At 40.3% G+C, this 109,034-nt stretch overlaps 1 protein-coding gene across 4 annotated transcripts; it reads right to left on the reverse strand.

Annotated features, from left to right (window-relative positions):
- Positions 1 to 18,113: 18,113 nt before the first annotated feature.
- gria3b (glutamate receptor, ionotropic, AMPA 3b) lies at positions 18,114 to 93,064 on the reverse strand. Of its 4 annotated transcripts, none has more exons than XM_061275228.1 (16): positions 92,842 to 93,064; positions 92,394 to 92,552; positions 68,541 to 68,780; positions 55,061 to 55,248; positions 44,798 to 44,851; positions 43,323 to 43,484; positions 42,311 to 42,478; positions 41,843 to 41,947; positions 38,940 to 39,044; positions 36,625 to 36,831; positions 33,910 to 34,283; positions 32,990 to 33,188; positions 26,503 to 26,750; positions 22,540 to 22,654; positions 21,174 to 21,421; positions 18,114 to 19,634 (listed from the first exon to the last, which is right to left on the reverse strand). In XM_061275228.1, the coding sequence occupies exons 1-15, from the start codon at positions 92,918 to 92,920 to the stop codon at positions 21,176 to 21,178; spliced, it is 2,649 nt and encodes an 882-aa protein (XP_061131212.1). In that variant the 5' UTR covers positions 92,921 to 93,064; the 3' UTR covers positions 18,114 to 19,634; positions 21,174 to 21,175. The 4 variants fall into 4 exon arrangements, 2 of the variants coding, with proteins under 2 accessions (XP_061131212.1, XP_061131227.1); XR_009714001.1 differs by lacking the exon at positions 18,114 to 19,634 and adding an exon at positions 25,642 to 25,756 and having other exon boundaries at positions 21,282 to 21,421; XR_009714000.1 differs by lacking the exon at positions 18,114 to 19,634 and having other exon boundaries at positions 21,387 to 21,421; positions 22,540 to 25,756.
- Positions 93,065 to 109,034: the final 15,970 nt, after the last annotated feature.

A 109,034-nucleotide genomic window follows, 5' to 3' on the forward strand; every position in this document is an offset into this window, starting at 1 on the left:
TATATATATATATATATATATATATATATATATATATATATATATATATATATATATATATATATATATATATATATCTTCTGATACTACTGTATTTGAGTTAAGTTAGTCTTATAAATTAATCTGCAATTTTATGGTGGATAGTGCACAGCATCTATTCTGAAGCCGAAATATCGATAACAACTTCATGCTCACAGGAAAATATCTAAACAACCTTCTGTAGGCTGGTCTTAGGACAGCTCATCATTATTAGACATTTTGATCATTTTTACTACTTGCTTGTGGTCCAATCAATTGTCGTCAACAATTTAATTGTGACCGGGCTCCCCTCCATCTTTAAAACGTTATCGTCGGAGAGAAAGGATTCATGGGCAGAATGACACTGTGTGTTTACAACTTCCCGACATTATGAAACTACCCTGAATACACCACGTTGCTTGTGTAGCAAACAAGTAGCCTGTGTGTTTAATGACACTCAGTTGGAATTCACTGTAAAACTACACACACAACAATAACAATTAGATACATATGTGTTTGTGTTGCTAATGCTGAAGTCAATGGAGGATCCCATTGACATGCTAATGGGAACAAATTGCATTGACCACTAGAGTGATCATTAGTTTGAACATTAACACTACCTAAATAATCATTCAATTAAAATGCATTATACATAACAGTCAAATGATATTTTTTCAACAAATAAATGCAAATGTGCTATACTTAGTCAGTGATTCTTTTACTTACCACAAGAGAGAGCCCATGTACTACTAGTCTACCCCACTTTCAGAATCATTGATGTACCCAAAACCTTCACTTCATCGCTTTGACCTTGAAAAGAGCCTCCAACTTCCATCTGTCACGCTGTGATGAGACTTTCCTGCTGACAATATAAGCTCTTTTCTCACCTTCTATCGCCTTCCCTCCATCTCATTATCTTTCCAAATATCATAACTTATTCAGAAGCCCTTAAAAGGCAAACTATACCCTGACACAGCAATATTCGAGAAGTGTGCCGGTTCATTAAAAAATGGTCATCAAAGATGCACAACACAAACACGCATACGCTCCCCTTCATATTCACACAAGCTACTTCAGTTTTTGCTGGGAAAAGTCGCCCCTGTGGTGCTGATAAGTTTCCTTTCGTCCTATGCCGTGTCTTATCAGGGTCCCAGATATGTTGTCTCTCTGAAAGCCTTTTGTCAGAACACCCTCCACGGAATATAACTTGGCTTTAGGCCACAAGTGAATGTTAGCAATACAAAAGAAAAAGCCTGATTTTGTGTTATAAAGCTGCTGACTACACATCTTTTATGTTGTCAAATGTCACATGCTAAAATACATTTCCCTTCTGGCATCCGGCATTTGAATGTTCAGCACCAAGTCACCATATTGCTCACATGTTCTTGTTGAAAAAGACTTCCCTGAAGTACAATTGCCGTGTTAAATCTCATATGCAGTTGTTGACCTCAGGGCATCTCAGGATATGTGCGTGCCTGCACCGTTGGGTAACGTGCCGTCTTTAACTTTATCACACGGCCTTGAATCCCGAGCCTTCATTACGGCCCGCGCATTGTGTTTTGAAGGTTAAGCAAACCTATTAAAGTTCCACACACTTCACTGTGGTTCTCAGCAACAACAGCATCCATGTGTATAGCATTTCAAATAGCCCGATGACTTCCGGGATTTAAGGAATAAAGGAAGTGAATCCTTGAAAAGGGGTGGTTTGTTGTTACTACAATAGAGGAGGAAGAATCCTACAAAAGAAGAGCACGGAATGAGGATACCAATTGCGAGTGAGAAAGAAGCCCTATTAAAAGAAATGACACTGTCATGGTTCAGTGAGTCCTTGCACTGGGCAGCAGTGTGCTTAATGCTCTGGCTGACAGCCCCATAGTCAGCCGCACCGCTTTGCTTCTCCCAAGGGGAATGCGTGTTGCTCTGTGCTCTCGATTAACTTGCCGCTTATTAGAGCTGATACCATGAAAGGGACTCAGACAACCAAAAGCTCACATCTCCGCAAGAGGACGAGCTGCGCTTAACTAATAACGCCAAGAGTAAATTTTTAGAGCTTCTCAGCTAGTCAAATGTGAAAATACTGCGGTACGTTTTTTTGGCTGTGCCCACAATTGACACATGCATTGTTAGCAGGCCCTTTGGTGCTGTATGTTGAGACTGAGAAAGCACCAGTCTCTCTGATAGTCTGCTGAGAACCCTGGGGAGTTAGGTGGGGTGGAAAGGGGGTTTTCAGAAACCGCTGAAATGTTACTTTTCACAAAAGGTGGTTTAAGGTGCCTCCAATTGGTTCTTTTCAAAAAGAGCACAAAGAAATATCACTGCCTCGAAAACCGTCACAAGGAATGTCTCTTAAAACAATGTAGCTAGATGAATATGGAAGCAACCAGCAAACTCTCAACCGAGTCCTCAAGGTTTGACAGAGAAAATGAAGGACTTGCATGATCTCATCATGGAGATACGTACGAGGATGTGAGGCAAAGGATTGGAATGGCTGATGTCGGCATTTCCACAGAGTCAGCCATGAGTCAAAAGGACATTTCCTTCCAGCTCTCAGCTAGACCATCAACCAAATAGATAAACAAGTAAGAGCGGATTGATGAAACTTGACTTCAGTGATATTAAGTAGCCTGACATTACACTACCCTTAGCACCATAAAAACTTACACAGACACCAAAATAGTGCCATACATTTATTTTTGGGGTATTTCAGAGACTATACAGGATAGGAAAGTAGCACACAAGTCCATTCAGGATGGTGATGGTAGGTTGACTCAAGGTCCACCAAGACAACTGGTGACTGACCAGGCTGAGAGTCGAGGCAGAATTAATTCAGGAGACCACAAAACCTCTCAGTTTTAAGTCAATTCAAGTCAGTGTGGCACCCTAAGTCTATTGTATGCCCTTTCTACAAATATGACATTATCCCTGTTGAGTTTTATAATGATCATTCTGTCCTCTAGAGCAGCTTACAGTAGGTTATACAGTCTTTCCTATTCATCAAACTTTAGCAGAGGTGGTGCGGGTTGGACTGGAACGTGCCCTTGTCAGGGTGACAAACTCTAAAATGCCAGCATTGCCCATGAATGAGCAGTTAAATGCCAGTTAATGCTAATCATCCTTTGTAAAGTGAGTTGACTGCAACTTGATCCAGGTGTCTGTGTGGCATCTAAATAGATTTTTCTTTGCGGTTTCTTAATTTTCTTCATTCTTTTAATTTGACAACCTCACCTCCAGTCTGTTCACCATATCGGAGAAATCTCGCTAAGGTTTTCAATGATAAATGTAGTTTTCAAGTTCTTTGACAAAGTCACTGTGTCATCAGTGCTTTTTACCGCCAGCTAAACTGCATGTAATATTTACTGCTGTCAGCAGTTTATTATGGCTTTTATTACTCTGCTAGCTGCATGTTCCATATGTCTCTTTTGCAATGTCACCAGTGTTGTTTTTAACGACCTGTTTCAGACTCATCTTGTCATTTTAGTTTATGTTAGTTTTAGTCATACTCTTCTCTAGTCAAATTTTAATCGACTTAAAGTCTGGGCATTTTTCTCTAATTTTCAAAGTCTTTTAATCTAGTTTTTAATCAATGAAAACTGAACATTTTAGCCACCAATGGCATGTTCTTTTTCTTTCGATCCAAATACGTGATCGAGGTTGAGGTAAAGCAAACGAGGTAGGGAGTAAGCACATCATTTCGTGACGTCCGTCATCTCATTTTGGTCGACGTAAATTAAGAAACATTTTAGCATAGATTTTATTTTGTCATTTTATTCATCAACAATTAGGCATTACAGATTTTATGTTATCACGTGACCAACATTTTCGGAGGTCTTGTTTAATTTCCCTTTAATTTTTTGTCTTATTTTTTTTCATGATAAGTAATTTGATTCTCGGGCTAGATTTGAGTTTTGGTAACCTGTCTTTTCAGTGAGTCTTGCCGCAGAATTAATCCTTTTTACTATTCCACTGCTCTTCTACCATATCCCAGTTGTGTTAGTGCTCTAATGCCTTCCACCTCTTATTGGAAGGAGAAAAAGTCTCCAAAGTTCACTTACTGAATTTAAGTCTTCTCCTCTTTCCATCACTCGAGACTACAATGGAAATGTTCAAAAATTCACTCACCATGGAAATGATGTGACTGGAATATGAGAGTGGTAGTTTGACCTAGTTTCCATTCTCGCAGAATGTTGAATGTGCAAAAAAACCCCGTCCTGAGCCTGAAAATGAGACACCCCAGCATGTCTTTGAGGTATATGGCTGGAATGAGATCTGCCCGATCCTTGCATCTGTTTGCCACGGAGAAAGGAATTTACATTTATGATCTCCTCTGCTTCGCAACAGCTAACCCCGTCTCATCCCAGTTTCACTTCATGTGGACATTTGCTTTTCCTCCCTGGCAGTCCAGGTAATAGAACCAAGGGGCAACCTGGATTCACCGTAGGAAAAGTGATAAAGGTTATAAGTAGTTGATAGGAAGTGTCTTCAGGTTCCTGGACATTTCATAAGCCACAGTGTCATCAAACTTGGCCAAGAGTTCTCAGGTGCTAGACAACCTACTGAGGTTTTACAGTTTGTATTTTCAAAGTAGCTGCCAACATGGTGTAACACCAGATCTTCAGTAACTGCCGTTAAAACATTCTTCTAATTTTTCTGGTAACAACTGTTTCTTTCGAAACATTAAAAGTTTATGGTGTGACTTATTTTCTTTTTCAATAGTTACATTAGCAGTCAAGGTTTGCATTTTGAGCATATGGTGCTAATTTGAGGAGTCTGCTGTTGCACATCTGGTCAGATCTGGGCTGAAATCAAAAGGTTAATGAACTGACCTAAAAGCTTGTGACAGGCTGTGGGATTGCATCAGTCGTCTGCATTATCTTTATGCCAATGCTAAGAGGCCTTACTCTTTAGCCTTGTGGTCAGTCTGCAGATTTTGAACCTAGAAGATTTAAGTCAGTTCTGATCTGGTCTTGAATCACTAAATACTCTTTGCCGTTCCTACATGCCGTGGCACTTGTGCAGTTGATAGCCGTTGGGGCATCAGTCCAGATGGAAGGACCCCCAGGAAAAGTATCCCTTCTGTGGTTTGACTGAGGATAGGGGGCCCCTGTTGGGGTGGGGGGCATAGTCAGACGTCTCATAGACGGAAGCTATTAATGAGCCTGGCTGTTTAAACTCTTTTGCTCAGTTATTATCCCGTCTTTAGTTATAAACTGTCTTCAATCTGCCAATCTGTTTGTCAATTGACCAGTAGCGTTAAGTTTTTGCAATACAGATACGTATACAGTGCAAGCTTAAACAAAGGTTGACCAAGTGGTCATTTGACCATCCCAAAATCCCACAAAACTTTGGTGTTAGAACTGCAGTCATGGGTGATGTCCCTCGAGACATCACATCGTAGATTGTACATGTTAGCGGGTATCAAGTATCTCCGGTTGTAGTTTTTCTGTCGTACATCGATTCATTTCTTTTAAACTTGCATAATAAGAATCTTACAATGGTAATGAAAAATGTGTCTATAGTTAATACAAGTTTTGTTGTCAACAGATCACCAAAGAAGAATAAAAAACATTTTCAAAACAAATCTTCGGCCACCAAGTGTCCAGCAATGGGTTGTGCTCAACCTCTAGTAACAACAGTCCCCATGACACATAAGCTTGTAAGTCATAATACGATGACAAATTCACAGCTCCTGAGAAATAAATGGAGAACTTGTTTAAACTGGCTCAGAGATCCATCTGCCAAGCAGCCATTCAAAGTGACAACCTGAAACAGATGATACATCTCAAGAGAGAAGGATGTTTGCTTGGTTGAATTTCCTACCCATCCGTTGAAAATCCAGCATTTGAGCTCATGTTGAAGTAATGCATTGATCTTATGTTGTCACAGGGAGACATGGAGTCAATACAGACTAATGAAGTTGCGCACAAAATGTAAGAATCACTAATCTCTGCCCACTGATTTCAGCGTAGGCACATGCTTAGTAGATAATTTGCATTCCAGTGTTTATTCCCTCCTTCCTCTCACTTATCTAACACTTTCCAATGGAGAGAGGCTGAGTCATATTTAATAGTGGGAAGCCAATTATTGAAAACATGCTTCACCCATTACCTTTGAATTCCTCCACATTGCATCAGAAAATGTCTTATATCAGGGTCCAATTTCGGGTCCGATAGAAACTTTGGACTTCTTTGCTATAGTTGGAGGTCTCCAATATCATAGATTTGATTTAAGTTGTTTTGTTAGAGCAGTAACCCCCCCCACCCCACCCCAAAATATGTAATCATCTGTATTTTGTCACATGCTCCTTTTTATCTCCCATAGAGAAGCAAAGTGATACCCCCGCCCTGAATATGCATTGATGATGATTGCATGATTTATGCATGAGAATTATGCCGCCCCGTGACTTCCCCAGCCAAAAGAAGTCTTTAAAATTCAGAAATTAGAGCCTTTGTCAGACTTCTTAAAATGTTTGTTTTATCTGTGGGTCTCGATGGCTCGCTGGGCCTTTCTCAAGCATGTTTTAACGCCACTGCGTATTTAATGTGAAACTGTGGCTTGTTTGTTTGAACACTTACCAAGCAGTTATATAAAACCCGTGTGAAACATGTTGTAAGCTGTCATGTTTCTGTCTGAATCAGTTCAGTATTTATTTCGTGCTGTCTCAATGTGACTTTAAGCTTTCACTGGCATTACTTGTAATTAAGCTTGCATAATTGCCTGACTTTGCCAGCAATATATGTGAATTAGTAATGGAGATTGATGGTTATATGAGTAACAAGTGACCTTCCTATGAGCTTGCCTGGGGGTGTTGACCCTTTCATAAACACTGTCAAGCCGTCAGTCAGTTTTTGCTCTGCTATTACTTTTTTATGTACATTTGAGATGAGTACCGTATTTTCCGCCCTATAAGGCGCACCTAAAAACCTAAAATTTTCTCAAAAACCAACAGTGCGCCTTATAGTCCGGTGCGCCTTATATATGGACCAAATTCCTAAATTTAAACTGGCCCAAAGCATTGTGTCATGAAATCAGTCATAAATGGCCCGCTGAAGACTATGAATCATGAATCAAAAAGACTATGGATCATTATTTTATGATTATAAAGTAATTTGTTCCGTCTGAAGTTGAAATAAAAAAGATAAAATGGAGAATGATTTGATTTGGATTAAAAATCTGACATGATGCATTAATGGTGCGCCTTATAGTCCGGTGCGCCTTATATAAGGATAAAGTTTTAAAATGGGCCATTCATTGAAGGTGCGCCTTATAGTCCGGTGCGCCTTATAGGCCGGAAAATACGGTACTTAAAAGTTGCAAAATTTTTACTGCTGATAATGAGAAGATAATTTGATATACATCAGAGATTGAAACAATCGTAAGCAGTTTCCAAAATAAAATGTTTTATCACCCCGCATATGACGGCTCATTGACAGTGTGTTCAACTGGGTATTCTATTGGAAGTCCAAAGAACCCTGACATTCTTGAAAAAAAAAATTACAAAGGAAACCTGGCATTCTTGAAAAAAATATCGGTTGTTTGAAAAACATTCATAGATATCAAAATGAGTGCTTCGCAAAAATGTTCATATGGGAATAATCCACAACACTCAGTTCATGAACTTTCATTCGTTGAACTCGTTCAGGTACAACGCTACCAGCTGCAAAGCGGCTATCGCTATTCTGTCTGAGCAAGAAATAAGTCTGATCAGGATTTACTGTAACAAATCACCTTTGTTTGTCGTAGGGTAATTACCGAGACAAGCGGGATTGTCCATGATCCATTCAAAGATAAACATTAGAAATGCGGCAGTGAGTCTTTTCTTGCATCGAAAGATCTGCCAAGAATTTTAGTAGTTTTCCGTGCTCCTTAGCAGGTTCAACGCTTACAAAAGGATCCACTCAATTAAATCTGTTTTTGATGTTTGTTTGCATAGCAACACTCTCACCTCTCACCACAAATATGTAGTTTACCAGATGCCCAATTATCCCCTACCGCACTCCCATTTCTCACCAACTTTCTTCTCTCCCTTTGCTCTCTCGTCTCCCTCTGCTGCACCAGACTGCTTCCATATCCTTTTGACTCCCCAGGCTGAGGCTTATTTAACAAGCACCTGGGCGGCTGGGCTGGGTGAGGATGTGGCAGCTGTGGAACTGCACAATGTGCTCCGCCCCTCTCAACCATGGGAGACTACTCCCAGAGAGGGTAAATCTCCAGATGGGGTCGGTTTGAAGCACTTCAACCTGGGATCTGCTAGATGAGCCCCATACGGGATGACCTAGCATATTTAAATGCTAATTGCAGATAGTCAGATTAATTACCTGACTGCATTTATTTGCATACTGTGGCAGTCTATTTTCTTCTTCAGTAGTTTCAATAACGTGAAGTGAGTTTGTACATAATAAACCTCTGTCATCAGGCATGGGTTTTGCGTGATGGCTGGGCTGATGTATTCTTGATTTAATGCTTTTCACTGCACTAACTTGCACGGTAGACGTTATTGTATTATCCTTCCGCGCCTCTGTGCTGACACTGCTTTTCTCCGCATCCCATTGATTCCGAAGACTTGAGTGATAGATGGGTTTAATAAAGACCCCCATACACAACTCGCCCCTACCCCAAAAAAATTTTTCTGACAGCCACAGTTTTAGGAGTGCATAGAAGGCCTAAGATCAGGGTCAGCTTTCTCAGAACGTCATGTCCAAATCTCACTCAAAATCGCTCCCTTTCACTCTAACACAGTTCATGACTCTTTGCTTAACGTTTTGGGTTTCACAGTTTTTGACATCTTCCCTGACATATTCTCTCTTGGTGCAGCTCCACAGCACTTTGATCCCAGGCGGTCATCATCATTTTGCTATCATGGCCTCTTTAGCCATAGAAGCGTTACATTTACTTTACATTTACTTTGACCTCACTTTCTCCGTCACGCGAGTCGTAGCACTTATTGCTGCTTAGTGACTGCGGTCTGTCCAAGTGCAGCTAAATCACTCCGCTCCCTGGTGCTCACAGTGTGCATGATTTCATTTTGGCTTTGGAAGAATGTTGTGAAACAGTGATAACACAGGTCTGTTTGCCAGTAATTGGACTAATTAATAGGCTCACAGACGATTCTCTGCTGTGGAGTGACAATGGCAGTTAACGAAGAAGAAAAGAAGTGGAAGACTTAAACTGCCTTGAAGTGAGAACGTAAAGCCCACATAAAATAGTAGACCCTTTGTGTTTTATTTTCTGCATTTAGCAAAATGAGCCAATAATTACTGTGGTTTTGGCATTTGGCCTTCTTTGCACTCAGATTGATGCCCATTCAGGGATATGCATGAGAAGATTTTGCCCGCTTCATTTTATCCACGGTGACTTTGGAGAGTTAATCTCAGTATATTCTGGATACATACTGATAATAAAACCATGTACTCCTTGAAACTTCAAAGGTCAAACAAATTCTGGTCAACTGTTGATTCGTTCAGGTTTCAAAACAGATTTTCTCAGAGGAAATAAGGACATTTATTTAATAATCTTGTTCCAGGACCAAGCCTTGCCCTTGAGCAGAAAAGGACTGTTTATTTGAAGCAAAACTTTACCTTTTTTTTGTGAGCTCTTCCTAGTCGACGATGCTATGACAGTCGTTATTGCTTTCATCCTGGCATGTCATGCATGTGTGCATGACACAGGATCTGAGTTTGTGATGGGAAGCGCCAACTGCACTTGCTCTTGTCATCAAAGGAAAGTCGCACACTCCCTTACTAGTTATCTTTCACAGCTTTGAATATAATGCACCAGGAAAATTACAAGTGTGTAAAGCAGCAGTGACAGACCTCAAAAAGCTGAGCAATTCTAATTGGATGTGTAAGGAATCAGTACAAGACTGGACCAACGTACATAACGAGAAATGAGAATAAAGGGCGATGGATGGGGATGATAGGAGCAAGTAACTTCAGCTGATGTGGGCTTGCTTTGTGTCAGCCGAACTGGAGTTAAGATGGCCTTTTCGAACTCAGGCTATATTTTTAGATGCTCCAGACTTGCACATGTTTCATATTTGTCTTGTGTATCCCCTGCTGCTCCGTAAAAATGTAATACCCCAAGTGGAGCTCTTCATTTTCCTTTGTCTCACTGCAGATGACCCAATAAAGCTTTGCAAAATAATCGCTAGTTTGACTGCTGTGACTAAATTGAACAAATGTGTGTTTGCAGCATATACAGTGCATCATAAAAGTTCCAGGACTGTTGTCAGAGAAGGTGTTTCAAATCTAAACTGCAAACTAGGAGTTCTTTTAGGTTAATGGTTGTTGGATGGTAATGTGCTCATTTGGGATAGTGCAGTAAAGAGAGGGGAGAATAGTCACTTAATTTGAATTCAAATTGAAACTCTGACTATTATGGCATGACAACATAACCTTTCTTTCACTGTTTTCTGTTGGGTCATCATCAATTGAAAAAGTGGAAAAGTGGTTCAGCAGTGACGTATTACTATGAAGAATGGGCAAATTGTAGATAAATATGTGTTGCAGACTGTTTTTTGTAAATACATTTGTCAAACTACATTGTGTGTTTTAGTTTGCAGTGTGCAAGAAGAAATGTATTGAGTTTGTCCCTTGTTCATGATTATTTTCAGAAGTTACACGCTGTAGAAAGTTTGTGTCAAGTTTTGTTGTGGTTGAGAGTTGCACCCAGTGGACATATTGCTCTAGTTTGAGGAGGCCCTGTTCCATATACTATAAACTGCATGTACTTTAATTAGTGAGACTGATTACTGAGCTGACTCACAGTTCACAGCAATCAGTTTTGCAAAACATCTTTAAAGTTTCCACCAACAAATCATATCAAAATTCCCAACACTGTACTTCCTTTATATTCATGTTATGGAAGAGTATTACACAAATTAAATTCAGATGGCGTGAGACACGTGATAGCAATTCATTCAAATTATGTTTTTATTGTTTCACATCCAAATCACCATTAAAGATATTCGGTCAAACATTCTAAATGTACGTATATCCCAGTACATACAGTATATTTGGGAGAATATAACCATTTACTCATTTAATGAAATCAAAGCGATGTCAGCAATACACTCTATTAGCACCTGGTTGTTTCTGGAACAAATCCGATTTTTAATTGTTACTGTGGCCAGAGGACTGGCCATTGATGGCTTCAGTGTTTTTCTGTCCTTTGGTGCGGCCATGTTGGCAGTAATTATGTTGCCATCGAAGGCAAGCAATGGAGAACATGGACATTAGTGTAGCATCGTTGTTGGCACGAAGCTCAGAAGGAGTGTGTTGTATATATATCGTAGATTGTAGTCTCTTGAACATGTTATTTTTGGTACAGCTGTTTTTTTTTTTTTTTGGTACAGCTCTTATCTATGGACTCCAATCGTGACAGAGTGGAAAAAAGAAAGCACGCTAACTAACAATGTGGCTGCACGACTTTTTCTTGGATAAACTTGTAAACCTTCAAACAGTTCCAAGCTCTTTTAGATTTAATCACAACATATTTTGTACTGTACTGGATATTTCTAGGCCACAAAAAAAAGTCATTCAATTCAATAGAGTCAGCTGTAATGGGCAATGGCTTTTTCCAATTAGTCGGTTAAAATGACGTGATGTTTAACGTTTTTGTTATATTTAATACATGGAGATTGTGAACTGGTCCAGATGTACACAGTTGTGTGCTGTTGCTTTGGGTTTTTATTTTAAGGATTGTTTCTATAATTGGGTCCTGATAGTGGTGGTATTAAGGAGTAGATTAAGCCTAGTAAATCCTCTCTGAAGGTCCGGGAACCAAATGCAGTGCCTGCCACGGTTTTATAGTAATATCAAGTAGGCATAATTGGAAGCAAGCAAGGCTTTTAAAAGATAGATGATGTCCTCTAACTCTCAGTCTCAGGTCTCTGAGCACACATTAAGCCTCTGGGTTGTTCTATTAATGAGGACTAAGAGATTGGGCCCTCTCTATTGTGATATTTTCCAGTAAGGTTTTGATCAAATTAGAGTGCCATTAGACCAGGTATGCTAAAGTTGATGCAAAGGCGAGAATGATTTGCTGTGGGCTAATAGTTTGCGTGGCACTTTGCCCCCACCAAGTTGGAATGTTTCAATCAAGCTTATTTAAAACGTTTCTGCCATTGCCTCCTTTCTTTTGCCTTCCTCTGGGGGCACCCTCTCACATTGTTTTGCTTTTTTCTGCCTGCCCATGTTTTACCTCAGTCAATCCCCAAGAAGATGACCTGGCGCAAACTGGGGCTAAATGGATGCCATTAATTCAATTGGGGCGCTGGTAGGGATGGTCAAAGACTTTGTCCCGTCGCGATGCTATCGATTATTAATCGTATTGAGCCTTTATGGTCGTGAGGGATGTTGGCCAGCTGTTGAAATATTAACATCTTGGTCTGATAGGCGTAATGAGGAACAATATGAAATGGTTACATTTCCAGAGCCAGCCTCTGCATCTCCATCACACAAAAATGTTGGTTCCTTCCTTATTCTGTTTTTTAGTAATCAGTAGTAAAACATGGGTTGGTTTCACCCAAATCAAATCTAAGCACTGAACATGGATACTTGCTGGTTCTTACTAATACACAACAGCACTATTGATCTAAACAACTGCTTTAGATTACTTTCACCATACCGAAATGCTGGGATTGTTTTTTTTTTTTTTTTCTTCCAGCTGGCTTCCACTAACTCAAAGTGTCAAATAATTTTTTGCTTATTCAGATTTTGATTATTTTTAATGATGTGTGCCTTTCTTTGTTCAGCTGCCAAACATGCACAGTTCTGGTACTGTGCACTTAAGCAGATGTCAAGTTCTGTTCATAGCATAAAATCACAAAGGGCTTCAATCAACATCAGCACTATTTATGCACCCTTGATCCAGAAGCAGAGCAGGCGTTTGAAGAAGTACAAATCCAATGCAATTACACAACAACATCTGTTCTTTCTTCTGTCCCCTAAAAAATATATTAGAGGAGCTTCAGCACAGATTCCTTAATACTATATTTCTACCGGCATGTTACCAACTTTGAAAGTTTCTCCCATTGCGTCTATTTTTTTTGGACAAGCTCTGACAATATATTAGGTAGTTGCCCTCTGGTTTTAAAATAATTCACACCTGGCACCGATTCCATTTAGTTTTTATGAGCCTTGGACGTACCTTAAAATCATTTCAGGTTGTTTGTATCACAGCCTCTGTTATGTGCCCTCAGCATTTCATAAATTAGTATTTGGTTGCACCCGCTGAACCATGTAACTGCTATCCTATCTTGATCTGTCCTGGTTGGACCTCCCGAACTACCTTAATCACTCCTTAATTTTCACAGTTATGGACACGAGAAGCACCACTTGGGACTGTCTTAATGTTTTTGATGACTTTTAAGATAAACCCAAGGGCACATTCCTGAATGGCTTCCAAGCCAATCCTACAAACAAAAACAAAAACTGTTCTGCAGAATGGTGAAGAAAAGCTGCAGCAGGCCTGGAGTCAAACACCACTCTCATATCTCTGATAACATTATTAAAAAATTCAGCCTAAAGGCCATGAAGGTTTAGCAGAGGATTATTATTTCAAGGCCTCTGCAAAATGAATCAATCCTTTATCAAAGTCTGCAGTTCTCATGAAGTGTGTAATCAATTTAACCTGTGTTCTAGGCTATCCTAAGACTGTTCTATTAAACCGGGCTATTTCAGAGGGAGACAACTCAACTATAGCGTTTCACACAAAGCGCCTTTGTTTGCAATCGCTTGAAAAATCACATAAATCAGACAGTGTGAAACATTTTTCCTGAATTTGAAGAATTTCTAAAGAATGCACATAAAGGTTCCGTGCAGGAAGAAGGGAAAAGGTTTGACGTTGATATTGATGATCATAGGAGAAATCATGCGTTTCGCTTTGTGGTGCCTTTAGCTGAAACGTTTGCAAGAAGTGTAGTGCAAACCGCTTTGTTTTGGGATCATTTGATTTGATGTGGTTGCCTTAAAGTGTCTTATATGCAGGTGCACGCGGGATACAACCATAAGTTAAACCCCTCAGAACAAGGCACATTTATCCACTTTGATATGACCGTATAGTATTGATGGGTGGTCTGACCATGGTCCAAGTACGTTTCACACATGATGACACAGCTGAATCAACAAATGACGTGGTAATGTTTTTTTAATGTGCACATCAGTTGTTTTAAATAAAAATGACATATTTACTGATCTTCCCTCCATCTTTGTGGTTGCAGTGAGTATTTTTAACATTATACATGAAGTAGCATCTTTAAATTAATCATTAGCTGAAGCCTTGTAACTGAGACAATCCAAACATACAGTGCAAGCCAACGCAGCTTTTCAAGTGCGAAATTAAATTCTTGACCTATGATCATATGTCACTACATTAATTGTCATTCTGTGTCAATTGTATATTTTGGAAGTCAGCTTTAAGCCGCATCAAATGCAATATAAATGCTTATTGCTAAGAATAGTAACTAAGAAATGCAATTTCCAGATGTGAATTCAGACTGAGCTACTTGTCATCTCTGTTGCAGAATACTTAATAACGTTCTGCATGACTACATTTTGTTCTTTTTCTTCCCCATCCAACAAATCCGGTTCAGTATTAGCAATCATCCTTCATGCATGCTTTTGAAAGCCATAAAAGGAAGAAGGGCTGAAAGTGATACTATAACAAATAATATACATTGACATACTCTTGGGAAATGAAAGGACCTCTTTTGACCATAAATATAACTCCAAATGTCCATTTACTAGAATGTCCCAATGCTCCAGGCCAGTGCAGTCCATGTCCATGATAAGTCCCCCAGAAAATTTGCAAAGGAAACAAATGCAAATCTGGATTTTGATAATGTTTAGTGCATGTTTTCTTGATTTGAGAAAAAAAACACAATATTTCATCAAATTACTTAGTGAGTTAATTTTATTCCCCTGCCATGTCCTTAAATCTACAATGTGCTGGTTCCTGACAACAGATGCCATGATGAACAAGGTCAGCAAAATGACAGCAATGTTAGTAGTCGTTATGGAGCACAATGATGACCAGAAATGTCTCATTATGTTCCTTGCCTTTGTGGTGTACTGAAAATGATCTTCCTATAATCTGCACGGGATCTGAGTCATACCTTAAGTACTCACTGTCTGAAGAATGTCTGTCTGGAGTGCCAAAAGGTGCCTCTGTGCCAATATTTGTTTTTATATCTCATTCTGCCCTCCTCTTCCTTGTCAGAGGTTTTACAAATGATCTCCATGTGTCCTTTCTCTACATCTTTATTGTCTATGGTCATTAAAAGGTGCTTAAAAGAGTCCAAACCTGAATTCCCAAAGGTACCGGCATGCTTAATACTAAAGACATTTAAAGGTGAAGAAAGAAGAATTTATCTTCTTTGCTCCCGGGATCTTCTTCACAATAATTGTGATGGGAGTTTTGGCTCTTCACTGTAAGTTCGGCTCGGTAAAAAAAGAGCAGGCTTTTAATTCGCTGAAGTGGCTCCTCAAGTTGATTGATGTAACTTGTGATGGTCTTAGCAGAATGAATGCTGAAGTCGACGAAACCACTTTGTCTGGGTATTTACAGAAAAATGCATCCAAAGTAATTGGGAGAAGCTTCAGTTTATGCATCAAAACATACTGCCATCACAGAAAAGGATCTCACCAGGGGGAAGAAAGTGGAAGGTCTTTAACTGGCTAAGTCATCAGACTTTAACCCTAGAGAGCACACATTTTCCCTCCTGAAGAGGAGACTGAAGGGAAACTAACAAGGGCTGAAAGAGACTGCAGTAAAAGCCTGGAATATTATTTCAAATGAAGAATGCAACAGTCCGGTGAAGTTAGTCGTTTTTGTCTAAGGTCATAGCCATTGCATTTTCCTTTGAAATTAGCTGGAAATGTGGTGAAAAATATAGGGAAATGGAACGAGTAACTTGGAATCTTATTCATTGTTTTTTGGAAAGAGAGCGATAAGGGCGATTGACTGCATCTTGTTGAAAATTGAAGCAGCTAGCAGACGAGAAAGCTGTTTTCTTGTGATGCTAATCAAAGTATGACACATCCTTTCAGCCTTTTAACTTTCCTCTGTTTCACACTTTCTTGACTTCCTTCCTGAACACGGTGGCAGAGCCCCTGTTAGATCAGATTGCTTTTCACAGCTACATACCCTTTTAAGCAGCTAGGTAGAAGAGCCAGCTGAGTCTCACAATTCAAGACACGCAAGGAGTATAAAAACACACACTTGGTGTGGGATCATTACCGTAGTTGCGGTAGGGATTGAACTTTCCTGTTGACGTGATTATGCTCCTTTCTTGCATCTCACATTCTTCATCAAATTGCCGGTTCACTTCTGGTTTGTCCTTTTTTGTCAAAGTGCCAACGCACACCCCGCTTTAATTGGGGAGTCAACAATTTCCATTGCACAGTTTCATGGGGGCGTCATGCTCTGCATTGGTTCTCAACGTTGCAGGTATTATAACGAAAATAATGAGAAGACACAAGAATCTGAAGTGATTGAGAGCAACATTTCAAGATTTGTCTGATGCTGTGGCAAAATGGACCCACAGATAAAATAATTCATTTCAACACAATGACCAGAGACGAGTGAAATGACAGTTTGTCTAAATGGCCCTAAACTTGAACCTGGCAGTGATTTAACACAAACACATGACACGTTTTTAATGTCATATGAGGGCTCTCAGATTAAAACGCAAATCTTTTTCAAAAAATTATGAGATTTGTTGCGGTCTAAAAAACTATCCCTTGATTCCGTAGCAGGTTTTTCAAAGACCAGGGTAGGAGATCACAAAGTCAGATGAACCTTTGAACGATGCTTTAAGTGTGCGGGTGCAAGGCAGGTTTGTGAGAACCAAGCAAACACTGCTCACTATTGATCCAAAACAGAGGCACACAATTTCCTTGTCTAACGGCTCAATACTGGACCATTACAGGTAAAAACCCCTCAAGTGTCTATTTGTCTGCTGGAAATAGGCTAGTTAACTGACACCTTATCCACAGCTTGTTGGAGTTATTTAGGATCATGAAGTCATCTCGTGTTTTTCCCTTTCCCAAAAGATACAGCCATGATTAAAGTACAATAGCAGTTTGAGCTTCAAATTAAAAATGCACTTCATGAAGGCCAGCAGAAAAATATAAGCAGTTATTTATTCATTGAGGACATTTGGTTGCCATGACAGTCGAGAACATGTGTTTTTTTTAGTTTTAAGACAAAGAGGCCATCAAGAATTCCGTTTTAAGCCACACTTTTCACTGTTGTTTTCGCGACACTGTAAACAAGCAGACGTTAGATATGGGAAGCATGATTTATTTGTAATGGCGTGATTCTATAAGACTAAATTGTATCTTTTTTTGTACCGTGCAACCAATTAAAAATCAACAATAGGTGATGAACTTACCTGTCCAACAAAAAAGCTGCCAATTCTGTGGCTGCCTGGGGCTGCTTTGCTCTTGCTCTTTTTCACATGCCTAGTTTCTCGCAAATGAAGTTGGGGATTTGAGTTTTATGGAGGTGGTTATCACATTATAATTTCAGCAAATCTCCTGAAGCTCAAGGTTTGTACTACTGGTCGCTATTCGAATATGAAATCTACTGATTTAATTGTGAAATGTAAATGCAATGTTTTCGTAACATTGTAGTGTTTGCATTTATTGAGAGGAACACAAACATGATTTATCAGTGGGCCACCATTACATTGACTAAACTGTTACGTTCCATTACATACTCTGCCTTGCCTCCTATTCAAGGAAGTTAGTTTATTTTGGCTGCATTACTGGCATATGAAAATAGTGACAGAGACAAGTACAGGAAAGACTTGCGTTATTCTGACATCCACGTACTATTCATCTCCTACACAAGCTCGCATTGCAATGAAGAACTTGATTCAAGAATTCATCTATGAAATTGTCATCAACCTGCTATTGGCATCAGCCAATCTCACCCTTTTTTATTATTTTATTTAGAAATTAATTTTCCAAGTGTATGACATAAGCCAAAGATAGCTTGGTGAAGTTAATATTGTGGACTCGTGTAGACAATTAGAATGGATGACTCTACTTTGATGTGGACATATTGCTTAATGACACAGACATGCAACAACATCTTTCTGTACATTTTATTTACAAAATGTATTAAAATTCTCTGTACAGCGCCTCACTAATGAGGTTCAGTAAATTATGCATGCATCTCTTGCTCTTTTGTACCCACTACAATGCCTGGTGGTCTCCCAGAAAGACGAGCGTTACAAAAAAGGAAAAAGGTAAAACTGATTAACCAAAGAAAAATAATAGAAACAGGGCTGAATTTCTAATCTAAGTTCAGTTTGTGAGTTGTAGGGCTCATCAAGCATCACATGCATTTTTTGTTAAAAAAAAAAATCATCAAGTAATATAAATAGTTTGTGTTGAGCTAAACACATTTCACCTGTTTTCTTCACATTATCATTTATTTTTTACATAAACTATTTGCCCACAGCTTCTGGTGATTTAAATATCTTCCTAAAAATCCTATGGAATCACAGCCTTTTTGGGAAAGTAATTATTACAGCAATATGGACATGTGCTAAGCTTGCAGAACAACCTTGGTGCAACCTTTATTAATATCAATTCATGTCAATAATTTTTTTTTTACAATGTGAAATCACCAAACACGTATGCTCCTGAAAGAAAACCAAAGTGAAAAGCACGATTCATTTTCAAATGTTCTTATGTGCAAAGAAAATGGTAACATATTCCACATAATACAGTTTGAAAGCTTTGACTGGTATCCTTTACTTAGATTCAGTAGTTCACCTACAATTGGTTTAGCTTTTATTGTAGGGGTTCTACTACCATCACAGAGAATGTTGAGGCCTTTAGGGGGGGCCGGGGGGTGGCAACCTTACGAAGATACTTGCCGCACACACACACACTCACGCACAATTTAAGCATGGCAACCTTTCTTTGAATGACACACATACACACGCACACACACTTGGCAGTATTAGAAGTGTGAGTCATGACCTGGTTCTGTGGCGTGTGTCAGCAGCACCAAAAGAGTACAAACAACACACTTTGAACTGTTTTAAATCGCATTTTAGGGTGATGAATCAATTAATAGAGGAAGGGCCAAGGTTCATATAAAAGTGAACTGTGTAATAATCAGTGTCTGGCGATGGTGCACTGACAAGATCACATTTGAATATGTATAACGTGTGAAAACCTGGCAGCAGGAGAATAGTAATCTGCTTTTACAAGAAACCAATTAGTCCCGTCATCTAAGATTCATCTTTTGGCACTTCAAAGTGTGCTTAGGGTTGCAAAAGTGATGGCTTTAATTCTCTCACATTACATGTATTCTCTATATGTACTGTATATATTAATGCGATCGCACTGACCCTCAATTCTTCACTTTTGTGTGAGTTTCAAGCTAAAAGCAATATCGTTGAGAATGCGTTGCATTGATTGGACTTTTCCATAAGGCACTGAGAGGAGGGAAATCGTCTCTTCCCGTGACCAGTCCGGTCGTGTCGTCATTGCAGATTATCATCCGACCCAAAAGGATTTGGCTCCATTCTCGTAATCCTTGTCCATTCAGAGATATTTAATCACATTTGCACGGGACGATGGAAACATTTGCGAAACCTGTGTCGGGATACAAAGCAAGATCAAATATGGAAAGGGAGAATTACTTTCTATGATTGTCAGACGATCTTGCATATTACAGTGAGTAAACACAAAGACAGATTATATGTGTCCAAGATAGTCACTTGTGCAAACAAGATGGCAAATGTTTTGTGAGCGCCAATATATTATCTTAGAGAGATACAGATCTTACAAAATATAATTAATATGCAGAATTTTAGCGGCCTTCGGCACTGTTTGCAATTATGATTAAAAAAAAAAAAAATCAGTAAAGGGCCGCCTGTTATCCAATTATCAGCACACATTTATGTCTTATCTCAATGGGCTTCATTATGCTTTAGCTTCCAGATCTTCATTTTTTAATAATATCAAGCAACAATATTAAGACTGAAAAGCAGCAATCACAGTAAAAGCTCAAGTAGCCACTTGACGGTTCACTGTGAGCGATCATTGTGAGGAGGTGGGTTCAAAAATATTTGCACGGCTCTGGTGCACGTCCGTGTTTGACTGGACAAAACGTGTAAATAACCCAATTAAAAACAAAACTAACATTTGAAGCTGCGTATTTAACAGTGTTTACCCGCATTTGTGCAGCGGGCTGATTGCTTTCATGGGGAAAGCACGGCTCTCAACGGGAGCTGTTTGTCGTGAATACGGCTGGAGTCAATACATCTATTTAATAATTAACATGTTACTCACGCATGAGAATCGCTACCCTCATATTGCAGCTCTAAAGATCATATGTTAGAATGCTATTCGCTCCATCTGTAAACCAGATGCACCGCTGCCAATGTGCTTTTTAATATGCAATGAGAGAATGCAATTTCTGCGCACACTGTGTGTGAATGCTGAAGACAGAATTCTTTGAAATGTAGAATATGAGACTAAGTTGGAATGGTTTCTTATCGAAATGTGAATTATTTCTTGATTTGGTAATTTTACTCTATACATTTGGGTAATGTGTTTGTAATGAGCCAAATATTTGAAAATGGAATAGTTTGAACCACTCAAGAAATGTGGAATGTGTAAAGTATTCAGAAAATTAGTCGATTTGACAATACTTTTCAAAATGCCCTGAATGAGCGGGACAGTTGGAACGGCTTTGAAAATCAAATTATGGAGAGTCTCTGTTGTTGAGATGCGTGAGTCCAGCCAATACATGGGTTGATCAACAACACTAGCTATTTTGTAATAATTTGTTGACTACTGTTATTAAGCGGACTTTCTTTTTCAATACTAACAAACAATAGCCGTCTGTCAGTGCACTAGAATAGATTTTGTGTGATCTTCCACGGTGGAAGGTTAGAACTGATACTGTATTTCATCTAGTCACATGACTATATCTTACAAGGAACAAATAATGGCTGTGGTTTTTATACCCGAGCATTTATGTTTGAGTTCTTCCAACATGACATCTGAAACAACTCCTCGAACAGCAGCAACACAGGACCGCGCGCGTTTGAATAATTTAGTCGAACAGATACGACAAGAAGCTAAATGATCTCAGCGTGATGTGGATGGTAAAGAAAGGTGACGTACCTCTAAATCTTAACACTCTCTGTTCCATATACATTGTAGCCTTCTCTGTATGTGGCAAAGTTCTGGGTGTTGGTTGGGGGAGTTGGCTTAAAATTGTGAGCACTCTTGGCCAATTTCAGCCGTTTGGTTTCTTGCCGTGACTTATAACAGAACTCTATCAGGGCCACCATCATGGCCAGCCCAAGCCCTCCAACCAGAATATAGAAGACTCCAGCCACATTGCTTAGGCTGAGAGCACTTGTCTTGTCCTGCAGGAAAGTCAAGAACACATTTAAGCATTTTGTAGTGATGCGAGAGTTAGCAGAAGAAAATTCAGCCTGATCAATAAATCTGATCTGGTAAAACTGGTGCAACTGTTAATGAATTATTAATGCTAACAGTTACAAGCAACAACCCTAGAAAATCTGTTTACAGTTCAATCTAATTGATTTTCCTCAAAGATAAGAACGTCTGACTTTCCTTAAAAAAGAAAGAAGCTGCCTATTGAAGTTTTGTCTTTAAGTCTAGAACTGCTCTTGACCATGTAAGGAAGCTGGTCAGCGTCGCTTTGGTCGACGGCTCTAACCATCCCTGTCTCCTTAGCGACATGTACGTATAACTCTTGTGGCAACATTGTCATACAGTACAGTCAGAGAAGATGATCAAATCAAACCATTTTGCTGCTGATTACCTACCGAACTTATTCATTAAAAATTTGTTCATAAGAGTTTTACTATTTGCAGTTTAACCCCCCCGAGCATGGACGGATCAGGCAGCTTTGCAACAATTTATTAAGTAAATCTCAGAGGGTTAAATATTGAGTGTATTACATTCCCTGACTTCTTGCGGCAAGCCACCTGAGCCTCAGTTCAATCGCAAGCGTATGCATTTGTCAAAGTCGTCACATTTTGAGAGGCTTTGCCCATTCCTCGTGCCACAGGAGGCCAACAAATCTAATCGACACAGCTCTTTTGCAAAGTAGTAATAACACAAATAAATCAAATTTTCATTAACAGTTTGGTAAATACAAACAGCAGCACAATGGTCAGTGTCATGAAGTGAGAATGAGCATAATTAGCATACAACTGCTGTGATTCAATTAAAATTGCAAGGCACTCTAAGGTCATTTCCCCATTGGATTATCATTACATAATAGGTTCGTATTTCATGTGGTGTAAAAAAAAGATTCTATGCCAAAAATTTGGGGGAAGTGGTGCCTTGTAAAGCCACAATCCATATTACAGTTAGTGGCAGGTCCAAAGAAGTAAATTATGTGCAGCAGATTAACACAGTGTGAACTACCAATGTTGATAGAGGTTTGTTTTGCATATGAACAGTAGGTCAAAATGCAATTTGGAATCAGTACAAAAGACCTGCAGCGACTGACCTTACTTCCAGAGTCCTTGGTTCCACATTCACCCTTATCGTACCACCATTTGTTTTTCAGCTTGTCTAAGATGCCTTGTTCACTGAGTTTCAATACTGCAAGGTTTACAGGAGTTCTTCACGTGGGAAATAACATAAATAACATTATATTATGTTATTTTATGTTATTCAACTTGTTTACTACTTACATCTTTTACAAAGCGATAAAGCAGGGTTCCTGGCCACGGCAACATGACAGAGAGCAGGCATTCTACCTATCACCTTTATAAACCCTTACCTACAGAGCCAGGACCTACCCATATCGCTTTGAGTAATCGGCAGACGCTGTTACCATGGCGACAAGCAGGTACTTACAGTACGATCTGCCGGTCTCTACTTGGGATAATGTGAGGGGGCATGGAAGAGTATCTGAACAGCATTCAACAAGATCAGTTCAAAAGGAGCTTTGTCTTAACAAACACAATAATACTTGCGTGGTTTGCATTTTTGCTGTGCACAGTATTGGTTTCATTTTATGATTTTGTCATGAGAATTGGTGGTGTGACTGCTGGGATAGGCTCCTGCAGGCCCGCTACCCTCATTGGAGAAGCGGTTCGAAAGATGGATGAATAAATTAATATACAACTTTAGTGAGCGTGAATTTCTGGTTCACTGGTGCATGTCCCCACAGTGCATCGTCAACTTTTCTCTCAATGCTGTCAGAAATATGTCAGAAATGATCACCCAAAAAAAGTGTCTGCAAGACGACTCTCTCTCCATCTTCACTGCATATCGTTAGTTATTATTACTTGTCAATATTAAGTTGATGTGTTTGCTGCAATACAGTTGTCGACCCAAATTCATATCTGCATTGTGTAGTGTCGTCAACATGACATTTGTAGTAATACATACAAGTACGAGTCAGTCGTGGTTCCGCTCTATCTCCCTGGTGAAATACAAAATACAAATTGAAAGGAAGGAAAAATTGATATATCGATAAATGAGTGACATAACTACTCCCTAGGGGAACTAGGCAATGCATAACGCACCGAGAGAAGATAACGCCACTTTATGTGTCAAAGACAAATCTGAGAAACAGTTTGTGATGATCCGAGCATCGTTTTGGCTTGTGGAGACATTGATTAACAATGCAATTACCCTTTAACATGGTCTGTGTCTAAAACTCAATCTCGACCTCACTGTGTTGTGTGCTGAAGGGCAAGAAACAAGTCAGTGTATACAAATGTGTGCATGTGTGTTTGTGAGAGAGAATGGAGACGTCTGTCGAAACCACAAGCTGTAAGCATGATACAAGCAATGCACTGAGGATTGTAAGTGCTCCGGGGCACACTTCATGGGGCCTCTCTGATGAATCCTGAAAAAGCTAAACAACCCGGCAAATGGAGCACATACCTGAGTATTTACACACACACACACACACCATTATACGTATATATATGATTATATATATACATACTATATGATTAAATTATGGCTCCTGAGCATGTTATCTGTTAATGAGCTTAGCGACATAGCATCATTAACAATGCAAATAGTGCAAAAATATGACTCAAGAGGGAATAGTTAATCTATGCTTTGGCTTTGATTTATGGCGTGGCTTGGGGACACATTATGCACATTTCCAGCCCTACTGAAGCTGTTCTGCATGACTCGCTATGGAAGAACCTCCATATATCTTATAGTGACCTTTTCCACATCTTTTGTTTGAGTAACACTTTCTGAAAGAAAGAACCGCTTAACACATCGTTGTCTTTTTTTTGGTTGGAGTCATAACTGGCTCCTCTACTGTGCAAACAATGTCGTTGGGAAAGCCAGTAATAAATTTATGGTAGTGATGATTTTCCACAGTAATAAAAAAACAAATATATATATATATATCGTGCTAATTAGTGCACTGTGTGTGTGTTCTAAGAGTTTAAACCATCAACGATAGTATAAAGTGGGACATGTGCGCTCCATGAGAGTAAATCTCAATTGACTTTCTATTTACATAATTTCTGTTGTGCAGGCAGGCACTCGGTAAAAAACTAACCCACTGTTTTCCAGACAGACTGGGTCCTGCTTAATTGCTAATTGTGGTCAAGGCCAATCCGTGACAAATAATGTTAAGGGTGTAATAACACAGCTGTGGTTCACGGAGCTTTTCAGGTTGCATATAATCGAACCAATTACTTGACCTATATCATCCTATTTGAGGTGACAGCATCTTTTGTCCTTACATTGACCTGCAAGACTATAATGCCGCTGTCCCAAATGTAATGCAGTGAATGAAGTACCATACAATTGCACATCATCTAAGCAATGTTATACTTAGTTGTCATGCTTGAGCAGGGCTTAATAGTTGCACCATTAGTTTCTGTAATGGGAATATCATTCATCATTTAGCCACGAAAGAAGATAGCAGGGTGCGATCAAAAGGGTCAATGCCGGGTTATTAATGAGCTCAATGGTGGAATCAGACCAAAGGTATTTCATTGCATGATCTATTAAAAAGAAATCACAAGCCTTGAAATGTTAATTAGAATTCTCACGTTGCATTGTGCAATGCTTAGTCCCCTCAAGACGCCGCTGTTCCCCTTGCTTTGCTGATGGCCTCCATGAAGCCATTTTGCTACCGGGAATGATTGATCCCATTGGTTCAATTAAACAAGAGCTATCGTTCCCAAGACTCCAAAACATATGCTAGAAATGTGAACAACTTCCATAAAAAATATTTAAAAATTGGTTCATAAATGCATGAATCAGATTACTAATTACATTTCCAGAATGCTAGATGGACCTAATGTCCCGGATGAGATGAGCTGCCACGCAGATCTGTAAGCATGAATAAAGACCGCCAAACTTTCATAACTGCAGGGCAGCTTATTCACGTCATAAATTGATTCATGTTGCCACTAATCTCCTGTTTGCTAAGCAGGGCTCCTTTGTTTGAGCTGAGGTGTTAAACCGTCCGGTCAGACCATCAGTCAATTTGGTGACGTGCCGTAGGGCAGCAGCAGGTTGTTTGGGGTGGACATTTGGTTCGGTTCTGGTTGGGTTGCTATAACAGCCTTGCCGATTACTCTGCACTGTAGTACCCGATTGTGGTGACATCGAGGCTGACCTTGGAGTCACCTCCCCCGCTGCCGCACTCTCCCTTGTCGTACCACCATTTGTTTTTCAATTTGTCCAAGAGGCCTTGCTCATTCAGTTTTAAAACTGCCAGGTTAACAGCATTTCTTGAAACGATAAAACATAACTTGTAAGAAAATGCACAGGTCCGTGAGAAATCTAATGCAAAGTAATGGGTGTACCAAGCATTACGATAGGTCAGGGTAGAAAGGCTACCACTGTAGCGGGGGGCCTACGCAAAGAATCTGTTAATCAGAATGTTCTGGGAAAGGACAAATTGCGGTTTAAGAATTTCAGGAATACGGAGAGATAAGAGGCTCACTTAAGGTAAAGACAGTGTTAAATCTTGGAAAAGGTGGCAAGAGGGGTTACGTAGTTTAGAACTGAAGTGTGCGGGTTGGGGACACTTGTCATTGAGAAGAGAAGAAACAACAACAAACATCATGCAATTAACATTTGTCACAAGTGACAGCACAGCTTTTAAAAGGCTAAATTGAAACGCCATCGGACCGTTAAATTAAAAGTGACAACACAACAGTCAGGTAGGACGGAAGGAGAGATGGAGAAGGGGGGGGGGGGCAACAGGAAGACATAGAGAAACATGAAATGATTCTTAGCTTTAACTCTATGATACGGATTTGATGGAAATAACCCTATCACGTGTAGAAAAATCCTTTGAAAGACATTGAGCGCATTAAACCTTTGTATCCAAGTGCATTAAAAAGCATACTACCGTTACCTCTGTGTCCATAAAAAAACAAGGAGAGGATGAGAAGAGAATGACAACAGGGGACATCAGGGTAGGTGGAATACTATAACAACATGGAGGATATTGTTATATTATTCCACCCACCTTAATGCTGAGCCTTTGGGCGTCGCCACTCCGTAGCCTTTGGAGTCGAGGTTCCCACCCACTTTCATGGTGTCGCAGGGCTTCCGCTGCTCTATGTACTCGTTCATGGTGGACTCCAGGAGAAAGGCGAACTTGCCCTTTGACTTTCGTACCCGGGCCACGCCATCGGGTGTGGTCTTAACAAACACAGAGGGCTCGGCTGATTTCATGTACGACCACATCTTCTCGTATACGGCTATTTTGGATCGCTGTGCGGAAAAGAACAAAAGAGAAGAACCAGGTTCAGAAAGACAAAACTCATTCATGTGCTGTAATGGATTTTGTGGCATTTTGAGCTTTGTGATCACTCGATTGAAAATGGCAAACAGAAGTATTAAGACATCCTGTAAACCCACTGTGATATCTTGAAATACTTCTGAAAAAAACTGCTGTTGGAGTTACTGAAATCACGAAGCACAAGAATTTACAAAATCCATTGCCTTGATTGAAGCCCTCCATGGCTTGTTGTCATTTTCATTTACCTGACTGTCTGTTCCATTTATACGTGCAACATAACAGGTCATGAAAAACAGTTTGCCAACATTTAAAGATTACTGAATGTTTGAATTTCTATTTGTAGATCTCTAACATCCTGACTGTGGAAGGCATCATGCGAGCGTAGGAGAAGTCTGGTTACTCATTCACCAGAAAGCCCATCACAGACTTACTCAGATGAGCATATTCCAAGTGCCTTGGGTCAGGATTAGCCAGCCAGCAAAATCTGGGTGAGTCGACCACTATCTATGATAAACATCAATTAAATTATTCAGTGGTGCTGGATTTGTTTTGGCATAAGGTGTTTCACATATTGAACAAATGTTGGTCATGGGCAAGTTTCCTGAATGTGAATATGTTTTTGTGTGCGCTGCTCATTTGATCCAATTTAAAAATATATGCATGGTACTTTCAAAAGAGTGTTGGATCAATTTCAAGAACTGGCAGAATCAAAGCAGCCAAAAGCTTTAAGGGTGGAGGGTGAACAACCTGTTGAGGAAAGAACATCTGTCTGGAATACACATCAAGGTTATTATAGTTAACGAAAACTAACAAAAACAAAAGTAAAATAGAAAATACACTTTGGGTAGTGAAAATTCATTTTCACAATTAATGGCCTGGCATGCTGTTTTACACATCCTCGTTAAAATGTATTGGTTTACACTCTGGCCCCTTAATTCAGCAATGCTTCACATACTGTAGCTGAACTCCATGCAGCAAGCTAGCATAGGATCAATTCACACCTACGCCATTAAAGGTAATAAAAACCAACAAAACAATGACAACGAAAATGAGAAGAAAAAAAACTTCAATAAAACAAATCCCAGCTGACATAGGGCAAAAGGCAGAATACACTCTGAACTGGTCACTAGCCAGTCGCAGGGCATATATACAGATGAAAAAGCAAACACATCCACGTGCACACCGCCACTAAGCGGGAAACGATCCCACGCTGCCCGCACACAAGTCAAACACACCAACAGCAACCCATACTGTACATATTAAAAAAATATATATAACTAATGCTAAAACTAACTAAAATCATGACATTTTCCCAAAAATAAAAAACTAATAAAATCAGTCTAACTTATTAAAACTAATTGTAGTTAAAAAAAAAATAAGACAATAGAAAATAAAAAACAATTATAATGAAAAATCTCAGTCAAAACTATTAACAACCTTTATTCACACTCACTATTCTCCCTGGTGAAAGGCGAGGGCAGACACGCACGCACGCACGCACACAAAACCCAATCTTGATGATAATCATTATTCTGACCTGAGTAAAAAAGTCATTAGCCCGCCATGGAAAGAATTAGTTCTGTAAATTTCAGGTAATGAAGTTAAATCGAATATAAACTAGAATGATTTAACATGCGTATTGAGCTTTGTCACCATGCACCATCCAGACCAGACTCATCAGTGTCCCAAAAGCCCTCTTAACAACAACATATTCATCTCTAATGCATCTCTATTAATAAACAAATGCATTAACCTTGACCTGAGGAGAGTGCTTTACCGTCTCAATGTAATCTACAATTTGTTTGTAGGCATTTGTCATAGAGCATCAGGCTGAGGGTGAAAATGAGATGCGACAGCAGCATAACACAAATTAAAAAAAAAAAAATGCCTGCATGATGAATGTCACCCCGCAAAGATGAAAATGCTTCAAGTCGGGCATTGGCTAGTGTGGTTTAATGCAAATATGATGGATGGGAGGAGGTCTGGGTGTTGGATGTGATGTTTTCTGCTGACAATCTGGTTATATGCGCTTACAATTTACATGTGTCAAACAGCATTGAAAGGACGCTAGTTTAGAGGACGATTTCCCCAAAGAACGCAGGCTCATCTGCTCGGCTGCAGAAAAGCTCCGCCTCCTTAGATGAAGAAAAAAGAATGGATATAGGCATTGATTACTTACGACGGAGTGTGCTGTCTTAGTGCTTTATGAAGTCAATTCATCAATATCAGACCGAGGAAGCGGCGCGACCAAAATCTAAATAGGCCGATTGCATGGCAACTAAAGTCTTAACAGGGCTGTTCAAAGGGGAATCAAACAGAGTGAAAAATACAAAGAGAGTAGCCTGGGTTGTTTTTGTGATTGTGGATTTCTAACTCAACAATGGGGTAGATTTCACACAGGACTTTGTTTGACAAGGGAGTCACAGGGAAATATTCTTTCAAATTGTTTTTCTTCTTCTTTTTTCTTTTTAAGTGTGGCAAATTATCCAAATTTAGTTTCTGAGTGCCGCAGCCAGTTTCAACCTGAAGCAGATGTAAGCTGAGTATGTCTTCACAATTGTTTTCTTATTCATCATATTCATGAATGCTTTATTTTGCCAGCTTGGGGATACGCAAACAGATATGATATGCAAGCAGGACTCAGTTTTAGGATGATGTGGTAAACTAATTGCTGCCCAAAATGCCTCTCTCAGAGCAGAGGGAGTTATTTTGGAATAAAAAGTGATCTATGAAAGTACAATAGAAGAATGGAAAACTTACTTTATTAAAACCATAGTGTCTAGTTTTAAATCCACCTACCAGACAGTACTTTAAAACAATAAAGCACTGAGTTATAACTTCAACAACAAAATCAGAATTTATTTTGTGTGCAGGTGTTTGGCATCAAATATATCTACCTTCTGATTGTGAACAAGTGTGGGAGAACTCAGTGTATAACCCAGTGCTTCTCAAATAGTGGGGCGCGCCCCCCTTGGGGGGCGCGGTGCTATTCCTGGGGGGGCGCGTGTGACCCTGGGGAACAGGCTTTTTTTTTGGCAGTACTAGAATAAAGTGTAATTGCGCGTTTACTACAGCAGGGGGCAGTGGCGCTCTCATTGTTACTTCTGTCACGTTTGCGACAGTGCAACATTTTACGATTTACAAGACAAGTTAGGATAGTCACGGTGGGGAGGGGGGGCGCGAATAGTTTTCTTCTTGCTAGGGGGGGGCGTAACAGAAAATAATTGAGAAGCACTGGTATAACCCAAGATGATATACTATGTGGATCTGTTGCTGAGGTTTTTTTACATTAAAATGAGTACATCCTTGTTGGTAGTTTGATAGCTCCTTCCCCTGTCTTCATATTTTGAAATATACCCATAAAGAGATAGTTCCCAGTGGTAGTTGGACATTTTGTTGGTCCAAGATGTTCAACTTGCCTGAATATAAAAGTTATTTAACTGCACAGTCAAAATAGTAACAGTCCATTCCATTCTAAATAAGTTTCATTGATATTGATTCCAAGTTAGGAAGCTCTCTCGGGCCTCTGCCCCATGAATGTTTTTATTGCAGCCTTTTTATTTATTTAAATTCTTATTTTGGCACAGCATTCTGACTTCAGGCTGTCCTTACCAAAATGCCGTCTGCATGTCCAGCTTTGTAAATTCTGCTTCACGGTCTTCCCCTCAAAATTCCTACTCTTTCATTGCATTGCGGTATGACCGCAATACAATGAAAGAGTAGCAATGCAATACTCAATATTCTCCATGGACTACCTTTGTGCAAAGACATACAAGTTGAGGCTCTGAGTGGTGAACTTGTGTCATGCTATGTCCTGAACTCCAACTGACACATCTTTGAAGTTTGTCCCTGAGGACAAAGCTTTGCCAGAGGCTACGCCTATCTTACAGTCAGTCGTCTATCATTACTTTCGATAGCTCCCTTTTATATGCAAACAAGCTGTAATCTTTATAGAAGCTCCATCAGTCAATACTCTGCCGAAACACAACGTGACAAGGGCTCAGAGAGTTGTGTTACAAAGCACCGAGTGATTGCAGAGCAGCCTCCGGATTCCTGGAATAAATTGTCTCTTCTTCATGCAACTCTGGCTGGAAGCAAGTCTTCGACGCTTAGAAAATCTACTCATTAAACCTTGTGTTGGACCATGCAGAAGCTGGAATGTCTGCGTCACAAACGCTGAGACGTGAAATTGATTTTAATGCTGAGCAAAAATGTATTGGTGACTGGCCACATGTGGTTGTTCCATCTTTATCATACCTGCGCATCAGTATGATGCATGGATTTTGCCCTTGAGACTTGAATGCAAAATTATTTTAAGAGCAAGAGAGGCTTCGGGCTTATTCAAGTCAGTTATTGTCCTCTTTTCATGGTCACACTGTTAAAGGAGGTGCATTAAGGGACTCTGATGTGCTCTTCCTATTTTTTCACATAATTAAGCACCGGCTTCAATCTATGATCGAAGCCACTATTACGCCACGTATACCAACGCATGTGCATTTCAAAATGTAAGTCAACTAAGTTTGGTGATAGGCCCATCAAAGCTGGAGTTACACTACATGGTTCACGTGACACATCTGGTTTCTTGTTCCAATGGAGTGTGAGCCTGACAAGCCAATGACATCTACGTACGTACAATCAAATGCCTTGCTAAGCAAACCACACAAAACAGGTAGACACACAGTCTATGTGTGTGTGTTGGTGGTGGTGGTGGGGGTCGTCATTAGAAGCAAGTCCTTGATAAGGACTTTAGACTCTTGAGGATATGAGGGGCTCGACTTTATCCCTTTGTGAATACAAATACAATCTTCTTTCAACATTTTGTTTCTGCATCTTATATACAGTATATTTGAGCTACCTCTTCTTCCCAGAAAGTGTTTCTGCGTCAGACAGGTGAGATCATCAAAAATGTATATCTCTTGGCATCACATGATTAGTTGGAGACGCTGACATTTCCAGCTGGCTGATGCCGTATGGATCTCATTAATGCAGAGTGTAGTTTTTCCATGTCAAGCCTCTACAGCTTTAATTAAAAGTCACTCCGAATAGCAGTTCAGACATGTCATTTTCTGTTTGAACGCCGGGTTGTAAGTAGGACACCCATTCCAAAGAAGCTGGGAAAACCGTCACTTGGAGACCACTTCTCAGATATTCCGAGAGCCTGCTGTGTTGCCATTGTCAGGTTGGAAACCTAATCTATAATTGGCATCCATCACCGTTTAGATATAAAAATACAGCATATATATATATATATATATATATATATATATATATGTATATATACGTATATATATACGTGTATATATGTGTGTGTATATATATATATATATATATATATATATATATATGTGTATATATGTATATAGGTACAGCATGCAGGATGAAAAGGAGCAGTTATTGGCAAGTGTTCTTTTGAGAGTTGCCACTTTCACATCCCGTGCATGTTTTGCCAAGTTTGTCTTTGTAAGAAACATCCATTTTGAAATGTCCTTTTAGTGTTTTACACAAAAGTAAGTTGTCCTTTATGTGAGGAAAATGAATATTTCCTTTTGAGCAGCTAGAAGGCTGTTTGATTATTACCCTCTACCTTTCATTGCTCCTAATTCAAAAGATTTCACAACTGATGTTGCTGTCGACAGCAGAAATATAAAATGAATGCCACTTCGAAAAACAACTGCTGCAAGAGCTATTGCCTAGTGATCATGCGGTTCGCTTTTAGAGGCTAATGCAGGTTCAGATTTTGGTAATTTACAACTTAATTGACCTTCTGGTGCATTTGGCCGATGGACATATTGCCCATCCCATCTGCAGGCTTCTTCAGAAAGCTCAGATTGACCTACAGAATCGTTCTTCATCATGTCCAATTTGCCAGCCATGGCCAGCTAACTAATTATATTTCATGATCTGACCTGTCTGAGTCTGATGTGGGAGCTTGATTAGCCTTCTGCTTTTATCACCTCAGAGTCTTCGATGTTGTTATCACACTTTCTACTGACAGCCCCACTACCTCAAGGTTGAACACTGCAGTTCTGCCGCATAAATTTCACATGTATGTCAAAAGAATTTGAGAACCGCTGCTGTCAACACATCTGCTATGCAGGTCAACATTCACGCACTTGAAAAAGCTAGAAAGGGACTTCATTAATGGCCTTGTGTGTTTTTATTAGTCATCAAACCTAACGTAACGTAATCACGTAGCAAAAGAACTACTCACCCTAAAAAACTCTTTAGTGGAACCTGAGTCCAGAGTGCCATATGCTATCTCCGTCTGCTTTGCCAGATCTTCGGCACTCTCTATAGGAGAGACCATCCTCTCCACTGTCAAGAAGGCAGCCAGATTGGCTGTGTAGGATGAGATGATGATGAGGGTGAAGAACCACCAAACACCACCGACTATACGGCCTGAGAGAGACCTAATTGCAGATTGCCCATGATATGGAAAACAGAAAGAAATCATTTAACAACACATGAAAGACTATCTAGCATTATGCTTGTGTGACTTTATTGTATACGATACTTACTAAAATTTTAACGTAAATCACGTACCTGATGCAACTCTTCTACTTTGAAGCATTCCAGGTACAATTTTTTTAAGGCCTGAAGAAGGCTATACCATCTAAAATTTGACTTAAATAAATTTGCCAGATTTTCGGCGCGCTCTATATTGATCTCGGGTTAGGTTATATGCCTTAATATATACTACCTTGAAACTTAATTTTAACTTTAGATATGTTGAAAAACTGGCCTGTTTCTGTGCCAGTTTGATTCTGCTCCAGTGCACAAAGCAAGGTATGAGTCTGATATGTTTAGATATGAAAAGAGAGTATGGATGTTAATCCTTTCAAACACCACATCCGATGAACCACACCAACCTTTGTGAGATGCAAATTTTGTTTTAAGGATGAATTGATTCTGATTCAGGCCTTGATTCTGAATTGAAGATTTGTAAAAAGTTTAGGCTAATTCTGTTTTTTTATTTTATTTTTTATATTAATTTGTCAGTTTGGTGGTCGAAACGTTTGTCTTATTGTGCCTTAGTTAAAGGTCGGTTAATCAATTACAAATGTTTTAACTCTTCAGGCCCTTTAAATGAACTCTAAATGATTACTTAAATGACCACTGACAATGACCCACCTTGGGGAGATGTCACAGCCCTGCTGCATGAAGGCGCCCAAAGAGAACCAGAGAGAATTGAAGATCCCAAAGTCATTGGGAGGGTCAGGGGGCATCTGAGGGTCTTTGGTCTCATCCTGTTCCTCGAGGTTCCATTCGTAAGGACTGAACCGACTGACCAGGAACAGAACCACGCTCACCCCAATATAGGCAAACACTATACACATCCAGATCTCATAGGCCAGTGGGTCCAGGAAGGAGAAAACGCCGGGCTTGGACTTTTGAGGCTTCTTTATCATAATGGAGATGCCCAAACTCATAAATGGCTTGGAAAAGTCTATCACTTCCTCTCGAACCAGAGTAATGGTGAGAGGTGCGACAGCTATATCTGCTCTCTGGAAACAGGAACATGCACAGTGATCATTAGTTATGACCTGCATGAAATGTCATGCGTGCACATGTGAATTGCTGCAGCTGAAAACTTGCAAGTAAAAGAGAAAGTCATTGCATATTTTAAATCAGTTATCTAATATAAAAACAGAAGGACAGACATCTTAAGGCAGGCTGCAAAACACACAAGAAAATAATACTTTCCCCACGGCCTATAGATTTGAATGTAAAAAAACAACATTTAATCAAAGTGAAGTTCATTTGGTTGGAAAAAGAAACCAGCATTTAGACTATAAGAACAACTCAGGAACAAAGCTCGCTTGCTACATGGCAGTTAACATTGTAAATAAATGTAGTCTAGTGACACATCATGCTAACTTGGCATTCTAAGCGTTCACTACTCATACTGCAGCTAAATTTGCTAATAACCCTTGGCAAACACTCTTAGCTAACATTGCTTGGTATGATGACCCAAACGTGGTCATTTAGAAGAGAAACGTGAGCATAGGATTTATCAAAACCAAAATATATCAGTATATGTGCAATTAATTGAAATTTTAGTTCTCTAATTAATGCGAGTCATAATTTTAACAGCAACATTACATGCTCTCAATTACAAACAAGTAATGAGCCTTATGATTCTAAATGATTTGAGAAAGAAATGTAACATTTCAAATTACCGTTTTTTTCCATGTATAATGCGCCCCCATGTATAATACGCACCCTAAAAATGGCATGTTGATGCTGGAAAAAAGCCTGTACCCATGTATAATACGCACCCAAATTTTGACTCCTACTTAAGTCCGTAAACGTAAAATTATTTCAGAAAAAAGATCATCTTTGGGAACAACCGGATGTTATTCTGCCGGTCAGTATCACTGCGCATGCGCTAGCAAACTCAATAGCGAAGAAATGTTTCGGATTTGTGTAGGGTACATTGTGACAACAAACGAGCAGGTGATCGAGCAAGCGTCTGAAACGAGAGCATTGTGTTCGTATGGAGCGTGTTTGAAGTGAACAGCAGAGAAGAAAGCGCATCTGTAATGGCGGCCTCCGTATGATATCCGGATATATAAAAAAAATAAAATAATTACCCATGTAAAATGCGCACCCCAGATTTTAGGACAATAAATTAGTTAATTTTTGCGCATTATACATGGCAAAAACGGTAAGTAGCTTCCCTTTTAATAGACACAATTATTATGAAAGAAAGCACACATTTATAGCCTGTACTGTTCATAATTGACATTTGGTTGTGAAATTGACAAAACATCATCTTGTGGCAGACTGAAAATGTGTACAAGGTCAACTGCGAAGGAGCACAAATAGACCCAATAAATACCATTGTTTTCTTTCCCCTGTCAACACACCTTTGTGAGGGGCCATAACCATTTAATCCTCGCGCAGCCCTAAGCAGCGCTCAGTCAATGGCCGAGGAAATAAAGCAATAGCAGCCCCAGGCCTAACCTTTAAAAGACAACTAAAATCTAATTAATTTAACGGTCAAAAGGTCAAAATGTACACAACTATTAGTCTCGGCCCACCGGCTGTAAAATTATGGGCTGGAAAAAGACCCGAGGGTGTCGGGAAAGATCTATGTTTCTCTCTCTATCCGTAGCACATCAAACCATGCAATCTAGCAGGCTAATGGTTGGGAAATGGAACAAATGAGGAGGCAAAACCCCTTTTGCATTTTGTATTGGGCTCCGATTCAACTTTTACGAGTCACAGACCGACATTGGAGCATTGCGTTGTTGGTGTTGCAAGAGCCTGAGCTCTGTCAGACTTGAAACATGGCGTGACCCTTTGCTGATGTGCGAGCCTCAACCTTTATAGAGTACAACACATATGGATCTTGTTGTCTCTAACCGCGAGCCACCATTTAACTGTTGATTTTGTCATCTGTGAATTTACAATGGGGCATATTCATCATACACATCAAACACTGAACACAATTACACAGTCACTTCAAAGGGAAACAATCCATCTCTCATTGAAGTGATTACACAGTGTTTGCCATATGGACTCGTTGTTTTCATGTACTTACCTTGCTTTCGCCTGCAAGAAAGGAAGATTTGTAGGCTAAGCAAGACGGAATAATTGCAGTGAACAGCACTGAGAAATGATTTCATTTTCTCCGTCTCAAGATGATCACCAACCCTCCCGTGCTTGAGGCTGCGCTGGACAAATTCCAACAAGACCGAGCAGCATTAAGACTTTGTAGCGGGCAATAGCCGATGAGTTGTTGGTGATAAGCTTGAGACAGAAAAATGAGATCTCCTCTCATGTTGAAGTTCCTTGCAAACTGTCATGTAATCAGTGAAAAACGAGGCTCCCAGTACTCACCCCATAGACCAGTTCACCCACCATCCCGTTCCACGCCTTGGTCTCGGGGTCTCGGGCTCCATACTTCCCATCCATTACTATAGACAGTTTGTACTTAATTCCAACATGTTTGGCAATCTCAGATGCTAAATCGACGCAGTAGCCTTCATATCTGTCATTCCCCTCCAGATGCATATAATTTTTCTTGTACATCACATAAGGAGCTTCCTGTTGGTTCAAACACATACTGGTTTACTCACCGCTTGGCACACATTCAGTTTAATACACAACATTATACGCAGCATGCGCTCATTTGAACTTGTGCTCTCACACTCACGCACACATTTAACATACTACATACTAGACTCATTGCTATTATCCTCTTCCATGCAGTCATGCAGAAAGAGATGATGCATTGCAAATGCACATATATGCTCTGATAACAGCAGCGTGGTGCCGTGGACACGCAGCTGTTATCAAGACATGGGAGCCAGCACACACCAAGCCCAATGCACGCAACCCAATTTGAGTGCAACTCTGTGGAATCTTAAGGAGGAGTGAAGGAAGGGAGAACATACTTTAACTGTTTCCACCAGCCGATACTGTATTTTATTGTGTCTCTGTCCTGACAATGTCCGAGCTGAACCGGTCCAGTTTTCAGTAACGCTTTGTTGGTACGACGGTTGTAGCGACATGCTATCTGGGTATTGTCGGACAGATACGTGTCTACATACCTTTGTGTACCATGGAATGAACAGGAAGCATATTTGTTTTTTGCACTATAGTGTGTTTCTCTTGGATGTTATGCGATGATTTTGGTGTTGACATTGGTGCTTTTTACATAGCTGATGTAACAACCTGATAAGGCTTTACAAATATCTACCACGGCAGGCCAAAATGAATGGTATCACTTGGTGGAAAACTGTCTTTAGGGTATGTTTACACAACATCATGGTTTTAAAATGTTCTTCTTGCATCTGGTGTCAAAAAGATTCCTTGTTTACACAACCTTGCAAAAACAACTAAAAGCATCCAAAAACGTATGCACGCCACAGCGAAGCTGGCAATGTCGATTTGTAAAGAAATTGTTTCTGGTCTTGGCCGCCACTGTATTTTGAATCTCTTTTGTCAGCATTTGCGGGGGCTCAGCCAAAGCTAAACAACTTTTTACTGTTTTGTGTTAAAACCAATGTTGTGCAAATTGCCCTTGCTGTGAACAGAAGGGGAGTACAGAGAAGCATAAAGGGCTGGGGAGTCATTAGACAGGCAAGGTCAGCACAGTGGTGGCTGAGGATGGGAATGGGGATGGGTTTCGCAAGTAAATGCTAGTGACAGGAGAGAGATCAGAGTGCCCAATCTTATGTCAACATATTCAAGATCATTGCACCACTGTGCACTTAATGGCTGTTCCACCCCCCTAAAAAAACCCACTTAAAGTGAACACAAATAAAATAAGCTGTAGCTTTACAGAAAAAAAATACGCAAACCCACTCCCTGTATGAAGGAGTTAGCGCAGGAGCGTGCTAGGTTTTCATCTCCTTTTCAAAATGCTGGTGCAGCTTATCTTTTCTCTTCCCGAGCACATCATCATTAACAAACAATAGGGCTGCTCAGGAGAGCGGGCATCGTCATTACAGCCGCACGCAATTAGAGTGCAAGTGGGAAAGCAATGGTTTGTTTGTTCAGTGCTGAACACATCCCCTCACCTCAGAATCTGCCAAGCCTTTCCCCCAGTTAACGCATCTTATCTACAGACTGAATTTCTCATCTTGAGATTTCCTCCTACTGAGTGGTGAGCTTGACTCCAAATATGTGCTTTTCATTTACAGCCAATTACCAAATGAGAGTTCAACACAGAACAAACGGAAGGAGCAATAGAAGGAAAATAACAATAACAAGGAAGAAATACCACAACTTCCTATTATTTGGCTTTTCCCAGCTCGGAAAAAGACATGGCATTATCATCCTGAGGTCATTCCTTCGGCCAGTGGATCCCAAGTGTCATTGAACATTTACTTGATGAGGACAGACAGGTCTACTTACGTATGTAACTGATGGAGTCAACCATTATTATTGATACCATTATTGTGATGTCACTGCTACGACAGGCCACTGAAGTATGGAAAATTAAAATGCTTTGACACCCACACGGATACAGTTGAAACACTCCCCCGTCACGGGTCGACTGTTTCAACATGTAGTGAGTGGATGCAAAGCAACACAAAAAAGATGTGGTTCTACCCGCCCAGGACAGAATGTATCACTCATTGGCAATCAACACCATGACCTTGAGTGGGAGAATACGTGAAACATTTCAAACAATTTGGAAAGTGTACCATAATAGTAGTGACCACAATCGTTCGGTTTTCCACTGAGGAGTCGTTGGTGACCTGCGGATCCATTATATTTACAAAGCGTGTGAACTCGTTCCAGTACCCGATCTGTAAAGAGAGAATTTTGATTAGTGCTGCTGCAATTACGAATGACTACATGGACAACAAACCTGACAATTACCCCATCCTGAAAATGAAAGAAGAAAACAAAAATAATGGTACACTATAAATAAGACTTTTAAACGATGGGATTAACATGTTCACTATATTTATTAGAGCAGGGTTACTTGAATCAGGTGTGTTGGAGGAGGTTAACATGTAAAGCATGCAGGATAGTGGCCCTCGAGGACCAGATTTGGGCATCCCTATATTAGAGGTTTTAATGTAACAACTTGGAGGCGACCACAATTATAGATTTCATCTAACCAGGTTGAGGGTTGTCGACGTAAAAAAGTGTCAGTATAGAGAAACGGCCTTAAGTTTGTGAGGACATTTAGGTGGAAATTAAAATCTCAATGTTAAATGGAATGTAATACATAAATTATTCAGTATACATTTGTATTATGAAACTGCAACAAATGTGTTTCCATATAGTATAAATCTATAATCACGAATTTAGTATGGCCCTCGGAGGGCCTCAGAATAAATGCAAATGCTGCCTTAAAAAAAGTGCCCATGCTTGGTTAGGCCATAAGGACTATTGTGCTGAGTTCTTTAAAATGATGCATTTCCCAGACGGTTGCAGCATATACCATTATGGAAACAAATGAGAAGAATGTTAAAATGTGTGTGGTGCAGCGATGTGACTAATTAATTATAACATTCAAAATATGGCATTAACTCATAAATTTGGCTGTGTTTTTTTTTTTTTTAATTCCATGCTGCAACTATTAAATTGCTTCCCTGCAGTAGATAAGAACAAGGCAGACAACTTAAATCCCTCCCACTTTCAGTCTCCCAGGTTTTATGGTAAATAATTGATATTCCGCCCTGTGAACTGCATACATGCTTAATAATTTAGGATATCATTCCAGTGGCTGTACAGTTTCTTCTGTGAGACCCTGCCATGGTAGTTACTCTGCATTCTGCTGTACAGATGCTAAACTCACACTAATGTCAAGTGTTTGTTTGCCCATCTGAAATAATGGCTGGTCTGGCTCACGATGAAACGCCTTGCATATGTTGCTGCCAGTGTTCTAACTGTTGTTGGCTCAGATTTTCACATTCGCATCTGGCCTCCATTTTTTCCCCCTCCCGTCAGATCTTTAAATATTTGGGCCAGGCAGGTGTTAAAAAGAAGGAGAAAAACATTTACACGCCGAGTAGAGGTGCTAGAATTTGCTGGGGCTGCTGAGAATGTATTGTAATTGTTTGCGTAGTGTTAGACACCTCAAATGGTTTATTCCTTCCTGTCTGCATGCTCATGGGATGAGAGTCATGGAATGAGACTCATGTCATGGAGTGCTGGTCCAGAGGCAAAGTCCTTATTTCACCCTGAGTGGCTGGGACACATATCAGCCCCATACATCACTCGTGACAGTCGCAGCTTGCAGGCCTCCTCCTCTCGCTGCTGCTGGGCTGACTTGGCCTCACACTCCTGACAAACTGCTGCCCAACTCGTCTTCTATGCCCTCGCTGCCTCGCATTCACCCTGTGACCCCCTTCCCACCCTCCCCCTCATAACCCCCACTGCATCTCTGCTCATGGCTTCTTTTTTAGCTGTAGGGGTAGCGTGATGCTAATTGAAGTGTGAGTTTTATAGGCCTCAAAGGCCGGCGGTGTAATCATGTGTCATATTGGACCCGATCGCACTCACGAAAAATTCACAGCTGTCTCTTGGAACTGGGTGAGGTTATGAAATAAAGCCAGAGGTCATTATATGTTATAATGTGAATGCACGACTGGGAATTACCATTTTAAAGGCGAGTCCGAGAAATTCTCTGATCTCTTTTACAGTAATTGGTTATTTGAATGGTAATTACTGCCAGAAGAGGGCCACAAATCATACCTGCACGATCACATGACATAGGAATACTCTTTCATCTTTCATGGTGGGGCACTTTAAGCAGTCTGATTGTACGCTGTGCGTGATTTGTGTGCATTCTAACACTTGTCGTACCTCATAGAGCTGCTTTTCAACAGAGGTAGACAAGTGAAGACTGCTGCTATTCTCATGACACGGAGAGCCCTTAGCATTTCAATAAATGTAGTAAATAGCTTATTTCAAATTGTCACACAGTCTTCCAGCACAATACACATGCATGTTTAACCATGCTGAAACATGTGGTCACCATTCATGGAGTCTAATTTGAAAGTTACAGTTCTGATGATCAACCCTTGATGTGTGCAAGCATTTAGGTGTGTGTTGATTGGGGGTGTGCATAATAACCAATTAATTTATTCATTGTGTAGAAATATGTTTGATTACTTGATGCATCTGAGTCAGAGTTGAGTGAATTAGTTGTAACCAGCATAGGCGCAGTCGACTCACTCTCAACTAGTTTGTGATCTGAAGAACATAATTTAGCCTACTCAATTGAAATTCCACTAACTTATGTTATTAATGGTGTTCCTCAAGGTGCCGTTGTCGGGCCCCTTTTGTTTATAATCTCCTACTTTCCTCTTGGCCACATCCGTGCTGTGAATTGAAAGATACCCAGCTCTACCTAGCCGAAAAAAACACACTATCACCCAACGACTTTTCCGATTCTTTTCAGGAAATCAAATCCCGGTGCGCGCACAACTTTCTAAAATTAAACTTTAATTCAGACCAAATTGGCAGGTTAGCAAAGTTAGCACAATAGTAATTCTGCATTTTTTTCCTTTGTTTTGCTTTTTTGTAATCATTAAAGGCTGAAATATTTTCTCCTCACGTTATCTAAAATGGTGACGTCCTTTGTTCTTACCTTTCTTGGCCCACCTAATTTCATCTCATACACATCTATGGTGTAGTTGGTTCGACGGCCATAGTTGTCAAACTGGATGTTGCCTGTCATCCCCTTCACTTTGACCTGTCATGTGGCACACACAGACAGAGATCACTTTGCATATATAGCTGATATTACAGTGCTCGTGTCCTTGGAGCTATTGGAGTGTGCACAGTCTGTTAATCAAATGATGAACTGGATTCATTTTAATAAAAGATGTAGTTTTATGGTAATGAGGGTCTGAATTTGAGTGAGCTCTGCACAAAGATATCTGGCGGCAGCGGCAGCAGAACAGCTCCACGCTCGCTTTCCTTCTCTGTCAGTCTCCATCTTTATCTCGCGCTGGTTCACTATCTCTCTGCTTCGCTTCTTCCAGTTTTTTCTTCACTCATTCATTTGCCCCGCTCACTTGCCATCTTCCTCTTCCTCTCGTCCTTCCTCCCCTACCGTTTTCAGAGCTCTCTCGATGTCGATGCCTTGGCTCCAAGGTACAGCAGGATTGGCAAGGCAGTCTCCGGCGCTGCCGCGGCGAGAGACGTCCACACGTTGACGCCGCAGGTAGCGGAAGGCCTCTGCTATTACCAGGATGGCATCATGTGTCAGCGCTGAAGTGTACTGTAATCGAAGAAAAAAAATAACACAGGCGGAAACAGAGCGAGCTTGGGTTGCTGAACTATGTACGGCAGGGAAGCAGATCAGTTTTCTTTCCAACACAGCAAGTTGGACTGTCTTTGTCATTTGTCTCAAATGTTCAAAACACCTAGGCAGGTGATAGAACTAAAAGGTTGTTGGTTTGACTCCCACCTCCCTTTCGTCCTATCCTTAGGCAAAAGACTGATGACTCGGTGGCTCATGAACCTGAATGAGCATCCGGGGACTGAATGAGAGAGCTTTGAGTACTCTGAAGCCACACGAAGACCAGATAAATGCATTTGTCTCAGCAATCTAATCAGCCAGAATTGATTAGAACTTCTTCTCATGTAGTCAGAATCTCTTTCAAAACTTTTAGTGCATAATTTGCAGGAGGCCAGCGCATCGATATGGGATCTTATTCCCCAGGCACGTCCCCTTTAACTTACCCTGACCTTTTCACCAGTGACGGCTTGAGCAACTTGTTTTTTTTTGGGGGGGGGGGGGGGGGACTGCGCCAGCATGACAATCTAATTAAATGCCATTCAAAATCCATTTCTTTCTGGCTCATTGTTTAATTAGATGTAAATTGAAGCTACGATATAACCTTAGTTCACATTGCTTATCGATATATTGATTGTTAGGGGGATGCAAAGTAGAGGAAATAAAGAACAGAAGGCATAATGAGAACATATGCATAGGCATGAAAGAACATAATGACAAAGGCAAACAGAGGATGAGCGGAAAGAAAAACCACGACAGAGGTAAATTCAGAGGGAGCGATCGTTTTACTTTGCATGCGGAGTGAAAGGTCTTCCAATCAAAGTACCTTCAGAGGAGCATTCCTGGCTTCTGGGAATTCTCTTTCATCTAGCCGCTCCCAGCGCTGCATAAACTGCTGCACAATAGGGTTCTCAGGGTTGACTATCTGAAACCCTGAAATGTTGGCTCCTCCAGCAAAGACTTTGTCCAAACTCACGTTTGAAAATCCCTGAGACAAGAGAGAGAGAGAGAGGGAAAATGGGGTTGGCAAAAACTTGTATAACTTGCGTTTCTTTGAGTTTTTATTTTTTTTAATTAACAATGCCTGAGATGAAACACTACAAATTTATTAGCGTTATTAGCGTAACAATTTAACAGAACCAAAGGTTGTAACGTAGTATTGTGGCGCTTCAGAATGGGCTCACCTGGAACCAGTCACAAGGAGTCATGTCATTTAACCAATGACAAAACTCCTTTCCACTCTGTTTTTCTTTGCGTTTGGGACATTTTTTATTTGAAAACACTGTGACAGTTGGGCTGGCCCCTCAGCAAGTTTTTTGGTGTACTGTCCAAATCTGCCAATCCTGGTTAACGCAATGTTAAACAGAATCGGCAGATACACCCAATGCCCAAGTATTTGGGATAAAGAAAATCAAACAAAACTTGGCTTGGACAGTATGTTGGTACGCTGGTTGCCTAAAAATCAATCAGAGTGAAATATATATTTTGTGCAACTCAGTAATGTTTGTTTGCTTCTTCCACTAAAATCTTTATTTCCATTACTTCTTTTTATACCTCCCAGTTTTCTTCTAATTTACAAAACCATCAGAGGTACCTAAAGTGAAAAACCCTCTTTAAATATGCAATTTAGCAGCTGCTGTTGGATTTTTAGTGAAACATTGCAAACTCAGTAGCTCATGCATGCTACACACACGAACAGCGCACACAAGTTGTTCGAGTGAACCCAAAATTTAACAGCCATACTATATAATTTTTGGAATCTTAGTAAGTCTGGCCTAAAACACTTGGATTAATAGTAAATCAGACATGTCTCTTTTTGCTTTAGAGACATTGGCAGATTTGGAAAATATCTGTTTGTCACTTTCAATCCAATTATTATTTCATGTATCTAAAAAAAGTTTGAAATCTGACCAGTTGCCTTTGGAGCCATGAGAACCATATAACCACAATTTCAATCAGGCAAAATATGAGTGGGATCATTCAAACTTGTCCAAGTGAACATTTCTCCTTCCCGAGTGAGTGGACTGCAACCAAAAAGCTGTCCTCCACAGGCAATTGAAAAACATTTCCTGCGATTTCCTCTTGCCTGTTGGGCTATTTATATTGCACTGTCAAATGTATTAGAATTTGCACAATATTGTCTTTCTGCCATATTGGTATTAATAAGTTAATGGGTAAAATGTGAACCATTTTATGCATGCAAGTCTAATGTGTTTTGGGCGTGTGCCATTTTGGAACCTCTGTGTCTGCATACAGCAAAAAGCAGGCTCCACGCCCTGCAGCGTCTCAATTACTACTTACAAGATTGGACAGAATGTAGTGGTAGCCGCGACTGTTCTTCCCCAGGGCCACAACCTATTGGAGAAAAACATGAGTACAGTCAACCATGCATGTTTCGAAAAATAAGAGTCATATATTTTAGAAGCCACTAAACAAAAAAAACATAATTGCTGCAGGTTTTCTAGGCACATTGTCTTCAACTGAGGTGAAATATTACCTATGGAAGAACAAAAGACAAGTGGCGGAAATTAATTGTTATGGCGCCAATAATGAGCGAGAACCACATCTCTGACTGTTCCACTTGCTTTGAAGTCATAAGTGAGGTGCCACCGTTGGACAGAAAGGAGAAGTAGAAAGGTAGAAAATGACATGTTTAAAGCAATTTACAGTGAGACAGAGAGATGTACTGTGGATCCCACTCTGCTTTGAAAATAACACACCTTTGCGGCATAAAAGCGCGTTTCAACCCACGCAGCCTGTCTGAAAATAGTAAGTGCTGTTCTACGCCTTTCCATCACACTGCTACCAATTATGCTGCTCTTATGCTACATTTTCCTCCCACTGTCGATTATTTTGTTGATCAGTCTGACAGTCATGCTTCGTGTAGTCCAGACACGATTGCAAAACATATATATGCATAAAAATCTGGACAACAGCCATACAGGAAAATACAGTACTGTGCATGACTTCTGTGTTTTGGTTTTCGTTTGCCCTATACGGTGTGTAACAACATTAGCGTGTTTGCGTTCTTCTTTCTTTGTCATGACAACTGATGGGCTATTAAACAAGATATGGACTAAAGCAAAAGGACCCTTGACCGATCAAGTTGAAATTTGCAGCTTCAGTATAACAGTTAATTATTTTTAGGGTCAAATTTCTACAAGGTAACGTTGCAGAGGTTTGAGCTCTCTTCTACACCAAACCTTTCCAACCATACATTTATGGCACGGTTTTCCCAAACTGTTTTAAGACTGACAGAATAAAATATGACTCAGTTTTAAGCATAAACAAGCTTGAGAGCAAGATGTAATGCTTTGTTGTTGGTTGATAAGGAAAACTGCACAATCAATTTCCATGGAGCTTTGGGCGAGGTAGGCAAATTTAGCTCGGAAAGAAGTTTGAATGTTTGGTGGAGAAAATTACTAAGAAAAACATTGCGAAGCAAGGCAAATGTATGTTTATCCTTTGCGACTGAAGTGTCCGCACACTCCAAAAGAATCAACAGTAGATTCCCATCTGTCCATTCATAAAGTCTGGATTTAGTTTGTAGTCTCTAACCAAAAAAGTGCCAAATTGTTTTCTAGTGAATTTTCACATTATTCCGGATTGCTAGCAACAAAACCATCCTTCTCAACACAGAAGAAAAAGTGGGAACGTTGGCCCTCATTTATTGCGTAGGTTAGATTCCGGAAGCCCCCAAGAAAGATGGAAATACACCAAGTAGCTTTGTACAAAAAAAAAAAAATACAAAATGCAGGTAATATTTTGTCATCATCGTGACATCCTATGCTGTAATATCTGTGAATTTAATGATTGTACATTTAAATGTTGGGGTCTGACCTTTTGAGTGACCTTGGAAATGCAAGAGTAGACCTGGTGTTGTTGACTTAGAATAGCGCTAGTTCACCATTAGCAAGTTTGCATATTGGGTTATTGCTAGTGAATGAGCTGATTACATCTTTGTCTTCTGAGTGTTTCTTCAATACAGCGCTGCCTGTGTCGATCTTCCGCCACCTTTGGAGTTTACAGTTCATTCGAACTAGCGGTTGTAGGGTAAAGTAAATTACCCAGCATGTTTAACCTTTTAACCATAGATGTGCAGTTGCTAAGCCAGTGGACAGTCTGTGCCCTACTGAATGCCTTTCTAATGTGTTTGTTCTAGTAGCTGAGATGGAATCATTTATATCATGAGACTATCCTACCATCTTTTATTCAGCATTAAATAATTTCAGCTTCACTATGCTGCGTTTGATCTGACCCGTAATCTCTGGAATAGTGCAAACAATTTAAAAGTTGCCACGTCTTTAATGGGGTACTCTTATAAACTTAATAAACCGCTCCCCTCTTCACAACCCGTTCACCCAGGACTTAGCGTTAGATTTTCCCGGAGAGCAGTGCAATTGGGGAAAGCACATTGTTCACTGTCAAGTCGTTCGGGAGGGTCAGTGTTCTGTGACAGCTTCCCCATCGTTATGGCTTTAAACTCGAAGCACTGCAGGATGTCAGACCGAGGTGGCTATCACAATCCATCAGTGTGCATCTAATGGCTCTTTTTATAATGATGCATCAACTTTCCACTGTAAATGTTCGTCTTCTTTTTGCTGGGATCCTGCATTTTATCATCCTAACCTTGACTTTGGCCATAAGCCTCGTCACACCTGCCCTGGACCGGGCCAGCCAAAAGTCCCATCCCACTGCCAGCCCGCAGCTTGCTGTCTGACTTGCAGTCGTGGCACGCGACAACCTTGGCATGGAGCATAGCCAGCTTCTTGTATTGTCAACTCATTTAATGAAAGACATTGCTCACACTGTATTACTGTATTGCCTGCATTAAAAAAAGAAAAAGAAAACAACCACTGCGGGAAACAATAAACTATCTGCTAATGGAGTAAATGGGAAAACTATTATCTTTTTTTGTGCTTTCATTTGAGCATTGACTTAGTATTATTATCAAGGGCGGAAGATCAACCTTCAATTTGTGAGAACACATGCAATTAACATCTCTTCCTTAGCAAATCAAATGCAATTTTGGTCCTCTTTCCCTTAAAATTGATGTCTTCTTCCAAAAGAGAAAGCTCGTTTAAATCCAGTTTACGCTGTCACCATTCTCCCTGAATCGATTCCCGTCGCTTTTAATGCACGCGTACAAACGCAAACCTGCTAAGTCATTATTCCCTTTCACGGTGACACAGGAGTAACGGAAAGTATTTTGTGTGTCTACCTACTCTATAATATAATTCCTCTTTTTCATAGCAACTTGAAAATTGATCCAACAGTCGTGTCTCCTGGAATTTTCCCTAAAAGCCCAATGACGACAGACAAGCAACTATGACGACCTTGACTTCACCCTCATGTAGTCTGCCAGGCACACAGAGAGCTCTAAGTGTAGAGCTACAGCTTCACACGCTCCTCTAGCGTTGACCTTTTCAATGCCGGCTGTGCTGCAAGACAAGAAGCAGCTCTGATAATGATAGCCTCCACAGTGTCTGTACACATCTCACACACACCTCTTAGGCATATGGACAAGGACCTACAGACACATTCAAGCACAGGAGTCTCCAAACATTTTCCTCCAATGGCTGCATACAGAAAAATAGAAAGATTCAACTGCCACTCTTAAATGTTTTGACTTTCTATCAATCAAACATGGTACAACCGACAGACCGACCAACCAACAACTCAACCCAACCCAACCAACCTACATTTACATATTGTCAATTTTTTGTGTAACGTAGTTATGTTCGCAAGTCGGACTTTGACACTAAGCAGAACATGCAGAAAACACTTTTAGTTTCTGAAACTGAATTATCCTGACTCTCTACAGTTATTATACTGTCATTATTTTAGCTGTAAAATAATTGTCTTTGCGTATCGATAAAAGTTTGTTATTAGTAGTAATGGTAGTCACATCCCCCCACTTTTTTGACCACCACATTTCTAACGGTGCCCACACCCACTTCTTTTTTCCAATATTATTGCGGGCCATGTCGCAAGTTATTTTTAGTATATGCTGTGTAGGCTGTACAAAAAATGAGCAATGGGCCACAAATGACCCCAGGGCTGTAGTTTGGACACCAAAGTATTATGAGGCTCGACAATTTGTATCTCATTACAGAAGGTAGAAATGTTCCTTTTAAAAGTATTTTCCATGTGTTCTACTCTTTCACTTTTTTAATTAAATGACAAAAATAAATGAACTTTTTCTATAATATGTGAATATTTTGGCAGTCACCTCATTTGTATTACAAATGAGCAAACAATGCTCACAATATGATGTGATAATTATAGTGCTATAGAACATGATACAGGAGAAGCTCATATACTGATACAATCATCTCTGAGATGATGAAACATAATTTGGTCAATTATAAAGCATGATTGCTTTCAGTTGCTGATTCTGGTATCATTTTAGCACTAATTTGTAAACCTTCTGTGAAAGCTGAACTATGATTACTTTCGATGTCTGCATTGAGAAATATGGTCTTAACGTTTAATACATAATGGAAAATGTATTACAATTACCCGAAAAAGAACCCAATCGAAATGATCCGTTTTGATTAACATAGTCAGAGAGGTATTTGTTTAACAATCATTATTGTGGCTGTAATCTAAAGTAGTAATAAAGTAAAAGTAAAAAACACTTTATTTTACTGAGAGTTGTTCCTAATATGTTGCAGCATCATGTAGCTAAGTAAAGGTAAAATGAAATTAAAAAAAAAAACACACATCCCAAACATACGACATGCAAATGAAGAAAATTTCAAGGACTGCAGTTTGCATAACGTTTTTTCTTTAAGAGCGACAATTTGATAGATTTAAATTTCCATTGTTTCCAATGTATCCTTTATGAGGGATTTGGAGAAAAAAAACATTTGGAATTTGGAGGTTCAACTTCAGTTTGGCAGTAGTCTCTGCTCCGGAGGTCTTGCTACGTTCGATTTCACACAATGAATTGGAGATTTGAGACCTTCGGTTCACTTATTCAGTGTCCCCAAGTGAAAGTATTAGTATGCTTTGGCTCACGGCCATTGCTAGTAAGGTGCTTTTCTGTGAATTATGCAGGGTTGGGCTGGATTCTGAATTCCAATACATCTAGAGTGCGTAATAAAATCAAGTACCATCATATTAATGTCACTTAATTTAGTTTAATTACTTGTGGATTACTCGATTACCAAATATGATAATAGAGAAAATACATTAAATACCAATAAAATGCATTTTTATCTATAGTTGTCTGCATGGGAGTCATCCATTTCTGTGGTTATGATAGAATAATAATATTACGCCTAGTCAACTGCAAAGCAACCTTTTTTTTTTCCAGTGATAAGTTTAGCAGTTTAAATTTATAGTATGGTGTTTGAATAGTAAAGCAGTGGATGATTTGTGAAACAGTTTGTGAAAAAGCAGCCAGGAGTGCAGCAGGTAAATTGGTTAGCAAGCTAGTTTGGAAGCTTTAATTTTGTCATAGTTATAGTCAGCATTTGATTTTTACTAAATATTCATATTTCTTTTCGTAACTCTGATAATCCAGTCACCCTTCTTTATAACCTAATTATGTAAAGCCGTTCGGTTACTCCCTAAGCATGGCATTAGGACATGCAATATGCCCGTGATTTAATAGACGATGAATCCATCCAATATTGCTGTCATGTGCTGACTGTGATCCAACTCCTGAACATTTCCTTACACCCGGTTCATATTCAGTAGATTGTCGTGGCTGAGATATGAGATCAATTTGAGACTTGATACCTCAAGGCAATGAAAATAATGAGACACTCTCATGAGCGCACTTTTTTATGTGAGCCTTTTTGAAGCAGCAAGGTGTCCTTCTCCTCTCTCGGTGAAAACGGCCGCTGTGATTTTGCTTTATGTCGTGAGCAAAAACATGCTCTGCTTTGCAGACTTTAGTGTCACAACACTGTGTCCTTGACACACGCATAAATTGTCAGCGAAACATTCTCAGCCTTAGGAGTCAGCAGGTCTTTTCCTTTTTGATGATAACGCTATAATGCCATTTAATTTGAAACACAATGGCAGTTACAAAAGGCCTGCCACAGTCAAGAGTGGTGCCAGGAATTTGAGCGCAGTAATCACATTTTTGAGCAGAAAGTTGAGCTATATTTCATTCAGGCATTCTGCTTAGAAACCTGCATGGAGAAGAATACAGCTGTTAAACTCATCAAGATTTTCCCCTTTGGATGTTTGTTTAACTAAATGTCATGATTTAGTGTTTGCTATTTTTTAATACATACATAACTTTTTAAAAGTTGGGCGAAGCGCTTTGTAAATGTTTTGAACTCCTGTTATATTTCCATGAAATATAACTATAGTCTTTCGCTGCTTATTTCAGCCATGCTCCATTTTGCCTGACTGGTTTCAAGACATGATTTATCTAACGTTAGATGAGCTATTTCTATGTCCATTCCTCCACTCAACCATCTTCTATATTTTATAATAATCTGAGTAGCATGATGGGAAGTCTTCCCAGATCGCATAATCACATCATCAAAAGGCAAATTTCGTCGGAGGCTTTTTGAATATTGTTTGTAATTCCAAACACATACCACTATATTTGGTACACCTGTACATTCGTCTGAGGCAATAAAAAAAAACTGTATTCAAGCGTCTGCCTTTACAAAGTCAACCAGCCTTCTGCCAAGACTGCCAAACTCTCAACAAGCTTGACTGATTGAATGAGAGATACTATTCCACTTCACGAAAAGCCTGATTTACGAAAGGTTTGTGCGTGCAAAACCGGGCTCAAAACTTGTGCATTGAAACTGGTCGTGTTTGCCACACACTGTTTTTCAACCACGGCTCTCTACGCTGGTTCTAGTTGGTCACTGCCTCATTTGGCCCAATGCAAGTAGACTGTAACTGAAAAGGGAGAATACGGGGCTGCGTTTGCACTTTTATCCAGATCCTCACCAAAATATAATGACTGGCGTTAGCCACCACATGTGCAACATTCAGTTGGAATATTTTAGGAAGATTTTGCTTAGTCACACTGACGAACCAATTCACATCACATTTCCCCTTGTGCTTGAATATGTAGGTTGACATGATTTATTTTTGCGGCTGCATGAGCAGACTACAATGAGTAATACACTTGCCCGATTTGTTTATTTGTATTCCAAATCCCTCCCAGAATAATATTTTTATTATCATCACGATTTCTTATCAGTGTCAGAGAATAGAATGAAACTTAAAATATTTCAGATTGTGAGAATTGCCCAAGTGTGTTTTCTGTGTAGCGAGGGACAGCAAACTGTCTCTGTGGGAAAGCATAATGACCACACTTTATGCCTCTGCAGGCAGGAGAAGGGATGTTGGAACAAATCCCCCGATGCACCGCTCAAATTTCGTTCTATTTCCATGAATCCTTCTCACTTTCTGTATGAAAATGCAGCTTTGGCAGAGTGAGCTCATTCCCTTTCAGTCTTTGAACAGCTTGTGCGCCCTGGGCCTGTCCCAGACGCTTCGTTTAAATTTATTTATTTATTTATTTGTCTCTCCCCCTCGCCTGCTTGTCTTTACACTGGCGATGAGCAGGCTGTTGCCTCTGAGCAAACTCCGGTAAAGAAATCCCAGGAGAGAAGTGGGCCAGGAAGGCACATAACAGATAGGAGGGAGGCTATATGTGAGCAATCTCATAGATGCATCAGATTAGTCATGCCTTTATATATGGTCGAACACTGTACTCACAAAAAGACCCATTCATTTTGACGAATTATCATTTTGATCAGTGTAGCGAGACAGCAGATGCTCAAGCATGTGTGCAGTAAAAAATGTGTTGTGACTCAAGGAAGGACGGCCGTTGCATTAATTTCTCTGCAATGCAGTGTATTGATGGGGAAAAAGTCCTACTGGTGATAAATACAAAGTGGTTGTTGTTAAGCACTAAAATGGTAATGACATTGATAGCCTCCCCCTCAGCATCCCAAAACTCGAGTGTTGAAACTTTAGTTTCCAAAACAAAATTTTGCCTTATGCAGCATTATGCAAATATGTTTCAGTGTGTCTGTATGCCACTTCAAGCTATAAATAAAGCTAATAAAACTGCGTCTGCTGACCACTGATTATACAGCAGCATATCCATTTGAGCTGAATAGCATTGAATTTTGTCATTGCTGTTATCTATGCAAATACCAATATTTAAATATCACAAATCTAAAAGACTGGCTGTCCTCAATTTATTTGGGTACATAGATGTAACATAATGAGCAAATATTTGCACACTCACTAGCCACCAGGGGCGGAGTAAGACATTTTTCAGTGGGGGGGCCTAGTGTGACAACAGCTCATTAAGGGGTTGCCACAAGATCACATGTATGACTTCTGCCTTGGCTACACAGCGCAGATAGCTGAGAAAAAAAACAAATAAACAGGTAGCTAATCTACCCTTTTATAGGTGTGCATTTTATGTTATTTCGTGCAAAATGAAAATTAGTACACTATAGTTAAATGCAGAACTATGAATTTAGCTGTTGTATTTGCCCCGCCAGCATATACATAGCTACCAAGCCGATTGTCATGTGTGCATGTTTAATATTTTGAAGTGTTGAACGCTCTTAAAGTTCATGTTTACAAGAATTTTAACATCACAGTTCTTAACTTATTTGCACGTTTACGTATATATTCAGAATGTCAGAATGTTACTTGATGGATTTGCTATGGCGTTCCCCATAAAGTAAACTTCCCAAAGACTTTGTCACTGTCGTCCGTGACTTTGGCGATTGAAACTCTTCATTTGTCCTTCTGTAAGGACAATCATTAGTTGGTACAACTACAACAGCAGGTAGAAGCGGAAAGTTTATGTAAAGGTATGAGCAAGTGTCACATTGGGAGCTATTTCCCAGATAGCAGACGGCCAGTCCCCGTTATAATGTGCACACTTATGTGCCTCAATAGGGGGCCCGCAGCGCGGAAAAGTCCCGCAGCTTCCCTCAATTCCTGTGACTCATCTGCACTGGTAGATTATTTCAATTAAGCTAGGACAAAAAAAAAAAAGTTTCATGCTGAGGTCATCTGATAAAATTGGGCCAAATTGGGCTTACTGCTGTTATGGAGGTTATTAGAGCTTTATCTTCCCCTGTGCTAGAAAACAAAGTTGACCCAGTATGATGTACATAGCCAGTGAGGGGGAAAAATGTCTAAAGTGGGTATTTAAAAAAATATATATCTTTAATGGGAGAAAAAAAAATCATAATTTTAGGTGTGGCAAGCCTTAAATTATTGGAACAATTACACAGGCACACTATAATGCACCTTCACTGTAAGTAAAAAAAAATCACCAAATTAATGTTTGGAAATATGAATCTGGGAGACTCATGCAAGTCAGTGAGTGGATTTGGTGAAGCCCAGAGACACTAAAATGAGTGTTAACAAGCGCAATCTAATTTGTTAGATAACTGCCTTGGAAGCGGAAGCAACGGCAGCAAGCACGGGAGAATGATGCAAGACCGTGCTTTCAGGTCTAGTGGACAAAATGGAAGAAATTATTTGGGCTTTTAAGGGGTTTTTTTTCATTTCAAAGAAGACGATTAACTCGGCAAAGGTGGTCTCTTCATACTTTTCACTTTAAGCTCTGGTGCAGCTTCAAATACCTACAATGCTAGCCATCGGGCAAATTTACAGTCTGGCTTAGTGGAAAAAAAAGAAAAGAATCAATATAATAACCCAATTCTTAACTAGCCGTTTTAAAACGCAAAAAAAAATCCCAAATCAGCAAAGCTTTGTATTGTTATTTATTTGTCCAACCAAATGTTAGTTAGCAGGTTTCTTTCTTATTTACGTGGATGATTAGAAATGAATAGAGAGGAAGAAAATAATTTCATATCTACTCAAACAGATCAAGATTTATAGAGTGCGTTCTTGTTCTGTACATGTACCACCCATTTGTTGCGCTTTACAGCCACACGCCAGTTGACATCAAATATAATGTGCTAGCTTAGTTCCCTATTAACAATTGCCCGGTGATTATCATCACCCAATTTAGTATAAGACTAGTATTTGAAACATTTGGGTGACGATAGTGTGGTGCTTCACTTCTCTGATATCGTCAAAAATGTCTTTTAAGATTACAATGCAAGGGCTTGAGCCAAACTCCTGGTAAATCAGTTAATTTACTAAAAAGTGCTTCCCAAAACCTTTATCCACGTAGTGCCCTTTTTGAGTGTGCCGTTTTCATTTTTTCTTCTTTTTTTTTTGGCAGCATCGCTTGCCTGATGCTGCTGCTACTGAAAATGATTACAAAGCAACATTCCATGTTAAGCAATGAGTTCAGAAGGAATTTTATTAAAAGAAAGTGTTCCTCCTTGCACTAAAATACCGTTAAAGTAAAGCAAACGAATAAAAGTGGGCAGCTTCAAGGATGTAGCAAATGAATGGGAGCAAATACTAATGGGTTTGTTGGCCTCCTCTTTTTACAACATCTAGTGATTGAACCTTTTTATAAAACACAGCCACAGAAAGGTTTGCATCCTTTGTTGTCAAGGTAATTAAACGACCGGAGTGTGGCTGTTCCGGTAATACGCAGCCTTCGGTGACTATGGTGAAACTCACCTGCTCTAATATGCTGTTGATCCTGTCCACCTCACAGTCGATCACAAAGCGCTTTTCCTGCCTCCTGTCCATCTCCTCGATGATGCGTTTGAACTCTGCCGCATCCGTGGCGCTGCTGACGGAGCGAGCGGTCACCTGCCAGTTGTTGGCCACCGCTGCCTCCATGATGGCCTGCAATATGGAAAAGCCTGGAGAGAGAGGGAGAGATAGCCGTGACCCTGAGGGTTAGACAGTGAAGAGGCTGTCACACTGTAAGAGTTTGCCAGGATTGAGTGGCTGCTAATTTATTCTACAGAGGTTTCCGCTTGAATCCAAAGGTCAAAGGCCATCTCATTACAATCTAAAATAGCATTCAGAAGTCCCACTAGAATATTGTATGGAGCCCGGCTTTGTGCGGCGCTGGCGATGTGTGTGCTGATCTGCATTTGCATATTGAAAAGGCAATATAATGAAGTGAAAAGAGGGAAATTATATCTCCATATTATTAAAAGATCAGCGGGTGATGTTATTGCACTTGGCAATCAATTGAATTACAGCATTTAGCTCAGCGACATGCTAACAATGACACATCCTGCTTAGTGTTCCCTTGGAGCATTGTTCCGGCTCATATTGAGACAATGAAAGATTTATTTAAGATCTGTTATCTTATGCAAAAGGAATGTGAAATAGTTTTGTCTAACAAAAGCACTGTGGTCAAATCACACACTTAGGTAGCTGTCGTTTCTTTGATATATACGTAAATATAGATATATATGGTATATTTATTCATGTATTTATATACATTATATACATATACATTATATTTATTCATATATTTATATACATTATATACACATTTATATAAAAACATTTTGCCACAGAATTGACATTTGAAAGCAGTGGTCAAAGTTAATACCCATCATTATTTTTTCTTAATTGCGAGTTATTTTTCCACAAGGCCTTATCTCAGTAAACAGGCAGCCTACAAATAACCTCAGAGACCACAGCAAAACAACTTTCTCCATTTCTCTGATTTTCCCTCTTCTTTGCATTCCTCTTGAATGGCCAAGAAACCTTTTCTTAAGAAGTACTGTACGTAAGCACTCTGAGACAGTGTGTGTCTGCCCTTCTGATGTGCCTCCTGCACGGCAGCAAATAGTCACATCCTCAGCACATGACCTTTTAGTGAGTATAGTATACCAACTCGAGAGTGTGTCATCCGTCCCAAAGAGCAAGGGTGCTCCCTCTGGAGATATCCACCTGTCAGGGCTCAAGGTTATCTGGCAACTGGTTGTCAGCTCATGTGTGCACTGAAAACATTTGTTGTTGTTGTTGTTGGTTTTTTTAGTTATTTTTTAAGGTGGGTTAGCACAGGTGAGCTCAGCTTGTATTCCCTTGGCAATTTCTCACTCACAGCAATTGTAGAAAATTATAGTGGAAGGAGCTTGTTTTGAATTTACTTGCTGTTTGGGGACCACATTGTAGTAATGCGATGCAATTCAAATATTTTTGTGATAGCACCAAATTACAACCCAACATTGGTCTCAAAGTACTTAACATATGAAGCAGATCTAGAAACTCTCTATTCACACATTAAGAGACCAAATAAACTCCTGACTGATGAAAATTCAGTCGAATATCGCGTAAAAAAACCCTGTATTTACTGAAGACTTGAACCAATCTTTTTGTCTGTGTGATACTCGCCAATGGACGTACTATTAGGTCTTAGGAAACAACTGTTGCTTATTTTTTTTCCAAGCTCAGCTTGTGGCAAACACGAGAGACGTCATGCACGCTTTGATCGAAACAATTATATGAGCCTAATACTCTTTTGCTAGCAAATTGAGACTTCAATCATGTTCCTCTTTTATCTACTCACAGTTTCAGACATGTGCAACAAGCGGGAGTGAAACACATGCCAACTCTGCCTTGTGCCAGAGTGTGATGTCTTTTAATTGGAGAATCTTTTTTAGTTTTTATAATATTATTATTTCATGTTTTAAGAGCTTGTATTTCAACACGGGGTGTGAGCAACTGTCGATGGGTCACAATGCAAGTTTGACAATACAAAAGCCCACATTTTGACTGAAAGATTCCTGATAGTGCAGCGAAATTGTCTGACACTTTTCTGAAGTGTCACCCATTTTCCATGAGCGCGGCAGCAGCAGCGACAGCGGCAGCGGTCTCTCATACGCTGCACTTCCACCCATCTGTGTTACCTAGCGCCAAAGTTGCAAAGTGACGATTTGAATAACACGGATGCATTATTCATTTTCCCGAGGCAAACGCTCAGAACCTCACCAACCTCAAGCCAGCTGGAGCGCATGGCAGGCTTCCCGGCAATAAAAGCTCCTCACATTAAGAGATGTCATGCAGTTTAACTGGGTTAAAATGCTCTCTGGTGGCTTGGGAACCATCGAGTGGAGGGCTGGTGTCGGCAAAAAGATCAATGAACCCTTATCTTCCTTATAATCACGGTGTATGACTTGATGATTACAAATAAAGTAAAAGCATCATAACAGCATGAGCATGTATGGCTTTTGTTAGCTTTACTGCACCATACTTAATACGGATTTCTATATACTCCTTTAGCAAGAAGTAAGAAATCCTGTAGTGTGTAAAATCTCGAATGTGAAGGAAAACTATACATTATGCAAATGACCCTGAGCATGGGAGTTTTATCAATGAGATTAGGATCACACAAACCTCTTATTTTGAAATTGCTGATATTTTCCTCTCTACCTGCCCGTGGCCAGCCACAAACCCTGCGCATGTGAACAATTGGATTCATTGAAGATTCAAGGAAGATTCCATGCTTGCCTGCTTTTACATTTGTATGGAAATTAGCAGATGGGATCTGGTTAGAAGTAAATAGTCTGTCAAGGAAATGATTACTTTTAGTCCCATTTCTTTAAAAGTTAGCTCTAAAGTTAGGGCGCCTTAGGCCGACTTTTAAAACCTATAGAATGGACTAAACCCCGAGAGCTCTTTTGACCACAGTCAACTGTCTCAGTCTTAAGAATACAGGAGATAGAACAGATGCATTGCTTGGGTGAACATGTAGTCAGTCACACGTTGAATCGAACATGCTAACTAACCATGCAAAGCCATCTGCACACAAGAGTATCATTCATTATTTAAAACAAATGAGTGCAAACAATATCAAATCCAAAGGATTGAAAAGTAAATTTATTTTTCAGTGGGTCAAAAACAAGGACTGTGATAAATGTAATTGCATAACCACAGGAGACGCTGATGTTTTCCCCCCCCACACAGTGCAAGCTTGTTTCCTTTGTCCGAGCATGCAAACTTGTCATCAAAGTTGAACCAAGAAGAAGCGTGGGCAGGCGATATGCGTGTGTGTCTAATCCGAATGTGTGAAGGGGCGCATTTGCAATGAAACTTGGGAGTTGAGTTGCTTTTTAAATCCTCAACACCCACTTGGTGTGCTCGAGTGCAGGCAGACGCCGCAGTGAAGGGTGGAAACTCAATCGTTTCCTTTTTAAAACGATATCCCGACATTGCGGCATGCAATCAAATCCCGCCTGAGCCTGACGACGCTCAGCGTGTGTATAAATCAGACTTGTTGTGGTGGCGAGTGCCGTCCTCTTCTTTGCCCGTCAGTCGGATTTGAACAGGATGAGTTCTGAAACGTCACCCGTGGCGACTCAGCTGTAATTGAATTGCATCTAATCTCATTGCCCGGCTCCTCTGGTTCCCTGCTTCTCATTAGGGCCGGGTGCAGGGTGTCACAGGCCTCCATCTCCTGCGCGCTCGCCTTTGCGATCCTCTCGCATATCGCTCAGCTGACCCGGGCTAACGAGGCAAATTAGAGAAGCATATTGCACATTTCTCCAGGCATACACTTTAATTGCAACATACTGTCAGCGTTTCTAGCTCCACTTGCTCAACTATATCCATGCAGAGAGTACTCGAATCTGAAACTTAATCGCGCGAATGCTGGATGGATGCAAGGTACGTCAATATATTTTATTTTCCTCACTTTTGGAGGGAATGTGCTTCTTTGTGAACATTTCTCAACGGATTCTCACCATTTCAATTTTCAACATCTTCCGGAAATGTACAACTTTCCCACAAATTTTCTCTGAAGAAGTTTTCCATTCATTCCCAATGACACATTCAGCGTAACAGAATAACATCATTTGCATTCAAATATCAATATACTATCATTCCACATAATTGCATATCTTTCTGTCAATCCATATCATTCAATATCATTCCACGCATTTCATCAACTTATGCGCATTTCACATCATTGCAATTCTCAATGATTCCATATCATTCGATATTATTCAATATCATTCCATATCCTTCCATATGGTCTCAGGTGAACCAGTTTCATTCAACTTCATTGCATATCATTCCACATGATTCCATTTTGTTTCATTCAGCATTCTGGCATTTCGCGTTAATCAATTGATCAAATAAGAATGAGCAATAAACAAACATAAGGGCACGCGAGCTTGAATTGGTTAACCTCCAGGATTCCGTAAAGAATGAAAATGAAATGCCCAGCTGGTCATGACTTCAATTGTAAATGCAGTAGCTCTCTCCTCTTAACTTGGCAATGCACAGCAAAATGAAGGTCTGTGAAAGGGCGACACAGCCCACTGAGCACTGTCTAAGGTCTCAGAGAGCATCAGGAACAACTAAATGGAAACTACAAAGATAATGGCTTGGCCTCATAACTGTGGACTTGGCTTGATAACACGTTTAGGACTCCATAGCTCTAAAACAGGAGGCAATTTACACTCTGGACTCGGGGACATTTACAGGACCACACCGCATGTGCTCTCAATTTCCTCAACAGATTCTGTGTATTTTTGGGAGGAGAAATACTTGGGGAATTCATATTGTGAATAAAAATTAAATAAAATGGGGTGAAAATAATTACATACAATGAAATTAAATCAAATCCAATTGGGGGTGGGAAATAGCCTTGAAATTAGCATTTTCAATTTGCCGCGTCGAAGCCAAATGGTTCAAAGTTATATTTTTGCACAAGGCCTCAAATCCCCGGTGGCACCCATGCTGCTACTATTATTATTATTATTATTATTGATTACAGAATCCCTCCTACTATCATACAACATTAAATTTGCTTTCATATTCCCAATGATGCATTGTCTCGTCTTTTGAGCAAGCCAAAATAAATAGTTACTCTGCAACACTATTTGTAGCTTGCTGACAATTTGCCTCCTGGCTAAGTATGCTCAGAAGATTCTGTGAGGATCCCCCCTCCCTCTCCCCCTTCTGTTTGCACAGTGGAAAATACAATCTTTGGCTTCGTAAAGCCTTTATATTGTCTCTCATTAGTCATTTGGCTTTGGCCTATAGGTGTGTGTCTAAAATGATGGTTTGTAGTCTTAAACACCTCGTAGAAGGCTACTGCGATTAAAGTCTGATGGTTGTCTATAATTGGGAATGTAGAAGTGGCTGTAAAAGTGTGGCATTTAATGTAGGGAGGTGTTCAAGAGGAAGACATACTCTCGACTAGTTTGCTATAACAAAGGCATTGTGTGTTTTCTTTTCACAGTTTCAAACTGTTATTTTAAAATTCAGCCTTAGAGCCTATCCCGACTGACATACGGCAAAAGACAGACTACACCCAAGACTGGTTGCCAGTTAGTCACAACCAAAGACAGACAGCCAATTTTCCACATTATGTCTCATGTAAAAATTATTGCACCAAGGTCTGCAACTTCTCCTAGCATCCCTGCCAAGAAGAGAAAAGAGCTTAAGTCGTCTGGAGGAGTCGGACTATGAAGTGAAAGCAAAAAGTAGCGGAAAAAGTGTGAAGCCAAGACTTTCATGTGGTGTTTACAGTGAGTCGCGAACCAAAATTGTTTGGCTGCCAAGTGTGCTAATCAAAAAGACAGCACATGTCAAATCAAACAGAAGCAGCGTGTTGCCGGTATCTTTCGAAGCGCATACATGCAGAGGGGGGAGAACTATCCACCCACAGATTCAGTACAACGCCGCCATCTCTCTATGCCTGCCCCTGTTTTCCCTCATTTCCTTCTCCCAGCACATATTCAAGGATGGAGCATGTGAGTGTGTGTGTCGTACAGACGCTGTAGTGTGCTGATTGATGCGACCGATCCATAAGTTAGGCAGAAATGGAAAGATCTGTGTTCGTCATGGGCGTCTACGTATTCAATCTGTTGTTTACGCCACCCCCATCGTCCATTCAGCAGTGCGATATTCAAACGAGCTTTTGAACTTGGTGGCTGGAACGGAGAGGAGGCTCCCAGCAGTGATTTTTATGGCAGCTGAAGCCAGCGTTGAGTAGGTGGCCGAATGGCTTTATTCCAGCTTCGCCTGTAGAAATTGGAAAAGCATGGTGCTTTATTCTGTCATGCCTGCGACAGACGACTCCCTCGATCTCATGTTTTGAAAAGCACTAGATGTGTTCTTGTGTGACAATGACAATAAAGATCTATTCTATCCTAACAGTAATGGTAATGTAATGGTGTGGTGCTCCTTGCAAGTCAAACTCAATGAGTACAGGAATGCCAATTCGGCTATGATATCAGTTCATGTGTGCAAAATTAGAGAAACGCTAGTGATCCGTGGCCTCATTCGTATTTCTTTTTTTTTCATGTGCATTATATGGGCTCGCTTGCCGTGCCCTTTCTTGTCGCCGTGTCCGAGCTGATTTCATTTCTCTAATGCATGCATAATTTAGTTGTTATGAAGCAGGCGTGAAGGAGAAGGCCATCAAAGCACACAAAGTCTCAACTGGGATTGGCTGATGAGCCATTACGGTAGCTGGGATGAGACAGCAAGCACAAGGAAATGTCATGTATCCTGCACTACAGCACATGCCTATTACTGTATATCACGTTAGAAAATGCCTTTGGGTCAATGATTATATTCAACTTTGAGAATTGAACGCAAAACTATTGCCTGAAGTCTTATAGGCTGAATGGATTTGCTAAATACACGAGGGGCACATGGAAGTAATAGGTACTATATTGATACAAGAACGACATTACAAAGACATTACAAAGATTACTGTATTGGCACATTACAATCTAGTTTGGTATATACCACTATAAGTGCTTAAAAGGCAACATACAAAGGAGGAAGAAAATGAGAACAAAGCTCAACATTTTGCTGTTAGATAATATAAGTAATTAATTAATTTGCGACTGTATTGATTTGTTGACACGGATTTGCAGCGAGTGTACACAGTAATAGTCTTTTGTGTAATAGTGATAAAATAAGAACATGGTATTCTCAACATGACTAGTTTATCAACTTAAATGACATTTACAAAGTGAGTATTCAAGCATTCAACAAATACGTATGGCTTGCTTTCATTGTTTGCCTAGCCTGCTAATGTTGCCAAGGTTAAGGTTTAGTCATTCATGTTTAGTTGTCATACACGGTTTGAATGATATTTTATTCATGACCTTGTCAATATTTTGAATGTATGTTCTATTCAATTTGTAACAAACAAAAGACAGACAGACAAATGGATGTCGGATGGATGTCGGATGGATGGATGGATGGATGGATGGATGGATGGATGGATGGATGGATGGATTAAAAAAGCAACAACCAAGCAATGGAAAGTGGCCAGCTTAGTTCATGCGGTCGCCTTGTTTACAACACTTCAAGCGATGGCAAAACAGTGCGATCAAATTATAGCAGAGGCTTGATGTGTTGGGCCATCAAAGGCATCCAGGAGAGTAGAGGGAGCCATTTATTGCTTGACTGTTTAAGCAACATAGGCAACAGTCTCTGGATGGCCAATTAGAGGCTTTGTTGAAGAATAAGATGTAAGGTTGCCGTTTGTTACAGTCTCTTTGTATGATTGCTCTCTTTCTTGCATTCCATCTAGCTTGGTAGTAGAAAAGAGGCTAACTACGGTCATGCCATCCTCCTTTTACTCAAGCCTCTTGGCCCTGTTGGCACATCTCACTGCCAACTGAGTCTAGACAGATTGGTCTTGTCTGCCCGTTTAACAGCTTTTCAATAGCATGAATGGATTCTACATAGCCATGTTATTGGTGTGGTAAACACAAACACGTTTGATCTGCTTAACTGTTTGTGTGACTTAGAGAGTCAATCATACACAACTCAGACATATAAGAGACTAGAGCCTGACCAATTGTTTAAAAAACAACTTTTAGGCCAATGCTGATTTCGATATTGGGCAGAAATAAAATAATTGTACATGTTTTGTAAATCATCCAGATTAAGCTTTGGTCAGACATGCAGGGGCAGACAGTCATCATCACACCCACAAATATATGTACAATATACTTTATGTTTTAGTAGCAGTGCACTAATAAATCACGCTAAGGATGGATTTTGAATCTTCTCTACTTAAGAATAGGAAGAAGTAGAAGAGCAACGTTCTGGAGCGATGCATGTCCTTTACTTCCTGCCCATACCTTCTAAACATTGTTGACAGTTCCATGATAAATTAAGATGACTATATTTGCCTTTATAATGATGTAACTACTTTAGAAACTCAAATTCAAGTTGAACTTTAAAACAATTGTACATCATAGTATTAATCCTTGAGTGTTTTACACTGAGCTCCTCTGTCTTGCTGCTTTCGTTTTAATGTTAGGTCCTCAGATAAAACTTCATTTGGATCCACTTGTTTTACAATCATTGTAATCATTTTGTCGCAATGACAGAGTAACAGGCCAACTGGTTGGGGTGCCAATCCATCAGAATTATCACCTCATAATGAACTTTTCTTATTGTGTTCCCTAACCTCATATGATCAATACGGCCCTTTATTGTTCCGAATGGGCTTGCTCGAATGCACCGAGCTGCAGTGTGGGGGTCATTGGAAATATTGACAGAGTGAATGAAAGAAGTACCTCGGGGTTATTTCTGCACTGAATTCAGTTTCCATCTGGCAGATTTCTCTTCAAAGAACACTCAACTTCCCAGCACTGTAATGAGCTCATGACATTGAACACTGTTTCAAGTGCAGGTTCACCTGTCGAGCCGTTAAATGATGGAAGTAAATTAAACGGGTCTGTGTTTGCTGTGAACACAGGATCATTTCCTTTATAGCTGCACAGTACAGAGTTACAGACAGAATATCGACTGATCGGGGGAGTGGTGCAAAGAAGCCACAACATACGGGTGCTGCATAACAGTATCCGCAATGGGCCATGGAGGGACAGGTTCTGCCGAGTCACCAATGCTCACTCAAAGGTGCACTACGTTTTGACTCCCAGGAATTCTAGTATGTTCTCTCCCCATCTGCCATGTTCTGGTGGGAATCTCTCACATTATTGTGTTTTATCGTCTTGCAGGGTTGGGGCGGTATACTGCTACCATGAAGTTTGTATGCATTCCAGATGGATGGCCAAAATGGCTTTATAATGCCACGGAGACGTTGCAATCTGGTCGACAACTTCAAATAATTCTCAAGTCCCAGTCGATGTTTACACCAAATATGAAAATGTTTCGTGACCATTTTGAGATATCCTGCCCACAGAAATAACAAATGAAGACAGCAATTGACTTGGCTGTTCCTCGTGTATAAGCACAAAGAGGATTTATATTAATTTGGTCTTTCTCCAAAAGGGTTGTCGCAATAACAGTAACAGTTCAGCCATAACTGAGTAATGATAACCCGACATGACAGGCTTACCAGGGTATGCAATTGTTTTACTGCAATTGGGTGGTAATCAGTTCTGGTCTGTTCGACAAAATCCAATTGCCTTTTGATTTGGAAACAAGTTCTTTCACCTTCATAAAACCTTGAACAACTGTGAGGTTTAGGAATAACCCTACGGGCAACATTTAAGTAATAGTTTTACACTCTTAACCATCATGCAAGTGTAAAATGAACTCATGTTTTGACATTCTTTCCACCCCCACCACCCTCAATATCTGATTTGAGGTTGTTGGTTGGCTTTTGTTGTTGGTAAAAATTCCAGAAAGCCAAGCTTGAAGATCATTGAGATCACTCAGGGTATAGCACTGGAGTCATGACACACAGAACATAGACTAAAGGCATAAAGGACAGTGTCAGGATGGTGGAAAACAGAGTGTGAGTCAAGAAACAGAGTGTGACTCATAAATCAAGTTGCGGTGAGATTGCTGAATATGGGGTTGATTGTGCCCAGAAGAGACAATAATGTCTGTAATCACCTGTCTCTGCTGCACTGACCTGGTAATTGTGTGACCACACTTGACCACCCCCACAAAATCTAGCAGCACCCTTGTCAGCATCTGTGTTTTCAGGGGAAATTGGAAAATATGGCAAAAACCACAGAAAAATTTGCTTTGTTGGCAACCACGTTATAGAGAATGTTAAAGGGTATGTTTATTGCGATATTTATTCTGTACACACAAGCAAATCTGTCAACTACTCAAACTAAGAGAAACATAGTCCCAATTAAGATGAATTAATATAGAAAGTCTTACAGAGCTTCAATCAGTCCGGCTGCTTCATTACAGCATCTGCTTTCAAACAGCAGTCTGGTATTGGCATTTGAAGCACAAATTTACCTCTAGTACATCTAAGCCCGACGCATACGAGCCATCGCTCTGCGGATCTGAGCTACACTAAGGCCTAAAAGCCTTCTGTCCCGGCCAAATAGCAGCACCAAATGAATAGCACGGCTGTAATTAATCTTCTCTATTGACTGAATAAAACCTTTCAGTGAGACTCGGCGAGTGAATGTTATTTATTATTGCTCCTGTTTTCTCCCTATTACCGGAGAGTTGAGAGAATAATTGAAAAGTCACTTCTGTTATTCTGGATGATCAAGGCTTTTACTAAAATCACACAAATACATTGTATCATGGGATTGTTGTTGTTGTTGCACGTGATGTAAATTGGGGCTATTTGATGTGAAATTCGAACAAGCCAATGTATTTTTGTTATGTATTGTATAACTCTTAAAACTTTCTCTTTAATAGCTGTAAAAAAATAACTTTTAATAAACATAATATGATGGAAACTTGATTAAAAAGACCCAATCCAGGATTCAACAGAAAAAAAAAATATGCATTCCAGTAATAAATCATAGCTATTTAAGTCTCTTTATTTCAGAATGTGACCCCAATTAGACACAGTGCCTTTTATTGGCCGTCAACAGCGATGTTTCTGACTGCTGTCATCATAGATGACTTACAGTAGACTAGAGCAGGCTAAAATGCATCAGTGTGCCGGCCATGTTGGTAGTGCTGATGTTCCCATCAAAGGTAACGCCACAACATTTCCTGACCCCACCCCCAACAAATTGTTTTGTACTGTGTTGGGTGTTTTTAGCCCACAAAAAAATATACTAAGGAATGAGCCCTTTTCCTAGTCGGTTCCTTAAATCAAGGTTCTAAACAAATGTATCATTTGATTACTGATTATTGGAGGACACGCAAGAGGAATAGGTTGTGTGTCACTTTTCCCTTGTTTAAGCAGAAGTGCGTGTCCATAGGAGCAAGGGAGCTGCATTTGGTGATAAGAAGAGGTAGAGGCTCTCTGACACATCTGTCTGCTTGATGAGCCAAATGTCAAAGCCCCCCAAAGAGCTGGATGGAGTGCATCAATAAACGACTTTATCCCCTCCTGGGGCCAATGTCCTCCCACTAATAAGGGATCGACTTACATCACTGGCAGTCAGGATCGAGGTAAAAGTAGCTTGGCATTGCCTCTGGCACGGGGTGGGGTGGGGGGTCTTGTTCCTCCGGTGTACACCGGGAATTGTCTGTACACAGGTAACACACGTGCCTACTGTTGCCTTAATTGCTGGACTGAATCGTGTTTTGTTTCCTTCTTCTCGCGTTCCCCTCCCTCTGATACCCGCTGGTCCCTGCACTTTCTTTATAGTAAGTGTTCACCATCACTCTCACTCGGCCACTTTTCCAGTGTCCTCGTCCCCTACCTCCTATCCGCCTGCCCTCAGACATACGGAGGAGGCAAAATGGAGGGACGGCGGCTGCGGCTCAGCAGCGTCGGCCGTGCTGAAGGACGTGTGGGTTGCTCGCATCCGCAGGGAAGAGCCGATGAGTGTTCTAGTCAGAGTGACCCTAATTAACCACGCGTTATCTGCAGGCTGTGCGCTGGATTAAGGCCTTCAGCTGAGAATCAGACTTGAAGACCCAAAGACAGACTTCATATCCTGCCTTAAAGCAGGAGGAAGAGGGGCGGGTTGATGAGGTGAAAGAAAAGGGCCTAAGAGAAATCCCGATTGCCTGAAGCTTATCTGCCTTCTATTAACGAGCAAGTAAACATCTCAAATGCATGCAAATGTGTGAAGACTATGCCGATCCGCATGTTTCCCCACAAAGACAAAGGCATAAAATATCTTAGTTTGTCGTAGGATGAACATGTACCTCCCCCAAGTTTCAGTATGACGGGATCATTATTCTGTTGTGAGATAATGAGCTCCTTTTTTCATTTGACATTAGAAATTCCCCTGAAATGAAACTTGTTGACAGGCCGTCCTAAACGTGAGGCACCGCCGCATTAAACCAGAGTCTATTGTCAACAAGGCAATTCAATCTGAGAACAACACAAAGCCCTCATTGCCGCAGCACAAAGCACGGCAGCCCCAAGCAGGCAGCGCCTGCGATTTGGGAGGGAAAACATTTTAGCGGCAGATGTGACATACCTCATTTCCCATGACAGACGAGCCACTATCAACATGATTAAACAGAAGATTAACTGACACAAACCAGCCAACTGTTCCAAGTACCCAAAGATTATTGCTCATGAGACACCATTTCTCCAAGAGCTATGTGTTAATACGAGCTTCTGATATATTTGTACTGATTTACATAACATAGCACTACTGTATACATTAGTGCTGTTATCATTTCAAGCATTACAAGGCTCTTAGAGAGTATTACGGGCTTTCCGTTGCTTACCCTTATGTTCAGATGCTATTCTAAGGCACTGCAACATTTATTGTGTCTTGTCACTGTTTACTGTCAGAAATAGGGGGACGGCAGTCATCCATATCTGCCACCCATTGTATCATTTATTTGCTGATACATTCACACTGGGCCGTCTGTCCTCACCGTGTTAAGTATGGCCATGCCATTCAGAAAAAGTGCTGTTACTAAATGTAATGTATTAATTCAATTAGTGTTTCGATTACTGTATATAAACCAAATGTCAAATTGAGTTACATATTTGTATTCCTGCTTATCTTAAACTCTTAAACGATCTGAAACACTGACACCTCAGACAAAATCTAACGAGCTTTTCAATTCAGTTTAAAATACCTCATTGCTGTTCAACATAGTAAAGCGCCTAAAGTAATAGTCTGTATTAACACACTTCAAGATGCCAGATGGACTCTTCTTGCTTTTTATGACAAGTTGTCTAATAGATTTGTTAAGCAGTGTCTCACCAACCTGTAAAAGTCAAATGTCAAGGGTATAACAGCAGTATCTTTGAACAAACCACCACAGTGTCAAGACATTGTGCCTCTAGGGATTTTATTTTTTATTTTTTGAGTCTGCAGTATATTTCACGGCTGTCTCTTACCTCGGTCCGTGTCGTAGAGGTAGACAAACTTCTGCCACTTGTAGTGCGAGATCAGACTTAGGACCGCTCCTCGTAGCGCAGGACGCATCTGGATGACAAATTGCACCTCGTTGTCGGTGGGGTAACTGGGTGTGACGAAGGAGGTATGCAGCGCTCCGCAGAAGGACGTCAAGGTGTTCATGGACTTTTTGTCGTAGAATCCGAAGATGGCGTACACACCGCGGGAGAACTGGGAGCAAACTGCAAAAAAGCAAAGATATGCCGGAGAACCAGAGGGTTAAGGCTTGTCTCGGCAAAATTCGCGTCTGTGCATTGAAAAACTTGCGCCTCATCACTTCAGGCACTAAACGATCGATTGGATCATTTGAACTTCCACAAATAGCCAATTAAAGCTTGATGTGAATCCGAATGCCCCTCAATACAATTGATAAGACTTGACAGCATACCCTGGCTAATATGCCTTCACAAACCGGGTTACTCATATAGTCTTTTTCCTCTCATTAATCTTCTTAAGGAACACCTTCCAAAGCACGACGATTTCTGCATGTTTTTCCATCAAGAATCCCGACTAATTCACAGATGACAAGTTTATAATAAATCTTATTTTTAATAAAAGCAAAAACAGTTTTCGGATCCCTTTACCCACACCTTCTGTCATGAAAGTAGTATTTGTACCCGGGTAACAAACCCAGAACTCCTTCAGGGGTTTTAACATGTGACACATGCACATTCGTCTGTGCATTCATCATGCACTCTAGTGGGTGATGAATGCGCACCATTTTCAGTCAGAGAAGATCCATTGTATGTGAAACCTCGCCCTAATGGTCCCAGCTACAGGTGTGCTTTCGTAGCCTTTCACCGACCGCTGCTCGCTTAGTCTGATTTACTCTCAAGTGCTCCCTCTGGGTAATGAAGCATCCCTAGCAGCTGTAAACACTTTGAATATTTCACTACAATGGTCGGATGTTGGGAAGGATCGTTACATCGTGTCACATTAAACGGCTGAGTTAAACAGGTGCCTGATTTTGCTGCAGTTATCCGTTCGAGAGTCACTTCAAACGTCAAACGGCATGCAAGTCTAAAAACGAGACTCAGTCATTTCAAATATTGCACATTTTGTGTTTTCTGACTATATTGCAATTAAGGCTGAACAATTTATCAAACTCAAATCAACATCACAACCAAAGTTTCTACAGCTTAAGGCATCTCAAACTGTTTTGATACGATTTAAAATTTAAGCCAAATTCCACAACGTTGGTCCCAATTAAAACCATATCACAGTTGTGTTGTCGTGTTATGTTCTCTGTCATCATTGCGTGATCTTACCATAAGAGTCATTTGGTAAATATATTTTTTAAGAATATTCAGTTATTTGGGGATTTGAGAGTACGTATTTATTCTCATAAAATACTGCTGGACGTCTTGACAACTTTTTAAAAAGACAAAAGCGCTGTATGATTTTCAAGACTTGAAAGTTTGCTTGAATGCATTTTAATGGCCTTGTTTTACGATTAATTAATTTATTGTCTTTTAGGAACTTTAAAGCTCTGCGGAAACCCTAAATAATGATAATAAATAATGACAAAGAATAATTTTTGTTTGACAGTAGCCTCTATTTTACATACTATATATGTATATACACCACAAAAATGTATTTGGAATGATATTAAATATATAGGAAAATAATTGCAATTACATTATTTTTCAAAATCATCCAGCCCTAATTGCAACAAAACCCAAAGCTCTCTGAATGATTTCATGCAGGCAAGCCTTGTTGTGTCTTTCAGTCTGCACGCAACATGCTGATACTCAGGAGAACACGACAGAGCTCACATATTGAGCTCTTTAGCGCAATTACTTGTGAATGAAAGAACCTGTTAGTGGCGGGATTTGCCTCATCCACTCTAATTCCCTTTCCCGCCTATCTAGCTCGCTGCAGACACCTCGCCCAAGGTGCGGCACCTGCAGCAACACCCGCATCCTGTTAGTGAATCAACAGATGGACAGCAGTATTGTCACTAAGAGCTGCTGTTATCTTCTACGGTGAATGGAAGCCAGCAGTTTCCTCTGCTCCCTCTTAATCTAGGCCAGTTCTGACACAGAACACGTCCCAAGGGACCAGGTCTGGCGGCATCTTTTTCCCTCGATCCAGCTGTCCTCTGCTTATTAGGTTCAGCTTTGAGTGAGGCTGATCTTCAATAACAGATACTCTATGTGATATGGCACTGAACTCCCTTTTTGGTGTCACAGTCTTATTGTAGTGGAAGGGTTTGCGATCCCATGAGCAATAGTGTGCGGAACAATGTTCAGAGGCGTTGTCATACTCTGGCAAGGTTTTAAGGGACTGAGGAATGAGCTCGTCCATTTCGGGGGCAGACACACACACACACTCACAACAGCCGGTTGCACTGCTCAGAGGTATTAGGATGTCGGGTTTTCTACCAACACTGTACCAACCAACACTGGTGTTGTCATGAATATAAAGTATATATATTATATATTTAATTCCTACTCAAATGTTTCTTGTGTTATTTACTAACAATATGATTGAAAAACTGTACTAGTAGTGCTTGCAGGTTTAATTGCTGGCGGGTGCCTTGATACCCAACCATTGCGCCCCGATGAAAAACTGGCTAAACAATAACTAAAAATAAATAATAATGTGGGAATTCAATAGTGTTGGGTAAATTCAAGTAATGCTCATAGTCACCCCACTTTAAGCCAGTGAATTAATCTTTTTAACAAATACAAATGGGGTGTTGCTTTAAATGGGCTTATATACTGCTCATCAATCTTCATTCCAATTAGCCAGTTTATTTATTCATAGAAGAATTGTTTATCAAAATAATCAGTTGCAACTCCTCTCTTGCACACCTGCTTACTTCTGAACCATGTTGAACTTGTACCTCATCCACCTAAACATCATTTGGGATATATAGTAAAATAAGCATGCCCTACTGCTTAGACTTCAAGCACCATTAGTGTACTACTACATACAATTAATGTAAGCTGTGCTATTGATTTTCAATGAAGCTGGCGTGTGAAGAAACCTTTTGTTTTCTTACTCTTGCCCACTAACAAGCTCCACCACACGCTGGGGCTTCACGGGTGTCGGCATCCTGCAGACGGCATTAAAAGTAACTTTGGAGAGCCCTCGAGGGAGACTCGCTATGCTGTTGATCACTAAGCCTTAAGCAATGTGCCATCTTGTCTGTAAGAAAGAAATGACTACTACTTTAGCCAGGCAACTCTACCCAAACACTTGCATCAAGAGCAGTGAGATCATTATGTAAATTGTAAACATGCTGCAGGTTCTCTTAGCTCTTTTGGAGACATACAAAGCTTCTGATATTACTATAATGAAGACTCAGGTGGGAGGAACAAGCTGACAATTGTCCGTAAGCACTTTTTGTTGTGAAAGCTGTGGGTCAAGCACACTTGTTATTCTACAAGTTGTAAAAATATTGCAAAATATTAACGTGAGAATGGGTTCGACTTCATTGGAACTCTTTCAATAATGTTGATGTTCTCGAGGGATGTTCATATTTACACCTACGTATGAACAAGTCTTCAGTTAATGTGAACATTCTCGTCATTTTTTAATTTTGAGCGGATTGGGTTAGTTTTACTCAAGGGTGATATAACCATTTTGACCCATGCGATTTGATTAGAGTTGAACCATTCTTGGTAGCTTTGATAATTTAATTTACCCCTTGATGGATAAAAATACTGAGCAACAAATCCTCAACCCAAAGTGGTGGGTAGGCTATATAACAAGTCACTTTTAACTTTATTCCTCAACTCATGCCAACTGCCTTCTTGTAAAAATCACTATTGGCTGAATTCAAAAATCCACACTGACTAGTTCCAAGTATGTTGAGACATCTATTGGTTCCTGTGTCCAAAATTGATTTTCATGCTGACTGATGATCAGTCAAAATGCAACGTTTCTCAAAATGCTCAGAGTACAATTCCTAGCCACTCTTCAAAGCTGTTGTGTTTTTAATTGATCAACAACTACGTATTTTTATGTGATTTTCAAATTTAAATCAAGTGTTTTTTCAAAAATTTTCTTCACACTGTTACTTCCATGTATAGAATTTTTTAATTCTTAGTAGGAAAGAAGAGCTTACTACTGATTTTCCTGTATTAAAAATGAGAAAATATGCAACCAGGCAATAAGCCATTACATATTTGCCCACCGGGAGGGATTTGAAGTTTGCTGTAAAATGAAAAGTTCACTGAAGCACCACTTGCTGCTAAATAACTGGACTAAGCCGCAAGTTTAATGTACTGACTTGAACATTAGTTCTTACATATGGAAATTTCTGGCTGGCTAGACCCAAGGGGGGGTCTGTATTTATGTATTTGTTTCCAGAAAATCCTGAACTTTCCATCGCCTCTTTCTCCTCACCTTTATCCCCAGTCTTTATCCTGACCTCTCCTTTTGTTGTCTGCCTTTTGCCTCAGCCATCTGCTCCTGCCCTGCAGCAAACCATCTCTTCAAGTGTGATTCTCTCTCTTTCGCTCTCGCTCTCCCTCTCCCTCTCTCTCTCGACCTGAGTGCCTCTCTCTCATCCGTCCTTACACGGTCTCCCTCCATGATATCAGTCGACTGCATCAGCTAAGCAAACTGGTACCGGACTCGTGGAGAAAAAAAATAGAAAAAACAGTGTGCATTCTCAGAGGAGAGTGTGGCTGCATGAAGCTCATCCCTCATGGTGATTAAATAAAATTGAATGAGTTGCCCGTTGAGGGAAAACACAAAGGCTGGAACTGTCCCCACAGCTCTGAAGAAATCACACAGTGTTTAGTCTAATCCGACGATTCCTTGAGTGTCACCTTGAATTTCAATAATAGCATATTACTGAGACAAGCGTGGCCGTGAATGACGTCATAGTGGAGAGATCTAACGACTCAAAGAAATCTTTGCCTTCTTGCCCATTCCTTGGCCTCTAATCTCATTTACTTTTCCTTGTGTAGCTAACTGCTCCTTTGCCGCTGCAGGGAACCAAGCGTCCCATCTCCAGTTCACTGGTCAAACACACACAGTTGCGCCGCCCTCATTCCCTTCCATAATCAGGACACACAGGAGTGCTAGAGGGATGTTACATTTCTGACGCATCACTTGAGTTGACTGGCTTGCTGGAATGCTAGCTCAGATGGATACGCGCTACCCTGCAGGCACTTTGAGCTCATTCTAGAAAGAAATATCTTTCTTGAACTGTATTTAGACTACGCTAACCTTTTGTGTTTTTTTTTTTTTGCATCGCCAAGGGGGGAAGGGCAAAGGTCACTAAATGTCAAAGATGATTGTATCTTTTTAGCTATTTTCTTTCGTCATAAACGGCACATTACAGTTTCCATTGTGTGTCTTATGAGCCGTATATAGCGCTTTTACTCCCCCCTACTCTTACTCCAACTTTGGGACCTGCCCGGAAGAGGGGATGCTGTCAGGAGCAGATAGCTCCTAAGTGCCCTTGGGGGGTTGCATCAGCTTTCACCGTAGAAAAGTGCAGCGCGCATCAAAGTGTTAACTCAAATAGTAAAGCGGCATTGAAGCCGCCGTGAAACATTAAAGAGAAGATGTCACTCGTCTTGCTGCATCAGCCTCTCCATATTTTTTTTCAATATGTATATTTTATGCATATTCATATTTTCGGAATTAACTCTCAGTGAACTCACTTGATAAGAGAACTCCCCTGTTTCGCTCATGCTTCCAGGGCAATTGCAATTAAGAACTTGAAAAGAGCTGTTGAAAATATGTGTTTATCACCCTGGATGTGACAATAATATTTCTTTGAAAGACAACTATGCTCATAAAATGCTACCAAAGGCTTTTATGAACATAATACCATGCTCACTCCCAACTAATTACACAAGTTACATTCCCGTTTCCCGACAAAGGGGTGCAGAAAATTGTTGGAAACAATTAGTTCATTGATAGGGGGTAAATGATTAGAACAACACACACACACACACACACACACACACACACACACGTTCTTGCATTTTGGCCATGTGCCAATTGAGTTCTGTTCATCTTGTATCATTGATGGATTACAGCAGCATGGCTATGATGTCATACAATTCATGTCGATCACGGGTGTCAAACTCCAGTCCTCGGGAGGCCGCATTCCTCCATGTTTTCCAAGTTTCCCTCGTTAAACACACTTGATTCAATTATCAGGCTCCTGCAGAACGTGAGGATGAACTGATCTGTTTTTCCTTGGCCTTGTAATGCCACATCCACAATCGGAATTGTAATTAGTCAGCTTCTCAGCAATACTTGTGATGTCAGCTCCGCAGAAAGAATTGTACGTAGAGGAAACTAAAAAATGTGCTTATAGAAAAAGTACACTTCACATACTGTGATCACAAGTAACATAAATTAAATAAATCTACGTTTTTTTTAAATATGTGGGAGAAGTGTTAAAAAGTGGATTAATTGCAGTACTATAGTGGTGAAGCTTCCATAATTCCCAACCAAAAATGTAATCACAATGTCATAGTAAGAAACCGACATAAGGTCAAGCGTGTCAGTTTGTACAGTATATTGTCGTTCTTCACAATCACTCGACTTCATTCAACTATCGCCTGCCTTCTCCTTGCACCTCTGTGGCTTTCCACTTGGCCTCTTGGCGATTGTGCGCCATACTTGGGAGATTGCCCGGTAAGCAATCCCAAAGGGAATGAGCACCTCTCAAGCCCATCCTCTTGTGACAGGTATTGTCACCTTCAAGGTCTTACTGTCGCGCATTGTTTGACAAGTGAACAGCAAACAGGGCCGGGAGCCGAAAGCCCGGGCCAAACAAACCTTCTATTGGCGATTTCTTTAATCCGCGTTTTGATACACCTTGTTTGACTGACATACTCATTATGCAGGAGCAAGGGGGCAGAAAGTTTAAGCGAGAACATTGTCGAAACATGATGGGTATTTAAAAACTTTAGATAACGCTGTTTTATTGATGGTCGCTGTGAAGAAAATCATTTCCAAGGGGATTTGATGCATGCAAAAATTTCACGCAGCGTGCCCTCCTCTGCAGTATGTCGTCTCCTTAACACGTGCAATTAAAGACTATCTGCAAACGCAGATAAGAGAGGAAAACCCTTGGCCATCTTTTTTTTTTTTAGAGACTGGCCGATGTAAAGCGAGCAAATAACAATCCCTACTTGGTCGCGCTCATGCTGTTCACCGTTTGCTGCAATGCAGGGGAGAGAACAGGAAGAGTGCTTCAGGCCTTGTATCATCCAAAAAAAAAAACACATCTCCCCTCACACAGTCTGGGAGATTGTCACAAGAGCACTAGAGAGGGGACAGCTGCTAAACACTGACCCGGTGAGTACGCCTGCATGCATTTTTAAGGAGGATTCACCCGTGTATGAAACACGTAAGGCTTATGATATTCCATAATTGGATTTCCCAGAAAGCTGGTGACAAAGTATCTCACACGCCACTAATCCTCCCAATCAACTTTGCGAGCCCAAGGCGTGATTCTCGTCGCACGATGAATATGGAGGGCGCGAGCGAGCACAAAGCGAGGAAGAACGCGCTGACCGGGGATGGAGCAAACCTGTGATACGACAGGAAGGGACAGTCATTAAAGAGTGGCGACGCGTACCGCCACGTGCGGCTTTATCTGCATAGCTAACACTGACGCCAACGAGACGAGTCACGGGGAGGGCGCAACAGCGTCGAGGGCAGCAAATCCAAAAGGTCAGCTGAACTCAAACGTTTGAATGCTCGCTGTCACATGCGGTCAGGGCTTCGGTCAAATAATGATCTGCTTTTGTTAAATCAACTCAAACGGATCATGCTAAGTCTTTGTGAAAAGTGCTTTTTTATCAAAGAAAAATAAAAGAACTTGCAGCCCAATCAAATATATGACAGTAATTGCTTAGAAACCAATTCAACTTGACTGCAGGGGGGCTGGTCTCGCTCGGGTAAACATTTATGGTGATATTGCATCTGTAGAGCCAGATTGACTTGACTTGTTTTGAATTCAATTGTAAACATCAGGAGAAAATACCTGGCAGCTTGTTCTTGTGCCTACTTGGATGATCCAGGGCCATAGTTTCTCATTTTCCCATGTCAAAATGCTGGATTGTTTTTCTGTCTCGCCTGTGTACATCAACCTCAATGTTGTTTTCGAGGCTTACTCCACATATATTCTTTTCAAATCCAAGCATGTTTCCCAGTGGTACTACTTCTTGGGTCTTGACCTTCAGTCCAGAAATAAACTTCTTAATTATCCCTGGTTAATGTTGCCTTTCTTGGAATAATGTATAATTACAGTATGTTGCACAATAATTAGCTTACTTTCACCAAGCAAATCTCAGGCTATTGGGATGGATGGATGGATGGATGGATAGATGGATGGATGGAAGGAAGAATTGGGTGGGTGGGCAGGATGGGTCGGATGTGTGGGTGGGAGGATTGTCGGGTGGATGGGTCGGATGGGTGAGGTGGGTAGGGTGGGATGGATGAACGGATGGATGATTGGCAGGATGGGTCGGATGGATGATCAGCATACACTACATTCCTTTTTATTAAATTTATTGACTAAAGTGTAATATTTTGTTCCCATGGAACACAGTTGTGACTAATTGTTCACTGATAATATTTATTTCTTCCGTATCAAAATATGTCTGTAAATGCCGTATATTTCATCGGCAAAGTGGTTAAAAGCACCCATTGCAAATGAGTGATGCTTATTTTAGCTGCTATGCTAAGTAATGATTTAATAAGAAATTTACTGTTACCGTAAATACTTCGACACTAGCATTCATGTACTACTTTAGGTTAAAATGTTGAATCCAAACAATTACTGTAACCAGACAACAGCAGTGAAAGAAAGACCCTTTATCCTCTAAGGTTCCCAAAAGCGCTGATGTGCAGTTTCCATGTGGACAAAAGGCCAAAAGACATAAAACATAAAAAGCTATGTAATCTATGAGGACTGGGCCTCCGTCCTGTTTGCTAAACCACTTTTGGGTTGTCATTTTCTCTTTTGCTCATCAGCATAGCAGTGCAGCAGGGACTGCTGAATTTCCATATTTCTGTGGCGGTGCAAAACATGTGAGCACAATGATTCCTGACTTGTTGTTTCTGTCCTGAGGGATTTTAGATTGGTGTGTCCAACGTGAGAAACTGAGGGGCTGTCACACAGGGTCTGTGTGAGGGGATGATCATCAGCTACTTGCTTTTGCTTAAGTTAGCCTTTGCCAGTGGCCTTGCTTATCAAACAATATGTCAAGATATCCTATGAGGGGAAACAGAAACAGTCACTGAATAATTTGCATGGGGAAGCCTGATTACAGCCAGGGTGGAGTGTAAAGAAAGCAGACTCTCCTATCTCCTTAACATTCTATGAAGAACAATTGACAAAATCAAAGAGGACGGGAGATGCAACCAGTTGTTTAACCTTGAAGACATCACTTGGAAAAAAAAATCTTCACAGCCACAATCCAATTCAATGCCACTTTTCATCTTATTAGCACCCTTGCTGAGACAGTACTCTGTCCCTGAATGATAAAAGTAAATGCACAAAGACAGAGCAAGAGGGAGAGAGAGAGAGAGAGAGAGAGAGAGAGAGAGAAAGAGAGAAAACAGAGGATGGCAACTGAGCTGTAAGCTATTCCAAGAGAGCAGTCAGTCAAAGCTTTCAATAAAAGCTCACTCTTCAGCAAATTTCCCACAAAAAAAAGTAAAAAGAAAAGTGTGAGCTGCACACCGGTCAGCAAGGCAGAGCGCCACTGAATTAGTCCTCACAGAAAAAAAAAAAAAACATTTGGCAACTCTTTGTGGCTCAGCAAAATATTCTTTCATTGCAAAATAAAGCTTTTGTCTACTGTTTTTCTGCCATGTTAAAGAATGTTGCTTGAGTTCTTCCATATAAACATTGCATATTTAATCCCCTACCTCCACAGTATGCCAGAAGTGACACACACTTGACCATAAGTATGATTATGTATTGACTCATTTTTACAGAATAAATAACTCTTTGGAGTGCTGCAGAATCAGCTGTGATGCGCTTTTACGCCGGTGCCTATATATAGCATAAAATAATGTTTTTTTTATGACACAGCAGGGGGGATATTTGCAGCATTACAGCGGCCATGGCACGGCCGGGCGTGTGGGCAAGATACATCAATAAAAAAGAAATATGGCATGAATAGGCCCAAGTAAATCAGCAAGATTTATCAATGACTACTCAACAGAAAAACACATTGAAAGAAATTCAATTCTATAGCGATATGTTTGGTCAACTGGGTGGTAATGATCATCAAGGCCCCCGTAGAAGTGGAAAAAATGGTTCCTTCAGACTCCAGTGTAACTACAAAACACTTTTGCAGTGATGATCATTTTATCATTTACTGCCGTAATGAAATAAACCCACGTAATAACCGTTTACATTTCCAAGTCACGCACTGAAATAAAATACAGATTATCCCCTTCAGGATACGCAATCAATTATTCAATGCTGCAATCAGCCGCAAGATTAAAAGCATTGGCAAGTTTAGTGTGAAATAGGAAGTAAGTATGATAAATGTCCCTTTTAAGATGATTTTTATGTTTGGCTTTTGCTCTTTGCTGGCAGAGTCCAATCGTATGATATTTTTCAATAATATCCACATGACAGAATGACATGCCATGACAGAAAATTTAATTATTTATTTTATCTATACATTCGCACTCAGTTGCTCAAATGAATTAGTCTTAAAGCATCCAAACTTCGATTGCTTCTTAACTGCAGGATGACCAAATTGCTGATTAAATGACCGCGTTGCCCGCAAAGAGTAAAACGGGCTTGATTGGTGTCTCCATGTGCTTTTAAGGTACAAACCTGTCGAAGAGGAAAACAAATCCTTAAAATGGAGTGTGAAATGTTCCCTGGCTTCCACAACCTTTGGCTTCCTTGAGAGCTGTTTTCAAACTCATGCTTGGTCGTGCATCAATTGCCTAACGGGAATGGCAGCTCTGCAATAGGCAGGTCCAAATACTATGTTGTTTGAAGACAGTAAGGCTCTGTGCCCTTCATGGTGCTTGCGCAGTGTGCTGGTGGGGGGGGTTGTATTCATTGTCGAGGCACAAGGTGAAAGGTTTGTTCTTTGAGGAGCCACAAATCAAATAATCAGATGATTACCCAAATGTATGGTTTTGCATTCAGTCCAGCATCACCGTGCATTATGTAGTGGCTATCGATAATACTCTGTTGTTCCAGACAAAGCTTTACAAAATAAGGGAAATGCCATGTAAATAGAATATGTCTAATCCAATTGAGCAAGTAAATTCAATGTTCAATAAGTGAAGTCCACGTTTATGTTTCATGAAATGTTGGATATGTTGAAGTTTTACAGACAGATGTATTTGCATTGTTGTTGTAATCTGCACTTTTGTTATTTGTTACTGAACAAAAAACAAGCAGAGCAAGACAAAGGAATCACAGAGGAGCAAGAAAAAAAGAAAACTTCACTTTTTTCTATTCTATTATTTTCTTTGCTGTGAAGTGATGGCTTCAAATTAGAAACTACAGACACCTTTCTCACCTGTCAAAAGATGTCATCTTTGCATTTGGAATAATGTACGGTGTACAGACAAAGTTCCTATGAGAGCCAATTTTAATTCTAAAGCTTGTCTATAAACCTCATCAATATACAAATTCTTACAGACGTCGTGTCTTGATGAGCATATGAGAAGTTGGAGAAGTATAATATATATTCTGTCAGCCATGCAGAAAGTTGACATAACACCCAAAGTAAGTAGGCAAATGTATACGTTTTGAGAGCAACGAACTAATAATGCACTCACGGCAAAATAATAGAGGAAGGAAATGGAACAAATTCACACAGAACAATGTTCTGTCAGCACAAAGCCAAACTGAGTTAGCAAATGAATGTATACATTTTCGTCGCAATGCAGTCATAATGCACTCTTAGCATGAAATTCAATCTTATCAATGTATAGAAAATCACTTTTCTCCGTCGTGATGTACTGACAAAATAAGTTGCATAGAAAAATTATGGAGAGATGAATCCTTTGAATTTTTATCATCGTCATTTACCGTCCTGAAGTCATTGCACGCTGTGTGCTTAATATTGAAATCATCAATGCCGTTGAGCAGATGGGAATGTAATGAGACTTTTTCAAATATTTGCTGAAGCCTCTCAAGGACATGTTGTTTGTTGCAGAAAATTAACAGGAAAAACCTGTCCAGCATGATTCCATCGCGCCCGGGTGCAATCATTTTAACTTATTGCAGTTCTGATTTGAACACAACAGCAAGATTCACAGTCGGACCAGAATGAAAAATTGTTGAATTTCAAGGCAGGCAATTGTATTGAGAGAATATACACTTAGCCAAATGACTCCTCCATTTGTGCACGAGGGGCTGAACAATTAATTGAATTCAAATTGACATCTCTAAGTGTTTGTTAAGCAAACACATAAGAGGATGTTGAATAAAATGCTATTAAATTGCCATACTGAAGGGGAACATGCATTTAAATTGTATTATGTACAGTCATATGAAAAGGTATGGGCACACAGGATCATTTTGAAGATTTTCCTTTATAAATCATTGGTTGTTCGGATCAACAATTTCAGTTAGATATATCATACAAAGTGATATTTGAGAAGTATTTATAGGATTTACAGAAAGTGTGCAATCATTACTTAAACAAAAGTAGGTTGAGTTTGTCATTAATCATGTGCATCGGTCAAATTCATGTTGTGGACGTTGAGAAGGATATGCGCTGAGAGCGTCTGTAAACTCTATTAAGAAACTCGTACAATATATGTTCACCAACAGAACAGCTGGTCACTTCCCGTCCCCATCCACACTCTTATTTTGCCTCCTCTTGACACACAACTCGGCCACCAAAGTGTCACGTGTCCTTTTTCATCATATTCTAACACTGTCAGGCCGTATCTGAGCGACTCTTTCCGCCAGGGACTCTGGAATGGATTCGCTCCAAACAGCCCTTTCATTCTGCAGCTGCAAAGGATTAGAACTCTGTCATGAGCCCAGATAAATTTGCCTTCCTGATTTGTATTTGCATGACACCAGAAACAAAAGCCATGACACCGGCATAATGCGGGGATAAAGAAGGACATTAGGAGCTGTAGCCAACGGTTGATGATAGAACGCTGGAATATTTCATCAGACAGTGGCTGGACTCGCGTATGAGGTCCGCGGGCCGAGAGCGACCGCCCACAGGTTTTAGGTACCCATGTGTGAAATGGCAACAGCACTCTGCGACTTAATCATTGAAGGGAAAAAACAGAGGAGGGTCATGGTTGAGCGAGCACATCATGTTCACTTAATTCTCACTCATGGGGATAGTCAGCACTGAGGACAGAGAATTGCGGTAAGAACCGTGTCAAGCAAAAACACTGCCGCAACAGCCACGTCACATCAAATGCCTTTCCCTCACTCAAACACACACACACACACAAACACACACACACACACACACATAGCAACATCCACTATATATATTTACCGACTCATTACTTCTGTTTGGCTAAACTGATCATGGATCTTAGCAGCAAATTTGCACAGATTCATTGCGTGAACGTTTCCATTGTCAATCTTTCACGATATTGTCATTATGGTTTTAAATCCATCCATTTTTTACCACTTCAGGGTCAAAGGTGACCAGTTGCGGATAGTGTCCATTCCAGTCCATCATAACAACTAACTTTTGTTGGGGCGCAATCACCAGACGGAGATTTGTATATATAGTTCCATGTTCTATCGCCGTTGTCACAGACTAGATCTGGCTAACATCGCCATTGTCACAGACTAAATTTGGATAAAAGAGGTGCCTATGTAGTGGCCATGTTGCTAGGGGCGACGTTCCCAACAAAGGCAATGGAACACATGGACATTAGCGTAAGGTGGGTGTAGGTACACTAATAGGGATAAACGTATCTTTTCTCGTCATGAACGCATCTCTCAGACATGCCATATAGATTTTGGTGCAGGATATAGTATTTGTTTTTTGTCAAGTCCTACAAATGTATAGCATCCAATTGTAATGAAGATAAAAGAAGCACACTAACCTTGCACCAACTACACGCTATTATCCACTAGGAAAAAGCAACTTAGGTTTGGATAAACCTTAAAAGTTTTGAAGGAATATAATTCTGTACTGTATTGGGTGTTTTAGACCATGAAAAAAAGTGATTCAATTCAACGGACTATTGGTTTTAACAGATGACTGCTCAGGCCATTCGTCTGTCAAATCGTGGTTCCACTGTATAACCATTATTTTTAATGCTCGATACATATAAACGCACATGAAAATCTTCATGAAATGGTATTTTAGCCAATTCTAGTAATCTTGGCCACCTCCATTTATCAATCAGCAGAGTAGATTTACATTTACACTTACGTTAGGGTAAGTCTACCCGTATGTTCATGATAACTGCATAATTTGATTGGTGCACTAAATGAACTCAGATCACGTAAAGGATGAAAAATCGAAACTCCTCTTTGACCTTCATCTAACAATCGCGGCAATAATTGAATTTGTTTCACCCTGTGTTGCATCTTTCATTTTCTCCCCGCTCTCAGCAGCAAAAGATTCTCACAAGTCTCTTCCAAATCTTGCAATATTAATAAAAGTTCAGGGAGTCGTAGGTTGACTACGCTCCTTGCAATACGAAAATATAGTTATTAGGGTTGCTGTGTCATCAGTTTAAGTACCAAATCATATTGTGCAATATCTTGGAATTTGTGCAGATTTTTTCCAGAGAGGTATTTTGGTTGATTTTGCAGGAGAACTGCAAATTTTCACTCGTTTGATGAATTTCTTCGCAGCAGTCATGCAGATGTGATGAAACCATTGCATTCATCGTGGCTCAGTGAACGATCAGAATTACATGGGTGCGTGTTATGCTTCGAGAGACATGTTTTTCGTGCCCGCAGAAGGTTAATGTTGCAGTGTCAACAGCACTTTGTGTCGACACGCCCTCCACTCATCAGTTGTAGTAATTATTTGCAAATGAAGCCCTGTCTCCAGAGGTGTTGCTCTACATGATAAGTCTGATTAGATAAGTTGTCTTCAATATTAAGCACATCTTTTTTTTTTCCGTCACTGCGAGGAATATGCTAATGCATGTTTCAACCTCCGCTCCTTTAGTTGTATGCTAGAATGCCCATCCACTAGTTTCACAAGGTTATGATGCTTCAGTGGCCCGGCGACTATGAACTGTCACAAGCAATCAGTTCTGACGGAGCCCTCGTTTCTGCACAGACATGCAGCTTTGGCAGCGTTCTGCTCACTACTGTCTCTTTTGGTGCACGCCAGAAATGTGGTGTTGTTTTCTTTCTTGATGATCTTTGGATCAGGAATGATCTGCTACCACACAAATGTGGAGGGGAAGTAATAAACAAATGATAACACAGTCCGACGGGACAGAGAAGATTAATGATCTTTTTTATAATAATAATAAAGAAAACAGAGAAGCTTTCATAAGCTACTTGACCTTGGTTGGTATGTTGACAGAAGACGTGAAAACAGTTTCGCTTTTGGACCCCGTGACACCAAACCAATGAAACCACTTTAGATGAGGCACTGGAGGCAAAGGATTACGATGTGCAATATGAATAGTCAATAGCTAGACTGATCAAGAGACAAGAGCAGAAAAAAAGGCAGGCTGCAGCATCAATCGTCTTTGGAAGTTGTTTTTTTAACAGTGCCAGGTTTACTTTTTCTTATACAGGTTTAAGGCTAAATGGCATCCTGAAATGGAAAATAATCTGTCACAAACAATATGTCCTATTCTCCTCGAGAGCTTTTGCCTGATGAAAGCATAAAAATCGGAAAGGCGATAGGCTGTGCAGACAAATCCCTCATTCCCCGATGCACCCGAGATGAATAGCTTGAAACGGCAACAATGAGCCCCCATGTTGATTTTATTTCAAATGTGCATGCACCACGTGAGTACTCTTATCATGCATTTTCTTTTTTATGATTCCAAAGAAAAAAAACTCTTAAAGCACATAAGATTCGGCACATATCCGCTTATGGTCCCTCATAGTGTTTATCACTGGTCAGCCAGGTCCTCCTCTTCATTACAAAGCGGCCCAGATATCATCTTCAATAATGGAGCCCAGACTTGTGCTGTTGTTGTTGACTTATAGTTCATAAAGCAGCACATTATTTGAGGGGCGCTGAGCACATGTGCAGAGCATAGATGGGCTGTCATGTTGTATCGTGCCTACTGATTAAAAAAGAAAAAAAAGGTCTTGATCTACACCTTGTATTTGTGTGTTGCCCATAAAGCTAACATATGGGTCAGTGTAATGCACATTACTCTTAAATCTTATGTAAATGCAGAAGTTCTTGGTTAATGGTACTGTAGAATTACGTTCCCATGGTGTCGATGTAACCTGAATTCCTACAATTTCAACACTCATCTATCACAAACGTAAAACCTTAATTGCAGTAAATATTATGATCTCTGATTTGCCATAAATATGAATCAATAAAATGACTTGCATATCGGAATGCCAAATTTTAAACTTTTAAAACTACTCTATTACTATAGTTCACAAGGAGGACCCCGTGATGACTGCAGGCTCTGTGAAGCGATTTAATGAATTTAATCATCAGTGTGTCCTGACACTCCATCCATAATCATTTTGCCTTAATCCCTCTTCTCACTGGCACTTTCTTACATCTGGTCTACAAAATTGGTCTGATAGATAAAGAAAATCAATAGGAAATTCAAAGAACTCAAAAGCTACTCATAAACCACTAAAGATGTACGAGTCGAGATTATTAGGGAGATTATTTGAGATATCGTTTTAAATATATATTAGCAGTGATGTAATGGTTAGTTCTACTTCCATGCATACATGCACATACATGGTTCCAACATGGCCTCTCGCCCAGTGTTTGAGGAGGACACGTGGAGATCGAAAGCAAACAAAATTGAGCGAGGAAAGCTGTTGTGTTACCAAACAGCATCTGCCAGAGTGACTGAGTCCAAGACAAACACCACTCAGACAGAAACTCTTCTCCTCAGGTTGACTTGAAAAGGCTCTTTTGAACATTTCATTAAAAATGAAAATTGTTGAACTTGCCTTTCGGTCTTTTTTACATCTTGATTTCCTGAATCTATTTGCAGCATCTGCCTTAAAAATGCATGTGTGCATGGATGGCAAATGTATGGCATGAACATTAGGTCAAAAGAATGTTCCACTTTGAGATTTACGTTCTGGCACGATCCCAAGATTCATGTTACATTCGAGCGCTTTAACCCCATGTGGCCAAAGCTAATAGTGCAAGTGGTGTAACCATCCAAGCAAGACCGCGCTACTGCAAGGCTTTTAGCATTAGCAGCTGTCTGGCGGCTCTGCTCTCATTCATACGGAAGTGTGACACGCGAGTGGATTCAAGACTTGGTCCTTTCTGCAGGCCTGGCCTCCTCTTCGATTGGAACTGTTTTGTCAATATCCTCAGAGGAACATTACCCTTCGCACCCCATTCGCTACAGCTCCAGTCATCCGACGGCCAGCAACTTCACAAGGCCCTGGAGAGCACATGGTCATCAAACCGTCATATTACAGATGAGAAGTTCACCTTTGATTTTACTGCACTGTCACGGTGCTCCATTCTATAACGCATTGCCACGCATCATTACGATGTCATAGTATTGCAAAGCTGTGATTTAATAGGACTTTGGAGTTTTAGTTCACGGCTCAGTTCAACTTTTGATGTCATTTCGGATATGTTAAAACATCAGATCAAGATGTGGAATGCTTGCTTTGGTTTTCTCTAAGTAAAAATATCAATATACACCGAGGGCAAGGGCTGCCTGAGCGTCGCCCCATGGTATATGAATAAACTGTCGTAATTATTATACACGTTAAATACGTAAATCTATCTATGTGTCATCAAACGGTATATAATTATGCATACATACGATCGGTTTAATTGTAAAATGTTGCTTTCCCTTGATTGTGTGCCTCCCTTTTCTGGGAACTAAACTGCTTGAATCTGATTGCTATAAGTTTATAACACCAATAAAGCAGCTTTATTGGCTTTGTTCTAACTGTTTTTGTTAAAAAAAAATAAAAAAGGTGTAAACTACTGGCATGATGAAGCTGTAGCTTAACAAGTTTAGCATAAGCTGTTATCTACTATAGACTTGTCAAAACAACTTGCAGTGAGAGCAAAATGCTGCAATGACGGTGACCCTTTGACAGTATCTTAGGTTCACTTGCTATATCACAGCCAACTAAGTCAAGATAAATGAAACATTTATTATCCTTCAGCCTACAGGGGTATTTATGAATCCCCACATTCCATACACAATAGCCCACATAAAAAGGCATCTCATATCAAGGCAACAAATGGTGTAGTACATACTGGGCTGGACTAATCAGTTCAGTTTCGGTCCAGGAAAAACAGCAGTGCTTTAATCTTTTACAGAGAGTACGCTTAGCAGTTCAGCTTTTGCCGTCAAATACATTATAAGTAAAAAAAAACCCACACATTTCTAGCTTGTGGTTCATAGTTTCATAATAATTCCCTAAATGTAGTGAAAGTTTAATTTGGTCTTGCTTTTGGTTTGGTCTCAACTTCCCTCCTTGACTTGCAAGAGGTAGTGTTCTAACTATGACCCATAAGTCCATATTAAAAATTGAGGACATGAGAAATCAAGAATTTTATACAAAAGAAACACATTTGGATGAAACATATCGACTTGATTGTATGGAACATATTCTGAAGTGCTCTTCACCCTGGACGCGCTGTAGTTTTTTTTTCAAACATTTTTTGTAGACACACCCTCTTTGCTACAAATGAGAGGAGTTAAAATTCTCCTTGGTAAAAGAAAAAATAATGAAAGTCCATATGAGCTCTGAAGAAATCTGAAGGATGCTGAGACAGTGGTGCACTGCATCAAGCGCATCTTCGCTAGACACACGCTGTTACAGTTTGACTGCACCAACATGCTTTACGAGTCGTGTCTGCATTGACTGGCCCTGCACATGTTTTTCGTCGTTTGTCCTAACGCTCACTTGCATATGCATGTGTGCCCATAAACAAACCTCCATCTGTGTCTCCGCAGCTGAACCGCAATGGATCCGCCGTCTTTCGCCTCGGTATTGCCCATTCTCTTTCTTCTTCCTTCCGGAGTCATCATTTCCATTCACACACACGGCAACGGCATCTAACCCTTTTTCAACCACCCCACCTTTTCTTTTTCCCAGCTTCCCCTGCCATGCTTCTTTGGTCACACCTTTCAAATTGAGTTACAGCCCGCAGAGAAAAGTGAGGCACTACAACAATCACGGGAGAGTCTTCTGTTGACCACAACGTGTCTCTGTCAGGCCACACACTGGGGAAAAAAAACACGTCTTCCTGTCACTTTGTTAACCATCTATTTACGCGGCAACAAAAACAACTCCAAACATGCAGTGTATATGTACGTATATACGTATGTGGGGGACACTGCTCACAATTATTTGTGTGCCCTGTCCGTACAGATCACCGGCTGATGACGATTTCACATACCTGACGCCTACTTTACCTTGATTAATTTTCCAGTTATTATTCCAGGAGCGCAGTATTAATCAGAACTGTGTTTTGACTCGTGCTGGCTCATACAATTTGTTTTTGCTTAAAATATTTGAGGATTTGTCTCCTCTTTAAGGTTGTGTTCATTGTCAGAATGATGGTGGCTGCAAGCCACTGAATATTCATTACTCTCCTAATGCATTGTGTTATTAGCCAACACATTGCAAAGCTGAAAGCTGCTGCAGGAAAACTGTTCTTCCTGACTCTTAATATTTTTTCTGGCTCCCTAAACTTTTGGACCCTGACACTACCCCCAAGAGAAAATGTTTCATCTTGAGAATATTTCTCACTTATCATCACCATAGATCATCCTGAACACATATTGTGCAAGCTACACAACATCCGAGTTGAATGCAGTAAAAGTAATAAACGATTCTGAGGCGCATTGCTTGTACCAATACCGCAGTATGAACGTCTCCGGGCTGTGTTAACCACATTCCTCTCTTTGTTTACAATGAGGCATTGCGCTGCTTTCCTCGCATCTTTGTCCTCTTTCAATACAGTCACTTGTATCATCTAGTTTCCGTCTGCGTTCTTCTGCGGGCCGATAATCGGAAGTTACTAAAAGGCTGAAGATAGTTCGATATTGGTGGAAAAAAAGCATTTAAGAAATTTTCTCAAAGGAAAAAAATGACTGCAAACCATTAAGGAAATGACAAAATGAAGAAAACGAAGATGAGCTTCAAGAGCAAAACTGCAGAATATGCCTTTGAGAGAAAAAAAGGCGAGTAATCGAGTAAAAAGGGTGTCGAGGAAAGGTGCGGGAAGGGTTCGTTGTTCTTTCCGCCCCAGGTGGAAGAGGATGAGTAGACAGAAGAGAAAAGGATGCTCATTAAGTTGGCTAGCCGTGACCATCAGCAACATTAACGCTGTCCGCTGTGCTTTCTTCAAACTGCTCCCCTTTTGCTTTGAACTCCTCTTTTCTTCTCTCAAAGCCACCCTGACTCCCAGCTAGCGCCACTATTATGGAACCTGCGCTGGTAATTACACATTTCCCAATTTCTGATGTCGCTTCAAAGCAATGAGGCTTTCCACCAAAGCAAACCGCAAAGCTTGGCTACAAAGCCGAGCCTTTAGGATAACCGCTGCCACACATTTGTTTGCTGCCGGTCACTAATTCAATTAATATCAAAAGGCTTTCAGCCTACTTGAAAGAAAATTGTCCTGGCACTCCGCCTTTATCATACATGGGAATTCTAATATTTTCTCTTTGCAAAGCTAAGTTTAATTTGACTCACTGTAAGCACGTCTCTATTATATTGGTTTTAAAGGATGTGCTAGTTTTTTTTTTTTTTAATCGATTGAGCAGTAACGCTTGCCTCCAAATGGATTAACTCCCCAAATCCACATAAACGCTTCTTTCCTAACGTCTTTGATTGGATTGCCACCTCATGAAAATGAAATGTACTATGCTGTGTTGCTCATAAAAGGTCTGAATCATGCACAGGGAGCTATTGATGACAGAGGAAGTTTGAGCATCGGATTAAATACCGGTGACAGCTTGCACAACAAATGCTGACAAATGTAAAACTCAACGACACAGGAGTTCTTCAGTCAGCCTCCGAGGCCTGCACGTCTGCAGATGAATCTCATTTAATGACCTGATTTATTTCATTGTTCTTTCATTGTCTTGGAAGAGACAATCTGAAGTGCTTTGGAATGTTGTTGACTTTGCTTATCGCGGCTCGCGCACGTTTGACAATTTAGATCGGAATCTAAACTGCGTGCCTTGCATATTTGGAAGTGCATATTTCACTCAGGTTTAAACCGGGGTGCACACATTCTGCTACGGGGCTGAATTTTACTATCCTGTGGTGTGGTGTGTGTTAAGAGTGATGTTTGTTTTTTCCCTCCCTGATCTGTTCAGTAAACGAACAGGGTCCATGACAGTAAATCTTTGAAATCTACAGTAAATATTTCTGCTTGTAAATCTTTGCATGTGTGGTCAACGCCGATCTTGGGATGCCATGATTACGACACAAAACAGCACGATAGCCGATTAGGAAGTGAGCTGAAGCTTGCGCTGTTGCCAGACGCATCTAGAGCAGCAACTGGCCGCGCTGAGTCTTTTGAGAAACGTGCCTCGCCCCGTACCGCAATACAAATGTCAAGAAGCGTTTGCAACCACATTGTGGTATACTTACTAAATAAGCTCAAGCTAGCCAAGCTTTTGTTGTTCCTTCTTCACTTCTATTATTTCTTACATTTTGTATTACAGTTTTGGGGAAGAGACTAATGATGGTCCGTCAAGATTTCCTTCTGTGTGATGTGTTGTGTTCAGTGATGCTGGTAGCGTATTAGAATTGTTTTATATAAATCTGTCTCCCAGTTTACCATATCTTGGATTCCACATATTGAGCAGGTTAAATAAAGTTAAATATTATGTTCTCTACTGGGCAAATTTTCATCCATTTATAGATCTTAAAAAAATGCTATTACTGCTATTACTGAGTGTTCCAGATCCAAATGTGTGATTTAAGTATGAACATAACCTTCTGTTATATTTGAATGACCAAAACCATTTTTGATTTAAGTTGATTTTCAGTTTAGATTTCACAATGGCTGCTGCCATTTTTACATTTTGGTTCTCATGGACCAGCATAAAGAAATGAAATGTAATCTGGGCGCCGAGCCAGTAGTTGTTTGGTGGTTTGCCATTTACAAAGAAAGAAACAAAAGCTGTACACGAGCCAACTGTTAGACGTGCAGCATACTGTATGACGTCAGACTTGTTTTGCTAATACTATAATGGCCATAAATGACTCAGCCTATGTAAAATGTTTCTATACGTATAGTTTTTGTTTGTTTGTTTGTACATTTGGATGGGAGATATCAGACTACTTCCTAGTTCATGGAGAATAATCAATACTTTGAGACGCTTTTGCATTTTGTATTTGTTTAAAAAAAAAAAGAATGGCCAAAAAGATGGACTATTTCAAATATGTGAGATGTTTGTATGATACTGTAAAGGTGGTATTGGACCTTGGCATGCAGCTTGTAAGTAATGCATCTCTGCTTGGTACACTTTAGTGGAGGTTTTATCAATCTCACAATCTTGAGCAACACAAACACAACCACAGCGCAGTAGTCCACCGTGCTGACGCTGAACGTTTTTTTTTTCTCTTTCCAAATTATCAAATGACATTTGATTGTCATTTTTCTATTTTTTTGCATTTCTGACAGATGTGGGGCCTTTAAAAGTAGTCGTGTCAAACTTCACAGTGTCGGTGCGTGTGAAGTTCAAGGCCGTCCTGAGACAGTTCTCTTGATGGAAAAGCTTCAACATGGCAGCAAGAAAGAAGAAATGGGCCACGGCTCCCACAGGAGCCCCATCCTCTCACCAAAGCTCAGTCTGCCCGTGAATTTAATTAGATTCCGATATCAAGCTTTTTCTCTCCTATGCTTCCATTCCTCTTCAACGTGCGTGAAATTGCATGGTACTATCTATTATTTATTCACACTCATTTGCTTATTGTTTCTGTCGGAAGCCTTCGTTTGGGTCCTCGCGGTTCAGCTGCTTCCGATATGATGCTCTACTTCATCTCCCTCACCGCTCTGGCCCACCTCCTCTGCAGATCAACTCCGTAGCTGGTCGGGTGGGAGCTATAGATTTTTTTTTTTCTCCCCCCTTTTGCCCAATGACAGCACGGTGAGGTGCTATGAGGGCTGGGTGCTAATGAGCTGACTCTGCAATGCTGGGGAGATGCTCTATAACACCGGGGGAGTGAGACGATGGAGCGGGCGGAGACTCAGAGGGGCCATTATGACCGCGCAGCACAGGGGTTAGAGGGATGAAGGAGCAGGCGAGGCGTTTTGGCTCTGAGAGGCAGCCCCATTCACTCGGCTCATCTTTTCAAATGACATGCCCAAATGTCACTCTCCACTCCATTCCTTTCTCGTTTATCCACTGCTAATTGCGATTCAAAGGGGGGAGCTTATTTGTCCGCTCTGCACCATTCTGTATATGACCAATAAAAGAGCTCATAAAAATGCTCAGAGCAAGGCAATGCGTGTCATCCTCTACTGTTTTATATGCTCCTTATCTTAACCCTTTCTAAATCAATTATATGATCAAGTCTAACCAAGATACATACTGCAGGGCTTGTACTGTACATTGTTGCCAGGGGAACTTTCTGTCCAGCGTGCCAGTCACAAAATATCGTCACTGTAACCGCACAACATAGATGCTTTTAATTGGGTACATCATTTATCAGTGCTGAGTGTGCGCGTTTGGAGTGGTAGCAGCTTACTCACACGCGTGGGTGACCGAGAAGCTGTTGGAGGACTCCAGGTTGTCCACGTTGTAGTTGAGGTGGAAAGGCTTCTCGGTGGTGTTTTGGTTGGTGTTGTAGAGTTGCACCGCAAACCTGAAGGCGCTGTGCTCCTGCACCGTGGAGCGCATGAAGAGACCCCCTGCAAGTGGGAACAACGCGATCACACCACGCGCGTCACTTTGAGCTCTTTATGAGTAGATCATCGCGCATTTCAAAACATTATTATTATTCCATTATTTCAACCAAATGCATTTGTCGATCATTTCTGCCGCGCGTAACTCGCTCCATCCACATGTTTTGTTTAAATCCAAACAATTCAGTAGAGGGCTGCAGCATTCTTTATTTAAACACTAACTTATTCGGACATCCTCTGCGCACATTTTATACGGCTAAATAAAACCACAGATTTCCATCGGCAAATCACTTACCGATATTAATCTGATTAGGAAATCCCGCGGATGATGTGTCGAGCAGCCACAGTAACAACAGCACCAAGATTTGTGCCATTTTTGCCACCAAGAACCTTTCTGTTCAACTCCTTGGGAAGAAGCTAGGCAAATACATATGTTCGTTCGGGAAGCTGGCAATGGGAATCCAGTGGACAGATGATGGTCGCTCACAGTGCACCAATAAGGTTCATTGAGGTGCGCTGGAGAGAAAGCGCGACACAGAGAGAGGGAGAGAAAGCGCGGAGGAGGGGGAAGGAGTGCGGAGGAGATCTGATTGGACCAATGTTGGTCAAACTTGATGTGACATTAAATTAAAAGGCTGCAACCTGCCACTTTACGACAGCCTGGAATAACCCCCGCACTTGCCTGTATTAGACGGCCAATCAATAGGAAGCACTGCAATCTGCAATCTCTGGTGGCCAATAGCTGGCTCTGTGTCTGCGTGACCATTGCATGCTGCAGACACGCGTTACTTTTTTTTCCCCTCCATTCAAGGTGGTGCTATAGTTTGGCTCATTTAGTGTCCAGTTTACTGTGGCCTTTTTATGATATAAAATCAATGGTGGGGCAACATCTGCTTTGGCAAGCTAAATCCATCCATCCATTTTTGATAGCGCCTCACCTCATTAGGGTCGTGGGCGAGCTGGAGCATATCCAGATGACTTTGGGAGAGAGGCAGGGTACATTCTGGATTGGTGGCCACACCATCTTTGGGCATTTAAAACCAAAAAAAACTGTACTGCACTCACTGTGCTTTTGTTAAGAATCTGAATTCCCAGGGTTTAAAAAAAATAAATAAATAAAATGCACAAGATATGCCACATTATTTTTCCCACCCCGCTTGTTGGATATATGGGGATTTTGAGCAGTTTGTGTTATTGCTACCTAGTTTTATTTGACCCAGGAGAATGGGCAGGCTAAAGAGCTGAAGCGGGAGCAGGTCACCTTATTTTCTGTGTGTGCTTGAGTTGAAATCACTTTGATGTAACATTCTTAGAGATTGTTGGTGTTGAACAGGTGGTTCAGTTGACTTTGGACATGGACATACAGGCGCAGCTAGGCAGATGAAAAATGTTAATTCAAGGTGTTAACATTTAGTTCAGCCTCCACTGATAAAAGGGCGAGTGAGTAGTAACTGTTAGCAAGTACAAGTTACACATGCCATTTAAATTGGCAACAGACATTATAGGAATCTTAACCTTAAATGATCCATACAATACATTAAACAGCCTGTGCGATTCTACAGTGGTGAAAAGAAATCGATCAAATATTCATGTCGAATGACCCAGTGCTCATAAGGAGACATTTCTTTTCCAAAAGGGGTCAAAGTTGACATCCTCTCCCACAATTGACTTGTTCCCAGGGGGAATACTCTATGATCACATCACATTGATTCTTTGCTCTCCGCAGATTCTCTAGCAGATTGACAGGACATCACATTTGTGACCTCAATGGTCTAAGTCAGTGGTCCCCAACCATCGGGCCGCGGACCTGTACCGGTCCGTGGGTCACTTGGTACCGGGCCGCCAAGCCGCACAGAAAAAAAAAATGTATCGACGATCAATTAATTCAGGTCAAGACACTCGTCCCGGTCACGTGACATGTTTCCCCAGTCGAGCCCGCAAAGCCATTATGTGGCGACAGGCTAACCAGACAATGAAGCATTCAAAACTGCTTCAACACATGGAGACCAAGCATCCTGCAATAAAAGACAAACCTTAATCACTTCGGGTGTCATTGTCTCCGATTACGTCTAGATGGGACCGGCTCGTTTCTGAGAAACAAACTCAGTGCTCCCACTAATTCAACGTAATGGTGAAATTTCTGACATGTAACCGGTCCGTGGCGCAAAAAAGGTTGGGGACCACTGGTCTAAGTCATTGTGATCCGTGTCATTGTGGCCTTTTGATGGTTCTACTCTGATGTCTCCTCACAAAGTGCAGGATAATGATACATTGGGGTTTGTAGTTTTGTTTGATAAGAACAAAATGCATAACTCATCAAGTCTCATTTCAGCTAAGTGAAGCAGAAATGAGCTAGTCATTGCAATGCGTTGCTGGTTCGCCGTGTCATCCGGCTAATAATGAAGCATTTGGGGGGGAAAAAAACATTTAAGGAATTAGACCTATTAGAGGGTCTGCGTAATTGAGATAAGACAGAGATGCAACGGAGATTTGAAAACGGGTGATTGTGCAACATTCTCAGCAATTAAGAAACCCCAGCCATGCTGCATTATCGCCTCAACTCGACCTCTGCACAAATCCTATTTGGAAGCGAGCGTTACAACCATAGATGCAATCTACTTGAAAGCCAATAATTTTGGTGTCTGTATTGTATGAGGGGACAAAAACGATAGCTGAAAAGCTGCTGTCTTTCTCTCATGGTGAGGTTGAATCCTCAAGTATTGCAGGAACGTGAAAGACAATCAATAGGATCGATTTTTATGAAAAATTGTTTAAAACATAAGATTTGCCGTAATCTTTTCTTGGGCACACAATGAAGAAAAGCACCAAATCAAATTTTCTTAACTTTCCATTAATTTTAAAGGCTTGCCCATTTATTTTAAAGTGCTCTATAAATACAGTTGAGTTCAGTCGAGTTGAGTTAATGTCACCCAAGCTCAAGTTTCTGTTCCGATTAGATTGTTCTGTTATCATTGGATAGTAATGATGTTGGGCAAGATGGTGCATTGCAGTAACGCAGGCTCAATCCCTGGCTGCACTATTGTTCAGCTTAATGAAACTCTTTTGGCAGCATGCTCCCAGCAGCATTGGTGTTTCCGACCGGTCGGGCAGAGTCTATGTATGATTTGGAGGTGTGTACTGGTGAGTCAGTGCTCACTCGAAGGTCCTGAACAAATCATTGGGAATGGAGGGTGAGCAGAAGCGTGTGACTGCTTCAAGCTAAATTATAAGAGAAATAATCATCCTCGTATTCGTTATTAAATATAATCAGAATTACGGAATAGACTGAGCACATGTCAGCTGACTTAAGGTGGGAGGCGGTGCATACCGTGGATTGACGATTTGACAAGAATAAAGCAGGTTGAGTGCAATTCTGGCATTCAGTGATTTGTCAACAACAGCAGGTGTTTGGGAAACTGCAGCAGTCTGTCGATGATTACTTTGGACTAACAGGCTACAACACATTGTGGACATATGTCTCAGATCAGCAATGATGACTCAAATCTAGCGCAACGCTGTTTTTTTGCCAAGTTGTTTTGCTCATTCACAACTTTTGATTTTGCATTTTAGTACAACTGAGCTGAATCATGACTTACTTTTACCTGTTTTTTAGTATTAAACTTAGGGACGCTGTGTGAGTGCATTTGCCACCTCTGCTGACAAGTAATCGCTACACAGATGGACCCAGCCGAATTGAAACACGTGTCGGCCTGGCAGTCGCCGGCAAAGATCCTCCGGTGTTTAATCAATGGTGCACAGTGGCGCTCTTGCGCATATTCTCCCAACCAACAAGCGACAACCCTGCAGTCTTAACTGCCTTCAATATGAGTCCATTACTTCACTTACAGTTACCTTCATTGTACTACCTCTGCTTTTGGTACATGCTTTTTCTTTTAAGACCTCTTCTTTTGGTATAAATGTTGCAAAAAAGCCAAAGCCCATGTGCTCACAGAATTAAAGCCTTGCGAGGTACATTGAGGTCTCCTGCAACATCACGCACTGGTAATGGTTCAAACTTCTTGGATCTATCTAACTTTGGAAGCATGTTTTGCTGTCCTCTCAAATCTGTCATTTTGGCATCCTCATGCTAGAGTCTGGCTGGAGCCACCCTAATTTGTGGCAGTTTCCTGTCAAATGCGATCCTCCGTGCTTTCTGCACACATTCATGGGACATTTTTTCTCTTTCGCATTCCAAAGACTGTAGAACGTCCAGTGGCCCATGAAAGCAAAACAATCATTTTACATGTTTTGATTTAGTTAACTGTCCAGAAATAGCTGATGATGCTGGGAAACACCTGCCTCATGATGGTTACCAACACTTCCTGGTGCTCGTGAACAGGCCAGGCACAGAGCTCCCATCATTACAACAACTAATTGTTGTATTGGCTCAATAGTGAGTTAGATATTGAATCATTTATTTGTATTTGTTCGTCCAATACATTAAAGTGACCTGAATGGTGGGCAACCTGCTTATTATTGATTAACCACCAAACACCCAGTCATAAAAGTACAGTAGTATTCTGATTAAATTGCTTTTATTAGATTTATTTCATACAGAATAAAATACACATGCTGCCACTCAATGTGCATTGTGTTAGATGGAGCAGTGTGCACATCCCACTTGTGACAACACGTCCACATGCCCTACATAAGATGTTTTCATATTTAAAGGGCGCTCAATTTTTCTAATAGATTTCTTCGACATTCACAAGTCTCTGGAAAATTCCGTGTTCCATAATTTACAGCCATCCTCACACTTGAATGAGTCAAACCTTTTTTGATAATCGCGCACACATTCCTATATCATTCACGGTAGATGTGTCGGCAGAATGTAGCCCTTAGCGCACATGGTGACGTGGAATCGCGCTCTCCTTGCTGACAAATTAGAACTGGTCTCCTCCAATAAATGAGAGTGGATTATTACTGTACAAAAGATGCCATTAAGCAAGCATGATGCAGCCAAAGCCAGTGTTATTTAGAGAGCTATTGCATGTCGTTCAGTCTTGGCCGGATGTTGGACACTGGTCTGTGGAACCATAGTCTTTTACCATTTTTGAATAGCGCACATCTACACAACAAATCTAGGTGAATAAAACAGTACACAAAAAATCCCCATTGGCGTAAACCGTTTTAAAAATTGGCTTTAGAAACTAGAGGCGTAACATTAGACCACAGTTCAAGCAATGAGACCACTGAGGACAGCAATTTCACAATCTCAATACTGTAGCGTGTTACAAAAGCATCGCTCCACAGCAAACACTGTGAGAGTGTGACGGAGGCCATGTTATCAGCTGCACAGGCCGACACACTTCACTCTCTTTGCCTCTGGCTTTGCACCGTCACAAACATGGGACCACAGAAGTCAGTGCAGCGTGGCATGAAGACATCTTTACCGCATGGGCTTTGTGCTACATAAAGGCGGAGGCCATGAACGGCATTACAGTACACATACACGAACACATGGGGTTTATTACACGGTTTTTCTTTTTTGGTGAAGCATTTTATCAGAGTTATAACTATCCAGGAAAGGAATTAAGCCATATCTTGTACTAAAACAGCTAAAAACAATATTGACCAGTCAATATCTGCCATTTAGCAACGGAATATATGTACTGTGACCTGCACTGCTCCATAGATTTCCAGTCCCTCTGTGAGCATGTTTGACTCTTAGATTAGATTGTCTTTGTATTGCTAACCTCAATTCAGTCACTAGATAACAAACTTCAGTTTTAATTGGCGCCACAAGCCATACAAGTTTTAAAGAAAGGAGTTATACATCAGAAAGTGAGTGCATGCTCATGAAATTTTATTTTGTGAGCATTCAGTTTGGTCTGTCGCATAAAATCAGTATTACTTGCAGCAACCAGATTCTCCCAAAGGTACATCACATTTTTGTCTGTCTACCTAGAACGGAGCTAATTGGGGACGGAAAATGGGGGCGAGCCTGTTGCCTGTCTGAATATATGCTAAAATATACATATAAAACGTAACCAAAACTCTTTCTAATTTTTGTTGGACCAAGTTCTTCTGTTTAAATTCACCTCTAAAGTTTGAGGTGGATTACATCTACGATGGGCATTTTCTTTGTATAGTGGGAGTCGCCTTTTGGTGTATTAGTCTCGCAATGACATGGTACTGTATACCTGTAGCTCGTCTCATCTTTTCATTCACATCCAAGTGTATCCTCTTCCATATAGTCAGACATATCAAGACTGGGCCACATGGGAGGGAGAAAAAATGGAATTAGGTCACATGCAACATGTCATGTAAATGCATCCTTAGTCGGTTTAAATGTGTAAATTAGAGTTGCAGAATATTAATAGTTGTGATTAGAAAGAAAATGAAAGCAGCAGTAAACACCCATCGTCTAATATATCCCCCATCCCATTCGCCCTATTGTATCATTTCCATAACAGCAGAAGGGAAATTCTCATTGCCTGCATGCCTAATTGGGAGGAAAACCAACTGGTTGCTACAGATAATGGGAACGGTGATCCTTTTAAATAATTACCAGTGTTGACTGTGTCGCATTACCGGCGCTCCCATGATAGATGCTCCAGCTATTATGAGCTGTTACCACAACAACGCTAATGTAAAAGAGAGATCAATCTTTAAATATGATGATATAGTATATGCACATAAACACTAGCTTTTAAGGTTATTCCCCCATTGCTACATTTGTTTTTCTAGCAGCAAACACAAGATGCATTAAAGGTACATAAATTGCAGTGACTAATGGAGACAACAGCCCTCTTGGTAGATTGAGGAAATTATAAATATTCATCACACATTCCGCATTTAGTGCATGGCATTATCCTAATTGTATTTCCTTTGATTTCCAAAATGCTGGCTGCATGAGCGCGCCATCCAAGGTCAGGTATTACACCATGATAAATGTTAAACATCCTCCAGATATGTTGCTGCTACGCTTCTTAGTAATGCACTCCACATCCCAGCAGTTATAATGCAACATTCAGTAGCTGCGGATATGAATATTGGATGTGATTAATAGATCAAAGAATCAGGAGGTCAGGAGATTTGAAGCAGTATGGCACATCGATCTGTATGCGTCGTTGCTGTTTGTTAGCCCCGCCCGTGCTGTAAAGCTTCTTTTCTTCCATACCTGAATTGCTAAAATCAGAGTAGCTTAACTAATTAGGCCTAGCATTTCTTATTTACTGTATATAATGCAAATAACACTAATATGCCCGAAGACTACAATAATCCATGAGTTTAAGCAATGTTGCACTGTCAATCAATACAAGATTGGATTTGCAACATAATGTCAAGTCAGCCATTTCTGTGCATTCATTTTGCAGATAAAACCGTAATCAGGCTAATGTGTTTGTCTCAGCAGAATAGTTGGCGCTGCGCTAGTTTAAAAAAAAAAAAGCAAGCTGTGAGTGAGTCTGGCGCTTTGTCGTCCATGATACTGACAAGACTTTTTGCGATGAGAATCAAGCACTGCAGAAGCATCGACTTGGAACATGACATTTAATGTACATTCTCTACATATTAATAACCATTTGCATATTCCCACATAGCGTGCTGTCAGCGGCAACAGTGGGAGGCAAAAGACAGCTGAACAGAGTCGGTGTTTGTTCAGCTCAACATACTAATAGAATAGAAATGATTTTAGCATGTGTGCAACTCCACCACCAACCTGTAAAACATTGCTTTCAGCCCTTACAGCAATTTGCATGTCTGCTAATGTGTGAATCATAGCACATACAATGTGGAAAGAAAGGAGCATCATAAAGTAGCAATGTGATTTCGACACGTTGGAATTTTGGCCTTGTACCGGTTTACTGGTGGATATAGTGAACTGAACCTTGTCAAAAAATCACAGAAGGAACATTTCCTGGAATGCCTAATGTAAAAATTAATAGTCAATAAATGTATTACTGTTTCCAAGACCTGAATGAAAGCTGCTCGGAGAATTTGCAGGTACAGGAATTCAACTCTCTATAGTGCAGTGCTTCTCAATTATTTTCTGTTACGCCCCCCCTTAGCAAGAAGAAAACTATTCGCGCCCCCCCTCCCCACCGTGACTATCCTAACTTGTCTTGTAAGTCGTAAAATGTTGCACTGTCGCAAACGTGACAGAAGTAACAATGAGAGCGCCACTGCCCCCTGCTGTAGTAAACGCGCAATTACACTTTATTCTAGTACTGCCAAAAAAAAAGCCTGTTCCCCAGGGTCACACGCGCCCCCCCAGGAATAGCACCGCGCCCCCCAAGGGGGGCGCGCCCCACTATTTGAGAAGCACTGCTATAGTGTGACATATATATGATTCCAATTTGCCTTAAACGTTACGAAGTCACAATTAATCGACAATACATTCCGCATGATACACCATTGGATATCTCCAATGACCAATTAATTGATGAATTGATTCAATAGCTTTAACCAAAATAGCACACAAAAGTACCGTATTTTCCGCACTATTAGGCGCACTTAAAAACTTACATTTTACTCAGAAAAACACAGTGCGCCTTATAATGCAGAGCGCCTTATATATATGGATCAATTGATGAATTTGTTGATCCATACTGGTTGTACACAGTGCTCTACCAAAATGTTTCAGTACGTTTTAGTACGACTAGTATATTACAAGGTCGCATCGCTTCCCAACATTACAGCAACTGTAGTCAGGGGGGCGTCACCGAATAGCTGTTGTACCCGCGAGGCTATTTCATTTCAAAATAGGCTGCTCCTTTAATGTTTCGAGTAAATTTACGGATTGATATGGAAGGGAAACATAGGTAAGCAGTACCAATGTGTTAGATCGAACTTTAGTCATTTTATAGGAAATTGTTTGAGAAACGCGATTGTTTACACTTTGCTGAGGCTCATGGGGGTCTGTGAGCTGAGGCTCATGGGAGTTTGCGCGTGGCTAATGCTATAATAATAGCTGGTATACGCACAAGGCTATTTCATGTCAGAATAGGCTGCTCTGTAAATGTTTTGAGTAAATTTACGGATTGATATGGAAGGGAAACATAGGTAAGCAGGACCAGTGTTAGATCGAACTTAAGTCAGTTCTGACCGTTTTATAGGAGATTGTTTGAGAAACGCGATTGTTTACAGAGGGCTCATAGGTTATTGGCTAGTGGATGCATAGTCAACCTCAGTTTGTTGCAGTATAGCTTCTATTTTATGCGCCTTTTAAACCGGTGCGCCCTATATATGAAATAATTTCTAAAATAAAAAATTCATTGAGGGTGCGCTTTATAATCCAGTGAGCCTTTTGGTGCGAAAAATACGGTAATTCCAAGTCAGTTGTAGTGTTTCCCTTTCTCAAGTGGCAAAAGGCTTGTCTCCCTGCACACAAGGTGTGAATTATATATTAAGCCAGACTGCAGATGCGCAGCAGTGCATTATTTACTGATAGCAGCAGAAGAGACACAGATGCTCTTGAATGTTCAGGGTGCTCCCGACAGCTGTACAGGTTGTTTAAGAAGACTTGTATTCACTTCATCAGAAGTTCATGGAGATTAAACATGATGTGTGATGTTCTCATCCTGTGAAAATGGTCAGTTAGGGAAAATGAATGTTTGAATTTTTTTGTCAAAATGCTTCAATAAGCAAGTATCAGTTTTTGGCAATTATTGTCAACTATTTACAGTATATAGTATAGAAATGAAAATCAAAAAAATGTACTTTACAGGATCTCAAACTGGCAGCTTACACAGCTCTCAAATCGGATCTTATTAACATGTTAAGCTGTACCTAATGACTAATGACTTTATGACACGAGTGGTGCTGCTTCGCTTGTATTTTTAACATCACATTCTGGTGACATTTCCATGACAAGCTGCAGGTTTTAGACAATTCTCACATCACATTTCCCGAACACCACATTCCGCTTAAGAATCATTAAATTTTCACACATTTTCTCCTTTCTTTTAGAGGTTAAGTGTACTAGATGTGTCATCACAGTGATGGAACTCGTCCTGACAGAAAGCGTTATTGTGCAGCCGCCCTCCCCTTTGCATGGCATGTACACATATGTCCTTGCAAAAGAACCCTGATGCATTTCCATTTATTTGCAGAAGTGGTGGCATTTGGGACAATAAAAGGGTTCTTTTATTGGACATGAAAGCTGATTATTAGTAAAGACAGCTCGAGTGGGGACGACAAAAGCAGCGGAAATCCAGAGAAGATAGAGTTGGATTGATTTGCCTAAGAGAAAACGAATGGCCCTGTCACAAGGTTGGAGGCTTATAATTTATCCCATATTGGCTAGCCAGTAAACCCCAACTGTTGTTCAATGTTCAGCAGAGATAACGTACCTCATTCAGTCCAAACCTTATGACAACTTGTAAATATTATGAACAATTAAATCATCAGCAGGTTACAAAAGCCGGCACACCTGGTTCATGAGGTTCCTCAATATTAGCGTTGGTCTCCTCTCACTCCTAGAGGTCATCAAGGTCGCCTATAAAGTCATATTTCCAGAAGTCCATGGTACTCTTATTTTAGCACCCCATCATCTGACATTTCAAAATGTTAATGTCTACAAGGGCTAAGCTAATTAAATGCTCGCAAATATAATGTCACCACTAATGTCTTGTGACATGACTCCTCCCCCTCACATAAACACGGGACATTGGGTGTCATAGAAGTCAAATGTCACTGTTTTAGACAACGGCGCCTTCTTTGCGCTCACTTGGCAGAATTATATGTGCAATATTAGATGCAGATTTGTTCCAATCAGTCTGCCGTTTCTCCAGTTCTTGCTTTTATCGTCTTTCACTACCGAATAGTTTTAGAATCCATTTTTCTTTCAACTATACTGTATTATACACTAATTGGCGAGTGTAATTCTGCAATTTGGAGATGAGGTGCTGCCTCCACAGGTGATAGTTTTACTTTGTCTTCATAGGGGCTCACTTTTCTTGTTAGATTTTGGACTATTTGAAAACAAGTATTTGCTTGTACCACATCTCATATTGTTTGTTGCGGTTGGTTTGTTTATTCTTTTCCCCCCTATTTCATGTCATTAGAAATATGTTTTTTTCTTCGCAAATAAAATTTGCTTCCTTTTGCATTTGAGAATGAGGTCCAAAATGAAAATGCTACATCTGAAATATGTCTCCAACTCAAATTTAAATGCTTAATGTTAGCAGTTTTTTTCCTCAGGGTAAATGTAGTCAAGGGTCATAGTTGATGCTACATATTTTTTGCCAGTGCTGTAATTACCTGTTTTTTTTTGGTAAAATTTTCCCTTTCTGACTAAAGGAACTGTTAAAAATAGTGAACTCTTTACTAATCATAGCGACAAGAAGTTGTGGAATATTCTTGTTGGACATGAATTTTTTTCATCAAATGACTGGTGCCTGTGTATAATTTATGACAGAGTTTGGTGTGAGAGATGGAAGGAAGCTCAGGGGAAAGTAGTGTCTAGTGTTCCATAACATAACACACCTACACACTGAATGATGGTACATAACTGTAGAGTGCAAGTAGGTGTTTAGCAGGATGGCCCGATTCATTTTTATCTCTATGTATATTCACATGCATGCATGCAGTAGATGCTCATTGAACTGTTGTGATAGTGCTGAAGGAAATTGCTGATTTTCTTGTAAGGGAGTAAAAACTATTCGTATGGGAAAGGAGATCTTGATTAAATGTCAGCATGTTTAGCTGCCGCCTCTGAGTTCATCATTTTCAAAAGTCAAGTTATTTCTTAGTGCACAACCTGCTTTGGAAAAAATAAGCTTCGAAATGAAAGCAATTGGTTTTTGCTCCCAACTCTACAGGATGCTTGAAGTAATGTGTAAAAGCAAGATGCACTATGTAAAGTTTACATATTCTGTGTTAAAAAAGCAATACTGATGATTTAAGATAAATGTAAGCCTTTGATCCAATAACTACTGGATGGGTTCCTGATGTTACTTAAAAGCGCATCTAAAGAAACCCGTTCACACCAAAATTACATCACACTGTAAGTATAATCCATTGTTTGTGCATATGTCCTCTTCCAATGTATTTATAAACAAACACAAGCACTACTTTAATTAAGTATGACAATCAATTATGCCAGATTTTTCATAAATAAATGTTTTGTTCTCATAATAAGCTAACGCTGAAATGAAAGCAAATTAACTCTGAGGTTTTTTTTTCTCTACTTCAGTTACAGATGTTAATTTACTAAAGACTTTGCAGTTTGCACTTGCAAATGTTTAACTACTGTAATTCCTGGACTATAAACTGCACCCAAATATAAAATGCACCAGGTAAAATGTGGTAAAATCCTGTTTTGTTTCTATATAAGATGCACTGGACTACAATCTGTAGGTGTTTTAATTTTCATATGAAAGAAAATATGAACAAATTGTACAATATCATCAAAATCCATAGATAAACCACACTGGACTATAAATCGCAGGGTTCAAAGTTAGTGGAAAAAGTAGGAATTTATAGTCTGGAAAATACGGTAATCACTATGACAACATCACACAATTCTAACATAAGCATGACCATAAACTCATAAGTGAGATTACAACATCTGGGACATTATCACTACAGTTTTAAATATTTCACCACAATAACATGGATGCTTGATGTGAATAACAAATATTAAAAATTCAAGAGTCCAATTTCAATATTAGACATTGCTTTCATAAGGTGCTTTTCTATCTTAAATTCACTCTGGAGTGTCATTCAGTGCTCTGTGTCTTGTTCATGTACACTCTGACACATAGCCAGAAGCCAGGAACCATTCAACAAACCCAAAGACGACGTGCTCTAGCAAGTTCCTCTTCCACTGAATGTTAAACAAGAAACTGTCAGTAGTTGAGCTGCTACGTCCAGCGGCTGGACTCCAGCCGCTCCCCATTTCTAATCTAATCTCCCATTTCTACACCTAGCTCCTACAATCACAAGCTTTCAACTAATACAGGAACAAATCAGAATCCTCTTTTCAAATATTCAGGTCAGATCACATAGTTGATTATTATTATTTTTTTAATAAATCCTGTAAAAAGAACCATCAGTCACATACGGATCCTCGCCTTGTGTGGTAACTTGTCAGGCTGCTGCTATAATTGGCAAAGGGGGTTATATCCTGCACTCAAAAGGCAGTCAAGCAAGCGATCTGTATCAAAAAAAAATATATCTAGACAGGTCATTTGTAAGACCAAACCCGGAGAGTTCAAATGAACGAATTAATGAATCTCAGGCAAGTGCAGCCAACAGTTGTGTCAAAATGGTATCCATTAGATTGGCTTGATATCAGTTTTGTAAACCTAGAGTAAAATAAGAAGGACAAGTATCCTGTGCAATTTCTCCTTGCAGTGTGCAGGTTGACTGTGCTTCCATCAAAAAAAGACTGAGTGGAGCAGTGAGTAGAGTTGCCACTTATGGGACACTTGTGAAATCTGTTATATGGTGCTCTTGGCGGGAGCACTAGGTTTCAAAAGAACAAAAGAACAGGCATGGACAGCCTTTTGTTCAAAAGGCATTTCGGAACCATTACACGTCCCAAATGCAAGGTGTGAGTAGAAGTGCTTACTTACAAGTGAAATGAAGGCTTACAAAGGACTTTTGCCCATCATTATAAAGTGGAATATGTGATGGAACACAATTTGTTGTAATTAGTTTTGAAAAACTATGTTCAACACAAACTAATGAAAATTAGTCAATTACAGTAATCAGTTCATGTCTCAACATTTGAGATTATTAGATGTCATGCAAGTTAGCCATTATTGATGGTAAACATAAAAGAAACAAAACATGCCACCTTAACTTAGATAACAAGGGACAATGAATGGTAATGCTGGAGTCTTACGTATTTAAAATTGTGTTAACTTCACATACCTTATCCTTGATGACTTGTCTGATGTCAGCCAATGAATTTGAATTTAGACAGAAAATACTCTGTTCAGTGCTTTAGAGAAGAAAAGTCCCGTCAGCTATTACAAAGCAACAACTCAGAACGGGACAATCACAACTTCAAATCCCATAGTTAGTGACTTTTCTTGAGTGATCTCTGACTGTTGGTCTTTCTAGTGTGGACCAGGGCAGTCAAAAAAAAATCACCTTTATTATGCGCGTTATTTATTTATTTATTTATTTATTTATTTATTTATTTATTTATTTATTTATTTATTTATTTATTTATTTATTTATTTATTTATTTATTTATTTATTTATTTATTTAACCCTTTATTTAACCCTTTATTTAACCCTTTATTTATTTATTTAACCCCGGAAGTTATATCAAATTAATAGCCCACAAAACTTTTTTTGTGGTTAACTGAATAACCCAAAATGGTGGATCTGTCCCTTTTTCATACCCACTGGGTTATTGTTTTACCCAATTGTTGTAAGGATATAAGCTGAAAACAAAAAACTAAAATTCAAGTGCATACATGCCATCGTATTGGCTTCTTACAGTGGCCAAGTCTCATGTTCCCCATCTTTTTTCATCAGTCATCATTTTCTCTTTGGAACGGAAAATGTACATCAGTCCTGCTTGCACCTGGAGGTAAATTCATAGCAGGGTGCGTACAATTAAAATGCAACTCGTGCGCCGGCCACTGCCGCAGGGATGTGGGTTGATGTATTCCCGGCTGCTTCTCTCTGCAAGAGGAGGAGGAAGGATCTGTCAGACTGGGTGGACAATCCTCGAAGTGGGTTGCTACAAAAATGCCATTTTCCCCGTCTCACTTGGCTTGTTATGACAGGCAGCCATTATTTCAAAGCAGTTCATAGCATAGCAAAGCAAGAATGGATGTGTTACTACCAAATATGATGACTATGTTCACATAATACATACCATTTTGTGCAGCTTATGGCCCGTTTTGAAGCTTCATCAGTACTCATTATATTTTTGTGGAATATTCTACCAGGCACTCTAATTTGTGTAAAAGTTGCATATTTTAGAAGGTTCTTGGAGCAATCAACTGAAAGAAAGTACAGTATGTGTGAACTGCTTGCACCAAGTCTGTCATGCATTTCCGATCTTGCTTGTGATCTGCAACCAAGTTTCAGGTACTGCCTTATTCATAACAATAGGGGAACCAATAAGCTCTTAAATCTACAGGAGAATATAATGTGAAAATACTTTTAAGTTCCATGAAAAGGTGGGTAGGTCAAGGTACCATTGCGGTGTGCTGATTTGCAGCAGAGGTTTTGTCAAGGATCACATTTATTGTTCTGCCAACGATCGAGGGGTTTAAGTCACCACACTTTCTTTTTCAATGGAACAAAGACGCTGACAGCGATGTCGCCACGGCATATGATTGACAGTTCAGTGGTGCAGGAAACTAACCAGGTACTAACTTGATGAGACTGGATATGGGTCTCAGAGCTGGTGTAAGTCGTTGATTCCCCAACTGCTTTGAAATTATGGCAAAATACAGTCATTTATTTACAATTCAGAAGCTGGAAACCTCATTTGAAACTCCTGAGAGACTTCGGCATGTGTCTTGTTTGGTGTCATTGACTAGGTTAGAAGAAAATATATGCTCATCTTAAAAGTCTTCTAGTGCCACCAATAAAAATGCTATGGCTTGTTCCAGTCACCAACAAAGACTTAGTTTGTCTTGTTTCTGCATTATTAAACATGTCTGAATACTGAACTAGTGAAGAACCCATACTACAGGGATGCCCTGGGCTGCTGACGTTCTATGCTGCACTCCTGTTTGTCTCAGGGTTTTACACACAAACACACATAAACTCTAAATAGCAATAAGAGATCTGAACATCAAGTTTTCACAAACCTAATGAAAACAAGCAGTAGAGAAATTGGGTGGATGCATTTAGTTGCGTTATAGTGTAGTTGAGGTCTCATTCTATTTGTAACACAGTTGTGAGTGCTAAAATGTTATAACATTATGCAGCAACTACAGTAATGATGAAGGAAGTTTGAGACTGGCGCTAATTCATTCTCTTTACACTGTTTCGTACGGGAAGAATGTGGAAGTCAACCTGCATCACAGAACAGAGGTTCTACTCCAGTCTAATTGCGCTGCATAAACAGAAGTAATGAGAACGGTCATTGACACAATTACTTAAGGAACTGCCAAGGTGCCAAAGTGCAGCCTCACAGAGATAGAGTGCTTCTGAGAACACAAGCCCCATAATGATCTGTGGAGGCCTGAGAGGATGAACAGCCGAGATCGTGTTAGGCATGAAAGCTCCATCAGACATCCAGACTTCACAGGCACACTTGCGCAAGCTGATCTCCTCCTCCAGCGGGGATAATTGCTTCATCAACCTAGCACCATCCTGACCCTCCCGGGGACTCTTTGAACAAACTCTGTATTTGAGTTAGACCACGGACTTCTTTTTCGATCATTATGTCTACTAGTTAAACTTCACTTGTTGAGGTTCCCTCCATCCATTTTCTGTACCACTTGCCCTCATTGGAGTTTCTGGTGAGCTGGAGACTCATAGTTGACTTTGCGCGAGATTCAGAGTACAACCTCAACTCGTTGCCAATCCTAATTTTCAAATTAGTGCTAGGCTTAAATAATC

The sequence above is a fragment of the Syngnathus typhle genome, linkage group LG1 (genome assembly GCF_033458585.1).
Source record: "Syngnathus typhle isolate RoL2023-S1 ecotype Sweden linkage group LG1, RoL_Styp_1.0, whole genome shotgun sequence".
In the NCBI taxonomy this organism is placed as follows: Eukaryota; Metazoa; Chordata; class Actinopteri; order Syngnathiformes; family Syngnathidae; genus Syngnathus; species Syngnathus typhle.

Excerpts from the sequence above, each read along its gene's own strand:
- gria3b (XM_061275228.1), bottom strand. The coding sequence starts at position 92,920 with ATGGCACAAATCTTGGTGCTGTTGTTACTGTGGCTGCTCGACACATCA. Across the intron at positions 68,781-92,393 it reads CTTCTCGGTCACCCACGCGT|TTTGCTCCCAGTTCTCCCGC; the intron begins GTGAGTAAGCTG and ends GCTTTTTTGCAG. Across the intron at positions 34,284-36,624 it reads TGGGTGAACTGGTCTATGGG|AGAGCAGATATAGCTGTCGC; the intron begins GTGAGTACTGGG and ends TCCTGTTTCCAG.